This window comes from Lampetra fluviatilis, chromosome 45 (genome assembly GCF_964198595.1).
Source record: "Lampetra fluviatilis chromosome 45, kcLamFluv1.1, whole genome shotgun sequence".
In the NCBI taxonomy this organism is placed as follows: domain Eukaryota; kingdom Metazoa; phylum Chordata; class Hyperoartia; order Petromyzontiformes; family Petromyzontidae; genus Lampetra; species Lampetra fluviatilis.
In genome coordinates, this window is record NC_136319.1 from 3,403,217 (window position 1) to 3,533,817 (window position 130,601).

At 50.4% G+C, this 130,601-nt stretch overlaps 1 protein-coding gene across 2 annotated transcripts; it reads left to right on the forward strand.

The window, feature by feature from the left end:
* Window positions 1-65,207: 65,207 nt before the first annotated feature.
* LOC144947528 (uncharacterized) lies at window positions 65,208-121,672 on the forward strand. 2 transcript variants are annotated; one of them, XM_078876747.1, is made up of 8 exons: window positions 65,208-67,541; window positions 77,661-77,881; window positions 78,854-78,942; window positions 80,053-80,168; window positions 117,499-117,607; window positions 119,084-119,154; window positions 120,663-120,783; window positions 121,208-121,672. In XM_078876747.1, the coding sequence occupies exons 1-8, from the start codon at window positions 65,744-65,746 to the stop codon at window positions 121,416-121,418; spliced, it is 2,736 nt and encodes a 911-aa protein (XP_078732873.1). In that variant the 5' UTR covers window positions 65,208-65,743; the 3' UTR covers window positions 121,419-121,672. The 2 variants fall into 2 exon arrangements, with proteins under 2 accessions (XP_078732873.1, XP_078732874.1); XM_078876748.1 differs by lacking the exons at window positions 65,208-67,541; window positions 77,661-77,881; window positions 78,854-78,942; window positions 80,053-80,168 and adding an exon at window positions 93,563-106,165.
* Window positions 121,673-130,601: the final 8,929 nt, after the last annotated feature.

A 130,601-nucleotide genomic window follows, 5' to 3' on the forward strand; every position in this document is an offset into this window, starting at 1 on the left:
AGTGGTGATTGGTGAGTGGTGAGGGTGAGTGGTGAGGGTGAGTGGGGAGGGTGAGTGGTGAGGGAGATTGGTGAGGGAGGTTGGTGAGTGGTGAGTTGTGAGGGTGAATGGTGAATAGTGAGTGGGAGTGGTGAGTGGTGAGGATGAGTGGTAAGGGTGAGTTGTGAGTGGTGAATGGTGAGGGTGAATGATGAGTACAGTCAATATGCACTGCTGTTATCATACCAGGTACCACCACCACAATATGTACTCCTCTCATCATAGCAGATACCACCACAGCAGTATGCACTGCTGTAATCATAGCAGGTACCAACACAGCAGTATGCACTGCTGTAGTGATAGCAGGTACGACCTCAGTCGGTATACACTGCTGTAGTGATAGTAGATACTGCTTTCGAGTTGGTAAATACCGCTATAGTAAATACTAAAACAGTCAGTATATACCACTACCGTCAGTCAATACTGCTACACTCAGGATATACTACTATACAGTCAGTACATACTGCTACGGTGAGTAGCTACTAGAGTCAGTAGATACTATTATAGAGTGAGTAGATACTGCTATAGATTTTGTAGTTACTACTATAGTCAGTGGATACAACTATAGAGTCAGCAGATACTATACAGTTAGTCGTTACGAGTATATAGTCGGTAGATACTACTGTAGGCCCAGTAAATACTACTATGGTCAGTAGTTATTACAGTCACTAAATACTACTACACAGTCAGTAGCTACTACTGGCTCAGTAGATACTACGGTACAGTCAGTAGCGACTACTACAGAGTCAATAGATACCACTTCCTCTGTTGTATGTAAGGTGTTGTTAGTATATATACCTACGAGGGGTAAAGATATTTTTTGAGGGGGGGGGGGAGACCACAATTTTCGGAAACATTTTGACATCAACTATTTACCCCACACTTTCTACAACTTTTTGGACTTGTGAAAGCCTCTTATATATTTGTTGGTGGAGACATGTACAAACAGCCCACCGGGCTTTGACAATACCTTAGTATCTGTGTATATATATGTAAGGTTTTTAAGAAAGATATTTTTCACCCGGGCAAAGCCGGGTACTTCCTCTAGTGCACTATACAATACACTACTTACTATACACTACCTACTAAACTACCCACTACTATGCACTACAATAGACTACACACACTACGCTAGTATACACTACACTATACACTACATTAAATTAGCACGGTTGGCTATGGACGGTGCCAAAGAAGTTCAACACACATACACACTACAAGACATTACACTATACAAACTACTATACACTGCACTATACACAACCTACGATTAGCACGGTTGGCTACGTACGGTGCAAACGAAGTTGACATACATACATGACTCACCCACCCACTAACTCGCTCATCCACACACTCACCAAACGCATTGACCCAATAACTTAGGGGCCGTTTATGACTGACTTCACGCACCTAGGGGGGGGGGGGGGGTCAGACATTTGTGACGATGTGTGACGAGGGGGGGGGTTGAGAAATGTGACGTCACATCAAAATGCGCAATTTTAAATGAATACAGAAGACACGTTCTACTTAATTAAATAGACGTTTTAAAAAATGTTTCCCTACAACATCAGAGTGCAGCGGCACATTAAATACGCACTACAATGACAATAGTTTAAAGCGATTTGAAGCATATTTTTTGGGGGGTGGGGGGCAGAGCTTTGTGACGTCATATTTGAGGGGGGGTCTGACTTTTTGTGACGCCGTGTGACGATTGGGGGGGGGGGGGTCAAAAATCGTCCAAAATCGCGTGATGTAATTTATGGACGGCCCCTTACTCGTGCGCACACTCACCTACTTTTCACACACATACCGACTCGCCCACCCACTCGCCCGCCCACTTAATGGCCCACGCACTCACCAACTCTGCTGTCTGTGTGTTGAGTTTGTCCTTCCCCCCGGCACCTCCAAATAGCACGGTTAGCTACGTACGGCGCCAAAGAAGTTCAATACACACGCACATACATAACTCACTCATCCACACACTCAGCTACTCACTCACACACTCGCGCACCATAGCACTTGCCTACTCACCCACCCACCTACTTACTCACCCACCTACTCACTCACCCACCCACTCAGCCAACTCACCCACCACCTACGACCTCACTCACCCACACATTCACCAACTCCTCACCCACCTGCTCACTCACTCACCACTCACTCACTCACTCACCTACTCATTGACCCGAGTACTCACCGAAACTGCTGTTATTGTGTTAGTTTGTTGTCCTCGGTATTAGCACAGTTGGCTACGTACGGTGCGAAAGAAGTTCAAAAAACATACTGCCCCCTCCTCTTCCCCCACTCTCTCCCCCTCTCTATCCTACGCTCCCCTCCCCCAACTCTCTCTAAGAGACGACGAGTCTCGTCTGGCCGCGTTGCTCTGCGTCAGCGATTTTTGCGTTTACATCGGCCGCAACGACCCTGTCACTCTTCCCCTTAACTCTCCCCTAAAGATCCGAAAACTCGTCTTCACACTCCCCGGAATATCCTGAACGCTCCCATAACTCGACCATCATCTCCGTTCAGGCTCCTAGAACTTTCCTGAACTCTCCCCAAACTCTCCGTAACTTTTTTCGAACTCACATTAACTCTCCCCAACTCCCCAATGCTCCCCCTAACTCCCCAGTAATCTCCAGAACTCTCCTTAACGCTCCCTCAAATCTCCTTAACTCTCACGACATTTTGACATAACTCTCCTCCAACTCCCCTTAACTCTCTCCTAACTCTACACAAAGACTCAACACTGCACCATAGACTAACACTCCCCATAGACTGAACACTGCACTAGCGACTAACACTGTCTATAGACTAAATACTGCACTAACGACTAACACTGCCTACAGACTAAATATTGCACTATAGACTAACACTGCCCATAGACCAAACACTGCTCTAGAGAATAACACTGCCTATAGACTGAACAGTGCACTAGAGACTAATACTGCCCATAGACCAAAGACTGCACTATAGACTAACACTGCCCATACTGAACACTGCACTAGAGACGATCACTCCCCATAGACTGAACACTGCACTATAGACTAACACTGCTCATAGACTGAAACACTGCACTATAGACTAACACTGCCCATAGACTCAACACTGCACTATAGACTAACACTGCCCATAGACTAAATACTGCACAATAGGCTAATACTGCCCATAGACCAAATACTGCACTATAGACGAACACTGCCCATACTGAACACTGCACTATAGACTAACACTGCTCATAGACTGAAACACTGCACTATAGACTAACACTGCCCATAGACTCAACACTGCACTATAGACTAACACTGCCCATAGACTAAATACTGCACAATAGGCTAATACTGCCCATAGACTCAACACTGCCCAGAGGGCTTTAGCAGAAAGAGGGAGTCCGTGTCGTTGTTGTTCCTATTCCTCCTTTGATTGAGCACAGAACGCAGTGGGTTTTCTGTACAGCTTCTGTGAGTCTCTATCGATCTCTATGGGTACATGTGTATCGCTATGAGTCTCTGTGCATCTCCATGGGTCACTGTGTGTCGCAAAATATCGAAATGTAATGTAATGCAACACAGAGAGTCGGTCAACACACAATTAACGCATAGCCTGGTCGATTACGTATTTCAAAGATTGCTAAGTTAGAATTTTCAAGCTTGCGTACTTTACCACCCGTCGTCCTACTCATTGACATGCTAATTGTTTCTCTAACCCCTCCCTCTCTCCACCCCCGCCCCCTCTCTCTATTTAAGGCCTCGTCACAGAGACGTTCTCTCTCTGTGTGCCTATGTGTTGCTCTCTCTCTATGTATCTTGGTGATATCTGTCTGCTTATATGTCTGTCTATAGTTTTCTGGTTAGATTTTTGTTGCTATTTCATTTATACCTGATGATGATTGCTTGTGTTGCAATTGTAGTAATGCTTATGACTCGTTGACACCGGAGTTGGAGGCACACTTGTTTATTTGAATACCAACTTTGTGACATACACAATTGAGGGGGTATCGGCCCCCTCACCCGTCTATCTGAGGACACACCTCTCTAGCTAACCCTAGCCTGCCTCTGAGTCCTCCACTAATGGGCTAGGGGAGGCTATCTTGGCCCGACACTGGTCAGTCGGGCCCGGTACCCAGAGTCCAGACCAGCACTGGCTCTGGCTCTGGTACCACGCCACTGGCTCGAGCCTGCGCGGTCCTGATAAGGACGGCGTACCAGGGGGAGTCCAGGGCTCTATCTCAGACGTCTTCCGCCTCCTCTTCTTTAGCTAAACATCACTCCCGAGCTCTTCGATACATTCCCCTTTTATACCCAACCCCTCCCTGAGGGGTGGGGCCCCGGGGGATCGTAACGTCCGAAGCGCGGACGTCGTAGAGGGCACCTGCCCGTGCACTGACGTAGCCCCGCCCACTGTGCTTGTTTACCATAGGCTGCCATGCATAACGGGCTCTCTGTAACAGCCCTACATCACTCCCCCCCACATAGCATGCAGCCGTCCCGGCTGCCAACATACAAAATTTGACAATAAAGGTGCCTTCACCCCCTGACGTGTGCCTCACTATTTTTGAACCATAACAGGAACCAGAACAAGACACAACAACAAGATGAGAAACAACCCGTCGCACCCCCCCGAATAAATACGAATTCCGTAAAAAAACAGCTTATATACAACCAGCAGGGAACCCCCCCCGCACACACAACAAACGGTGAACCCAACATATGTACATCCGAGGAGCGGGAAACACACCATCCACACAACAGCCAATAAACACAACAGCTATGTACACATTTTCCGGCCTCACAACAGTTTGCGCATTTTAGCGCGCGTCCTTGCAGCGGGCCCCTCACACGGGGTAACCCCGCGTGGCGGACCATCAGGTGGCGACTGTCCGTCTTGAGGTGAGCATTCCTCTGACTCCGCGTGACCCTCGGTATCCGCAGGAGGGGTGATCGGGCGTGAGCCCGTCACTCCTGATGCTCCTGAAGGTGGCACAGCCGGCAAGGCATTTGGTGAGAGCGACAGAGACGGACCCAGCAAGTCGGCCGACCCCCCACATGTTTGGCCACGCGCGTGTGAAGTGGGGTTGTGTACCGCAGCGAAGGGTTTTAATCTGGAGGGGTGCACGAACCATCGCCGCTTCCCCCACTTGATGCGCACGCACTGCGGACGTAACACCTCCACCACTTCCACAGGGCCCCGCCACGGCCGCACAAGTTTAGAGGAGGTTGCCAGTGGCACCTGGGGGCAGTGCAACCATGCCTTGTCCCCCGGCTTCCACTGCAGCATGTGCGCTCGACTCAATCTGAGGCGCTCATTTGCCTTCTGACGGAGGTCAGAGTTTTGCATTGCAGCATCCCGTGCCTCGGTCAATTTGTCCAGATTAAATTTAACGTGGTCAGCCAGATTAGTTTTTCCCTGCGGCACGGGGATCCGCAACTGGGCACGAACAGGCGGGTCTGGTTCTCGGCCGTACATGAGGTAAAAGGGAGAAAACCCCGTAGCCGCATGGGGTGCCATCCGGTACGCCGCCAAGACCCCCTGAATTTGTAGGTCCCAATCCGTTTGCGAGTCCGAAACTTGTTGTGATAACATGGACGAGATGGTGCGATGCAAACGTTCGACCATCCCGTCAGTTTGTGGGTGATATGGGGAGGTCCGAATTTTCTTTGTGCCCAGGAGATCGCAGACTTGTCTGAGTAGTTTACCGGAAAAATTTCTGCCCTGGTCGGTCAGCAGCCTCTCCGGAGCACCTTTGTCCAGGACATAACCCTGAACAAAGGCCTCCACGATGGCTGCTGCCGACTGGTTGGCCAAAGGCCAGGCCATAGGCCAGCGTGTAAAATACTCGACACCCGTCAACAAATATCTATTCCCTCTGGGGGTGGCGGGGAATGGTCCCAAAATGTCCAGAGCGACCAGCTCGTTTATCCTGGACACTTTGATCGATTGCAAGGGCGGGTTAGACTCCCGTGCCGGCGGTTTGCGTTGTGCACATTGAGGGCACGATCCCAACAAATCCCCCACATCCCTCGTCATGCCAGGCCAGTAAAAATCAAGTTGCAGCAAGGCGAGAGTCTTTTGGGTCCCCAGGTGTAGGAGGCGCTCATGAGCGGCCCATACCACCCTACCCCGCAACCCAGTAGGGACAACCAGCCGATGTCGACGTAACTTCCCGTCCCAATGCATTAGCAGACCTTGGCACATTTCCCATGCGTCGGAACCACCTCTTTTTCCCCCCGCCGCACCGCCAACGCGACGTCGCCACCCGAGGAGGGAGACATCCTCCATCTGGAGGCGCCCCCATTCAATGACGGGCAACCCCAACAGGGAATCTTTGCCCTGTTGTTCGATCGAATTAGGAACCATTGCATCGTCGTCGTTGGCGGCCGCCAAGACAGGTACCGATGTGTCCCCTGGAGGCCTGCAACGTCCAGACCCCAGGAGGCATGCACACTCGGAGGTGGTTGGCAAGCGTGACAGAGCGTCCGCGTTGGTGTGGCGAACGCCCTTACGGTATGTGGTTTGGAAATCGTAATCCTGGAGGACCTCCAACCATCGGGACAATTGTCCCGATGGCTGTTGAACCCTCAGGGCGTACTGCAGTGCCGCATGATCTGTGCGGACGGTGAAATGCCGACCGTACAGATATGGGCGATACTGTTGGACGAAATGGACAATTGCCAACAGTTCCCTACGGGTGACACAATACCGTTGCTCCGCTGGAGACAACACCCGACTGCCGTACGCAACCACATGTTCCACGCCGTCAACCACCTGGGAGAGCACGCCCCCAATACCCGTGTTGCTCGCATCGGTGTCGAGCAAGAACGGTTTTGAAAAATCAGGGTAAATCAGGGGAGGAGCGTTTACCAAAGCATCCCGAAGGGAGCAAAAAGCAGCCTCCTCCTCCTGACCCCAGCAAAACCGAACCCCTTTAGATGTTAAAGCATGTAGGGGTTTGGCGATAGTCGCAAAATTAGCGACGAAGCGTCTATAATACGACGCAAACCCAATAAAACTCCTAACCTCTCCCACTGAGGTGGGAGTCGGCCAGGAGCTTACACACTGCGTTTTGGCGGGATCGGTAGAAATACCTGAGCGCCCCACGATGTGCCCCAAATAACGCACCGACTCGCGTAACAAATGGCATTTTTGGGGCTTAAATTTCAAATTAGCAGCCCGCATCTTTAGGAAAACCGCCCGCAACCTCTGGAGATGTTCCTCAAAAGTTTTGCCAAAGACAATGACGTCATCCAAATAAATCAGGCACGACTCCCATTGCAATCCAGCCAAAACCAATTCCATCAACCGCTGGAAAGTTGCCGGCGCTGAGTGTAAGCCCATCGGCAACCGGTTGAATTGAAACAGGCCGTGCGGAGTACGGAAAGCAGTTTTAGGCTTTGAATCATCGTCCAGAGGAAGCTGCCAGAATCCCGAAAGTAAGTCCAATGTGGAGAAGAATCGCGCTCCCGCCAAGGCGTCAAGCGATTCGTCCATCCGTGGGAGCGGGTATGCGTCGGCAACCGTAATTTTATTAAGGCGCCGAAAGTCAACGCAAAACCGCAACGAACCGTCCTGCTTCTTAACCAGGACGATCGGCGCTCCCCAAGGGCTGTTGGAGGGAGAAATTATGTCGGCGGCTAGCATGTCATCAACAGCCGATTTGACATGGTCCTTTTCGGCGGGACTCAACCGAAAAGGATTTTGGCGTATTGGCGCGCTGTCACCCGTATCAATATGGTGACGCAGCAGATGAGTGCAGCCCAAATCGTATTTATCCCGACTGAAAACGTCGGAAAATTCCCTCAGTAGTGTCTTAAGACGTTGGCGCTCTAAATTTGACAGGTCCGTCGATCCCGCGCAAAGCGCCTCGAGCCACCCTTCATCGCTGTCTGAATGTGGTCGCGGTGCAGGGGCAGCGCCGACATGACTCGCGACGGGTTCCTCACAGGGCACCGGCGTTGCGTGAGCAAGCACGGTCCCCTGTGGGACCACCACCGTCTGCGAGCCCACATTGAGGACCGCGATGAAGGGTTCTCCATCCCCTCTCACTATGGTCTGGGCCGGGAGTAAATTAGGTCCACTAACCCCGGCCCTAGACGGTCCCAGCAAAACCCCTTGAGCCCCAATGCCCTTAGCGAAGGGCCGCCGAAGTCTCAAAGGAATTAACATTTGCGCCCCCGGAGGAACGCGCACCGTTCTATCTACGAACGCCGGCACCGTCGCGAACGCCGTCCGGCTCGTAGCGGGGGATGGCAAAAACGCCATGCGTCGGCCCGATGGGAGCTCAATGCATCCCTGGTCGATTAATATCCTAATCGGCATTTTGGCCAGGAAATCCGTCCCCAGCAGGCACGGAACCGCCAGCGAGGAGGAAACAAAAATCGGCCCAGATAATTTAATATCCCCGACACAAATTTGGGCTCGAATTTGTCCGATGATGCCAAGTGAACCCCCGTTAGCAGCAAAGAATGGCACATTAACAGGCATCAAAGGACGGCTCTGGGCAGGGAGAATGTTATAAATCAACTCCGAAATAATGGTCGCCGATGCTCCTGTATCGACCAAGATGCGAACCTCCACCCCATCGATGTGACCCACAACGGCCGACGACCCCGACGACGCGGCTACAACCCGATGGGCCAACACGGACCACTGGCTGGGTTCAATGTGAGTACCCAGAGCGGTGCGTGTTGGTGCCATGGTACGCGATATTGGCCCCCCCTTCGCTGCGGTGTTTAAGTGTGCGACGGGCGTGTGCGTGGGCCAAACGTGAGGGGTGCCGCGACTCGCCGGATTATGATGGTGGAGCTTGTGACGAGGGCCGGCGTCCCGTTGAGGTGTCGTCCCGCGCTGCCGAGGAGAGCGGCACCCCGAGGCGACGTGGCCCCGGATGCCGCAGTTGTAGCAGCGTGGAAGCGCTGGTTGCGACGATGGACGTTGTAGATGGCTTGAACCGGCCCGGTCCCCCCGCGCTCCCGCTCCGTGCTGCCGTCGATGGTTGATGGCGCAAACCTCTTCCGCCGGGAGGGTGGCCGCAGCGACGGCGCGCCCGCTCGCCGCCTTGCTGGCCTTCCGTCGTTGAGAGGACAGGTTTGCGTGGAGGAGACGGGCCGCTTGGAGGGAGCACATTTCTGCATCGTCCTGTGCGACAATGACGATGTCTAAGTCGTCCGCCAGCAAAAGTATCTTTTCTGTCACCATGGCGTCGATCCCCTCGTCGTCCATTCGTGGAAAGGCTTCCTTTGCCAGCGCCAGGAGGCTTGTACGGTACGCCAGGGGCGACTCCTTCGTCCCCCGCTGGCGATCGTAAAAGAGTTGACGACAGTCCGATGGTGGCCCATACACAGCGGACAGCACTTGCATCGCCTTCCGCAGCGTGGAACGCCTCTCCTTCGTTGCCGATGTTAGTGTGGCGAGGGCGTCGCTGTCGAGGAGTGCTGGCAGTGCTCGGAGAGCCTCGGCGTCTGTCCACTGTGCCATCTCCTGGTGAGTGAGGAAGCGCCGCTGGAAGCCGCCCCAGTCGCCCTCCTCGCCCACAAATTCTTTGAGCGGCGGCAGTCGCTGATGTAAGGCAGCGGCTGCAGAGGACGATCGCGCTCCCTCGTCTCCCTCACTCGACTCAGCGTCGGCCCGAAGCAGCGATGGCATCGCCGGTCGCACCCGTGGTGACGCGGCAGGTACTGTACTCCCGCCGTTGGACGCGATGCTTAGAGCGGCCACGCCCTCAACAGCAGCTGCGGCGATGGCGGGAGTTTCAAAATGTTGCTTCGTTGAAATGGCGGGAAGGCGCTGTGGTCGTTGGCTGCTGTCGCCTCGTGGCGGTCCCGCAGCCCCCAGCCGTGTGATGGTGTCGAGCATGGCGGCTGCGGCGTACAGCAGCTCGGTCAGCTTCGCGTGCGCCTGCCTCAGCCCCTCCGTCGACGGCTCCCCTTCCTCCAGCTGCTGTGGCGTGGATGCACCCAGCCCCGGCTGCTCGATGGCATCTTCAGCCGTCTCGGGCTCTCCAACTGCAGCGGTGTCCTCTGCTCCTGGTACTCCGACTCGAGTCGTCCGGCGTGTATCCATGTTCGTACTTTGTTTCACTTCTGACGCCAGATGTAGTAATGCTTATGACTCGTTGACACCGGAGTTGGAGGCACACTTGTTTATTTGAATACCAACTTTGTGACATACACAATTGAGGGGGTATCGGCCCCCTCACCCGTCTATCTGAGGACACACCTCTCTAGCTAACCCTAGCCTGCCTCTGAGTCCTCCACTAATGGGCTAGGGGAGGCTATCTTGGCCCGACACTGGTCAGTCGGGCCCGGTACCCAGAGTCCAGACCAGCACTGGCTCTGGCTCTGGTACCACGCCACTGGCTCGAGCCTGCGCGGTCCTGATAAGGACGGCGTACCAGGGGGAGTCCAGGGCTCTATCTCAGACGTCTTCCGCCTCCTCTTCTTTAGCTAAACATCACTCCCGAGCCCTTCGATACATTCCCCTTTTATACCCAACCCCTCCCTGAGGGGTGGGGCCCCGGGGGATCGTAACGTCCGAAGCGCGGACGTCGTAGAGGGCACCTGCCCGTGCACTGACGTAGCCCCGCCCACTGTGCTTGTTTACCATAGGCTGCCATGCATAACGGGCTCTCTGTAACAGCCCTACACAATCGAAACGTCGTATGCTATTATTTAATTTATTATTTTATCTTTATACGTGACTTTACCGAAAGAACCAAAGAGTAATTCCTGCAGTCACGAAAGCTCCAAATTAAGTGTTGATATTCTTTCGCACCGCACCGTACGTAGCCGTCCGTGCTAATTATCGTTTGCGGGGGAAGGACAGCAAACTAAACACAACAGCAACAACAGCAAGACGCAGTTATAAAGAAACGTGTTTTTCCATCTAGATTGTTAGTTGTTCAACGCCGTGCACAGTTCTGTAACACTGCTTGAAGAAAATTCGCGGGTAGAGCAACTGAACGGCTTCATCTGGATTAATCGCCTTGACGAAGCTGCTTGCCTGTGGTCCATGTTGTTGTTGTAATCACAACTCAGCGAAACATCACAGCAGTTACTCGAAAGTGTAAAACGTCGTCGTCGGTTTAACTCCCCAACACACATCAACCGATCTAGATTTGAAGTTTTCGTGACTGCAGGGATCCATACTCTTTGGTTCTTTCTGTAAAGTCGAGTCGGTATAAAATAAATTAAATCACGACGTTTCAGGCGCAACACAAGCGTCCGTCATCAGGTGGGACAACCTTTTTGCCCACTTCAGCAATTGTTCCTTGCTGTGGTTGTCCCACCTGATGACGGACGCTTGTGTTGCGCCCAAACGTCGTGATTTAATTCATTTAATTTTATACCGACGTGACTTTACCGAAAGAACCACAGAGTACACATCAACCGGTTCAGTGCTCAAGTCGGAAAATAATTGACAAACCCCCTTGCCGACTGGCCGTGTCGGGTGGTGGTGGTGGATTTAACGGCGACACAACATTCATAATTAGGCGATCTAACCCCACGAAAAAAAACGTTATCACGGATAATATTGGTGACGAAAGGCCTACTACTACTAATACGTGTTAAACTCATGGAATAGAGGTCGAGAATAGAGTTAGGATTAGCGAACAATGTTCGAGAACAGAGTTGGGATTTGGGAATAGAGTTGGAGAATAGATTCGGGATTCTGGAATAGTGGAAGGATTAGTTTCACACTCTGCCCTCTCAAATCGCTCTCTTCCCCCCCTCTTCTTCCATAACTCTCATTCCCTTCCCTCTCTTCTCTATATCCCACCACTCCCTCCCTCTCCTCTCCCTCTCTTTTTTCTCTCTTTTTTTTTTACGATCAGAGGAAACAAGAAGATGATCGGTGTAGTCGGCACTTTGCTTCGTTCATCATTTCGTTTTTTTTTAATGCTTTGCTTTATGTAACTCCTCCCCCCGTTTTAAATGAAAGATTTCACGAAAGATTTCACGCTCTGCTCTCCTTACCCCTTCCCTCTCCCTCTACCCCCTCTCCCTACCCCCCCCCTCTCTCTCTATCCCTCCTCTCTCCCTACTCCATGTCTATTTTCCCCCTATGCTCCCCTCCCCATGCCTCCCCCCCTCCTCTCCTCCTCGTCCCTCTCCCTCGTTCGATCTCCGTACAAATCTCTGTGTCACTTTGCTGTCTCCGTGTGCTTAGATGTCTCTCCCCGAACTCTCCCGAACTCTCCCGAGCTCTCCCCTCTGCGCAGTGTCTCCGTCTGAGACCTTTCAAACAAATCTCCACCCTGCCCCGTGGCTGCGCATGGTGCGGCGTGTAAACATCGCCACTGGGGGAGATAAAGGCGGACGGGCGTGGTGCTGGTCACCCCGACCCCCCCCCCTTGCGTGCCGTGCCGGCCTTCATCATAGGTGCTGCCACTCGATGACAGAACTTTCCCCAGCAGTCTGTGTAAGCTACACGGGGGATCTTTGTGAGTGTATGTGGCGAGCGGTGGCACAGTGGTTAGCGCACTGCACGACGGCCAGAATTTGATTTGCACTCACGGCCAACATCAGCGGTAATTTCTGAACGGACCTCCCATGTGCTTGCCTGCACTCTCCCCTCTCATATCACTCTACACCCCTCCACGCACTCTCCTACCTCTCCCCTCTCATCTCACTCTACTCCCTTCCACACTCTCCTACCTCTCCCCTCTCATCTCACTCTACTCCCCTCCACGCACCCTCCTACCTCTCCCCTCTCATCTCACTCTACTCCCCTCCACGAACTCTCCTACCTCTCCCCTCTCATCTCACTCTACTCCCCTCCACACACTCATACCTCTCCCCTCTCATCTCACTTTTATCCCCTCCACACTCTCCTACCTCTCCCCTCTCATCTCACTATACTCCCCTCCAAACACTCCTATATCTCCCCTCTCATCTCACTCTACTCCCCTCCACACACTCATACCTCTCCCCTCTCATCTCACTTTTCTCCCCTCCACACTCTCCTACCTCTCCCCTCTCATCTCACTATACTCCCCTCCACACACTCCTACCTCTCCCCTCTCATTTCACTCTACTCCCCTCCACACACTCCTACCTCTCCCCTCTCATTTCACTTTTCTCCCCTCCACACTCTCCTACCTCTCCACTCTCATCTCACTATACTCCCCTCCACACACTCCTACCTCTCCCCTCTCATCTCACTCTACTCCCCTCCACGCACTCTTCTTCCTCTCCCCTCTCATCTCACTCTACTCCCCTCCACGCTCTCCTCCCTCTCATCTCACTCTACTCCCCTCCACACTCTCCTGCCTCTCCCCTCTCATCTCACTCTACTCCCCTCCACACTCTCTGACCTCTCCCCTCTCATCTCACTCTACTCCCCTCCACGCACTCTCCTACCTCTTCCCTCTCATCTCACTCTACTCCCCTCCACACTGTCCTACCTCTCCCCCCTCATCTCACTCTACTCCCTTCAATCGCACTCTCCTACCACTCCACTTTCATGTCACTCTACTCCCCTCCACACACTCCTACCTCTCATCTCACTCTTTTCCCCTCCACACACTCCTACCTCTCCCCTCTCATCTCATTCTACTCCCCTCCACACTCTCCTACCTCTCCCCTCTCATCTCACTCTACTCCCCTCCACGCACTCTCCTACCTCTTCCCTCTCATCTCACTCTACTCTCCTCCACACTCTCCTACCTCTCCCCTCTCATCTCACTCTACTCCCCTCCACACACTATCCTACCTCTCCCCTCTCATATCACTCTACTCCCCTCCATGCACTCCTACCTCTCCCCACTCATCTCACTCTACTCCCCTCCACACTCTCCTACTTCTCCCCTCTCATCTCACTCTACTCCCCTCCACACACTCTCCTACCTCTCCCCTCTCATCTCACTCTACTCCCTTCCACACTCTCCTACCTCTCCCCTCTCATCTCACTCTACTCCCCTCCACGCACTCTCCTACCTCTCCCCTCTCATCTCACTCTACTCCCATCCACGCACTCTCCTTCGTCTCCCCTCTCACCTCACTTTACTTCCGTCCACACTCTCCTACCTCTCCCCTCTCATCTCACTCTACTCTCCTCCACGCACTCTCCTACCTCTCCCCTCTCATCTCACTCTACTCCCCTCCACACACTTTCCTACCTCTCCCCTGTCATCTCACTCTACTCTCCTCCACGCACTCTCCTACGTCTTCCCTCTCATCTCACTTTCTCCCCTCCACGCACTCCTACCTCTCCCCTCTCATCTCACTCTACTCCCATCCACACTCTCCTACCTCTCCCCTCTCATCTCACTCTACTCCCTTCCACACACTCCTACCTCTCCCCTCTGATCTCACTTTTCTCCCCTCCACACTCTCCTACCTCTCCCCTCTCATCTCACTTTTCTCCCCTCCACACTCTCCTACCTCTCCCCTCTCATCTCACTCTACTCCCCTCCACACACTCCTACCTCACCCCTTTCATCTCACTTTTCTCCCCTCCACACTCTCCTACCTCTCCCCTCTCATCTCACTCCACTCCCCTCCATGCACTATCCTGCCTCTCATCTTACACTACTCCCCTCCACGCACTCTCATTCCTCTCCCCTCTCATCTCACTCTACTCCCCTCCACACTCTCCTTCCTCTCCCCTCTCATCTCACTGTACTCCCCTCCATGCACTGTCCTGCCTCTCATCTTACTCTACTCCCCTCCACGCACTCTCCTTCCACTCCCCTCTTATCTCACTCTACTCCCCTCCACACTCTCCTACCTCTCCCCTCTCATATCACTCTACCCCACGCACTCTCCTACCTCTCCCCTCTAATCTCACTCTACTCCCCTCCACACACTCTCCTACCTCTCCCCTCTCATCTCACTCTACTCCCCTCCACGTACTCTCCTACCTTTCCCCTCTCATCTCACTCTACTCCCCTCCACGCACTCTCCTACCTCTCCCCTCTCATCTCACTCTACTCCACTCCACACACTCCTACCTCTCATCTCACTCTTCTCCCCTCCACACTCTCCTACCTCTCCCCTCTCATCTCACTCTACTCCCCTCCACGCACTCTCCTACCTCTCCCCTCTCATCTCACTCCACTCCCCTCCACGCACTCTCCTGCCTCTCCCCTCTCATCTCACTCTACTCCCCTCCACGCACTCTCCTACCTCTCCCCTCTCATCTCACCCTTCTCCCCTCCACACTCTCCTACCTCTCCCCTCTCAACTCACTCTACTCCTCTCCACGCACTCTCCTACCTCTCCCCTCTCATCTAACTCTACACCACGCACTCTCCTACCTCTTCCCTCTCATCTCACTGTACTCCCCTCCACACACTCTCCTACCTCTCATCTTACTCTACTCCCCTCCATGCACTCTCCTGCCTCTCATCTTACTCTACTCCCCTCCACGCACTCTCCTTCCTCTCCCCTCTCATCTCACTCTACTCCCCTCCACCCTTTCCTACCTCTCCCCTCTCATCTCACTGTACTCCCCTCCACACACTCTCCTACCTATCCCCTCCCATCTCACTCTACTCCCCTCCATTCACTCTCCTGCCTCTCATCTCACTCTACACCCCTCCACACTCTCCTACCTTTCCCCTCTCATCTCACTCTACTCCCCTCCACGTACTCTCCTGCCTCTCATCTCACTCTACTCCCCTCCACGCACTCTCCTTCCTCTCCCCTCTCATCTCACTGTACTCCCCTCCACACTCTCCTACCTCTCCCCTCTTATCTCACTCTACACCCCTCCACACTCTCCTCCCTCTCCCCTCTCAACTCACTCTACTCCTCTCCACGCACTCTCCTACTTCTCCCCTCTCATCTCACTGTACTCCCCCCCACACACTCTCCTACCTCTCTCCTCTCATCTCACTCTACTCCCCTCCACACTCTCCTCCCTCTCCCCTCTCAACTCACTCTACTCCCCTCCACACTCTCCTACCTCTCCCCTCTCATCTCACTCTACCCCACGCACTCTCCTACCTCTCCCCTCTCATTTCAGTCTACTCCCCTCCACGCACTCCCCTCTCATCTCTGGAACGAATCTCGCCCAAGTCGTCTGTCTCTATCCACACCCTGCGCCAGCCCCCTTGTGCACTCAAACCCAGGTCCCATATCTTCCCCTCGCACCCTCTCCTGAGCCTGTAGCTCTAACGAGGGCTAAATTTACACGCTGTTTACATCTCCCCGTTCCCTCTGTTTTGCTGAGCAAATTGAGCTCAGGCCGCATTTAGAAGCCGTAATTACCCCCAAATTGGATGGCATCACTGCGACCGGGGAGGGAAGGGGCCTGGCGATGATTAATCAACATTGCCTCTCGGAAGGCAGCCAGTGGCTGAGGTGCCATCGGTTGAGAGGAGCGACAGGCCCCCTCTCAACGTCTACAATTATCCGACTTCAGAGAATCAGGAGGCTTACCGCAGCCTTCGCTCGGAGGGTTGGAGAACCGTGCGGCACTGCGGGAATGAGTGATGATCGGGGGTTACTGAGGAGATGGAAAATCACTCGTGAATTCCTCCAACAAGGGGTGGCAGGGCGTGGACAACACGGAAGACTGGGGGAAATTAGTTCCAGAGATGAGAGGGGAAAGGGGGGAGAGTGCGTGGAGGGCAGTAGAGTGATATGAGTGGAGAGAGGTAGGAGAGAGCGTGGAGGGGAGTGTAGTGAGCTGAGAGGGGAGAGATAGGAGAGTGTGTGGAGTGGAGTAGAGTGATATAAGAGGGAAGAGGTATGAGAGTACGTGGAGGGGAGTAGAGCGATATGAGAGGGGAGAGATAAGAGAGTGTGTGGAGGAGAGTAGAGTGATATGAGAGGGGAGAGGTATGAGAGTGCGTGGAGGGGAGTAGAGTGATATGAGAGGGGAGAGGTATGAGAGTGCGTGGAGGGGAGTAGAGCGATATGAGAGGGGAGAGGTAGGAGAGTGCGTGGAAGGGAGTAGAGTGAGCTGAGAGGTGACAGGGGAGAGGTAGGAGAGTGCGTGGAGGAGAGTAGAGCGATATGAAAGGGGAGAGGTAGGAGAGTGCGTGGAATGGAGTAGAGTGAGCTGAGAGGCGACAGGGGAGAGGTAGGAGAGTGCATGGAGGGGAGTAGAGCGATATGAGAGGGGAGAGGTAGGAGAGTGCGTGGAGGAGAGTAGAGTGAGCTGAGAGGCGACAGGGCAGAGGCAGGAGAGTGCGTGGAGGGGAGTAGAGTGAGATGAGAAGTGAGAGGTAGAAAAGTGCAATGCGGTGAGCATTTGGGGGAAGGACAACAAACTAAACATATGAAGCAGTTCTAAAGAAATTAGTTTTCTGCATAGATGATTTAAAAGTGCGTAGCTCCAGTGGCTTCCTCTTAATTATCGGACGGAAGAGCGTTCCAGACGGCTGCAGAAACGCATCTGAAAGCGCACGATGTGGTGATCGTCTTTGTTTGATCGCCAACCAATTGATGCTGCGATTTTGCCCGATGGTTTACGCTCCTTGGTGAGATATCAGCAAGGTATTGTGGTTCATTTGTGGCAATCACTTTGTGTGTAATGAGTGCGACCTCATAATGTATTCGTTCTGCAAATACTGGACGGACATGGCAATGTATTGACCTCGTCACGGCCTATAATACCATCGGTAGGCCGGGGTTCTGGGTATATTTTTGTGCTTTCCGGTTCCTTGACTCTCTGCTCACAATTATAATGGTGGGCAGGCCCGGGTAAAGCCACCTAGCTGGGATTCAGAGCTATTCCCTGTTCACCTCGGGTTGTAACATGGATGTCCTATGGCTCCTTCACTATTTTTACACGCTTTTATTTAACTCACTCTGTTGTTGTCGTTGTTGTCGTTGTTGTATCCTCAAATCTTGTAACTCAATTTTAACCCACTTCCCAATGTGGTATCGACTGCAAACTTCGTATACTCATGTCTTACTGATGACAATACTATATTCTAGCATAAAAAATAAAAACATATATTTTTAAACTATCTTTTTTATATGTTATGTTTCGCCTTGGGTCTAATTGTCCACGCTCAACTCACGTTGGCTGTAAATCACCATGGTCCCTTACGTTATGGCAAGCTTCGGGGCCCCTTCCTGGAGTCGTGGAGTTCTGCCATTACTCGTACGGTACATTTCATTAAAGCGTGTTTTCAAAAAAAGTATTTTTAAATATTACTTTTATATCTTCTTTGGCTACGTGGTTCGAGGAGCTATCTATGGCAAAACGAGAGATATTTCTAACTGTTGTAGATACAATGTGAGGCTAATCGATGCCCAAGTTCAGCCGAGGGACGGATCCCTCTTGGTCAACCATGTGATGTATGCTGACGGTCTGGTGATTTCCACTCACTTTGAGGAGTTGTGGTATGTGCTGCTGAACCTAGGGTGTGCTACTAAGAAATGCGGCGTCAGCATCAGTCCCACAAAAACCAAGCACCTGACTCGGTATTTTCTGTCATCAAAAAACTCCACCGGCTAAAGGGGGATACACAGGCGTGGCATGGGCTAGATAGGAGATGGAGCTAATGCTGTGCAAGAGGATGTGGAGCTGAGTGGACTTGCCGTTGACCGGTACCAGCGGGGTCAAGATGGGCCTCTGTGGAGGAGGCACGTGAAGGACCCTACTGGGCAGTGCCAGGCTAGGTGCACTTTGACTCTACTGGGTAAGAAAGGCAGTCCCCCTCGAACAACAACGGAGGGGGGGGGGAGTGACGCTCACAACAACGAGCAGAGCACTGGGTGGATAAAACGCAGCGAGTTGGCACAGTGGGAAGCACAGCTGGTGCATCTGCCGATCATCTCATTCAGTCTATTCATGGCACCTGGGTCTGTCTTGTGACCTATTGCGCCTAGCCTGGCACAGCAGTCAACCCACGGCATCTGAGTCTGTCCCGTGACCTCTTCCTGCACCTATCCTGGCACAGCAGTCAACCCATGGCACCTGCAGGGTCTGTCCCGTGACCTCCTCTTGTCACAGCGGCAGCAGTAGCGAAGCGTTCTTCCGCGGTTCACTTGACAAGCCTCAACGTGGTACACCTAGCCTGTCACAAGCGCCGCGGTGACGTCACGGCTACTTAGCATGGAACGGCAGCTGTTGTTTGTTATGTGTGCAGCACAAACACACACACGCGCGCACGCGCGCACGCACGCGCCCACCCTCCCCTATTTACATAAACACGGCGCGCGCGCGCGCTCTCGCGTAAACACTGGGGACGCGAGCGTGCGCAAGCGTCCTCGCACACACGCACGCACACTTACGCTTGTATATATAACAACACACAGACACACACGCAAACACACACACACTCGCTCCTCCTCGTCGCGTATGGCGACCATGTGGTTCAGGAGCTCGAATGCGCAGTCTTGAAGGTCCGCCTGCTGCTGATGCCGCCGTAGCTGCTGCTGCGGTACCAGGGACTGTGTCGTTGTTCTTGCCCAGCTGAGTCTGTACGTGCGTTGAACTTCGTTCGCGCCACACGTAGGCAACCGCGCTAATCCGAGGTGCGGGGGGAAGGACGAAAAACTAAACGCAACAACAAGCGGCAGTTCTAAAGAAATGAGAGTGCGTCAATGTCGATGATTTAAAAATGCAGCATTGCTCCGGTGGTTTCCAAGTGTCGGAAGGAAGAGCGTTCCAGACGGCCGCAAAAGCACAAGCTCGCGATGCTGTGACAGTCTTTGTTCGATGGCCAGCCGGTCACCCACTCAGCTATCCACTAACCCAGACATTCACTCATCCACTCACCCACCCGCTCGCTCAATCACTCACCCGCCCATGTATGTGATTATGTTTAACTTATTTCGCATGGTACGTTTCAAGTTTAATGTATTAGGTATAGCCCTGTGAGCCACGTGGCTCTTAAGTCGGGTGCAACCGCAACAAACAAAATATGAACAGAGAAAATCTTAAAGTGACGACGCGCAACAGAAACGTCCTGGATAAACCAGCAACTCTTCCAATTGCGCGGATCGGAGGTGCGGGGGAAGGACAACAAACTAAACAACACACGAAAAGCAGTTCTAAAGAAATGAGTTTGTCAATCTAGATGTTGATTTAAAAGTGCGTAGCTTCGGTGGCTTCCTCTTTCGGAAGGAAGAACGTTCCAGACGGCCGTAAAAGCACATCTTAAAGATCCTGCGGGATGCGGTGACCGCCGTCTTTGTTTGAAATCACTAGGTAACTAAATTTTAGTTCCTGGGTACTACGTGTTATTTTTTAATTGTTTATGCCTAAAAAGTATAGAAAATGACTATTATTTCCCACAAACTTTGCTTTTGTAACCAGGACTTCATGTGAACGAAAGACACACATGCACACGTTTTCTCTTTGAAAATAGATACATTTCAAAATATCACTGTCCTGGTCACAAAAGCAAGGTTTGTAGAGAATAATAGCCATCTTCTGTACTCTTGAGGCATAATCAAATGGAAATAACACTTACTACCCAGGAAAATTATTTTTGTGACACAGTGTAGTATAATTAGCCAAAAGCCGCTGCTGCTGCGTGGATGACCGGAGTTCACGTGATGGTGGTTAAAAGCTCGTTGACGACATCACCGAAGTGCCGTGGCAATGGCTTCCGTCACCACAAGAGGTGGACAGTCCTCCACTTGGCGAAGGAAACTGCCAAACAACAGCGATCGGTTCTGCTTCTTAAAAAAAACACGAATTGGGTACATGGTCCAGACCTCACCAGGAGAGACTCTGGCTGACATAGGAGGTGTTCCCGCTGGACGAGAGAAAGCGACAGGCCCACCACTCCCACCGTCCACGATTATCGCACGGAGGTTCAGAGAGCCGTGCGGTGTGACAAGGATGAGTGGTGGTCGCGGGTTTACTGAGGAGATGGAGAATCACTCACTAATTCCTTCAAAAAGTAACTTGCACCGCCACACCCATTGAACAGCCCTTAAAGGAATACGAATGGTGATCCAATCAACAACTTTTAGGAACAGGCCTGCAGGTTTGATGAGCATTATATGAGGTTTTGGGGGGAGGCGGAAATCCCTCAACCGCGGAAACATCATGGGGCAAGGTGGGGATGACCCTGCTGAGGCTGCAGTGCCTCAAATATTGGTGGAAATTTCCACCCCCTGTGAGTGGCTGACTGAGGTGCCATCTGTTGAGGATTTACTGAAGACGATCCAGAGTCTGAGACCAGGAAAGGCACCGGGCAGAGATGATCTCCCAGGCGAATTGCTCAGAGAGGGTGGCGTTTGTGTGCAGACTGCTCTAATTGACATGATTACAACGATCTGGACAGGTTTCACAGGATTGGAAGGATGCCCTGGTGGTCCCCCTCTTTAAGAAGGGAGACCGCACAGACTGTAACAACTACAGGGGCACCTCTCTCCTCAGTGTGCCGGGAAAGATCCTGCCAAGGATTATTAAACATCGCCTTGCCAGGCACACTGAGGAGAGGCTTGCGGAGCCCCAATGTGGTTTCAAGCCAGGGTGGTCCTGCATAGAGACAATATTCTTTGTCCGTCTGCTACCGCAGAGGTGTAGGGAATTCCAACAGGACCTACATCTCTGATTAAGTATGGAGAGCTGAGTGGACTTGCCGAAGGCTGCATTACTAAACTTTAAAACTAAACTTTTTATTTTACCAGGTAAGGCCCACAGAACTTTTCAGCTCTTTTTGAGACGCGATATGGCCACAAATGATAGCTCAACGAATTGGCTTTTTCGTGGAAATTTATAGCAGCAGCAAAAAGCTCTAAACGCACGTTTGGAAATGAGGAAGAGGAGGGGAAGACCGGAACACCCCAAGAAAAATCCAGCCGATCTCCGGAGAGAACATGCAAACTCCAAATATACAGCAGGCATGGTCGGGATCGAACCCAGGACCTTTTGCATACCAGGCGAGAGAGTTAACATCTCTGTTGTATATTTTGTCGTCATCAACACAGTAACGTTGCTTCTACTGGAAAGAAGGGGTCCGATTTACGACTACGGGGTTCCCAGGAACGCGTTGTAACGTAGTAAAAACGGGGACCGCCTGCCTGCTACGACAGTCTATATCAGTGGCTATTGTCAACATTGTGTTTGGCTACTGCGTGACCCACCCCTTGTTGAATTAAGTTTCAACCAAGTGTCTACCCCACCCCTTGTCTGACACCCAACACGGTCCTGAATAAATAAATGGTATGAAAAGTGAACATTGTCAATATTTTACTCAGATTATCCATTTTGGTTGTGAGGTTATATCCTAACTAGCAAAGTTAGTTTCAGTTTCATTTATTTGGTACAACCCTGTGAGCCATTCGGCTCTTGAATCGCGTGCAACCGCAACAAACAAAAACATGAACAAGAAACATCTTAAAGTGACTACGCGCAAACAGAAAAATCCAGGAAAAAACAGCAAAGTCTTCCAGAAAAAGCACCATATTTCAATGCTAACTAACTGCAAGCGAATAAAAAAAAACAATCTACGAACGCTCTGTACGTGCTCCCTCGTCATGCGCCTAGAGGCCGACCGAAACCAGACCGAAAGTTAAAAATTTACTTTCGGCCGAAACCGAAGCCAAAATCGAAAGTTTAACTTCACTATCGACCGAAACCGAAGCCGAAAGTTTAACTACACTTTCGACCAAGACCGAAACAGAAAGGTATGTAACCGAAGTTACTGAACACAAGATTTATGAAATACGAGCTTTACTACCCGGCTTCGCCCGGGATTTGGATTCACCACGGCCGGCCGCCTTTGTCTCCCCAGTGGCGATGTTGACATACCACACCACTTACTCGTTTGAGGCTGAGTCGACCTAGGGGAGGCCCAGGACCGGTTCAAATAATCGTCACCGGCCGTGAGCGGGAATCGAATTTGGGCCGCCGGGTTCATAGCGCAACGCGCGAATCGCTATGCAGTTGCTGCACCCCCCCCCCCCCCTAGGTGCGTGACGTCATTTATTGACGGCCCCAGACCATGGTTGCGGCTGTAACCTCGCTCACAAGCTGCTGCTGCTGACGTGTGTGTTTGCAGCCTATCGCATAGGATTGCCTAGCACCGACTGACCGGCTGATAGACTTAGCACTAGCGTTATATTCTAAAGATAGATCTTCGGTTGACGACCGAAAGTCAATATCAGTTTCAGCCGAAACCGAAACCAGACCGAAAGTAAAAAATTTACTTTTGGCCGAAACCAAAAGTAAACCGAAAGTGACCATTTTCCAACTTTCGGCGCCAAAACCGAAACCGAATTTCGGTCAGCCTCTACATGCGTCCATACTCTTGGAGATCCGCCTTGTTTATGATCAATGAGTTTAGAAACGTCTCTGATATCCTTCTAGCTCAACCATGTGGATTTAAATGTTACCCTAGTTATTTTACATTGGCACAATCACACGTACAACCATACGTACAACGTAATTATTCACTCACATGCGATATAATTTGAACACACGTTTATGAATAACCTCCTGAAATTACCATATCCCCCTGGGACATTGACATGTCCCAGGGGTCCGCGTGCTCCATGTGTAATAAAAGACTCCGTCAGGCACTGCTGGTCTCCGCTTGTCTTTTATTCAGGATCTTCTCCGCACCCCGCTGGTCTCCTCCACGGACCAGCGTCGTCTCGCGCGCGCCCCGCACACGCTCCCTCTCGCGTGCCACGCACGCTCCTCCGTTAGCTCCTCTATTCCCGCACTCCGCACACCGCTGGCCGACGGCGTGCTGAGGTCCTTCGGCCACGTGGCCGATGGCGCGGATCTTTTCCTCACCACCCAACGTGGCTCAGCCTCTTAACTTCCCCGACTGCCCCGATCTCTTCCGGGCTCCCACTTATATCCATTCCCCCCACGTGACCCTGACTCCTCCCCTTCCGGATCATCAGATCCGGCCTTCCCATACTACCCCGCTGGCTCCGCCCCCATTCACCTCGCCTCCCATTGGAGCCGAGGTGAACGGTGGCCCCTCCCACACGCCCCGCAGACCAGGTACCGCCCCCCAATACCCCGGGCCGTGTGATTGGACAAGAGCTCAGCAAAAACCCGATTTACACTCGCATTACACATGTACGACGGTGTCACCGTCCAATTAGTGCTCGACCATAGAGCAGTCACATTCGCAAACGTGATTTGTAACTGTGATCATTACACTCCCTGTGTATAGAGTATTGATAATACAATGTTTAATTTCCCGTTTTACTGAGGGACTACAAATATTACCGCTGCTGCTGCTGTGTGATGATATCTTGGTGTGGTCTGGGAATGTAGTTTGTTAATGTTACTGTGTATCCTGCCTTATGCAATCTTTCTAAATCCGAATTCTATAATTTATTTAGTTGGTGTGTATTCATATTTCGTGACTTGCTTACCAGGCTCTTTATTGTGTCACTCCTATTGTGTGTGTTGGCTATGTGTTGGCTATGTATTGTGTGTGTGTTGTATGTGTATTGTGTGTGTTGTCTGTGTATTGTGTGTGTGTTGTATGTGTATTGTGTGTGTATTGTGTGTGTTGTGTGTGTATTGTGTGCATTTGTCTGTGTATTGTGTGTGTATTGTGTGTATGTGTGTTGTCTGTGTGTTGTGTGTGTATTGTGTGTGTTTTCTATGTTTGTGTGTTGTGTGTGTGTTGTCTCTGTGTGTGTTGTGTTTGTGTGTTGTGTGTGTGTTGTCTGTGTGTTGTGTGTGTATTGTCTGTGTGTGTCTGTGTGTATTGTGTGTGTATTGTGTGTGTGCATGTGTGTGTTGTGTGTTTCTGTGTGTGTGTTGTGTTTGTGTGTGTCTATGTATTGTGTGTGTCTATGTATTGTGTGTGTTGTGTGTGTCTGTGTGTGTTGTCTGTGTTGTCTGTGTGTATGTTGTGTGTGTGTTGTGTGTGTGTGTTGTGTGTGTTGTGTTGCTGTTGTAGCTCGCTCTGACCCTGTGTGCCCCATCCTGGATATCTGTGAAAAAAAGCTTAATAGCTCACCGGATTCCTCCTCCCCCTGCAGTCTAAAGATATACGCTGACTTCTGAATAAATGACGACGGCATTGCGTTGTTTGTTGTTCACGTGGAGGAGGAAACCGGAGGCACCCGGGAAAATCCTGAGCCTTGCGCGAGGGGGCAACGCTCTATCCCCGCTGTGCAGCTGGCAGAGCCACGTGGTAGAAGGGAGTGAGATGGAACAAATGGAGATGAGTCCACACACCCACGTGGTAGAAGGGAGTGAGATGGAACAGATGGACATGAGTCCACACACCCACGGGGTAGAAGGGAGTGAGATGGAACAGATGGAGATTAGTCCACACACCCACGGCTAGAAGATTCACACCCATCTGTGTGTGATCCACTAACACCCTGGGCCACAAATGTGCGTGGCGCGAAGCCTCGAGCAGACTGTTGGGGCAAGCGGTGTTTGTCGCGAGTAGTAACAGCACCTACGAAGGCCGGCACCGTGGCACACGAGGGGGTGGTGTGGCCTGAAGAACCACGACGCTTTCCCGGGAGCCTTTGTCTCTCCCGAGTGCTGATGTTTAATACGCACTTATTTGAGGCTGAGTCGACCTAGGGGGTGCCCAAAGACCGCGTTTCGATTGTCGCTTCTGCCCACTGGCCTTGAGCGCGAATCGAACTCTCTAACCACTGCGCCACCGCTCCCCCACAAACACACACACAGCCTCACACAGCCTCACACACAGCCACACACTCCCTCACACACAGCCACACACACAGCCACACACACAGCCACACACACAGCCACACACACAGCCACACACACAGCCACACACACAGCCACACACACAGCCACACACACAGCCACACACACAGCCACACACACAGCCACACACACAGCCACACACACAGCCACACACACAGCCACACACACAGCCACACACACAGCCACACACACAGCCACACACACAGCCACACACACAGCCACACACACAGCCACACACACAGCCACACACACAGCCACACACACAGCCACACACACAGCCACACACACAGCCACACACACAGCCACACACACAGCCACACACACAGCCACACACACAGCCACACACACAGCCACACACACAGCCACACACACAGCCACACACACAGCCACACACACAGCCACACACACAGCCACACACACAGCCACACACACAGCCACACACACAGCCACACACACAGCCACACACACAGCCTCACACACAGCCTCACACACAGCCTCACACAGCCTCACACACAGCCTCACACACAGCCTCACACACAGCCTCACACAGCCTCACACACAGCCTCACACACAGCCTCACACACAGCCTCACACAGCCACACACAGCCACACACAGGCACACACGCAGCCTCACACAGCCACACACACAGCCAAACACACAGCCACACACAGCCACACACACAACCACACACACAACCACACACACAGCCTCACACACAGCCTCACACACAGACACACACACAGCCACACATACAGCCTCACACTCCCTCACACTCATCTACACAAACTTACACACACACACTTACACACAGAGCCACACACATTCACATAGCCTAAAACACACAGTCACTCTCATTCACACACATCGACACAAACTTACACACACACTCATTCACCTACACACACACTCACACTGCCACACACACACTCATTCACCTACACACACACTCACACTGCCACACACACACTCATTCACCGACACACACACACAGAGCCACACACACACACACCCACAGACTGTAGGGGCAAGTGCTGTTAGCGAGCACCTATGAAGGCCGGCACGGCACACGAGGGGGTGGGTGGCCAACACCACGCCCGGTCGCATTTGTCTCCCTAGTGTTTACACACCGCACCAGGTACTCATTTGAGGCTGAGTCGACCTAGGGGAGGCCCGAGACCGGTTCAGATAATCGTCACTGGTGTTGGCCGTGAGCGGGAATCGAACCCGGGTCGCCAGGTTTATAGCGCAGCGCGCTAACCGCTGCACCACCGCTCCCCTCGTACACACACACACCCACGCACACTTGTGAGTGTGTATACAAAGACAAGGACACACACTTACACGAGTATATAAACACGCGCACTTACACACACACACTCACACCCACTCTCTCTCTCTCACCCCCCACACTCACACCCCCCACACTCACCCCCCCACACGCACACAGCCGCACGCACGCGAGGGGCTATGTTTAGAATCGAGCGAATGACCCTCCCGGCTTCTCTGTGTCTGCCCTCCCCATCTCCCTCACCCTCTCCCTCCCCTCTGTCTCTCCGATGGAACCGTCTGCATGCACTCTCCCTCCCTCTCCCTCATCCTCTCTCTCTCTCACATCCACACACACCCTCTCTCTCTCTCTCCCCATCTCCTTTTTCTCCCCCCATCTCATCTCTCCCTCCCCTCTGCCCCCCCCACTCTCTCCCTCTCCCTTCCTCTATCTCTCTCTCCCATCTCAACCTCTATCTCCCCCCTCCCATCTCTTTCTATTTTTTTTACGATCAGTGGAAACAAGAAGATGCTCGGTGTAGTCGGCACTTTGCTTCGTTCATCATTTCGTAAAAATTAACCCGTAAAAACAAAGTTTTTCACTATAAATCCTTTATATGCGTGGCATCGGTTTTATTTCATTATTCATTTCTGTTTTTCTTGAGTAAGAGTTACATTTTTATCACATTGGTATTTTAAATTAAATATGAAAAAAAAATCCTAAAAAGTGGAAAATTTTGGAAAAAACATTTTCACGAAAATAAATTGTCACGCACAACGAGTCTGTGTGCAAAATGTCAGCTCGATTGGATCACGGGAAGTGGGTTTAAAAACGACCGAAAGATTTGCACGGTCGTAAGCGCGCAAGCAAGCAAGCAAGTGAACTTAATATAAAGGATAAAAAAAATTAACTTTGCTTTATGTAAACCACCACCTCTCGCTCACTCTCTCACTCACTCTCTCGGTCACTCTCTCGGTCACTCTCTCTCTCTCCCATCTCAACCTCTCTCCCTCTATCACTCTCCAATCTCAACCTATATCTCCCCCCTCCCATCTCTCTCTCTCCCTCTCTCTCAATATCTCTGTCTCCCCCCCCATCTCCCTCCCCCATCTCACCCTCTACCTACCCTCTCTTTCCCATCTCACCCTCTTCACCCATCTCTCCCTTCCTCTTACTCTCCGATTTCTCCCTCTCTCTTTCTCCCCACGTGACTTTTCTTTCGTGTTGTGCGCGGTGCTTTCAGCGCCACAGCGCGTGGATTTGTTTGTTTGCTGGTGACTTTGTATTTCATATCGAAATCGCATCCAGTGCTGTTGCTGATGGCGGCAATAAAAGTTGTTTAAAAGTCAAGTCCCTACCTCTCTCTCTCAATCTTTCTCTCCCATCTCCCACCTCACCCTCTCCCTCCCCATCTCTGTCCCCATCTCCACCCACCCTCTCTCCCTCCCCCCGTCTCTCCGCTAAGTTTAAACAATGCTGAGGGATGAGGGGAGTCACCTGTACCCTCTACCCGCCTCACTGTCCTGCATTTAACCCCACCACGAGCCGCCCGTTTGGCGAATTCGCTGCCTCGCGGCAGAAATGTTTTCTTCCCGTCCCAAGCCACGATAAAGGAGGAGGTTTGGCGTCTGGTGGCAACCGGCCATAAAACCCTAAAGCCAATATACATGGAAAGTCCTTGCCAACAAAGAGCCCTCAGTCCCCCACAGCCCCTGAGGTGGGCAGAGGGTGCGAATAATCTCTAGCCCTTCACGTTGTCTGCACATTATCAAGACGGAGAAACAAAACGGAAAGAGCAGGAGGTTGTTGGGGAGGAAGGCAAGGTTGGCCACGTGGAACATTAGAACAATGAGAGGAAGACGTCAGGAATTAGCGGACTGCTTTAGGAGGAGGAGGAAAGTGGACATTCTATTCTATTTTGTATTTATAGATAAGGGTTGGGGATCGGGCAGTGACTAAGGTGGAGGGAGCGAGGTGGAGGCTGCGGCAGTGGAGACATAAAGGGCATTAGGTGGTGCCGGTAGGGCTGGCGGAAGAGGAAGGGAAAAGGCGAGCAGAGAGAAAAGACAGGACCTGGGGGGCAGTGCGAAAAGAGGAAAGCGAGCGACAGAGTCGGATGTCGAGAGGGAGTTTGTTTCAGTGTAAGGGGGGGAAGCAGAGAGAAGGAGCGAAAGCGAGACTGGGTGCAGGGCGGAGGAGTGACAGCGATAAGATGGCCAGCTTCTGACCGGAGTGGGCGTGATAGGACATATAACGATTTAAGACAGGTAAGGGGAAGGGGGGGTAGTCCATGCAAAGCTTTGGAAACTAAGGTGAGTCATTTAAAGAGGCTGCGGTGATAGATAGGAAGCCGGTGAAGTTGTTGAAGGAGAGGGGAGCAATGAGCGGTGAGGGAAACGTTAAAAACGGCGGTGGTGCGCGCAGCCGAGTTTTGAATTTGTTGCAGAGGGGCGAGGGCAAAGGCAGGGAGACCGAACAGCAGCGAGTTGCACTAAACCAGACGAGGGAAGACTCAGGGAGGTGCACAAGAAGTTTGGCAACAGCGATGGTGATGAAGGGGCGGATTTTCTTGACATTAAAAAGATGGAAGCGGCATGTGGGTTAGTGGTGTTGGCGATGTGGGAAGTGGAAGAAAATGAGGAATCAAACATGACGCCAAGAATTTGGAAGGGTTGGAAGGAGGAGGAGAGCGGGAGGCACGAAAGTAGACACGGTGGTATTATAAGGGTTAAGATCAAAGGAAATGTTGCCTGTCGTCCATGCTTGGATGGCCATTGGGCAGGGAGAGATGAGGTGGGAAAGGTCGGGGGGTAAAAGCCTTAAAGCAAAAGAAGATTTAAGCGTCATCAGCGAATAGGGGCCGTCCATAAATGACGTCACGTACCTGGGGGGGGGGGGTCAGACATTTGTGACGATGTGTGACGAGGGGGGTGTTTGAGAAATGTGATGTCACATCAAAATGTGCAACTTTTAAATAAATATAGACAACACGTTCCTACTTAATTAAATAGACTTTTTAATAAATGTTTTCTCCTACAACATCAGAGTGCAGCGGCACATTAAAATCGCACTACAATTACTGTTCTGCCTCACGGCAGGGGTTTTGCCTCACGGCAGAAGGGGGGGGGGCGTATGTACACAGGAATTTCCTGTTTTTGATGCTAATTTTGGTCACGTGACCAGGAAGTTGCGATTTAAGATTTCCGCTCAACAACGCGGGCGTCGGCCATTACACACGTAATTCAAAATGGCGGAACACATCGCGTCCCAGTGAAGCCAGCCGCAATTGTCCATTGCGGGACTTTAAGAAGCATTGTCTGTAAGTTCGTTTATGTTCTTATAATATTGGCAATGCTGTTATAATGTTAGAATGACCGTTATAATGATGTAAATGCCTTCATAATGCTGTTAAATTGTTATGATAAATAAGAGGCCTACTTAACAACGAAGCCTGCAACTTTCCTTATTGTGAATGTTACTTGTAATTTAATAAGTCGAGTCAAACTTGTACCCAAGTAACTATATTGCGATCCTGAGAGCAATGATGACGAAATATCTCATCCACAATTTAGTGTTATGTGTAATACTGTACATTTGGGGTGCAGTGTGATGAATACACGATGTGCCTTTATGTAACAGCAACTTATGCTCTTGTATAGTTATTCAGTGGTAATGTAGGGGCCTGGTCCATCCAGAGTGTATTGTTGAGAAACATGTTATCTAAGACAATGTTCTGATGCTGTGGTGTTCATTCATTGTGTTGGTGTTTCCGGGTTATAACAGATGCTGTATCTGTGCTGTTTTCTCACCAATTTTACCTCGTTAAAATCAATAAATGGCGTTTGGAGTCGGATGTTCACCCTGGCTCTGAGGGTTTATTGGACGCGAGGTTATCTACTCAGCTAGCGGTGTAACGCAGCGCACAGCGAGGCCGAGACAATTACAATAGTTTAAAGCGATTTGAAGCATGTTTTATTTTTTTTTGGGGGGGGCGGGGGGCAGAGCTTTGTGATATCATATTTGAGGGGGTTCTGACGTTTTGTGACGATAGGGGGTGTCAAAAATGGTCCAAAATCGCGTGACGTTATTTATGGACGGCCCCATAGGCAATACGAGAGATTGAAAGAAGAGAGGATGGGCTCGAGGGGGGATGTGTAGTGGGAGTATAGGAGAGGACCAAGTACAGAATCGAGGGGGGATGCCAACCGTGACGGGGGAGGGAGAAGAAGATCCGTGGTTAAAAGAGACCGTGGTTGAACGAGAAGTGAGGTTAAGAGCGGGGTGTCAAAAGCCGCAGACAGGTCGGGCGAAATTAGGCCCGAGCGGCCAAGTGGTCGTGCGCATGGTGGACAGCGGTTTCGGTGGAATGGAGCAGACAGAAACCCGACTGGTAGAGGGGGAAAGAGAGAGTGACAATGGATGTAGGAAGTGAGACAGGGGTGTGAACTAGGCGTACAAGGAGTTTAGGGAAGCAGGAAAGCAAGGATATAGGGCGATCGTGTGCAGGTATGGAAGGTGGGGCGATGTGGTGCCATCATACACAGTGGCACGAGTAGTGGAATAAGAAATGTTTAAAAATACTTTTTTGTTAAACACGCTTTAATGAAATGTACCGTACGAGTAATGGCAAAACTCCACGACTCCAGGAAGTGGCCCAGAAGCTTGCCATAACGTAAGGGACCGTGGTGATGTACAGCCAACGTCAGTTCAGCGTGGACAATTAGACCCAAGCCGAAACATAACATATACAAAAATAATTTATTATTTTTATAATAGAATATAGTATTGTCATCAGTCCGACATAAGTATACCAAGTTTTCAGTCGATACCACATTGGGAAGTGGGTTAAAATTGAGTTACAACATTTGAGGATACGACAACAGACAGAGTGAGTTAAATAAAAGCGTGTAATAAAAAGAGAGATGGCGCAGGGCAGGGCAGCGTGGAGGAGGTTGGCAAGGACAGCGGACCCCGCATGAGCGGGACAAACGCGGGGGAAGAGGAAAACTGCATCTCCGTGTCCACATCGTCGTGTGTGACCGTGACCCATTGTCGAAATCAGTCCCCGAACGACTCACGTCTTCGCTAGCAGCAGCGGCGGCTTGTGGCGAGCCATGGCCGGGGTGCTTTCAGATGCGCTTCTGCGGCCGTCTGGTGGCTAGAAGCTGTTAACTATATCGCTTGCTATATAGCAGGTCGTGGGTTCGATCCTCACTCTGACGATGCCTGCTGTTGTATATTTGGAGTTTGCATCTCTCTTCGTGGTCCCGTGGATTTTTTTTTTGGGGTCATTCGGTTTTTCTCTCCATATTTAGGAATTTAGGATCAAGATCACGCGTTTGGAGTCTTTAGCCGCTGTCTCAAATGTCCACGTGATGACGATGAGCCGCGTCGTTGGGCTATAATTTGTGGTCAGGTCGAATCTGAAAAAGAACTAGACAGCTCAGTGGGCCTTAGCTGGTAAAATAAAAAATAGTTGAGTTTTAGTGTTGGTCTGTATGTATCTTTTTGGGGTTGCTTATGTATCTTTACGGGTCTCTATGTATCTCTATCCGTCCAGAGTATTTGACAGCTACTATAAATTTCCATGTGATGATGACGACGATAAGCCACTTCGTTGACCAACTATTATTTGCGATGGCCAGGTCAGGGCTTCTCAAAAAGAGCTACACAGCTCAGTTGGGCCTTACCTGGCAAATTAAACATAGTTAAGTTTAATTCCCTCACCTATTTTGTTTACGTCAGAATGTGTGACAGTCGTGTTGCCGCGTATATCTGCCGCTGTGTCTGTGCAACAAAGTAGCTGTCTCCTCGCGGTGCCGGACGGGCAACACTGTCGTGGGCAGTGCTGTGGGGGGAGGGCCAATGCCAATTGGCCTCTCCCCTCATGGCGTCTGTGACCACCACAGTGGCTAAACGGGGGCTCTGGACGGGTGCGAGGGGCTGGTAACCCCTCCACCTTCAATTAACCACCACTAAACTACGAATTAAACATAAACCTGTAACTAATAAGCTTGTGCCGGAGGCCCCGGGGGGTCAGGCTTTTATGACGTCTCCTGGCCAAACCCCATTTGGCGGAGCCAGGAGATTGAATTTTCACCCTCGGGGCTCCTCCAGAAACAACAAAAAAACATTGGGGATGGCCACGTGGAATGTTCGAACGCTCACTGCGGAGGAGAGGCTGCCACTCCTCTGGCGGGAGCTGGACCGGTACTGCCTAGATCTCTGTGGCATTCAGGAGGTCCGGTGGACCGGTTCTGGCTCCTGCCACCATGAGGGGTGGACAGTCCTCTTCTCGGGGCAGGAGACTGCCAAACAACAGGGTGTGGCTCTTCTTCTGAACAAAAGAATGAAGGGGGCATGGGAGCGTGGCGGTGAGGTGTGGGAAGCTGTAAGCCCCAGGATACTTTGGGCTCGCCTTCCCATCAACCAGAGGCAAGTAGTGGTGGTCGTGGTTACTTATGTAGGGGTGTTAGAGAGAGAGCCTGTTATGCATGGCAGCTTAGGGCAAACAAACACAGTGGGCGGGGCTACGTGAGTGCACGGAGAGGTGCTCTCTACGACGTCCGCGCCAGGCACCCCGGGGGGGCCCCACCCCTCAGCGGGGGGTTGGGTATAAAAGGGGATGTATCGGAGGGCTCGGGGTTCTTGTTAAGCTAACCAGTGAAGACTGAAGACGTCTTAGCTAGAGCCCTGGACTCCCCTGGTTCGCCGTCCTTATCAGGGCCGAACAGGACCGAGCCAGCGGCGTGGTCCCGAGATCCAGAGCCGGTGCTCCTGTCAGCACTGGTCTGGGACTCAGGGTACTGGGCCCGACTTACCAGTGTCGGGCCAGATAGCCTCCCCTAGCCCGTTAGAGGAGGACTAGGAGGCAGGCTAGAAAGTAGCTAGCGCGTGTATCCCCAGCTAGCCGGGTGAGGGGGCCGACACCCCCTCTAGAGTTGTATGCCACAACCGTGCTGTGTGTAATAAACCCGTGTGCCTCCAACTCCGGCGTCCAAGAGTCGTGAACTCTACTACACTTATGCCCCCACCGAAGACGAACATCCGTGGAGGGATGCAGGCAAAGCCGATGAGTCAGACGCTTTCTATGACCTCCTGTCACAGGTGCTGGCTAAAGTGGCCACTCGGGACAGAGTCATCTTGTTGGGTGACTTCAATGCCCGAGTTGGTCATGATGCTGGCACCTGGTCTGGAGTGATTGGAAGGCATGGGCCAGATCAGCTCAATAATAACGGTAGGAGGCTGATAGATTTTTGTGCAGCCCATGGGCTTGTAATTACCAACACGCTCTTCCGGCATCGGCGCATCCACACAACATTATGGATGCATGCCGGGTCCAAGCAAGAACATCTGCTGGACTACATAGTGACGGACCAGCGGATGCGAGCCCATGTCCTTGACACCAGGACCTACCGTGGAGCTGATCTGCCCTCTGACCATTGACTAGTCATCTGTAAGATGCGCCTGCCTTTCTTCCACTCCGGTGGTGGGTGTACACCCAGGATCCCATTCCAACCAAAAGTGGCCTGGTCTCAGTTAGCTGATGAAAGTTGCAAGCGAGAATTTCATCATCGCTTGCAGCTGGGGTTGGCATCGTCCCCCACTCCACCTGATGTCGAGGGTAAATGGGCGAGGTTTAAGACTGTGACTCATGCAGCTGCAATGGCTGCTTTGGGTACGCGGTCCAGACCTCCCCAGAAACCCTGGCTGACAGAGGAGGTGTTCAGGTTAATTGAGAAAAAGCGACAGGCCCACTCTCATCGCCTACAGCATCCCACGTCAGAGAATGAGGAGGTTTACCGCAGCCTTCGCTCGGAAGTTCGGAGAGCCGTAAGGCGCTGTAAGGATGGGTGGTGGTCGCGGGTTGCTGAGGAGATGGAGTCTGCCTCAGTGGCCCGTGATCACAAATCACTATTTAACTCCATCAAAAAAGTAACCTGCAGCGCCACACCTATTACCATCATTAGAGGAAAAAACGGTGATCCAATCTCCGACCCCCAGGAACAGGTTTGCAGATTTGCTGAGCATTTCTGTGAGGTCCTGGGGGAGGGGAAATCCCTCAGCCAGGAAAAAACATCGTGGCACAAAGTGGGATGACCCTGCTGAGGCTGCGGTGCCTCAAATATTGGAAGAAGAAGTCACCCCCTGTGAGTGGCTGGCTGAGGTGCCATCTGTTGAGGAAGTACTGAGGGCGATCCGGAGTCTGAGACCAGGGAAGGCACCGGGCAGAGATGATCTCCCAAGCGAAATGCTGAGGGAGGGTGGCGTTTGTGCACAGACTGCCCTATATGACATCATAACAAAAGTCTGGACCACTGGACGGGTTCCGCAGGACTGGAAGGATGCCCTGGTGGTCCCCCTCTTTAAGAAGGGGGACCGTACCGACTGTAACAACTACAGGGGCATCTCACTCCTCAGTGTGCCGGGTAAGGTCCTGGCAAAGATTATTCAACATCGCCTTGCTAGGCACGCTGAGGAGAGGCTTGCGGAGCCCCAATGCGGTTTCAGGAAAGGGCGGTCCTGCACAGATGCCATATTTTCTGTCCGTCTGCTACAGCAGAGGTGTAGGGAATTCCAAAAAGACCTACATCTCTGCTTTATTGACCTGGTCAAGGCCTATGATACCATCAGTAGGACTGGGCTCTGGGTTGTTCTTCGTGCTTTCGGAGTCCCTGACCCTCTGCTCACGATCATTAAGGACCTTCATGATGGTGAGCAGGCCCGGGTAAAACTACGTGGCCGGGAGTCGGAGCCTTTCCCTGTACACCTTGGGGTGCGACAGGGATGTCCTCTGGCTCCCACATTATTTAACATCTATTTTGACCGCGTAGTTCGTGAAGCCTTCAATAGCTGTACCGGGGGAATTTCCATTTGGTACAGATATAATGGGAGGCTGATCGATGCCCGGGTGCGATCAAGGGATGGCTCCCTATTGGTCAACCACGTTATGTATGCCGATGATTTGGTAATAGCTGCTCATTCAGAAGAGGAGTTGGAGACGCTGCTGCTGTGACTGGAGCGTGCCACTAAGAGGTGGGGCCTTACCATCAGCCCCACCAAAACTAAGCACCTGCCTGGGTATTTTGTACCATCGGACACTCCGCCCCCACAACTCCCAATTGGTGATGGGGCAGTTGTGGAGAGAGTGGAGAGTTTCCCATACCTGGGCAGTGTGCTTATGACCGGCTCCAGTTTATCAGCAGAGGTCTCACTCCGAATCAGTCGAGCGGCAATATCTTTTCATCGGTTGCGTAACGCTGTGTGGAAGCTACCTGGTCTGTCGCTCTGCACGAAGCTTCAGGTCTTCTCGGCCACGGTCATTCCCTCCCTTCTCTACGCTTGCGAAACGTGGACCCCCCTAGTGGAGCATCTTCGCTGGTTGGAAACATTTAGGCTGGCCTGCCTACGATCCATCCTGGGTTTAACCAGGCTGGATTGTGTGAGGAGTTCACAAGTCCTTGAAAGATTTGGGCAAAGTCCCATCGGTGAGCTCCTCCGGCAGGCAAGGCTGCGTTGGCTGGGTCATGTAGCCCGTATGCCCAGCCACCGCATGCCTAAACAGCTTTTGTTTGGCCGGATCGAGGGGGCTAAACGGGCGCGGCATGGGCTAGAGAAGAGATGGAGTGATGTGGTACAGGAGGACGTGGAGCTGAGTGGACTTGCCGATGACTGGTACCAGCGGTGTCAAGATCGGCCTCAGTGGTGGAGGCTCGTGAAGGACGCTACTGGGCAGTTGGAGGCAGTCGCCCTCCAACAACAACGGAGGGCGGAGGAGCGACGCTCACAACAACGAGCGGAGCGCCGGGTGGCTAAAGCACAGCAAGTTGGTACAGTAGGGGGCACAGGTGGTGCATCAGCCAGTCATCTCGGTCATCTCGGTCAGTCGACCCGTGGCACCTGCTGGGTCTGCCCCGTGACCTCCTGCCGGCGGGCGTTCGACACTTCACGTGGCCTCAAGGTGCACTTGGCCTGGCACAAGCGTCGTGGTGACGTCACCGCCACTTAGTGGCGAATGGCGGTTGTTGTTGTTGTGTATAGTTTAAAAGAGGAACGCTCTTTCTTTCCGATATTAGGAAGCCATTGGAGTTGTGCATTTGTAAATCATCTCGATTGATAACTCATTTCTTTACAACTGCTTTTTATGTTGATGTCGTCCTTCCCGCCGAACATCCAATTAGCACTGTTGGTTGTGGACGATGCAACAGATGCTCAAAATGGCACATACATATGTAGTGGTGGTATTGACGTGCGCCGACTGTGACAGTGATGGATCACGGGGCGGCGCGGGGTGCGGGGTTGGGCACGCGTTGTGGGCGTGGTGTGGACGCGCGCGCCGGGAGTGACAGATGACGGGGCGGCACGGCGTGAGTGGTGAGGCACAATGAGATGTGGGAAAAGAGGATCGTAGCCAGCGCCCGGCGATTGGTCGAATAAGTGGGTGCTCGCAGCGACGTCCGCAGGTGGGGTATAAAGGGGGACGCGCGAGAGCACTCGAGGAGAGTTACCCAGTTGAAGACCCGAAGACGGAGCTGAAGACTTAGTCAGTGGCGTTAGTCGCCGAGTAGCTAAGTGGATGTTAGTCATCCGAGTAGCTCAGTGGCGTTAGTCGCCGAGTAGCTAAGTGGATGTTGGTCATCCGAGTAGCTCAGTGGCGTTAGTCGCCGAGTAGCTAAGTGGATGTTGGTCATCCGAGTAGCTCAGTGGCGTTAGTCGCCAAGTAGCTAAGTGGGTGTTTGTCACCCGAGTACTAAGTGGATGTTGGTCATCCGAGTAGCCCAGTGGCGTTAGTCGCCGAGTAGCTAAGTGGATGTTGGTCATCCGAGTAGCTCAGTGGGCGTTAGTCGCCAAGTAGCTAAGTGGGTGTTTGTCACCCGGGTACTAAGTGGATGTGGGTCATCCGAGTAGCTCAGTGGGCGTTAGTCGCCAAGTAGCTAAGTGGGTGTTTGTCACCCGAGATACAAAGTAGGTGTTAGTCACCTGTAACCAAGTTTGATAAAATAAAGAGTGTGTTACCCGTGAAGTCGTCTCCCGCCGAGTTACTACATTACAACTGGCGTCAGAAGTAAACCTGTCTTCAAGAAGTATGGACACAAGGAAGACTACCCGTACCCACGAGCGAGGTCGGGATGACGACGGCGTACCGGGGACACCGACCTCGGGAGTAGAGGACGAGGAGTTGCCGCCGATGCAGCACTTCGCGGTGATGGCCGGCGCTCCGCTTGCCTCCGACACCGGCCTCCAGGACGCGCACGCCCGGTTGGCGGAGTTGCTACTCGCCGCCGCCGCTGTCTTGGCCGACATCTCCGTTCCGGCGAGCGGAAAAACGGCTGCGGGGGTCGTGGAGGAAGCGACGGTGGAGGATTCCCGCCAAAGGGCGCTTCGCGCCAAAAGTCTGGAAGTTGCCGCCGTTTTTGGGGGGCCGCCACCGATTGGCGGGAAAGACGGACGCCACGTGGCCGGACACCTCCGCGCAGCACAGCCCACGTCATCGGCGCGCGCCGGAGCCCTCCATTTTGCGCCTGACAACCGAGCCGACATTTTACACAACTCCAGCGGAGCGCGGGAAAATCTCTCCGACGTCGACGACGATCGGGTCCTCCAGCAAAGATTGCCCGCGCTGTCGGCGTTCAAGGCGGATGGGGGCGACTGGGGAGCCTTCCAACGAAGGTTCCTCGCTCATCAGGAGATGTCGGGGTGGTCCGACACCACTGCCCTGCGTGCGTTGCCAGCGATGCTTGACGACGACGCGCTTGCAGCCTTCACATCTGCTGCAAGGTCGTCCCGCTCTACGCTCCAGGCCGCACTACACCTGATGGCGAAGGTGTTCGGGCCGCCCTCCACGTGCCGCCACCAGTTCTACGATCGGCGGAAGGTGGCTGGGGAAACGACGCTAGCCTACCGCACGGCACTGCTCGCCTTGGCGGACGCGGCTTTTCCCCGCATGGATAAGGAGGGGAAGGACGCCATGGTGACGGAGCAGCTGCTGGTGTTGGCCCACGAGTTGGGGGTCCCCATCAACGTGGCAGACGAGATGCAGATCTGCTCCCTGGCGATCGCCACGAGCATTCACGCGTACGAGGTCCTCAAACGCAAGCCGGGGGTCGTCTGCAAATGGCCGGGGAATGCGGCACTGGCCGCCACGATCGCCGAACCTCAGCCAGCTGCGGTGCAGGAGCGGGGCTTCGCTGCATCGTGTCCGGGGGAGTGGAGAACGGGAGGTCGTTCGCCCACACGTTCGCCCCGCAAGCTGGAGCAACCGAAACCTACGACGTCCGTCGTCTGCTACAACTGCGGCCTTCGGGGTCACGTCGCAGCCGGGTGCCGGGCCCCGCGTCCGCGCGCCGCAGGACCACGTCGGGACGACGACCAGGGCCACAAGTCATCCCAACAAAACCCGGCAAGTCGCGGCACCTCACACGTTCGGTCCACAAACACGGCACATTCGGGTCGCCGCTTCGCGGTGGGGGGTTCGCGGCTGGGTGCCGGGGGTTCAATTCGGCGAGGGGGGTCCGTACGCGGCCCGCAAGCAGTCGAGTGGTCCGAATTGGCCCACAGGATCGTGGCTGCGTCAGCCGGGTCGTCCGTGGTAACGGGGTTCATTGACGGGGTTGAGGTCCGGGTGCTTGTTGACACGGGTGCGTCGGCCACCATCATCTCGGACCTTATTTATAACATTCTTCCCGTCCAAAGTAGACCCCTTCTGCCAGTAGACGTGCCATTTTATGCGGCGAATGGGGGATCCCTGGGGATCATCGGCCAGATTCGGGCGACTATTTGCATTGGGGACATTAAATTAGCGGGCCCTATTTTTGTATCATCATCGCTGGCCGTTCCCTGTTTGCTAGGTACGGACTTTTTGTCAAAAATGCCCATCAAAATTCTTATTGATCAGGCCTGCATAGAGCTTCCGTCAGGTCGGCGGGTTGCCTTCTTGTCGAGCCCTATCAAAGTGCGCACGGTTTGTGCGACGGTGCAGGCGCTGGCGACTCACACTGTACGGGTACCCCCGGGATCGCAAATGTTAGTACCCCTTCGGTTCAGGAAGCCACTCGAGGTGGGTGCGGAGGCACAGGGGGTGCTGTTGGGGCCGTCAAACAGAGCCAGTAAGGGCCTCGACTTAGCGGTTGCTCAAACCGTGGTGAGAGGGGACAGTGAGCCGTTCGTAATGGTCCTGAATACGGGGTCGCGGCCGGCCGTAATTGCGCAGGGAACGGTGCTGGCTCACGCCGCGCCGCTGCCCGTTGAGGAACGGCTCGTGGCTCAAGCAGATTTTACTGTCGAGTCGCATCCTCAAAGTGATGAGGGGACTGAGTGGTTGGACTCGCTGTGTGCGGGTTCTGCTAACTTGTCCGGGGTGCAATTGGGAGCATTGAGGGGTTTGCTCATCGAGTTTGCTGACGTGTTCAGCAAACATAAGTACGATATCGGCTGCACTGACCTGTTGCGCCACCACATAGCTACAGGGGACGCGGCCCCTATTCGTCAGAATCCCTTCCGGCTCAGCCCGGCCGAGAAGGAACATGTGCAATCGGCGGTTAATGATATGTTGGCGGCCGATATCATTTCGCCCTCTTCTAGTCCGTGGGGTGCTCCTATTGTCCTAGTAAAGAAACAGGACGGGTCCTTGCGGTTTTGTGTCGATTTCCGCCGCTTAAACAAAATCTCGATGGCGGATGCGTATCCGCTCCCCAGGATGGATGAGTCGCTGGATGCCTTGGCGGGAGCGCAGTTTTTTTCCACACTCGATCTGCTTTCTGGATTTTGGCAATTGCCACTCGATAACGAGTCTAAACCTAAAACTGCTTTCCGGACACCTGGGGGCCTTTTTGAATTCAACCGTTTGCCCATGGGCTTACATTCCGCTCCCGCCACGTTCCAGAGACTCATGGAATTGGTTTTGTCGGGCCTCCAATGGGATACCTGTTTGATTTATCTTGACGATATTATCGTCTTTAGTCGGACTTTCGAGGAGCACCTCCAGCGACTGAGAGCGGTGTTCCTCAGGATGCGTTCCGCTAAGCTTAAATTTAAACCGGCTAAATGTTTTCTGCTTCGGGAATCGGTCAGGTATTTGGGCCATATCGTGAGTCGTTCAGGGATCTCGACGGACCCTGCTAAGACGCATTGCGTCAGCTCATGGCCAACGCCAACCTCGGTCACGGAGGTTCGTAGTTTCATTGGTTTTGCCTCCTATTACCGTCGTTTTGTCAAGCAATTTGCCACCATAGCCAAGCCCCTGCACGCTTTGACGGCTAAGGGTGTGAGGTTTCACTGGGGGGCAGAGGAGGAGGATGCGTTCTGCTCCCTCCGTGACGCTTTGGTGCAGGCTCCCCCCTTGTGTTACCCCGATTTCACACAACCGTTTTTGCTTGACACGGACGCCAGCAATACGGGTATCGGGGGGGTGCTCTCACAGTTGGTCGGGGGGGTTGAACGGGTGGTCGCCTACGGTAGTAGGGTTCTTTCCCCCGCAGAACAACGCTATTGCGTAACTCGTCGTGAATTGTTAGCCATTGTGTTTTTTACACAGCAATTCAGGCCGTATCTTTACGGCCGTCATTTTACGGTCCGGACGGACCATGCGGCTCTACAATACGCTATGCGCGTGGCGCAGCCATCGGGCCAATTGTCCCGATGGTTGGAGGTCCTTCAAGACTACCAATTCACGACGATTTACCGCAAGGGGTTGCGGCACTCAAACGCGGACGCCTTGTCGCGGTTGCCGCCGTGCACGGACTGCACATGTTTGTTGGGATCAGCGCGGTGCAAACCCCCGGTCGCCGGCACCCCGGGAGTTGCGCTCGCCGCCACTGACACCCCGGGAGAGGACGCCCCCACGGGGAGGGATTCGCTGTTGTCGTTGCCCCTCATTGAGTGGGGCCGCCTCCAGATGTCCGACAGCTCCCTACTTACGCTGCGTCGGAAAGTTGGCGCTCCCGAACAAGGGGAGGCGCGGGTCGGTTCCTGGGTGTGCAGACAGGGCCTGTTGATGAGGTGGGACAACATGTCCCGGCGTCACGTGCTCGTTGTGCCTGTTGCTATGCGGGGTAGGGTTGTTCTGGCAGCTCATGAACGGCTCATGCATCTGGGTTTTCACAAAACGCTCGCCCTAATCCAGCGAGACTATTATTGGCCGGGGATGGGTAACGACGTGGCGAATATTCTTAAGGGATGCGTAGGGTGCGCCAAAAGGAAACCGCCACCATTGGCAGCTAATCCACCGCTGCAATCCATTCAGGTTTCGCGTATAAACGAATTGGTAGCGTTGGACATCTTGGGGCCCTTTCCGGTTACACCAAGGGGAAATAGGTTCCTGCTGGTTGGCGTGGAATACTTCACCCGATGGCCTATGGCATGGCCGCTCGCCAACCAGTCGGCTGCGGCGGTGGCGGACGCCTTTGTCCAGGGTTATGTGTTGGACAAGGGCGCCCCCGAACGCTTGCTGACGGATCAAGGGAAGAATTTTTCGAGCGTTTTGTTGCGCGAGGTGTGCGACCTGTTGGGTACAAAGAAAGTGCGTACTTCCCCCTACCACCCGCAGACTGACGGGATGGTTGAGCGTCTGAACAGAACGATTACGTCTATGTTGTGCCAACAGGTCTGCGACGATCAGGTTGATTGGGACTTACAGGTGCCGGGGGTACTCGCGGCCTATCGAATGGCCCCTCATGCGGCGACAGGGTTTTCCCCATTTTTTCTTATGTATGGGCGGGAGGCCGATCCGGCCATGGACGTCCAACTGGGGATTTCCCAGCCACGTGCAAAATCTAAATTGGCAGACCACATCAAATTTAATATCGCCAAATTGACTGAAGCGCGGGAGGGGGCAAGGTTGAATTCGCGGTCGCGGCAAATTGCAAACGAGAAATTGCATGAGCGGAGGGTGCATACGCATGATTGGAAACCAGGCGATAAGGCCTGGCTTTATTGTCCACATGCACCGTTGGCTACGTCCCCCAAGTTGTTGAGACCTTGGAGGGGACCGGTGGAAATTGTGCGGGTTGCACGGCCCCAGAGTATACAGATTAAATGGGGGAAACGCCGTTGGTATGTGCACCCCTCCCGACTGAAGCCCTATGCGGCACCGTGTGACCCCGTTCTGTGCCGTGACGACCGGGCGTGTGATGTGACCGTCGACTCGGGGAGGGAGGTGTCGCAGGCTGATCCTCACGTGTCTCCACCTGACCCACCCCCAGGTGCCTCGGGCTTGACGGCTGCTGACCGTCGAGAGCCTGAACCCCGGGGCACGCACGAGTCCTCGATGCCTGGCCGATGTCTTCCTGAACCGCCGGCACCACCGGACGTTCAACCGCGTCTGGTGCCGTACGACAGACCGGCAAGGCGGACTCGGGCTAGGTCTCAACAATTTTCATGAGGACGGTTTTTTTTTTGTGCTCTACACCGAGCTCGCCCGGTGTTCCCCTCTGCCGGGGTAATGTCCCGTTGTAGGGACGCTCGGAAGAAAAGGGGACACTGCACGAGTCGAAAGAAAAAAAAAAAAAAAATTTCCATTTATTTTTTTTGTATACACATTGCTATTGTCACTCGCCGGTTTGTATATATTGTTCTATTGTCGCGGTGGCATTGGTTGAGGGTTGCGGATGGTGGTGTTCGCGTCGTGTTGTGTTGTTAGCTTAGTTGTTGTTCTTGTTGTTGTGTTGTGTTACGGGGCACACAGGGAGGGTTTGTATATTTTTGTAGCAGCCGGGGCGGCTGCGAGCTATGTGGTAGGGGGTGATGTAGTGGTGGTATTGACGTGCGCCGACTGTGACAGTGATGGATCACGGGGCGGCGCGGGGTGCGGGGTTGGGCACGCGTTGTGGGCGTGGTGTGGACGCGCGCGCCGGGAGTGACAGATGACGGGGCGGCGCGGCGTGAGTGGTGAGGCACAATGAGATGTGGGAAAAGAGGATCGTAGCCAGCGCCCGGCGATTGGTCGAATAAGTGGGTGCTCGCAGCGACGTCCGCAGGTGGGGTATAAAGGGGGACGCGCGAGAGCACTCGAGGAGAGTTACCCAGTTGAAGACCCGAAGACGGAGCTGAAGACTTAGTCAGTGGCGTTAGTCGCCGAGTAGCTAAGTGGATGTTAGTCATCCGAGTAGCTCAGTGGCGTTAGTCGCCGAGTAGCTAAGTGGATGTTGGTCATCCGAGTAGCTCAGTGGCGTTAGTCGCCGAGTAGCTAAGTGGATGTTGGTCATCCGAGTAGCTCAGTGGCGTTAGTCGCCAAGTAGCTAAGTGGGTGTTTGTCACCCGAGTACTAAGTGGATGTTGGTCATCCGAGTAGCCCAGTGGCGTTAGTCGCCGAGTAGCTAAGTGGATGTTGGTCATCCGAGTAGCTCAGTGGGCGTTAGTCGCCAAGTAGCTAAGTGGGTGTTTGTCACCCGGGTACTAAGTGGATGTGGGTCATCCGAGTAGCTCAGTGGGCGTTAGTCGCCAAGTAGCTAAGTGGGTGTTTGTCACCCGAGATACAAAGTAGGTGTTAGTCACCTGTAACCAAGTTTGATAAAATAAAGAGTGTGTTACCCGTGAAGTCGTCTCCCGCCGAGTTACTACATTACACATACATGGGTGGGTGAGTGATTGAGTGAAGTAAGGGAGTGATGAGTGAGTGGGTGGGTGCAAAGTTTGGTAGTACATGTTATGTATATCGTTTATTGTAAAATTTCAATCACAGTTCCTATGATCACTGTTACATTGCTTTTATAGCTTTATTTTGGTGAATTAGAAACGTTTTGGTTTAGCCATATTTGTTAGTTGTAGTACACAGCTAGAATGATGATTTTTATCTTAATTGTCTTATGGTTGTTATTGTTTGACTTGCATCCCAATGGGATTTTTGCACACAGCGTTGATATACGGTGCTTTTTCTGTAAGACTTTGCTGTTTTTACTAGATTTTTTTACTGGATTATGTTCTTGTTCATGTTTTTGTTTGTTGCGGTTGCACCCGATTCAAGAACCGAATGGCTAAAGACAGTCAACGCATCGTGCAACGCTTTCAGATGCGCTTGTGCAGCCATCTCGAACGCTTTTTCTTCTGATATTAAGAAGCCACTGAGGCTATGCACTTTGAACCGTCAAGTAGATCAGTGGTTCTTAATGTCGGGTGCACGCACCCCCTGGGAGTGCGAGATGCCCTTTCTGGGGGTGCGAGTCATGGCCAGATTTTTTTCATCGGTAAATCATCGAAAACACAAATTAAGCACAGGCACGTAAGTACAACTTTGTACTTTGTTTTTATAGCTTCATTTTGGTGATTTCGAAAACATATGGTTAAGCCATGTTTCTTGCGGAAGTGCGGAGTTAGCCTGATAACCTTAATCTAAATTGTCTTATGGTTGTTATTGTTTGACTTGCATCACACTGGGATTTTTGCACACAGTGTTGTAATACGGTGGGGGGTTTTTTCTGGAAGATATGCTGGTTTATCCAGGATGTTTCTGTTGCGCGTCGTCGCTTTAAGATGTTCTCTGTTCATATTTTGTTTGTTGCGGTTGCACCCGACTTAAGAGCCGCGTGACTCACAGGGCTATACCTAATACATTAAACTTGAAACTTGAAATAACTATGGTTGGATGGATGGACAAAAAAACTAGACAACAGTTTATTCCATCGCTTCTCTTGTTTATTTAGGTTTAGAATGTTTGTGTTTACGTGACACAAACCCTGACTAATTGGCCTATATCATGGGACCTTTTTTTGCCTGCATCAATGTATGAAAAATAAGAAGACGGTTTACCCTTTCTGGCAATAAAACAGAAGTTGCGTTAAGATGTTCAAACACCACAATAGATTATGCCTTTTGCAAGGCATCAAGTACTCCATTAACTACACACAGTACATGCAACCAAACTCTAATAATATATGCCTTGCCTTTGAAACTGATTGGCCTACATCAGACACAGCCATCTCTACAGCCTTCTTTCTTCAAATAAGGCTGTCTCTGGTGTAGGCCAATCGGTTTAAAAGACAATGTATACATTATTATTATAATTAATCAGAGAATGTGTATTTGCATGTTCACCGCAAGTCCTGTGTGTGGTTGATGAAGTGCTTGATTCCTTGCAAAAGGTTTATATTTGGTGTGTGAACATCTTAACACAACTCCTGCTTTATTGCCAGAAAGGGTAAAACCTATTCTTAGTTTTCATGGTTTATTCGTCGCCTCTTTTGTTTATGTTCAGAATGTTTGCGTGTTTACGTAACGCAAACCCCTTGTCAAATTGGGGTGTGACGGGTGCTGATGGTGGTGGAGATTTAATGACAAAACATTTATATATTTTACGCGATCTAAACCAAAATAAACCTTTATCGTGGATAATGTTAGTGGCGAAAGCCTCCTACCAAGATATTCATCAAAATGTGATTCTCGTCGGTTTGATCCCGACCCTGACGATGCCTGCTGCCGTTGCAGATTTGGAGTCTGCGTCTATCTCTCATCATCACCACGGTCGCTAGGAGATGTTAACTGATGTTAACTACATCGCTTGGTATGCAGGAGGTCGTGGGTTCGATCCCGACCCTGAAGATGCCTGCTGCTGTTGTATATTTGGAGTCAGCGTCTCTCTCTCTCTCTCATCACCACGATGGCTAGGAGATGTTAACTACCTCGCCTGGTATGTAGGAAGTCGTGGGTTCGATCCCGACCCTGAAGATGCCTGCTGCTGTTAAAGATTTGGAGTCTGCGTCTATCTTTCATCATCATCATCACGGTGACTAGGAGATGTTAACTACCTCGCCTGGTATACAGGAGGTTGCCGGTTCGATCCCAACCCTGACGACGCCTGCTGCTGCTGTATATTTGGAGTCAGCGTCTCTCTCTCTCATCACCACGGTGGCTAGGAGATGTTAACTACCTCGCCTGGTATGCAGGAGGTCGTGGGTTCGATCCCGACTCTGAAGATGCCTGCTGCTGTTGTAGATTTTGAGTCTGCATCTCTCTCTCTCTCATCATCATGGTGGCTATGAGATGTTAACTACCTCGCCTGGTATGCAGGAGGTTATTGGTGTTTGCTGCGTGGGTTTTTCTCCGGGTCCTCCGGTTTTTATTACACGCTTTTATTTAACTCTGTTGTTGTATCCTCAAATATTGTAACTCAATTTTAACCCACTCCCCAATGTGGTATCGACTGAAAACTTGGTATACTTATGTCATACTGATGACAATTCTATATTCTATTATAAAAATATAAAAAATATTTTAAAACATTTTTTACACGCTTTTTATTAACTCACTCTGTTGTTGTCGTATCCTCAAATATTGTAACTCAATTTTAACCCACTTCCCAATGTGGAATCGACTGCAAACTTCGTATACTTATGTCTTACTGATGACAAGACTATATTCTATCCCAAGAAATGTAAAAGTATTTTTAAATATTCATTTTTATATGTTATGTTTCGGCTTGGGTCTAATTGTCCACGCTCAACTCACGTTGGCTGTAAATCACCACGGTCCCTTACGCTGTGGCAAGCTTTGGGGCCACTTCCTGGAGTCGTGGAGTTCTGCCATTACTTGTACGGTACATTTCATTAAAGTGTGTTTTTAAAAAAGTATTTTAAAATATGACTTATGTTTAATCAAGTCAGAATGTGTGGCTGTCGTGTTGCCGTGTATATCTGTCGCTGTGTCTGCAACAAATTCGTCCTCTCGCCGTCTCTCTTGCGCGTGTGTGATGCAGGCTCTCCAAAACGATCTATGGTTGGTAAAATAAATAAAAACAACACAAAAAATTAATGGATTTTCTTCTCCTTCATTAAACGGCTTTCCGAGCCCCCCTGGTTTAGAACAACAGCAGCGGGGAGAGACAAAAGCGACCACCGGGGAACAAAAGCGGCCACCAGGGAAGCTTCGTCTTTGTGTCTGTCTGTGTGTGTCTGTCTGTGTGTGTCTGTGTCTCTGTGTGTCTGTCTGTGACTCTGTGTGTGTTTGTGTGTGTCTGTCTGTGTCTCTGTGTGTGTCTGTCTGTATGTGTCTGTCTGTGTCCCTGTGTGTCTCTTTGTGTGTCTGCGTTTGTCTGTGTGTGTGCATGTGCAGTGTTGGATGAAGCTAGTGCGGGGCCTGTAGCATATGTTATTAAGGGGCCCTAAAATAAAATAAAAAACATACATACATATTCAAACGCAAATGTTTTACTTGCACCATAAAGTAATTGTATTTTTTTCATTTGCTATACAGCCAGATAATACGACAAATTGCTCACCTTAAACACCCAGTCGTTCATAAAACGTGAAGGCGGTATAGTACTATAGTAATAGAGCAAGTGCAGAATCACTGAACCGGAATTGATAGCTTGAAAGCATTTAACGCGGGGCCCTTGAAAGTGCCCCACCTGTAGCATTTGTATCTACTTTTGCTACTAGGATAAATCCGGCACTGTGTCTATGTCTCTGTGTCTGTGGAGGTTGGGCGAGTGTGTGGGTGAGTGAGTGCTGGTGGTGGTGGGGAGTACGTGTCAAAGTGAGCGTGTGTGTGAATGTAGGTGCTCGTCGTCTGTTGTGGGATTATACAGGGGGAATCTTTCCCCATGGGTGTGTGTATTTCAATGTTTATTAGTGTGGATTAATATAACGTTTATGAGGATTGTTTAACGTTTCTTTTTGTACATGGCGTGCAGTGCTTCGCGTGCGTGAGCCAACACGTGGGTCTGTGCAGTGTCTGTGTATCATTGTTGTTATGTGTCTGTGTATTAATTGTGTCCTTGTATTGTTTGCGTCCTCGTGTCTGTGTGTTTGCGTATCTATGTGCGTGTGTGCTCGCGTTTGTGCATGTGTGTGTTGCTTCATTTGAATGTGGTGCACTGAACACAGTAGTGTGCGATATGGCCTTGTGCGTATTACTCTATTAGTGTTCAATAGCGTGGTATACTGTAGTGTGTGTACTGCAGTCTGTGTTTACTGCAGAGTATGGTGTACTGTAGTGTGTGTGTGCGCGCCGTGGTGGTGTGAGTGGCTAGAGAAGAGATGGAGCGATGTGGTACAGGAGGATGTGGAGCTGAGTGGACTTGCCGATGACCGGTACCAGCACTGTCAAGATCGGCCTCTGGGGAGGAGAAGGCTCGTGAAGGACGCTGCTACTGGGCAGTTGGAGGCAGTCGCCCTCCAACAACAACGGAGGGCAGAGGAGCGATGCTCACAACAACGAGCGGAGCGCCGGGCAGCTAAAACACGACAAGTTGGCACAGCAGAGGGCACAGGTGGTACATCGGCCAGTCATCTCAGTCAGTCGACACATGCCACCTGGGTCTGCCCTGTGACCTCCTGCCAGCGGGCGTTTGACACTTCACCTGGCCTCAACATGCACATAGCCTGACACAAGCGCCGTCGTGACATCACCACCACGTCGTGGCGAATGACAGTTGTTGTTGTTGGTGTGAGTGGGGGAGTGTGTATGTAGCTAGATCAGTATGCGCGAGAGGCTGGTAACCCCTCCACCTGTCAATTATTTTACCAAGCACCACGTTGGAAACACCGAAATAAACTCGTGCTAGAGACCAGGGGTTCAGGCGCTTATGACGCCTTCTGGCCAAACTCCATTTGGTGGGGCCAGGAGACTGAACCCTGCTTCTCGGGGTTCCTCCAGGAGCAAGAGACCACTGCGATTGGCCACGTGGAATGTTCGGACTCTTCGTTGCGGAGAAGAGGCTGCCACTCCTCTGCCGGGAGATGGACCGGTACCGCCTGGACCTCTGTGGAATACAGGAGGTCCGATGGACTGGTTCTGGCTCCAGCTATCATGAGGGGTGGACAGTTCTCCATTCGGGACAGGAAACTACCAAACAACAGGGAGTGGCACTTTTGAGCAAAAGGCGGTGAGGTGTGGGAAGCTGTAAGTCCAAGGCTACTGTGGGCTCGCCTCCCAACAAGAGGAGAAGAATGGTGGCAGTCATTGTTTACTCCTACACTGAAGATGAACATCAGTGGAAGGATGCAGACAAGGCCGATGAGTCAGACGCTGTATATAACGTCCTGTCCCAGGTGCTAGAAAAAGTGGTCCCTCGGAATAGTCATCATTTTGGGTGGCTTCAATAGCCAAGTGGGTCATGATGCAGACACCTGGGTTGGAGTTATCAGAAGGAATGGGCCAGATCAGCTCAATAACAGTAGGGGGCTGCTATACTTATGTGCAGCCCATGGGCTTGTAATTACAAACATGCTGTTCTGGCAGCAGCACATCCACACAACATCATGGATGCATGCCAGGTTCAAGCAAGAACATCTGCTGGACCATATAATTACAGACCAGCGGATGCGGGCCCATGTCCTTGATACCAGGACCTACTGTGTGGCTAATCTGCCCACTGACCATCGACTTGTGATCTGTAAGATGTGCCTGTCATTTTTCCACGGCAGTGGTGGGTGTCCACCTAGAATCCCCATTCCAACCCGCAGTAGCCTGATTTCATCTAGCTGAGGACAGTTGCAAGCAGGAATTTAAACATCCCTTGCAGCTGGGGTTGGCACCGTCCGCCCCTACATCTGATGCTGATGGGAAATGGGAGAGGTTCAGGACTGTGGCTCATGCAGCTGCAATTGCTGCATTGGGCATGCGGTCCAGACCTCCCCAGAGACTATGGCTGAAGGAGGTGGTGTTCCAGCTGGTTGAGAGAAAACGACAGGCCCACTCTTGTTGTCTGCGACATCCAACATCAGAGAATGAGGAGACTTACCCCAACCTTCGCCTGGAGATTCTGAGAGCCGTGCTGTGCGACAAGGATGAGTGGTAGGTGCCGATTGCTGAGGAGATGGAATCTGCCTTAGTAGCTCGCAATCACAAATCACTTTTTAATACCATCAAAAAAGTAACTTGCAGCGCCTCACCTATCACCATCCTTAAGGGAAAGAATGGTGATCTGATGTCCGACCCCCAGGAATAGGTCTGCAGATTTTCAGAGCATATCTGTGAGTGCTTGGAGGAGGGGATTTCCCTCAGCCCAGACAACATCACGGGGCAAGGTGGGGATGACTCTGCTAGGGCTGTGGTGTCTCGAATATTGGCAGAAGTAGACAACCCTTCTGAGTGGTTGGCTGAGGTGTGATCTGAACAGGAAGTACGAGGGGCGATCTGGAGTCTGATACCAGGACAAGCGCCGGGCAGAGACAATCTCCCTAGCAAAATGCTGAAGGGTGGCATTTGTGTGCAGACTGCCCTATATGACATTATAATAACTGTCTAGACCACTGGATGGGTTCTGCAGGATTATAATGATGCCCTGGTGGTCCCCCTCTTTAAGAAGGGGGGGGGGGGGGTGCACAGACTGTAACAACTACATAGGCATCTCCCTTCTCAGTGTACCCAGAAAGGTCCTGGCAAGGATTATTCAACATCGCCTTGCCAGGCATGCTGAGAGGCTTGCGGAGCCCAATGTGGTTTTAGGCCAAGGCGGTCCTGCACAGATGCCATATTTTCTGTCCGTTTGCTACAGCAGAGTGTAGGAAATTCCAACAGGACCTAAATCTCTGCTTTATTGACCTGGTCTAGGCCTATGAAAGCTTCAACAGGCCAGGGCTCTAGGCTGACTCTCTGCTCACAATCATTAAAGGCCTTCATGATGGTGGGCAGGCCAGGAGTCAGAGCCATTCCCTGTTCACCTTGGGGTGCGATAGGGTTGTCCTCTGGCTCCCACATTATTTTACATCATTTTTGACCACGTAGTTCAATAAGCTGTCCATGGCTGTACCGGAGGAATTTCCATCTAGTACAGATACTATGGGAGGCTGATCGATGCCTGAGTACAGTCGAGGGATGGCTCCCTATTGGTAAAACCATGTTAAATATGCTGATGATCTGGTGAATGCTGCTCACTCAGAGGAGGAGTTGGGGGCACTGCTGCTGAACCTTGAGTGTGACACTAAGTGGTGGGGTCTTACCATCAGCCCCACCAAACTAAGCGCCTCCCTGGGTATTTTGTGCCATAAAACACTCCACCCCCTCAGCTCCCCATTGGTGATGGAGCAGTTGTGGAGGGAATGGAACGTTTCCCATATCTGGGAAGTGTGCTTATGACCAGCTCCGGTTTGACAGCAGAGGTTTCACTCCGAATCAGTCAGGAGGCATTCTCTTTTCATCAGCTGCATAATGATATGTGGAAGCTGCCTGGTCTGTCGCTCCACATAAAGCTTCGAGTGTTCTTGGCAACAGTCATGCCCTCCCTTCTCTATGCTTGTGAAACGTGGACCCCTCTAATGGAACATCTGTGAAGTTAGAAACATTCAGGTTGGCCTGCCAACCTGGGTTTAATCAGACTGGATTGTGTGAGGAGCTCACAAATCCTTGAAAGATCTGTATTCATTCCCATCAGTGAGCTACTCCGGCAGGCTAGCTTGCATTGGCTGGGTCATGTAGCCCGGCATGCCCAGCTACCGCATGCCCAAGCAGCTTCTGTTTGGCCACGTAGAGGGGGCTAAACGGGCACGGCATGGGCTGCAGAAGAGATGGACTGATGCGGTATGGGAGGATGTGGAGCTGAGTGAACTTAAAATCAGCCTCTGTGGAGGAGGCTCGTGAAGGAAGCTACTGGTCAGTTGGAGGCAGGTGCCCTCCAACAACAACAAGCGGAGCGCCGGATGGCTAAAATGCAGAAAGTTGGTCAAGTAGGGGGCACAGCTGGTGCATCTGTCAGTCATCTCAGTCAGCCAACCCATGACACCTGCTGAGTCTGTCTCGTAACCTGCCAGCGGGCGTTCAACACTTCATGCGGTCTCAAAGTGCACCTGGCCTGGCACAGGCGCCATGGTGACGTCACTGCCACTTAGTGGCGAATGGCGCTTGTTGTGTGTGTGTATGTCTGTGTGTGTGTCTGTGCGTGTCTGTGTGTGTGTCTGTGTGTGTGCGCGCTCTGCGTGCCATGTGGAGCCTGGAGCGAGAGGCCACGTGATGAATGACTGTGACGTCACAGAGATATTCCCCCCCCCCCAACAGGCCTGACTCCCCTCCCCCACACTCCCCACTACCCCTCCCCTCCCCACCGCTCCTCCCCCACTTGCCCCACACCCCTCCCCCACTCTCCCCACCGCCCCTTCCCTCCCCCACACTTTTCACAGCCCCGCCCCTCCCCCACTCTCCCCGCTAATCGCTCTCAGATTTGAAAGCGAAGCAAGCGTCGCGTGCCGAATGAGAGAGAAAGAGAGGGGGGAACACGGAGAGGGAGAGAGACACACACGGAGACAGAGATGGGCACGGGGAAAGATAGAGGGGGAGGTGGGGAGAGAGGGACATAGGCAGAGAGAGAGTGAGGTGAAGAGAGATAGGAATAGAGACTTGACTTTTTAAACAACTTTTATTGCCGCCAGCAGCAACAGCACTGGAGGCGATTCCGATATGAAACACACAAAGTCACCAGCAAACAAAATAATCGCTATAAATCCACGCGTTGTGACGCTAAATGCAGCGCACACAAGACAAAATAAAGGTCACGTGGTAGTGGTGGTGGTGGTCATCGCGCACGCTACGGTGACGACCGAGCGCTTCAGAAGGTGAACATGAGGGTGCCGTCCACGCTGGTACAGAGAGGGGCTTTTCCGGCTCCCCAGCGTTCGAAGAAGACGCGCACATCACCGACATGTGTGTGGTATGCGTGCTCCAGTCGGAGCCGCGCCTTAAGCAGGCCCCTGAACACTGGAAGCACAGAGGGATAGAGAGCGCGTTGTCTATTTGTAAGATTTTCCAAACACTGGGTAAATGTCACGCAAAACAGCGGAGTGAATCATCATGAGCGTCATCAGACTCACACTGCCCATAGAATAACACTGCCCATAGACACAACACTACCTATTGACTCAGCACTGCTCACAGACGCAACACTGCCCATAGAATAACACTGCCCATAGACGCAACACTGCCCATAGAATAACACTGCCCATAGACGCAACACTGCCCATTGACTCAGCAGTGCCCATAGACTATGACTGCCCATAGACGCAACACTGCACAGAGACTCACACTGCCCATAGACAAAAACTGTCCATAGACTCAACACTGCTCATTGACTCAGCAGTGCCCATGAACTCAACACTGTCCATAGACTAACACTGTCCATAGACTCAACACTGCCCATTAACTCAGCAGTGCCCATGAACACCATTGGAACCTCATTTGCCAGTAAAAATATGATAATTGTTTTTTTACCATTCTATCTGGCAACAAAACTGACACCTTTTTTACAAGGAGTCATGTTTACATAGACCACAATACCTGCAGTCATAATGCAAACAAAAAACATAACTCTGATAATGTGCACTGTCCTGGAAGTTGATTGGTCCACACCCGAGACAGCTTTCCTTAGAGCCTAGTCTCACATGGGTTGGACCAGATGACGCCAAAAGGCGCCTTTTGTCTCGGGTGTGGACCAATCAACTTCAAGGACAGTGCACATTATCAGAGTTATGTTTTTGTTTGCATTATGACTGCAGGTATTGTGGTCTATGTAAACATGACTCCTTGTAAAAAAGGTGTCAGTTTTGTTGCCAGATAGAAGGGTAAAATAACAATTATCAGTGCCCATTAACTCAACACTGTCCATAGACTAACACTGCCCATATACTCAATACTGCCCATTGACTCAGCAGTGCCCATGAACTCAACACTGTCCATAGACTCAACACTGCACATAGACGCAACACTGCTCATTGACTCAAGCTGCCCATTGACTCAACACTGTCCATAGACTAACACTGCCCATAGACTCAACACTGCCCATAGACTCAACGCTGCCCATAGACTCATCACTACCCATAGACTCAACACTGCCCATAGACTCAACACTGCCCATTGACTCAATACTGCACCATAGACTCAACGCTCCTCCATAGTACAACACCGGAGTCTTTATTCTCTCCCCCTGTTCTGAATATCGCGTTTTAACCCTGTGAGTCAGCATCTTTCTTTAGACTGCAGGGGGAGGAGGAATTCGATGAGCGATGAAGCTTTTTTTCACATGGTCAGAGCGAGCTACAACAGCAACACACACACACAACACACACACAGACAACACACACACAACACACACAGGCAACACACACACAGAATACACAGACACAACACACAGACAACACACACACACACAATACACACACCCACAATACACAGACACAACACACAGACAACACATAATACACAGACAACACACACAATACACACACACAATACACAGACAATACACAGACCACACACACACAATACACAGACAACGCACACAATAGCAACAGCGGTAATATTTGTAGTCCCTCAATAAGACGGGACATTAAACATTATTGAACTCTCGATACACAGGGGGTGTAAGTTACAAATCACACTCGCAAATCTGACTGCTCTCTATCGAGTGCTGCTGATCTGCTTCAAGAATCTTTTTAAAATGAAAAATGTTACGACGTTGAGGGGAGGCAAACGAAAAACCAAAAAATTATAACTAAATATTTTTATTCGTACCAGGTGTAGCTCCTTTGTCAGAAGCCCTGACCTGGCCTATCACAAATGACAGCATCTCAACGGAGTGGGCTGAAATCATCCTCATCATCGCGTGGACATTTAGAGCGGCAGTCACATTCTCTAAAGGCGTGGCGATGTCGATTCGAAATGTGGAGGGGAACACCGCAGGAACACAACGAAAAAACCCACGCGGCCACGTGAAGAGAGACAGAGACGCAGACTCCGACCATAGAGCAGACGTCAGGATCAGAATCGAACCCACGACCTCCTGTACACGAGGCGAGGTAGTTAATATCCACCTCGCCACCGTTCACGTTTCCTCCCCTCCCTGATCCATGCACCCACACGCACGGTGGAACTGCTGTTGGCTCTCACACGCACGCAACCCAAATGCTGAAGCAACAGGAGCAGCAGGAGCAGCAGCAGCAGGAGTAGCAACAACAGGAGTAGCAGCAGCAGTAGTAGCAGCAGCAGGAGTAGCAGCAACAGGAGTAGCAGCAGCAGTAGTAACAGCAGCAGGAGTAGCAGCAGCAGGAGTAGCAGCAACAGCAGCAGGAGTAGCAGCAGCAGCAGGAGTGGCAGCAGCAGGAGTGGCAGCAGCAGTAGCGGCAGCAGGAGTAGCGGCAACAGGAGTAGCGGCAGCAGGAGTAGCAGCAGCAGGAGTAGCAGCAGCAGGAGTAGCAGCAGCAGGAGTAGCAGCAGCAGGAGTAGCAGCAGCAGGAGTAGCAGCAGCAGGAGTAGCAGCAGCACCAGAAACGACAACGCATCCCATCCCTCTTCAAGGGTCGGTGAACCTGCGGCTCCAGAGTCGCATGCTGGCTCTTTTGGCTGCCAAAGTTTCACTTCGTTCGCTTATTTACGCTCTACAGCAGTGGTTCTCAAATCGGGGGTACACGCGGGGGTGGGGGGGGTACATGTAGAAACGACACGGTGCCTATGAGATGTTAACTACCTCGCCTGATATGCAGGAGGCCGTGGGTTCGATCCCGACCCTGACGCCTGCTGCTGCATATCTGGGGTTTGCGTGTCTCTCTCGTCGTCATTATCACGGTGCCGAGGAGATGTTAACGTACCACCCTATTTATATTTTTTTATACCAGGTAAGGCACCACTGAGCTGTGTAGCTCTGCTTGCAGTAGCGACGTGGTTATCACGAATGATATCTCAATGAAGTGGCTTGTATCATCATGTGGAAATGTATAGCAGCCAAATACTCTAAAAGCACGTTTCTATAGACGAACAGAGACCCACATAGACCGATAGAGACCCATACTCATGGAGTCTCACAGAAATCCACAAACTCATATAGAACCGTAAATACGCATAGATACTCATTCTCATCGAGACCCATACTAAAACTAAACTTTTTTATTTACCAGGTAAGTCCACGCGACCACGGGGAGAGAGTTTCAGTTTCATTTCAGTTTCGTTTATTTGGTATAGCCCTGTGAGCCATTCGGCTCTTGAATCGGGTGCAACCGCAACAAACAAAAAACAAAAACATGAACAAGAAAACATATTCAAGTGAATTTCGATTTAAAGCTTTCGTGACTGCAGGGATTCATCTTCTTGGTTCTTTCGGTAAAGTCACGTAGAAGGGAAGTAATAAAATAATAATGTTTTATTATGTTTTATTTTTATTATTTTATTACTTCCCTTCTACGTAACTTTACCGAAAGAACCAAGAAGATATTCAAGTGACTATGCGCAAACAGAAAAATCCAGGAAAAAACGGCATAGTCTTCCAGAAAAAAGCACCGTACACCAACGCTGTGCAAATATCCCAGTGGGATGCAAGTCAAACAACAACAACAACCACAAGACAACTTAGATTAAAGCCATCATTCTAACTCCGTACTACAACAAACAAACATGGCCAAACCAATAAACGTTTCGAAATCACCAAAATAAAGCCATAAGCAATGAAACAGTGATCATAGGAACTGTGACCGCAATTTCACAATAAACGACATTAACAACATGTACCACCAAACCCTGTAGCCATAGCTGCTGCATGAGTCACTCCACAACAGCAGGAGCATCACAGTGCTAGGAGAGAGACACACAGGCTCCCAATATACAGCACGCATCGTTAGGGTCCGGGATCGAACATTCGAACCCATGTCCTCTTGCATCCCAGGCGAGGTATTTAACATCTCCTAGGACCGTGATCATGATGAAAGAGAAAGAGATGCAAATTCCAAATACACAGCAGCAGGCATCGTCAGGGTCGGGGATCGAACACACGTCCTCCTGCATCCCAAGTGAGTTAGTTAACATCTCCTAGCCACTATGATGATGATGAGAGAGAAAGAGACGAAAACTCCCAATATACAGTAGGCATCGTCAGGGTTCGTGATCTAACCCACGGGCTCCTGCATCCCATGCGAGGTAGTTATCATCTCCTAGCCATGGTGGCGTTGTAATTCGACAAAATCGTACACGGAACGAAATCACTGATCGGAGATTTGCCATCCTCCCATATATGGAAGTAATTGGGCGTCGCATTATCCGAAGGAGCGTGTCTATGCACATATATGGTCGTTGCGGATCGTGAATCGAGACTAATTGTTATCGATTCCGCTCAGTCGATCGGACAGCCATCTTGAAAATTTACGATTTTATCTTAAAGTCCACTGTTCACAGATACAAAACAACGGTATTGATGTCCGATTTTTAAGTAACCTTTCATAGCAGTTAGTTCATATAGTTGAGCAGAGTGCTATGTTAAATCGCCGTTGAAAATTTTCCTTTTTACACGCTTTTTATTAACTCTGTCTGTTGTCGTATCCTCAAATCTTGTCACTCAATTTTAACCCACTTCCCAATGTGGTATCGACTGCAATCTTGGTATACTTATGTCATACTGATGACAATACTATATTCTATCATAAAAAAATATATTTTTAAACATTCTTTTTTTATGTTATGTTTCGGCTTGGGTCTAATTGTCCACGCTCAACTAACGTTGGCTGTAAATCACCACGGCCCCTTACGTTATGGCAAGCTTCGGGGCCACTTCCTGGAGTTGTGGAGTTTTGCCATTACTCGTACGGTACATTTCATTAAAGCGTGTTTTATAAAAAAGTATTTTTAAATACTACTTATTTGTACTTATAAATCAACGTGCCAATGTCGGATTTTATCATAGCCGCGATTCAGTGTATTCTAATGTCTTACTTCATCTTAAATTTAACAATTTATCAGATCATTTATTACATACTCTTAGGGTCTTTCGGTAAAGTCACGTAGATAGAAAAAAAATGATTAAATAAACAAATATTTATGAATTCCTGCACTCACGAAAGCTTTAAGTCAAGATCTTTTATTACATTTCATCAAGTGAGTGCATACAAGACCAGTATATTCCGATGTCCTACTTCATCTTTAACTTGATTCTGAGTGTCAGATTTTGCTGATGGTGAATTAGAGGGAGGAGGGGGGTGAAAGCTGGGGAGTGTAGCAGTGGAAAGACGCTGGCTGATGACACTGATGGTGAATTAGAGGGGGGGAGGCTAGAGGAGTGAGGCATTCAGCCAGCAGTGGAGAGATCATGGCTGATACTGATGGTGAATTCGAGGGAAGATGGTTAGTTGAGGCCTTTATCCAGCAGTAGATTGACAAACGACCTGTTTTTTATGCAAAGAACCATATCCATTTTGTACACTCACAATCAATATGAATATACAATCGGACATGAGAAAAGCAGCACTGTTTTAGCATGTACTCGTTGAATCAAGGTTGATATAAACACGGATATAATGCAATGGTCGCCGTTAATATAAAAAACGGACGTAAAGCTGGAATCACCATAAAAAATACCGGGTTCATTGTAATTCTATAGTTAATCGCTTTGTTGATTAATTTGCAATCGATCCATGGATCGAGTAATTGCCATATTTTCCCGCATATAACCCGTGGGGTATACCACTTTTTACAAACAAAACAAGACCCTGCGGGGTATATGGAGGTGCGGGCTATCCCAAAAATATTTTACACCTGTGACATGTCATAACTCGTTAAATTGTTTCATGGTAGGACTATACACTATGCAACACTTACCTTTGACTAAAGCACTGCTGAATTAGCCACTCACACTAAAATTGCACGTGTTATCACGTTTTAAATGAATTGTTTGTACAATTAAACGACAATGTTTGAAGTTCGCGCACTGTTTACTGGCGACGGTATAGCTGGGGGGAGAGAGGTGGGGGGTGGGGCAGCTGGGGGGAGAGAGAGGTGGGGGGCGAGGCAACGGCGTTACCGTAGTGCCACTATTGTCTGCGCAGTGAGCGATCTACCAGTGCTAAAACTGTACTTATCTACCAGTTATGTGTTAATCAGTGGCGGCTCCTGCAAAATCTCTCAGGGGGGGCAAATGTCTGGATGATTGATAAGGATAAGGACCACCCATGCAATGGATAAATTAACAGCTTAAGCATGTAAAGGCAACTTCACTTCTTTAATATTAATGAAAAATAAAGTGACTCTTACAATACATCTTGTTTGTTTCTATACTCACTATTAAAACAAACCACTCAAGTTTATTTTATTAAAGATTCCACTAGGTGGCGACAAATTATATTGTTGGATGAAACGTGCTTACGTATGATGACGTAAGCACGTATGATGACGTAAGCACGTTAGGGCGAGCCCTCCGGGAAGCCATAGAGAATGCATTGCAGCGCCCCCGTTCGAAAAAAAACATCTTTGAATGTAAGTCTATGGGACCACTCGGGGCGATTCTCAGCTGGAGGGAAATCGCCCAAAAAGAGGCGGTACTCCACAGAACGTAGCATGACGCTGATTGGACTATATCCAGAGGCACAGTGACGGCTAGCGTGACTCTGTGGTTGAATGACATTGGTGGTGCGTCGCCCAATGGCCCTAATAAAGAAACCGCCCCTGGTGTTAATTATGTATTGGAGATTTACTTTTGTTACTTATTTACTGTTTTAAGTTCACTCGTTTCCGGTTAGTTTGTTTTCTTTGTGCACGTTATGATTTGAATGTTAACAATTGATAGTGGAATGTTATACAAATGTAAACTTCGTAATAATATGATGGAATTAAGCTGTGGTAATGACATTAAATATATGAATGCATGCGGGGTATATGGAGGTGCGAGCTATCTGAAATTTGTTTAACACAAAACGCTATTTTTGCGGGCACATCTTTGCCCATATATGGGCATAAAAAAACGGCACCTTAGCCAATCAAAGACAGGGAAATAAAGAGGACGCCTGCCACTTGACCATGCTCTTAAACAGGGAAAGCAAGTGGACGTCTCGGCAAATCTGTCTGTCGCCTGATGAAGCTGGTTGCAATTACTGGCAAAACGTCACGGTACTCAGATTGCAAATTTTGTGGCTTGGCTCTCCAACACACTGGTGTGCTGTACTAGTATACTACACTATGCACTACACTACTATACACTACACACTACACTATACACTAGTGCTGTACTAGTAACGAATTGGCCACGTTCTGTTTACGTGACAAACCTTACTAGTTGGCTGTGTCGGGTGGTGGCGGGTTTAACGACACATTTATATATTTACGCGATCTAACCCAAAAAACCTGTATTATGGATGATATTTGTCGCCAAAGCCTGCTACGTGTTAATCAGAAAGGGCAAACCGTATTCTTAATTTTTCATACTTTGATCCTGGCAAAAAGGTCCCATATTGAAGCTGCTCAACCCGAGCTATAAATGATCTGATAGTGGCATTGTCCTTGTGCTGTTCGCCTTTTAGCGTTGTTCTTTTTTTTCTGGAAGATTTGCTGGTTTATCCAGGATGTTTCTGTTGTGCTTCGTCGCTTTAAGATGTTCTCTGTTCATGTTGTGTTTGTTGCGGTTGCACCCGACTCAAGAGCCGCATGGCTCACAGGGCTATACCTAATAAATGAAAACTTGAAAACTTGAAACTCTGGTCTGACACTGGTCGTGAGACTAGGCCCAAAAGAAGGCTGTTGTCGCTGGTGTGGGCAAATCAGTTTCAAAACACAATGCCATATATTATCAGAGCAATGTTTGTTTGCCTGTTCATCACAAAGTACTGTGTGTGGTTAATGCAGTTACTTGATTCCTTGCAAAAAGGTGTTTTATTTGGTGTTTGAACATCATAACACAACTCCTGTTTTATTGCCAGAAAGGGGTACAACCAATATTTATTTTTCAGAAAGAGGTAACTTTAAAGTTTAAAGACTTGCTTGCTCTTAAACTGGTACCAATTACAGCGATCCCAAACACCTAAAGGACGCTCCGTGACACCATAGATGTGGGCAAAGACACACCCGCCGCCAAGTGTCCGCTTTTATTGTATCCATACGTGTCAACCCACACGGTTTACCCCGCATTCCTGTAAAGGGAAATTGAGTATTCAGGTCAATACGGTGTACAGCCGTTTTAATAAAGGCAAAAGAAAATATCTATTTTGTGTTTCTCTCTTGTGATGGGACTTTGGAGGATCAACGTTGAGATCTATAAGGGCACGGGGTGACCAATAAGGTCTGAATCGGTCTGTAATAAGGTAGGCACAGATAAGGCGTTGACAGGTATTGTAAAGTGTAGTATATAGTAGTATATACTGTAGTGTATAGAATAGTGTATAGTAGTGTATAGTGTAGAGTAGTAAATTGTGCAGTGTATAGTGCAGTGTATAGTGTAGTGTATAGTGTAGTGTATAGTGCAGTGGATAGTATAGTGTAGTGTATAGTGTAGTGAATAGTGTAGTGAATAGTGCAGTGTAGTGTATAGTGTAGTGTGTACGGTACCACTGCCTCCCTGTCCACGTTCTGACCGGACGAAGTAAACAAGCATAATTAAATAAATAATCCGATTGGCCCCCGCAGTGGGGGAGGGAGGGGAGTTTCTCGGGGTGCATGCTCGCACTCGCGGGCCTTGCGCGTGCGGAACTTATTAATGCACGGTGCATGTCCACGCTCCCGCGCACCCCCCCTCCCTGCCTGACTGCGTGACGCAGCGAGTGAGGCTCTCCCTTTGAACTCTCCCTTTAACTCACCCCCCTTACTTTTTTTTAACTTCTCCCTCTCTCTCGCCCCCCACCCTGACTAACCTCTCTCACCTTTATCCTTAGCTCTCGCTTTAAGTCTCTCCTAACTCTCTACCCCCACCACCCCTATAATTCTAATTGTTTTTGTCTAACCTCTCTCTTTAACTCTCTCTCTCTTAACTCTCTCCCCTATGACTCTAATTGGTTTTTTTCTAACCCTTAACTCTCTTCTAACTCTCTCATCCCTCTCTCCTATAACGGTAATCTCCCGAATCTCTCTCCTAACTCTCCCCTAACGCTCCCCCCGCCTCTTAACTCGAGCAAAAAACTCTCCCTTCAGAGCTCTTTTCTATCCCTTCTAACTAAACTCATCCCTGAGCTCTCGTACTCTCCAAAACCCTCTCCACTGTCATCCCTCTCTTAGCTCTCCCCTAACTCTCTCCCTATATTCTCTCTCTCTCACTCTGCGAAGGGATGACACGCAAATTCTCTCACTCTCTATTTCTCCACACACTCCCCCCTCTCTGTCCTCCACACTCCCTCTCTCTTTCTCTCCCAGCCCCCTATATCTGTCTCTCTCCTTTCTTCCCCTCTCTACTCTCTCTCCGCTCTCCTTTCCTCTCTCTTTCTCTCCTCCCTCTCTCTCTCATATTCTCTCCCCCTGCCCTCTCTGTCTCTCTCCTGTCTTCCCCTATTTCTTTCCCACTCTCTGCCCCTCTCACTCTGTTTCTCTCCTTCCTTCCCCTTCTTTCTTCACGCATCTCTAGTCAGAAATTTTGTGACGCAGATAACGAAATGGATTCTCCTCTCTCCCTCTCTTAAACTCTCCTGAACTCTCTCCACCCTTTCTCCGTTAACCCCTCCCCCTCTTTCTCCGTCTCCACCTCGAACTCTCCACCCCTCCCTCCCCTCCCTCCCTCCCTCTCTCCCCGCCCGCCCCCCTCTCGCTCCACTCCGCACCGCACGTGTTTCATAAAACATTACGGGGAGAGGCGCGGAGACGCAGAGAGAAGAGAGAGAGACTCTGAGAGACACTGAGAGAGAGACTCTTGAGAGACGGGGAGAGACAGAGAGAGACACACAGAGCGACTCAGAGAGATACTCAGAGATCCAGAGATAGACTGCGAGAGAGAGGGACTCTGAGAGAGAGACAGCGAGAGGAGGGACAGATAGAGATAACGAAAGAAATAATCGGGGAGACAAGCTCAGAGACTCATGGAGAGACACAGAGACACGCACACAGAGATATAGAGCATCAGAGCTCGTACATAGACACAGAGAGATTAATTGAGAGACAGAGAGAAAGCTAGACACTGAGAGACACAGACCAACACAGAGAGACTCGGAGACACGGAGAGACACACGGAGACACACAGACACAGAGACACATATATACTTACACACAGAGAGACACGGATAGACACACACACAGATACTGAGAGACACAGAGAGACACACACGAACGCAGAGAGATACGGATAGACACACAGACACACACAGGGAGACTGAAAGACACACACAGACACACAACAGAGACACGGAGGCTTCTCTGAGTCCACTGATCATTAACGCAGCGGTGCGCAATTAGCGATGGAGTTGCACTGGAGGCGATCTAAGGGAGAGAGAGAGAGCTAAGGCAGAGTTAAGCGAGCGTTAAAAACCTTAAAATCGAGTTGGAAAGAGAGAGAGCGAGAGAAAGTTAATGGCGCCGAGGGAGAGTTTAGAGAGTGTGCTGATGGAGATAGTAAGTTTAGAGAGGGATAAAGAGATGTTAGGGAGAGTTTATAGATAGTGTAGGCAAAGGTGGGAGCGTTAAAGGAGAATTTGGATATAGTTAGGAGAGATTAGCGATATTTAATATAAAGATAATATCAAGACTAACATATTAACTAGCTAACATTAACTATACTTACTAATCGACAATAATATATTAACAAGTATTACCAATTAAGATTAACATATCGACTCGCGTTGAAAATCAATGGTAGCATAGTTACTAGGATTTATAATCATGGCAAATATTTTAACTAGCATTTCTAACCAAGGTTAGCAATAACTAGCAATTTTAATCAATTGTAATATATTATTTAACATTTAACAATTACGGGATGGGATAAGCTATACTCTGTTATGGTAACATCACTAACTATCATTAACTTCCACTATAACCAATGTTATCAATAACTACTACAAACTACCACTAACCAGTGTTAACTATCACTAACTACCAGTGTAACTGGTGTTAGCATCACTACCACTATAACCAGTGTAAACATCGCAAACTACCACGTAACTATCACTACCACTGTAACTACAACTTTAAATACCACTATTACTAAATACCACTATTAACCAGAACCATTTACCAGCATCTGCAAGCCTGACCCCTATTCCTATCAAATCTGGTATGTATTAACGAGCATAACTACCACTTAACTGGCACCCTAGCAACCCTAACTTGCATTACTTATTAACACTATACTTTTTTAAACTGGTAAACGTATCAATACTATTATTATCGAACTAGCATAACTACCATATGAACTACCATACTTACCATACTAACTAGCAATACTATTATATCTCGCCTTGCTAAGATAAACCTACCGTATTCACGATCATTACCTATCGAGACTACCGTGTAAACTACCATTGCCTTCACATCCAATTAATTCGCTGGCGCTGCTCATCAATGCTGCCGTTTCTATAACTGCTAACGCTCCTTATACTTGTCTATACTAGAGTTTCCGCACTCAAACTTTGGCCGGTTTTCATGCAGCCAATGGGCTGACCCGGGGTTCATTCATTCCGTCGATGTCTACTTAGCCGTGCATGAGCTTCAGCGGATTTCGAAAAGAGGGAGGTGGGAGGGGAGGGGGTTGAGATGGGGGCGACTGTGTTGAGTGGGGCGGAGTCAAGGGACAGGGTCCAGGTCACGTGTGCACTTACCTGTACACACCAGCATAGGGGTGCACTCGCACATGGGCATATTCGTTAACACTGCACACGTATAATCACCCACCCACTTCCCTCAGTTGCTCATCCACTCTCCTATTCATTCCTTCACTCACACAACCATACATTCATTCAACCACTCCTTCACCCAATCGCTCTCTCACATATTCAATTATTAATACGCTTGCCTACTAATTCACTCAAATACTCACCAGCTCGCTCATTCAGCCACTCACGCAATAACCCACTCATTCATCCAATCGCCCACTCACTCACCGACTTACACACTTACCCACTCACTCATTCACCCAATCGCGCACACGGTCGCTCACTTAATTACTCACTCGGCCACTCATTCACCCACCTACACAACCCACTCGCCCGCCCACACGTTCACCCAATCATCCACGCACCTACTTACCCACTCGCTCACCACCCATGAGCCCCTAACGAGTCATGGATGCTCCCCGGGTGATGATGATGTTTGTCACAATCGCCGTATTCCTCACCCACGTCTCCACAGCGGCTCAGGGGGAATGTCTGAGATTCAGGCTCAAATCTTCGTCCCCTCCTCCTCTCCCCGATGCTGGGCTGAGAGTAGCAGAGTCCCTGGGTGTAGAGAACTCTGAGGGACTGGGAGAGAAGTCCAAGAGACTGAAGATCGCTAGGGGATTAAGAGAGAGGGGGGAGTCGAAGAGTTTCAGAGAAAACCCTATTGGACCAGGAGAAGGGTCTGCTGAGGTCTCTAGGGAATTGAGAGCGAGTGGGGAGTCGAAGATGTTCATAGAAGATCCTATTGAACTGAGAGAGGAGTCTGTGGGGTTTGATATCTCTAGGGGATTGAGAGACAAGAGAAATATATTAGAAAGGAACTCTACACAATTAGAGAACCGTTCATCATCATTATCATCTCCTTATTCTACTACCGGACTAAGCGAGGACCCTGAGGGATTAACAGATAGAGACACTGCTAGAGGATGGCAGGAAGCTGCCTGGCAATTGAAGAAAGTGTCGGTGAGGCCAAGGACCTCCCCCCAGACGATTCCGCAAGAATTTCTGGGGTTGCGAGGGGTGCCCAGGCCATTAGAGGAAGAGTTCGGGGCGCGGCGGACCGAACGTCGGAAGGGCATCACAGAACTTCCCGATGGACCCGTGGGGGGGCCTGCGATGTTCCCGAAGAAACCAACAGTGGGGAGGAGGAGGACGAGGAGGAGGCCAGGCGGAAAACTGTGGAGGGGAACTTGGGGTAGTAGACATGAGAGATCAACCCAACGGAGGTCGCGCAAATCTCCTGATCCTCCTCCGATGGTGGCAGCCACTACCGGTTCCGCGGGGCCAATGCCCTCAGCGTCTGTTTCCGGAGAATCTGGAGACTTCATGGGCCGGGGGAATCCTTCCACCACCGGTTTGAGGAGCCCTCCCACCGGCATGCCACGTGGTGGAGGGTCGGGGCCGCCACCGGCGATGAGGCAAGCGACGACGCGAGTGGGGGGCGAAGGCTCCCCCGAGAGAATGGGGAGGAGGTTGACGGGAGAGCACCGGGGCGTAGATGGCCACTCTGCCGCAGGACTGACGGGAGGCGCGGTCGGACTGACGGACTCCCCGGCAGGATTGGCAGAGGGACCTGCGGTGTTAAAAACGTCCTGGCGGAACTTCTTTAAGGGGATTGCGCGATTGAGGGAGTGGAGGAGGAGGATGGGATTAACCGTAGAATGGAGGAGAGGTGCGGACAACTCTCCTTCGAAAGGATTAAAGGAAGACGCTTTGGGATCAACGAACTCCTCAGAGAGATTACCGCATGAGGCTGTGGAATTGAGAATACCTTCCCGGAACTTTTTCAAGGAAATTAAGAGTTCGAAAGAAAACTGGACGGAATTAATGGTAGAACGGAGGGGTGCGGATAACACTTCTTCAAAAGGATTAATGGAAGATGCTGCCGGATTAACGAACTCCTCAGAGAGATTGCCACAGGAGGCTGTGGGATTGGGAATACCTTTCCGGAACTTTTTCAAGGAAATTAAGAGGTCGAGAGAAAATAGGACAGGATTAACGGAAGACGCCATGAGAGCAACAAACTCCTCTGAGGGATTGACAGAGGAGCATAGGGGATTGGCCAAATCATCACGGAGCCTCTTGAAAGGACTCAGGCGGCCACGGTATCCTGCTGTGGGAGGGAAGACTTCCGCTGAGGGATTACTGCAGGAGCAAGAGGAATCGGGAGATGATCGGGTACGGAAACGGAGGAGTCCAAAAGGTGAGTTCGGTCTGAGTGGACCTAGAGCTGTAACAGAGCCACACACTCATACCAACTCTCCCTATACCCTTAACATTACCACAAACATTACTAATACCCTACCACTACCCCTACCTCGACGGCTATCACTACCCATGTAAATATGACTATCCATCAAACTACACTAACCTATATCCCTACCACTCTACCCCTACCACTCTACCCCTACCACTCTACCTCTACCAGTCTAACCCTACCACTCTACCCCTACCAGTTTACTCCTACTACTCTACCCCTACCACTCTACCCCTACCACTCTACCCCTAATACTCTACCCTGACCAGTCTACCCCTACCAGTCTACCCCTACCACTCTACCCCTACCACTCTACCTCTACCACTCTACCTCTACCACTCTACCCCTACCACTCCACCCCTACCACTCTACCCCTACCACTCTACCCCTACCACTCTACCCCTACCACTCTAACTCTACCACTCTATCCCTACTACCACTCTACCCGTACCACTCTATGCCTACCACTCTATGCCTACCACTCTACCCCTACCACTCTACCCGTAACACTCTACCCCTACCACTCTACCCCTACCACTCTACCCCTACCACTCTACCCTGACCAGTCTACCCCTATAACTCTACCCCTACCACTCTACCCCTACAACTCTACCTCTACTACTCTACCCCTACCACTCTACCCCTACCACTCTACCCCTACCACTCTACCCCTACCACTCTACCCTGACCAGTCTACTCCTATATCTCTACCCCTACCACTCTACCCCTACCACTCTACCCCTACCAATCTACCCCTACCACTCTACCCCTACCACTCTACACCTACCACTCTACCCCTACCACTCTACCCCTACCACTCAACCCCTACCACTCTACCCCTACCACTCTACCCCTACCCCTCTACCCCTACCACTCTACCCCTACCACTCTACCCCTACCACTCTACCCCTACCATTCTACCCCTACCACTCTACCCCTACCGCTCGACCCCTACCACTCTACCCCTACCACTCTACCCCTACCACTCTACCCCTACCACTCGACCCCTACCACTCTACCCCTACCACTCTACCCCTACCACTCTACCCCTACCCCTCTACCCCTACCACTCTACCCCTACCACTCAACCCCTACCACTCTATCTCTACCACTCTACCCCCACCACTCTACCCCCACCACTCTACCCCTAACACTACCAACTACCCCTACCACCACCGCAACGACTACTAACACTGCCCCCAGAACTACCCCTACAACTATCGATACCTCTATCACTACCACCAACCACCCTATCTCTGTGGAAGACTAAGAGGTGAATCTGTCTTTTGTGGGGAGACAAAGGCAGCCGAGAAGGGGTGGATCTAGTAAAACCACCATCCCCTCTCCTTTTGAACCACTCATAGGATTCAGTATTATTCACTGAGGCTCACATAGCCAGACCAAGCATCGCATAGGGTTCAGTGTTTATCACTGAGACTCACAGATCCATACTAAGGTATCAGCAGGGTCCAGTGTTAATGACTGAGGATCACTGAACCAGACTAAAGCTACCATAGGGTTCAGTGCTAATCACCGATACCCAAAGTGCCAGACCGAGGCTCCCATAGGCTTGTATTAATCACTTGGCTCGTAGAGCCTCAGTGATTAACACTCTCTCGCCACCTGGTGGATCATAATGGTGCGTTCACGGTATATTCACTCAGAAGGTGTCTACCCACCAAGTGATGTGAAATGTTCTGATATTCTCTCAGGGTTCGAGAGATGGTCAACACTAAGCCTGAGTGAGTGGGTGAATAGGTGAGTGGGTGTGTGAGTGGGTGTGTGTGTGAGTGGGTGATTGGGTTATTGCGTAGTTGAGTGAGTATGTGGATGAGTAGGTGGGTGGGTGAGTGGTTTTAAGTGGGTGAATGGGTGGATGGGTTGGTGAGTGAGTGGATGAGTGGGTGGGAGAGTGTGTGGGTGAGAGAGTGTGTGGGTGGGAGAGTGTGTGGGTGGGTGATTGTGTGACTTGGTACGTTAGTGAGTTCGTGAGTGGGTTGGTAAGTGGGTGGATAGGTAAATGATTGGGTGAGTGCGCCTATGAGTGAGTAATTGGGTCAGTGTGTGAGTGGTTGAGTGAGTGGGTGGGTGAGTGGGCGAGTGAGTGGGTGAGTGCGTGAATGTGTGTGTGAGTGGGTGAACGAGTGAGGGAGTGCGCGGGTGAGTGGGTTAGTGAGTGAGTGGTTGAGTGCGTGAATGAGTGGGTTGGTGAGTTGGTGAGTAGGTGAAATTAGATAATAGATGAGTGGGCAGGTGAGTGTGTGGTTGGGTAAGTGGATGAATGAGTGGGTGACTTGGTGGGTGGGTGAGTGAGTTGGTGAGTGAGTTAGTGTGTGAATGGGTGAAAGAGTGAACGGGTGAGTATGTGAGTGGGTGAATGAGTTGGGGATTTAGTGGGGAAGTTAAGGGGTGACTAGGTGAGTGAGTTGGTGAGTGAGCATGTGAGTGGGTAATTGAGTGCGTAAGTGGGAAGTTGAGTGGGTGAGTGGTTGGGTGAGCTGGTGAATAAGTGGGTGATCGAGTGGGTGTGTGAGTGGGTTGGTGAGTGAGTTAGTGGGTGAGTTATTGGGTGAGTAAGTGGGTGAGTTAGTAAGTGAGTGGATGTGTGTGTGAGTGTTTGAATGACTGGGGGAGTGGGTTGATGAGTGAGTTAGTGGGTGAGTGAGTGAGTGTGTCTATGAGTGGGTTAGTGAGTGAGTGGGCGAGTTATTGCTTTTACGTAGTTGCGCGTGTGGGAATATGAATGTATGAGAGTGTGTGTGTGTATGGGTCCACCCTAACCCGCGTCATCCTTCTGCACAAACCGTGGCAGCATCAGCAACAGAGAGCGGAAGATACCCTGATGATGCACACATGGAAACGTTAAAAAGAGCAGTGGTGGTGTGACTGTGGTTTGTCCAGAACATAGACCGTACAATGTATAACGACGCAATGCCTCGATCCACAAATACGAAGGAGGAGATTATGATGATTCACGACTCCGCTACTGCTCTGCCATCTACATCAGCAGCCGTACGAGAAGAAGAGACTTAGAGATACCCATAGAAATCCAGACTCGTAGAGACGCACAGGGACTCAGAGATCCATAGAGACTCACAGAGGTTCAGAGACCTACAGAGACTCACAGAGGTTCAGAGACCCATAGATACGCACAGAGACTCAGAGACCCATAGAGACTCAGAGACCCATAGAGACTCAGAGACCCATAGAGACTCACAGAGACTCAGAAACTCAGAGACTCAGAGACCCATAGATACCTCATAGAGATTCGTAGGCACCCACAGAGAGACTCACAGATATACATAGAGACTCAGACCGAGATACTCTTGTAGACCCAGGCTCAGAGACCCATAGAGATCAATGAACTCATAGAGACCCATAGACTAAAGGAGACATCACAGCGATGATGATACACTAGTCCGCGACTCCTCGTGCGATTATTTGGCCTGACCGGACCTGAATGTGACGTTGTTAGTTGTTGATCTGCATCTACATCAGCAGCCATACGACAAGCAGAAGATGAACAAATTAATATATTAAGCATTCGTTCCCACCCACCCCCTTGTGGGCCGTGCCGGCCTTCACAGGTGCTGCTACTCGCTAACAGCACTTGCCCCAACAGTCTGCATTCTACTCGGGGGATCTTTATCTTTGCACACGTGTGTGTCTCTGTGTGTGTGTCTGTGTGCGGTCGTGTAGCGGTTAGCGCTACGCTGCGCTACAAATCCGGTCACCCAAATTCGATTCCGCTCATGGCGAACACCAGTGACAATTATCTGAACCGGACCTGGGCCTCCCCTAGGTCGACTCAGCCTCAAATGACTACCTGGTGTGATGTACAGTAAACATCGTCACTGGGGAGACAAAGGCGGTCGGGCGTGGTGCTGGCCACCCACCCCCTCGTGTAGCGTTCCGGCCTTCATAGGTGCTCGCAAACAGCACTTGCCCCTACAGTCTGTTAAAGGCTGCACGGGGGATCTTTGTATTTGTCTTTTTGTGTGTTTGTAGGGTGGTGTGTGTGTGGTGGTTGTGAATGTGGGTGCATTTGGGCGCGACGGTGGCGAGATATAAACTACCTCGCTTGGTATGCAGGAGTTCGTGGGTTCGATCCCGACTCTGACGCCTGCTGCATATTTAGAATCAACGTCACGCGTTAAGAGCGTTCATCTGCTGCTATAAATGTCCACGTGATGATGCTGATATCAGCTACTTCGTTGAGATATCATTTGTGATAGCCAGATCAGGGCTTCTGTTAAAGAGCTACATAGCTCAGTGGGACCTTACACCTGGTAAAATAAAGTAAAAATCAGTTACGTTGAACGCCGTGTGATAAATTCTGGCTAATCGTCCTGATGAAGCTGGTTGCCTTTGTTGTAATCACCAGCGAAACGGTCACAGTTACTCGAATTGTAAATGTTGGGTTGTGGATTTAACTCTCCAACACACTCACACACAACCGGTTTAGTGCCGAAATAGTAACATGATCCATTGCAACGTATAGGACTGCATTAAGCCCTGTCTTTCCTCTCTCTCTCTGTGGTCTTCGAACCTTGCTTGATAGGCCCACTAGTGATGACAATCTCCTTAACCCTCCCCAACGTCTATTTAAGACCGAAACACAGGACGAAGGAATGATTGACAACTCTGGGCTCATCCATTGCAACGTATAGGACTGCATTAAGCCCTCTCTTCCCTCTCTCTATCTGTGGTCTTCGAACCTTGCTTGATAGGCCCACTAGTGATAACAATCACCTTTAACTCTCCTTAACCCTCCCCAACGTCTATTTAAGACCGAAACACAGGACGAAGGAATGATTGACAACCCTGGGCTCATCCCCAGAGGAGGCTGGTTGTTGTAATCACCAGCAGAACTGTCACAGTTACTCGAATTGTCCATTATACAGGGGGTTATTGGGGTTAGATCGCATACATATATAAATGTGTCGTTAAACTACCCGACACAGCCAATTAGTAAGGTTTGTCACGTAAACAGAACGTGGCCAATTCGTTACTAGTACAGCACAAACCACAACTTTCTCCAACACACAACATTCTCCAACACACCAGTGTGCTGGACTAGTAATGAATTGGCACGTTCTGTTTACGTGACAAACCTTACCAATTGGCTGTGTCGGGTGGTGGCGGGTTTAACGACACATTTATATATTTCCGCGATCTAACCCAAAAAACCTGTATTATGAATGATATTGGTCGCGAAAGCCCACGTGTTATACTCGAATTGTAAATGTTGTGATGTGGGTATAACTCTCCAACACACACACACACAACAACCAGTTTCGTGCTGAAGTAGCAACATTGTGACGTCTATGACTACATCAAGCCCTCTGTGTGCTCTTCGCACGTTGATTGGCCCACTCGTGATGACAATCACCTTTAACTCTCCCCACCGTCTATTTAAAATCGACACACAGGAGGAGGATTTCTCCACAGTTCTGGACTCATCGCCGGCAGTGCCGGATGATCCCAATAGCAAAAGTAGCTACATATGCTACGGGCCCCGCACTAAATGCTTTCAAGCTATCAATTCCGGTTCAGTGATTCTGCACTTGCTCTATTACTATAGTACTATACCGTCTTCAACTGTTATGAACGACTGAGTGTTTAAAGTTAGCGATTTGTCGTATTAACTGGCTGTATAGCAAATGAAAAAATGCAATTATTTTACTGTGCAAGTAAAAAATTTGTGTTTTAATATTTGTGTTTATTTATTTAGGGCCCCTTCATAACATTTTATACAGGCCCCGCACTAGCTTAATCCGTCACTGATCGCCGGATGAGGCTGGTTGTCGTAATCACTAGCGGAACGTCGTTCTCGAATTGTAAATATTGTGAGTTGAACTACCCAAACATACTTGATCTGATTTTTTACAAGTTTTATCGACGATCAGACACAAACAGTTACTCCAAACATTTGTATTTTTCTGAAAAAAAAACTAAAAATGTTGACAACTTGATTCTACTTCTTATATTTAAAGATGTACCCATCAGAAAAACCGCTCAATTTAAAGATTATGTTATTCTTGTTATTAGAAAGAACAATAATGAATGCACTTAATACTCTATGAGGGGAAGCTCTGCTATATTTTATCGTTTTTGAATTTCTCAGAGATGAACATCAGAAAATGCAGATTTTTTCATCCAAAAACCGCTTGAATCTGAAATAACTAAACAACAATAAAATATAGAACCCAACCAGTGGTTCTTGCTTTAATTTGATTTGCCGTCTAAAGCTCTATCAAAGAAAAAAACACAATCTTATATTTTGAACTGTTTCTGAATGACAAACATGTTTATGGGGCACTTAAAATCGAGATTTGGAGGACTTAAAATTAAAAAATATCGAATTTTCAGATGTTCCCTGTTGTCTATGTCCTCAAAGCTATCTGTGTCCCAACTATCAGCTTTCGGGAAGTACCCTAGAGATGTTTGAGACGTACAGATTAAGGTCCTTATTTATATAGAGGATAATTTTCATGCCAAGTGTCTGCTGCTGCTGCATTCTGTACTAGATCCTTAATGAAAAGCCGCGATATACCTGGAATAATTAACATGATTATTATTATGACTATTAAAATAATTGCCTACGCTTTGTTTTTACGTGACGCAAACCCCTTAACGAATTGAATGCGTGTCGGTTGGTGGCGGTGGTGGTGGGTTTAGCGACGACACATAATTTATATTTCGCGCGATCTAACCTAAACGTACAAAAAAAATGTACAAAACTCTTTTTTACGTTTAACTTGGTCTACAACAGCGAATTAAGACATCAAGCACCCGTCGTTATATGTCTAATAGATGAGGTTTTTTGGGTTTAGATCGCGTAAATATGAATGCGTCGTTAAACCCGCCAATGCCCGACACAGCCAATTAGTCAGCTGGTTTATCACGTAAACAAATCGTGCCAATTAGTTACTAGTTCAGCACTAAACCGGTTGTTATGTGTTGGAGAGTAAACCTGCTGCAACATTTATAATTGGAGTAGCCATGACGTTCACCAGTAATTACAACCAGCAGCATCATCAGGCAACAGCCACAAAGTTGTGGAGAAATCCTCCTCCTGTTTCGGTCTTAAATAGACACGGGCTGGAGTAATTGTGATGTCGTCACTCGTGAGACAATCAGGTGCGAAGGTCATATCATTTATCATGGGTTTCCATTACCGTTTGGGTTAATCATACCTGTAAAACCTTTATCAGTGCCTACAGACCAATTCAGACCGTATTGGTCAAGCCATGTCCTTATACATCTACAAAGTCCCATCACAAGGGAGGAACACAAACAAATATGCACATTTTTTCTTATATATGTTTTTGCCCATATTGAATCGGCTGTACGCCGTTTGGACCTAAAAGCTCAATTTCCATGTACGAGAATATGGGGTAAACCGTATGGGTTCACAGATTTTGGTTATTCAAAGGGTAATCAACAGATATTATGCATGTATAATATCTGTTGTTTGCTCGCAGCTTTTTTTTATGTCGCCGTTCTCACGGCGTGAACTCGAGGCCTAGGCCTCAGACGTCTGCCCCTCGCATAGGCCCTAGGCCTCAGGGTGCACGTAGACGTTAAACGTGAATTTATTGCAATCGTAAAATTACGAGTAAAATTATCTACATTTTTATTTCGTTAATTACTGAGCACGTTGTGAATAAAACGTCGTCCGATTGATTGACTCAGTACTTTAATAATGGGCGGCTTATTGTAGCTACGTTTTAAATTGATCAGGTTGTGGTGGCGTGTACGTTTTTAAGTTAAATGTTGAGTTTCATTAACTTACATTACATTTTGATTTAAAGCTTTCGTGACTGCAGAGATTCATATTCTTGGTTCTTTCGGTAAAGTCACGTAGAAGAGAAATACTATTTTATTGTTTAATATTTTTATTATTTTATTATTTCCCTTCTACGTGAAGAATATAACTTACATTAGTTACATTAACTTAACTAAAACGTAAACTATGATCAAGTTACGTTAACTTACATCAGTTACATTAACTTCACTAAAAACTTACATTTGGGGCGCCGCTAGTCGCGAGGGGATGTTATATTCCTCGCCTGATATGCACGAGGTCGTGGGTTCGGTCCCGATCCAGACATTGCCTGCTGCTTCTGTATATTTGGGGTTCTGATTGTTCACTCTCCCCGTGGTGCTTGCGTGGACTCCCCATGAGTGATGGCGCAGTTGTGGAGAGAGCAGAGAAGTTTCTGTACCTGGGCAGTGTGCTTATGACCAACTCCGTTTTGGCAGATGAGGTCTCACTCTGAATCAGTCGAGCGGCATTATATTCTCATCAGCAGCGTAGCGCTGTATAGAAGCTACCAGGTCTGTCGCTCCACATGAAGCGTCATGTCTTCTCAGCCAAAGTTATACCCACCCTTCTCGATGTTTGCGAAACGTGGACCCTTCTAATGGAACATCTGCGCCTACAATCCTGGTTGAAACCAGGCTAGATTTTTTGAGCCCTGGACACATTCCCATCAGTGAGCTCCTCCGGCAGGCAAGGCTGCGTTGGCTGGGTCATGTAGCCCGCATGCCCAGCCAACGCATTCCCAAGCAGCTTCGGTTTGGCCGGATAGAGGGTGCTAAACGGGCGCGGCAAAGGCTAGTGAAGAGATGGAGTGATGTGGTCTAAGAGGATGTGGAACTGAGCGGACTTGCCGATGACTGGTACCAGCGGTGTTAAAATCAACCTCTGTAGAGGAGGCTCGTGAAGGAAGCTACTGGGCAGTCGGAGGCAAGTGCCCCCCAGCAACAGTGGAGGGTAGAGGAGTGAGCGGAGTGCCGGGCAGATACAATTATGCAAGTTGTTATCGAGGCGCCATGGTGGCGAGATATTTATTATCTCGCAACCCTGACGCCTGCTATATATTTGGAGTTTGCGTCTCTCTTTCTATCCCTGTTGCCACGTGGCTTTTTCTCTGGGTCCTCCAGTTTGTCCCTCCACGTTTAGAATCAATGGCAAGCGTTTAGAGTATTTGGCTGATATACATTTCCACGTGATTATCCACTTTGTTGAGCTACACAGGTTAGTGGGTCTTGTACCTGGTAAAATAACAAAAACATTTTTTTTCGTTTATCTCATTTAGTCAACCCATAGCCCCTAGGACCACTTCACGTGGCCTCGGAGTGCACCTAGCTTGGCACAAGTGCCGTGGTGATGTCACCGATAGTGGTGAATGGCGGCTGTTGATGTTGAGTGGGTGATAGAGTGGGGAGCGGTCGTGGAGTGCTTTGCGTGTTGTACTACGAACTTGGATGAGTAGGTGGGTGGACAGGTGAGTGGAGGAATGAATAGGTGAGTGAGTGGTTAAATGATTGAGTGAGTGGGAGGGTGAATGAGTGGGCGAATGAGTGTGTGAATTAGTGGGTGAGTGAGTGGTTGAATGAATGATCGGTGAGTCGGTGAATGAGTGATTGGGTGAGTGAGTAAGCAAGTGGGTGGGTGAATGAGTGAGCAGGATGGATGAGTGGGTGGGTGGTTGAGTGAGTGAGGGAGCGGTTGAGTGAGTGGGTAAATAAGTGGGTGAAAACGTGAGTGCTTACATGAGTGAATGAGTGGATGGGTTGGTGAATGAGTGGGTGAGTGTGTGGGTGCTTGAATGAGTCAGTGGGTGAGTGAGTGGATGGGTTGGTGAATGAGTGAGTGGTTTAGTGAGTGGGTGAATTAATGAATGCGTAGGTGAGTGGGTGAGTGGTTTGCTTGAGTGAGCAGGTGAGTGAATGAATGGGTTCGTGAATGATTGGGTGGTTCAGGGACTGGGTGGGTAAGTAAGTGGATAGGTTGGTGAATGAGTGAGTGGGTAAATGAGTGAGTGGGTGAATGACTGAGTGGGTGCATGACTGAGTGGGTGCATGAGTGAGTGATTGGGTGAGTGAGTGGGTGAATGAGTGATTGAGTGGGTGATTGAGTGAGTAAGTGAGTGAATGAGTGAGTGGATGAATGAGTGAGTGAGTTGGTGAATGAGTGGGTGATCCCATCTCTCTCTCCTCTGACTCCTTCCTCCCTTCCTCCCCATCTCCCCCCCAACCCACCTCCCCCATCAGAAGAAGACAAAGGCGGTCGCAGGAAGCCGGGGGGGAAGGGGGGTCGAGGCAACAACAATAACAACAACGAGAACAACAAGAACAAGAAGAGGAAGAAGACGGGGGAGGTGGGGGTGGTCTCCGAGGTGTCCCCCACGGGACCGCCCACCTCGGCCCCGGCCATGCGAGCGAAGTGGCGGCCCGTGGTGGCCGTGCTGGAGGGCGAGAAGGTGGTGCTCAAGGTGGGCGGACGTTTCGGGCCCAGGGGCCTTTTTCAGGACCACGTGGTCCTGCTGCTGCTGCTGCTGCTGCTGTTATTACCCGAGTTCGATTCCCGCTCACGGCCACCAATACTGGTGACATCGATGATCTGACCGGACCTGAGCCTCCTCCCCCGAGGTCGACTCAGCCTCAAATGAGTTCCCTGGTGCTGTGGTTTGTCGTGAACATCGCCACTGGGGGAGACAAAGGTGGCCGGGGCGTGGCGTTGGCCACCCACCCCCACTGTTTGTGCCACAATGCCGGCCTTCAAAGGGTGCTGCTACTCGCTACTAACAGTACTTGACCCAACAGTCTGTTTACAGGCTACATGGGGATTTTTTTTGTTATCTTTATTTGGTGCTCAAGGTGAGCGGACGTTTCGGGCACACGCGCCTTCTTCAGGAACACGTGTTGTTGTTGTGACCACTAAAAGCTAAACCATAAATTGTTTTCATCTCACCAGGTGTAAGCCCCCCCCCCCACCACTGAGCTGTGTAGCTCTTCTTTCAGAAGCGACCACCTGGCCATCACAAATGATAGCAACTCAACCAAGTTGAGTTAATATCACATTTACACGTGATATTATCATCACATGGAAATGTATGGCAGCAAAATAATCTAAATAATCTCAATTTGTAGATCTGTTTGTTGTTGTTGTGTTCAGTTTGTTATCATGCCCCCGCAACTACGATTATCACGGTGGGCTACGTACGGTTTGAAGAAGTTCAACATAACACACTACTATACCCTACATTACACTACTATACACTACACTACTATACACTCCACTGCTATACACTGCCTCCGATTAGCACGAGTGGCTACATAAGGTGCGAAAAAGGTTCAACATGCATACATACGTACATACAATGCAGGTTTCTAAATGCACTTGTCCCTACAGCCTGCATGGGCTACATGGGGAAACTGTATCTGTGCCTGTGTCTCCGTGTCAGTGCCAGGCATCGGGAAGCCCCGAGTACACGTGGCTCCTGAACGGGGTGCGCCTGAAGAAGGGGAAGGGAGTGCGGATCAACACCAAGAAGTGAGTGGGTGGGCGAGTGGGTGGGTGGTGGGTGAGTGGGTGAGTGAGTGGGTGAGTGAGTGGGTGAGTGAGTGGGTGAGTGGTTGAGTGGTTGAGTGGTTGAGTGAGTGGGTGTTGGGTGAGTGGGTGGGTGGTTGAGTGAGTGGGTGAGTGAGTGAGTGGGTGGTGGGTGAGTGGGTGAGTGAGTGGGTGAGTGGTTGAGTGAGTGAGTGGGTGAGTGGGTGGTGGGTGAGTGGGTGGGTGGGTGTGTGGGTGAGTGAGTGAGTGGGTGAGTGAGTGGGTGAGTGGTTGAGTGAGTGAGTGGGTGAGTGGGTGGTGGGTGAGTGGGTGGGTGGGTGTGTGGGTGAGTGAGTGGGTGAGTGAGTGGGTGAGTGGTTGAGTGAGTGGATGAGTGAGTGGGTGAGTGAGTGGGTGAGTGAGTGAGTGCGTGGTGGGTGAGTGGGTAAGTGAGTGAGTGGTTGAGTGAGTGAGTGGATGAGTGAGTGGGTGAGTGAGTGCGTGGTGGGTGAGTGGGTAAGTGAGTGAGTGGGTGGTGGGTGAGTGGGTGAGTGAATGGGTGAGTGGTTGAGTGAGTGAGTAGATGAGTGAGTGGGTGAGTGAGTGGGTGAGTGGGTGGTGGGTGCGTGGGTGAGTGGGTGTGTGTGTGGGTGTGTGGGTGAGTGAGTGGGTGGTGGGTGAGTGGGTGAGTGAGTGGGTGAGTGGGTGGTGGGTGCGTGGGTGAGTGGGTGTGTGTGTGGGTGTGTGGGTGGGTGAGTGAGTGGGTGAGTGGGTGAGTGAGTGGTTGAGTGGTTGAGTGGTTGAGTGAGTGCGTGGTGGGTGAGTGGGTGAGTGTGTGGGTGTGTGGGTTGTTGAGTGAGTGAGTGGGTGAGTGAGTGGGTAAGTGAGTGAGTGGGTGAGTGAGTGGGTGGTGGGTGAGTGGATGAGTGGGTAAGTGATTGAGTGAGTGGGGGGGGGTGAGTAGCTGGGTGGGTGAGTAAGGAGTAAGTGGGTGGATGAGTGTATGAGTGGGTGGGTGGGTGATTGAGTGGCTGGTTGGGTGGGTGAGTGAGTGAACAAGCCAGCACTTGCCCCAGTAGCCTGCGTGGACTGAGCTGTGTCCTTACCCTGTAGAGGGATTTCCCGACTCACGATCTCCCGGGCCGGCAGCCTGCACTCGGGCTCGCTGTCCTGCCAAGCATCCAACAGCCTGGGAACCACCACCATCACCACCACCGTCAGCGTGACGAGTAAGCCATGATACACACTCTTTACCCCACCACCACGTGACTCATCTGCCAATCACAGGTCCAGCTGCCGCGATGGGAGATAGAAGACCGTGTGTGCATCTGCGTTTGTGTGGGGAGCGGTGGTGTCGCAGTTGGGCCCGCTGCGCTGCGAACCCGACTGTGACCCCAGTTCTATACCTGCTCACGCCCACCACCACCAGCGATAGCTATTATCTGAACTGGTCCTGGGCCTCCCCCGAGGTCGGCTCAGCCTCAAATGAGTACATGCTGCGGTGTGCAGTAAGCATCGCCACTGGGGAGACAAAGGCGGCCGGGCGTAGTGCTGGCCACCCACCCCCTCGTGTGCCTTCATAGGTGCTACTCGCTAACAGCACTTGCCCCGAATGTCTGTTAAGTCTATATGGGGGATCTGTGTCTTCGTGCGTGTGTGTGTGTATTTAGGTCGACTCAGACTAAAACGAGTTACCTGCTGCATATGTTTGTGCGTGCTAATATGATAACCAGATAACCTTTGTCCATACTGGAGGAATCCGATAAGCTGTAAAGCTCTTGTTCACACATCTCCAGAGAAACAAAGGCGGTCTGGCGAGGTGCTTCCTACCACTCCACTCCCCCCACTCAGCCAGCGGGGCGCTGGTGCTCGCTAACAGCACTTGCCCCAATGGTGCGTTTGGGCTACATGTGGGAGCTTTGTCTTTGTGTGTTTGGGTGGTAGGTAAATGGTTAGGTGAGTGGATGGGAGGGTGAGTGAGTGAGTGGGTGGGTGAGTGGGTCAATGAGTGGGTGGGTGACTGAGTTGTGGGTGAGTGGGTGAGTGGGTCATTGGGTGGGTGAGTGGGTGTGTGGGTGAGTTAGTGGGTCATTGGGTGGGTGAGTGAGTGTGTGAGTGAGTGTTTGAATGGGTGAGTGGGTGGGTGAGTGGGTGGGTGAGTGAGTTGTGGGTGAGTGAGTGGGTCAGTAAGTGGGTGGGTCAGTTATAGGGGCATTGAGTGGGTGAGTGAGTGAATGCGTGAGTGGATGGGTGAGTAGGAGAGAGACAGGAGGATAGAGGGAGAATATAGATTGAGGGAGAGAGAGTGTGTGTGTGGATGTGAGAGAGGGAGAGAGAGACAGGGGAGAGAAAGGGGGGGGAGGCTGAAGAGAGGGAGAGAAGGGGAGAGCTAGAATACAGATTGAGATAGAGATGAGGAGAGAGGGAGGAGAGATATTGAGAGAGGGCGTGGATGAGATAAAGAGGGGGCGGTGGCGGGATAGAGAGAAAAAATAAAAGAATACAAAAGAAAGAAAAGAAGTAAAAAATAAAAAATGAGAGAGATTGAGAGAGGGGATAAAGGAGAGGGAGAGAGGGGGTGGAAGGGAGAGGTTGGGAGAGAGGGAGAGAGAGAATATAGATTGAGATAGAGAGAGTAAGACTTTGACTTTTAAACAACGTTATTGCTTCTTTGGTTCTTTCGGTTAAGTCACGTCTAAAGATAAAATAATGAATTAAAATAATAGCGACGTTTCGATTGCAACACAAGCAATCATCATCAGGCATAAAAGAAATAGCAACAAAAATCTAACTAGAAAACTATAGACAGACATACAAGCAGACAGACATCACAAGGACACAGAGAGAGGACACATATCGGCACAGAGAGAGGGGTCGTTTCTGTGACGGTCCCTTAAATATAGAGAGGGGGGGCGGGGACGGAGAGAGGGAGGGGGCAGAAAAAATTAGCATATCAATGAGTGGACGGCAACGTGTTGCAGCTCAGCAAGTAAGATGACGACGTGGCACGGCACGCAAGCTTGAAAATTAGGAGAAAGGCACACTAAAATTAAATAACCTCGCAAAATATCGAAATGTGATGTAATGCAACACAGAGAGTCGGTCAACACACAATTAACGCATAGCCTGGTTGATTACGTATTTCAAAGATTGCTAAGTTAGAATTTAAGTGTGAAAATTCCAAAGAGAGGACACAGGCAGAGAGAACAAATAGCCAGAGAGAGAAAAAAGATAAGCTTAAAACTTCCCCGTAGAAGTGGTTCAATCAAAATTTTTTGAGCTTTCGTGACTGCAAGAATTATTCTTTGGTTCTTTCGGTTAAGTCACGTCTAAAGATAAAATAATGAATTAAAATAATAGCGACGTTTCGATTGCAACACAAGCAATCATCATCAGGCATAAAAGAAATAGCAACAAAAATCTAACTAGAAAACTATAGACAGACATACAAGCAGACAGACATCACAAGGACACAGAGAGAGGACACATATCGGCACAGAGAGAGGGGTCGTTTCTGTGACGGTCCCTTAAATATAGAGAGGGGGGGCGGGGACGGAGAGAGGGAGGGGGCAGAAAAAATTAGCATATCAATGAGTGGACGGCAACGTGTTGCAGCTCAGCAAGTAAGATGACGACGTGGCACGGCACGCAAGCTTGAAAATTAGGAGAAAGGCACACTAAAATTAAATAACCTCGCAAAATATCGAAATGTGATGTAATGCAACACAGAGAGTCGGTCAACACACAATTAACGCATAGCCTGGTTGATTACGTATTTCAAAGATTGCTAAGTTAGAATTTAAGTGTGAAAATTCCAAAGAGAGGACACAGGCAGAGAGAACAAATAGCCAGAGAGAGAAAAAAGATAAGCTTAAAACTTCCCCGTAGAAGTGGTTCAATCAAAATTTTTTGAGCTTTCGTGACTGCAAGAATTATTCTTTGGTTCTTTCGGTTAAGTCACGTCTAAAGATAAAATAATGTCTATAGTTTTCTAGTTAGATTTTTGTTGCTATTTCTTTTATGCCTGATGATGATTGCTTGTGTTGCAATCGAAACGTCGCTATTATTTTAATTCATTATTTTATCTTTAGACGTGACTTAACCGAAAGAACCAAAGAATAATTCTTGCAGTCACGAAAGCTCAAAAAATTTTGATTGAACCACTTCTACGGGGAAGTTTTAAGCTTATCTTTTTTCTCTCTCTGGCTATTTGTTCTCTCTGCCTGTGTCCTCTCTTTGGAATTTTCACACTTAAATTCTAACTTAGCAATCTTTGAAATACGTAATCAACCAGGCTATGCGTTAATTGTGTGTTGACCGACTCTCTGTGTTGCATTACATCACATTTCGATATTTTGCGAGGTTATTTAATTTTAGTGTGCCTTTCTCCTAATTTTCAAGCTTGCGTGCCGTGCCACGTCGTCATCTTACTTGCTGAGCTGCAACACGTTGCCGTCCACTCATTGATATGCTAATTTTTTCTGCCCCCTCCCTCTCTCCGTCCCCGCCCCCCCTCTCTATATTTAAGGGACCGTCACAGAAACGACCCCTCTCTCTGTGCCGATATGTGTCCTCTCTCTGTGTCCTTGTGATGTCTGTCTGCTTGTATGTCTGTCTATAGTTTTCTAGTTAGATTTTTGTTGCTATTTCTTTTATGCCTGATGATGATTGCTTGTGTTGCAATCGAAACGTCGCTATTATTTTAATTCATTATTTTATCTTTAGACGTGACTTAACCGAAAGAACCAAAGAATAATTCTTGCAGTCACGAAAGCTCAAAAAATTTTGATTGAACCACTTCTACGGGGAAGTTTTAAGCTTATCTTTTTTCTCTCTCTGGCTATTTGTTCTCTCTGCCTGTGTCCTCTCTTTGGAATTTTCACACTTAAATTCTAACTTAGCAATCTTTGAAATACGTAATCAACCAGGCTATGCGTTAATTGTGTGTTGACCGACTCTCTGTGTTGCATTACATCACATTTCGATATTTTGCGAGGTTATTTAATTTTAGTGTGCCTTTCTCCTAATTTTCAAGCTTGCGTGCCGTGCCACGTCGTCATCTTACTTGCTGAGCTGCAACACGTTGCCGTCCACTCATTGATATGCTAATTTTTTCTGCCCCCTCCCTCTCTCCGTCCCCGCCCCCCCTCTCTATATTTAAGGGACCGTCACAGAAACGACCCCTCTCTCTGTGCCGATATGTGTCCTCTCTCTGTGTCCTTGTGATGTCTGTCTGCTTGTATGTCTGTCTATAGTTTTCTAGTTAGATTTTTGTTGCTATTTCTTTTATGCCTGATGATGATTGCTTGTGTTGCAATCGAAACGTCGCTATTATTTTAATTCATTATTTTATCTTTAGACGTGACTTAACCGAAAGAACCAAAGAATAATTCTTGCAGTCACGAAAGCTCAAAAAATTTTGATTGAACCACTTCTACGGGGAAGTTTTAAGCTTATCTTTTTTCTCTCTCTGGCTATTTGTTCTCTCTGCCTGTGTCCTCTCTTTGGAATTTTCACACTTAAATTCTAACTTAGCAATCTTTGAAATACGTAATCAACCAGGCTATGCGTTAATTGTGTGTTGACCGACTCTCTGTGTTGCATTACATCACATTTCGATATTTTGCGAGGTTATTTAATTTTAGTGTGCCTTTCTCCTAATTTTCAAGCTTGCGTGCCGTGCCACGTCGTCATCTTACTTGCTGAGCTGCAACACGTTGCCGTCCACTCATTGATATGCTAATTTTTTCTGCCCCCTCCCTCTCTCCGTCCCCGCCCCCCCTCTCTATATTTAAGGGACCGTCACAGAAACGACCCCTCTCTCTGTGCCGATATGTGTCCTCTCTCTGTGTCCTTGTGATGTCTGTCTGCTTGTATGTCTGTCTATAGTTTTCTAGTTAGATTTTTGTTGCTATTTCTTTTATGCCTGATGATGATTGCTTGTGTTGCAATCGAAACGTCGCTATTATTTTAATTCATTATTTTATCTTTAGACGTGACTTAACCGAAAGAACCAAAGAATAATTCTTGCAGTCACGAAAGCTCAAAAAATTTTGATTGAACCACTTCTACGGGGAAGTTTTAAGCTTATCTTTTTTCTCTCTCTGGCTATTTGTTCTCTCTGCCTGTGTCCTCTCTTTGGAATTTTCACACTTAAATTCTAACTTAGCAATCTTTGAAATACGTAATCAACCAGGCTATGCGTTAATTGTGTGTTGACCGACTCTCTGTGTTGCATTACATCACATTTCGATATTTTGCGAGGTTATTTAATTTTAGTGTGCCTTTCTCCTAATTTTCAAGCTTGCGTGCCGTGCCACGTCGTCATCTTACTTGCTGAGCTGCAACACGTTGCCGTCCACTCATTGATATGCTAATTTTTTCTGCCCCCTCCCTCTCTCCGTCCCCGCCCCCCCTCTCTATATTTAAGGGACCGTCACAGAAACGACCCCTCTCTCTGTGCCGATATGTGTCCTCTCTCTGTGTCCTTGTGATGTCTGTCTGCTTGTATGTCTGTCTATAGTTTTCTAGTTAGATTTTTGTTGCTATTTCTTTTATGCCTGATGATGATTGCTTGTGTTGCAATCGAAACGTCGCTATTATTTTAATTCATTATTTTATCTTTAGACGTGACTTAACCGAAAGAACCAAAGAATAATTCTTGCAGTCACGAAAGCTCAAAAAATTTTGATTGAACCACTTCTACGGGGAAGTTTTAAGCTTATCTTTTTTCTCTCTCTGGCTATTTGTTCTCTCTGCCTGTGTCCTCTCTTTGGAATTTTCACACTTAAATTCTAACTTAGCAATCTTTGAAATACGTAATCAACCAGGCTATGCGTTAATTGTGTGTTGACCGACTCTCTGTGTTGCATTACATCACATTTCGATATTTTGCGAGGTTATTTAATTTTAGTGTGCCTTTCTCCTAATTTTCAAGCTTGCGTGCCGTGCCACGTCGTCATCTTACTTGCTGAGCTGCAACACGTTGCCGTCCTCTCATTGATATGCTAATTTTTTCTGCCCCCTCCCTCTCTCCGTCCCCGCCCCCCCTCTCTATATTTAAGGGACCGTCACAGAAACGACCCCTCTCTCTGTGCCGATATGTGTCCTCTCTCTGTGTCCTTGTGATGTCTGTCTGCTTGTATGTCTGTCTATAGTTTTCTAGTTAGATTTTTGTTGCTATTTCTTTTATGCCTGATGATGATTGCTTGTGTTGCAATCGAAACGTCGCTATTATTTTAATTCATTATTTTATCTTTAGACGTGACTTAACCGAAAGAACCAAAGAATAATTCTTGCAGTCACGAAAGCTCAAAAAATTTTGATTGAACCACTTCTACGGGGAAGTTTTAAGCTTATCTTTTTTCTCTCTCTGGCTATTTGTTCTCTCTGCCTGTGTCCTCTCTTTGGAATTTTCACACTTAAATTCTAACTTAGCAATCTTTGAAATACGTAATCAACCAGGCTATGCGTTAATTGTGTGTTGACCGACTCTCTGTGTTGCATTACATCACATTTCGATATTTTGCGAGGTTATTTAATTTTAGTGTGCCTTTCTCCTAATTTTCAAGCTTGCGTGCCGTGCCACGTCGTCATCTTACTTGCTGAGCTGCAACACGTTGCCGTCCACTCATTGATATGCTAATTTTTTCTGCCCCCTCCCTCTCTCCGTCCCCGCCCCCCCTCTCTATATTTAAGGGACCGTCACAGAAACGACCCCTCTCTCTGTGCCGATATGTGTCCTCTCTCTGTGTCCTTGTGATGTCTGTCTGCTTGTATGTCTGTCTATAGTTTTCTAGTTAGATTTTTGTTGCTATTTCTTTTATGCCTGATGATGATTGCTTGTGTTGCAATCGAAACGTCGCTATTATTTTAATTCATTATTTTATCTTTAGACGTGACTTAACCGAAAGAACCAAAGAATAATTCTTGCAGTCACGAAAGCTCAAAAAAAAAAATTTTGAACGTTATTGCTGCCAGCAGCAACAGCACTGGAGGCGATTCCGATATGAAATACACAGTCACCAGCAAACAAATAAACGCTATAAATCCACGCGCTGTGGCGCTAAATGCACTGCGCACAACATGACATGAAAGTCATGTGGTGGTGGTGGTCATCGTGCACACCACGGTGACGAGCGAGCGCTTCAGAAGGTGAACACGAGGGTGCCATCCACGCTGGTACAGATGGCTTTTCTGGCTCCCCAGCGTTCGAAGAAGACGTGCACATCACCGACATGTGTGTGGTATGCGTGCTCCAGCCTGAGCTGCGCCTTAAGCAGGCTCCTGAACACTGGAAGCACAGAGCAGCCGTCAGTGTCACCTTTCAGCATCTTTTTCCTCGTTCTGTACACCGCCATCTTCGCCTAAGCACAGGCGAAGTTGGCGAGGTCATGGCGCTTGTTAGCCAGGTAAGGCACCCCATATATGAAGCTGCTGTTGTTTCCTGAAGATGTTCCCCAAAAGGCGAACATTGGTTTGAGCCGCTGGCAGCGGAAATACTGGTGGGACACATCCTCCCTGGCACCACCATCCCCCGGCGCCGCCAGCTTCAGGTGCAGCTCCTTCATGGCGCAGAGCACGTCCCGCAGCAGCTTCTCCCCAGCGAGCATGGAGCGGAGTCCCGCGGTGCTGCTGATCTCAGCTGCGGTCTTCCACTTGGGCTGGTCGGCCTGCACGAGGTGGAAGACTGTCCGCTGCCCTGCTGATGTGAGGCGTAGAGCCAGGGTCCTCTCTCCTCTGATCCCCTGGAAGAGGCTGTTGCAGAACAAGGGCTCGTTTAGGAACTGTACGAGGTCGTAGGGCGCGCGCGTTCTGCTCCACTCGAAGTTCCGCCACGCGTCCAAGAGGCTCTGGTGATAACCTGGCAGCCTCGTGTAGTCGACCAGGCTCAGGTCCATCAGGAAGAGCTCCTTTCCGTACCCCAGGCACCCCCTGCATTCCTCAGCAGAGCGAGGGCCAGCGACTTCCAGGGTAGCTCCTCCCGGTCGTACTGCAGCCACCTGACTGCCATGAGCCTGAAACTCATGACCCTGGCGGCGACGTCCACCAGACCCTGGCCACCCTCGCCCACTGGCAGGCAGAGAACGCCCGGCCTGAGCCAGTGTTTCCCATGCCAGACGAAGTGTGCGAGTGAGCGGTTGACTTTGGTGAGTAGCCAAGCAGGAGCCTGGAGGGGCTTGGTCTTGTGCCACAGCACGGATGCTGCCAGGGTGTTAGCAACGAGCACTCGGCCCCTGAATGTCATCTGCGGAGCGAGGCGTGCCCATGAAGGTAATTTAGCCTCGATTGTATCGGCCAGCTTGGTCCAGTTGTTCAGAGCGACGTGTGGTTTCCCCAGGTAAACCCCCAGGTACTTGACTCTGTCGTCCCGCCAACTGACTCCTCCTGGGAGGAGCACAGAGCGACCGCCGCCGCGCAACCCCAAACACAGGGCCTCGCACTTGGCCCAGTTGACCCTGGCAGAGGAGGCTTTCTCGTACACTGCAACTGCCTGACAGAGCACGGAGACGTCATGCACGTCATTGAGCAAGACGCATATGTCGTCTGCGTAAGCCAAGAGTTTGACGACCGCGTTTTCAGGTCCCCGGACTTTAAGGCCAGACAGATTTGTCTCAGGTAGCATAGCAGTGGCTCAATGGACAGGATGTACAGCAGCCCCGAGAGGGTGCAACCCTGTCTGACCCCCCCCACCCCCCGTCACAGGAAAAGGGGCGCCGAGCCGCTGGTTTATCTTCAAGAGGCTGGATGTGCACATGTAGAGGAGCCTAACGTGCGAGATGAAGGCCTGGCCGAAGCCGAGCGACGTTGGGAGTTTGTCTAAGTACTCGTGGCGCAACCTGTCAAATGGCCTTCTCCTCATCAAAGAAGAGGAGGCCTAAGTCCATGTTGTATCCTTCTGCAAGGGAGATGATGTCTCTGACCATACCGATGTTGTCGTATATGCACCATCCAGGGATGCAATATGACTGTTCCGGCAGGATCAGCTGACCCAGCACTGTCTTGAGACGGTTTGCCAGCGCAGGTCCCCCGGGTAGCAGGGAGACCACCACTCTCCTGCAGCTCTGTTGGAGGTCACCCTTCTGCAGGCTCTCCGTCAACAATTGTAGTAGTGGAGGGCCAAGCTCATCCCAGAAGGCCGCGTAAACTCAACCGCCAGGCCGTCAATTCCTGGGGCTTTACCAGCTGCGAGCCCTTTCACAGCGATGTGGAGCTCCTGCAGGGTGACGGGGCTGTCCAGACGATCCCGCTCGGGAACTCCTAAGGTAGGGCCCCCGTCCAGTAGCTCTTGGACAACCTCGTCGTGTATAGTTTCGGCAGCGAAAAGTTGTGAGTAGAAATCCGTAGCGGTCATGGCGATCTCGCTCTTAGATGTTGCTGTTTGTCCATCTGGGGTTCGCAAACTGGAAATTTTTGTGGTGTTGGCCGGTGCTTTGTTTAAGTGGAAGACAAACTTAGAGGGAGAGTCCATCTGCGACAGGTGCTGCATCTTTTTGCACACAAAAGCACGATGTGCCTGCTCGTCCATGATGGACCTGAAACGCCACTGCTTCTCTAGTAGCGTCTCACCCTGCTGTGTGCCGTGGGATGAGCTCAGCTCTGCCTCTAGTGCTAGCAGCTCGTTTTGCAGTTGGCGTGCCACCTCGTTCTTGGCGGCGGCGTGCTGGCTCATGAACTGCTGACAGAGAGCCCTGACCTGCGCCTTTGTGTTGTCACACCATAGCTGGTGGGAGCTGAAGCTTCCTTTGGCAGGCAGCCACTGAGCCCAAAAGGCTTTGAAGGTTTCTCTGAAGTCGGTGTCATCAAGCAGCTGTACGTTTAGTCTCCAGTAGGCGCTGTGCTGCTCCGCTCTGGGAATTCGCAGCAGCACAGAGACCAGGTGGTGATCGGAAAAACCGGAGGGTACGATTTTACTGTCCCCGAGCAGGTTAACGCTGCTGGTGTTGACGTACAATTGGTCGAGCCTGGCAAGGCTCATCCTGCCTTGAGAGCCGCAGCGGCACCAAGAGTACTGCCGCTGGGCTGGATGCTGTAGTCACCACACGTCATGCAGATCTAGTCTCCGCACGAGGTCGGCTAGCGGCGGTGTTGCGGTCGAGAGCTGGGTCGAGGGTGTAGTTGAAGTCTCCCCCCACGACAGTGAGCACGTCGTCCACGTCATCTGTCGCGAGTGCGTCCCGCAGTGCGCCAAAGAACAACTTCCTCTCGGGGGCCTTGCTCAGCGCGTACACGTTAAAGCACCTGAGGTAGGATTTATTCAGGATGAATTCCACAGAAATCAAGTGACCTTTGACGATTTATTTGAAAAAGACATTCTCTGGTGCAAACCGCTAACTGAGCACAATCGCCACGTTGGTGAAGTTGTCCTCGGCATGGCTGAAGAAGGTGCGGCCACCTAGGAAAGGCTGGCATTGGGCCTCCAGAGTGGTGTCGAGGTGAGTTTCCTGGAGGAGAGTCACATCTGCTTTGTGTTCCCTGACAAAGCGGCAGATCTGGTCCCACCTCTTGTCACTGCGAGCGCTATTACAGTTCAGACTAGCAACCTTAATAGATGAAGCCATCATGTATTTGTGTGGTGGTAGTGTTAACGGTAGTTGCCGGTGGCTGGGTTTCTTCTGGGCAGAAGTAAGCTCCTTCTACACCTTGCGCATGAACGCTTTTAGGTGGTAGTATTCCTGAGTCGAGAAGCCAAACCTGTCGCTGTTGCGGCAGATTTGTTGGGACGCTTTGAGGAAAGCCGTGAGGTCAGGGAAAACGGCCCGACCCTAACTTGATGCAGCCTGAACGTTTTCCCGAAGAAGTTGTGGAGGTCCCCAGGTGTGTAATCGCACTCGCTGTTGACTTGTGAGTAGCTGAGTTCACTCACGTTGTCCTCTCCTTCAGTCTCCGACACCTCGTCATCCAAGTCCTCGAGCTCGTCAAACTGTGACTCGGCAGAAACCTCGTTTGACGTTGGTGATGGAAGGGCCCCATCGGGAAGAGGGTGGCTGCCCTCTGGTAGTGGAGGTTCTTTTGCTCTCCCTTCGGGTGAGGGGAGCTGGCCTTCGTTGCCTCTCTGCAGCAAGGCGCCGTCAGGCGCCGCACCGGCTGGTGGTTCCTCTTGCCCTGAGGATGCTGAGGCGGCGTGCGGCGGTAGCTGCGGGGGTGTTGGCGGCACTTGGTCACCGTGCTGTCCTCATGCGGGTCGCCATCGAGCATGTCTTCATATTCATCCCCCACAACGCCGTCTGGAATGGCGCTCGCGGGGGGGCATTGCTCGTCCTGCTCTGCGACTTTTGGGTCGGGTTCGTGATCGACGGTGGCCGAGCGCTTAAGGTTAGGGGCCGCTTGGCCCTCCTCCACCGTGGCCGGGCTTTACCCTGCGCTTGTGCGAGGTGACGAGGGTGAAGCCCTCGCCATCCTCGTCGTTAGTGGGCGGCTCAGCGTCCTGCTGCTGCAACAGCTGGCACTCGTGCAGTGGTGGCTGCTGCTGCTGGCGCTGTTGCTGCTGCTGTTGCTGCTGCTGCATGACGTTTGTTGCAGGCTGTGCGTTTTTTCCTTTTGGTTTGCCCGTGCAGACTGCACGGGCATGGCCGAAGCCACCGCACACGTAGCAGCGTGGCAACGCGGTGGATACGTACACGGTGTAGGCGTAGCCTTCCGAAGTGTACTTAAAGTTCACGTTGAGTTCCGTGTTGTTGCCGTTTAAAATCATGAAAGTTTGTCGCTTAAACGACAAGACGTGTGCCATTTCTGGATCCCGTGAGCGAAAGGGCAGCATAATGATGCGCGACACAACTTTTACGAACCGCTCAAGGTCTCGTTGTAGGTCGGCAATTTTGAGGAAAGGTGGTGGGGCGTTGGAGATGAGCACTTTTCACGCGGGGGAGGAGAGAAGTGTGCGTCGCACAAATATCTCCCCCTTGAAGGTGAGCCCCGTGGCGATGACACGCACCACCATCTCCACGTTGGTGAAGAGGACCACGTAGCCGCGGTTCATGGGAGTTGCGGTGATGACGTTCCGCTTCCCCACGCACTATCCAGCGGCGTCTATGGAGGGGGAGAGATTGAGCGAGAGGGGATAGAGGATAGGGAGAGGTAGGGAGAGAGATAATATAGATTTAGATAAAGAGAGGGAGAGAGAGGGGATAGAGGCAGGGAGAGGTAGGGAGAGAGATAATATATATTTAAATTTCGATTTAAAGCTTTCGTGACTGCAATGATTCATCTTCTTGGTTCTTTCGGTAAAGTCACGTATAGAAGGGAAATAATAAAATAATAAAAATAAAACATAATAAAATAATTCTCACGACGTTTCGGCCACAACGCAAGCAGCCGTCCTCAGGTGACAGACCTGTTCTTCACCTGAGGACGGTTGCTTGCGTTGTGGCCGAAACGTCGTGAGAATTATTTTATTATGTTTTATTTTTATTCTTTTATTATTTCCCTGCTACGTGACTTTATCGAAAGAACCAAGAAGATGAATATAGATTTAGATAGAGAGAGGGTATAGAGGGAGGGAGAGAGGGATGGAGGAGAGGGGGGGGAAGAGGGAGGTAAAGGTTGGGAGAGAGAGAATATAGATTTAGATAGAGGGGGGGGAGAGAGGGAAGAGACAGAGGGAGAGAGAGGGGGGGCACGCTTCACGGGGAGGGAGAGAGATTGGGAGAAAGGGAGAGAGAGAGCGAGAATATAAATTGAGATAGAGGAGAGGGAGGGAGAGAGGGAAGAGGGGGAGTAATGAGGGGGGGGTCTCCACGCGGAGTAACGTCAACCGCTCATGATTATTAATGAGGGGTGGGTGGTGGTCCATGTGGAGGATGTAACCTGTTCATGATTATTAATGAAGGGGGCTGGTCGACATGGAGTGACGTCACACACAGGACACACAGACATTATCGGCTCATTATCGTAGTAAATAGATTATGATTATGATACCTGATGCACAAATGGAAACGTTATAAAAATAAAATAAAACTCTCCGGTAGAAAAAAAAGAGAGGGAAAGAGAGAGACAGTGGATGTGAGAGGGAGAGGAAGAGAGTGGCGGGGGGGGTTACATAAAGCAGAGCATAGAAAACCGAAATTATGAACAGAGCAAAGTGCCGACTACACCGAGCATCTTCATGTTTCCACTGATCGTAAAAAAAAGAAAAAACGAGAGAGGGGGAGAGGTTGGGAGAGAGAATATAGATTGAGATGTACTCTTAGGTTTTTTCGGTAAAGTCACGTAGGTAAAAATATTAATAATAAAAAAATACTATTATTTTTAAATTTATATTATTATTTAAAATAATAAAACATAATACAAATACTAATATTTTTTTATTAATATTATTATTTTAAATAATACAAATAATAATATTTTATTTCTATTATTATTTTAAATAATAATATAATTGTATTTCTATTATAATTTTTATAATTTTTATTACTTAATTTTTACCTACTTGACTTTACCGAAAAAACCGAAGAGTATGATTCCTTGCAGTCACGAAAGCTTCAAATCTAGAATAGATTAAGATAGGGGAGTGGGAGGGAGGGGGAGATAGAGGGATTGAGGGAGGGGGGGAATTGAGAGAGAGGGGAGATTGTGAGTGAGAGTGAGGAGGGGGGTGGATGTGGATGTGAGGGAGGGAGAGGGAGGGAGAGAGACGCATTCATTGCGAAAATCAGCGCCAGGCAGTGGAGTAAGAGGAGAGGGAAGAGAAGAGAGATGAGAGAGGAGAGATGAGAGGAGAGAGATTTTAATGCAGAATCGTTGAGACAGAAAATTATTATACAGTGACGAGAGATAGAGAGACGGGGACAGATCGAGTGAGAGACAGTGAGAGAGACAGGGACAGAGAGACACAGAGACACGGACAGAGAGACAGAGAGACACGGACAGAGAGACACGGACAGAGAGACAGACAGTGAGACAGAGAGACATTGAGACACGAGGAGGAGAAGAAGACCTCGGAGTGGAGAGGCTACCGTGAATTTGGGCCTACACCTCCGTCAGACCGCGCGGCTCTTTCCTGAACTTCCTGCCCGTGAAGAGGCGCCTCCCCCGGCGGAGCGAGGAGCGTGGAGGGGGGTGGTGGCCCTGGGACTCTCACCACCACCACCACGATCGCGTTCAACGACAGCGACTTTATAATCTTTATTTTATATTTTTGTTATAATTTGTTGTTACAATTCTCGTTTTTGGATGTGATTTGTGTTTGGTGAGAGAGGAGAGAGAGAGGGGGGAGATAATTTATTAAAAGTGAGGTTTAAATATAATAATCTGTCATTCGTGTTATCAGCAGCAATTGTATCAGAATCATCATCAGTATCGGTCTCAGTATCATCAGCATCAGCGGTATCATCAGCAATAACAGAATCATCAGTATCAGCAATAGCATCAGAATCATCAGTTTCAATTTAGCATCAGTAACATAGTCATCAGAATCAGCGATAGTCTCATCAGTATCAGCGATAGCATCAACAGCAGTATCGTCAGTATCTAAATACCATCATCAGCATCATCATAATCATCAGTATCAGCGATAGTCTCATCAGATCATCATCAGTATCAGCGATAGCATCAGAATCATCAGCGGTATCATCGACAGCAGTATCATCAGTATCAGCAATACCATCAGCAGAATCACCAGTTTCAGTTGAGCATCAGTATCAACGACAGTATCGTCAGTGTCAGTCTCATTAGCATCATCGGTATCAGCAGGATTAGCAATAGCATCATCATCTGTATCATCAGTATCAATAAATCATCAGTATCACCAGCAACACTTGCATCATAATCATTAGCAATATCAGCATTATCAGCAGCATAACGCAAAAGCAGCAGCATCATCAGCAAGCAACAACATCAGGAACAGTCTCATTAGCATCAGCAGTATCATCAGCAACATCAGCAGCGGTATCATCATTTAGCAACAGTATCATCAGCAGTATCAGTATCATCAGCACCATCAGTATCAGCAGCAACACCATCAGCAGCCATGGTCTCTCCACTACTGGTTTAAACACCACGCATAACCTCGTTAATGTTGTGGAGTATCCGTGTGTATATCTATAAACGTGTAATTATCGTTAATTATTATAATTATATTCCAATTACATGGTGTGCTCGGCGTTAATAAGTATTTATAATCATAACGCGTTTAACTGGTATATGTAAAGTCTGGCTTTATAGCACGTGGCTGTGTGTTAAGTAGCCTCTGTGAATATACATTAGGCTCATGAATATTCATTAGCTCATGCATATTCATGACATCGGTATTATTCATAGCAATCGATATATTCATAGCATTAACGTGTTGCGTATCGATTGCGTTGATGTAACTTCGATATGAATATTAATATCGTCTAGGGTTGCACGCGCGTGCTTGCGATCCGATCCCACGCTCATTTGGGCTCGAGTTGGACTGAGGCACCGATGATCCTGTGAGTCTAGAGGTGTTAGTCCGAGTCTGTGTGTGAGTCCGTCTATAGGTGTATTAAGAAGGTCTATAGGTGTGTGTGAGTTGGTCTATACGTGTGTGAGTAGACCTGTGTCGGTCTATAGGTGAGCCTGTGTGAGGAGGTGTTTAGGTTGAGTGAGTGGGAGTCTGTGTGTGAGGAAGTGTGAGTGTAAGTATGTCTATAGGTGTATGAGTAAGTCTATAGGTGAGTGCGAGGCTGTGTGTGTGGAGGTGTATAGGTGAGTTAGTAGGTCTGTGTGAGTAGGTGTGAGTGTGAGTCTATAGGTCAGTGCGAGTCTGTGTGTGAGTGTGAGTCTATAGGTGAGTGCGTGACGGTAAGTCGGTCTATAGGCGTGTAAGTCAGTCTGTGTATGAGTAGGTGTGAGTGTGTCTATAGGTGTGTGAGCAGGTGTATCAGTGTGTGAGTACGGTCGATAGGTGAGTGTGAGTAGGTGTATAGGTGTGTGCGTAGGCCTGTGTGAGTAGGTGTATAGGTGTGTGAGGTGAGTGAGAGTAGGTCTGTACGAGTGTGACGAGGTCGATAGGTGAGTGAGTAGGTCTATGTGTGAGTGGGTCTATATTTGAGTGTGAGTCTGTGTGAGTAGGTCTGTAGGTGTGTGAGGGAGTGTCAGTAGCTATATAGATGTGTGAGTAGGTCTGTGTGTATGTCTATAGGTGTGTAAGTAGGTCTGGAGGTGAGTGAGTGTGAGTAGGTAAATAGGCCTCATAGCTGCTCGCTAACAGCACTTGCCCCCAACAGCCTGTTTAGGCTATATGGGAGATCTTTGTGTCGGCCTGTAGGTGATCGTGAGACAGTGTGTGAGTCTTGAGTGTGTGAGTAGGTATATATATGTCAGTGTAAGTAAGTCTGTGACTGTGAATAGGTGTATAGGTGAGTGTGAGTCTTGAGTCTGTAAGCGAGTGTAAGTAGGTCTGTAGGTGAATTGTGAGTCTCTGATTAGGTCTGTAGGTGAGTGTGGGTTGATGTGTAGGTGAGTGAGTCTGTGAGTCTTTGAGGAGATCTGTGGTATCAGTCTTAGGTGAGTGAGTCTGAGTGCTAGTCTGTGAGTAGGTGTGTAGGTTAGTCTGTGAGTGTGTGTAAGTTTAAGTCTGTGTGAGTCTATGGGATAATCACTGACCAATTAGTTATTCGCTAGTAGCCCATGGAATCCCATACAACGTAAACCTATCTCGTTTTTGTAATGTAACCATGCCGCGTTTATCAGTACCGGCTAATGTATGAAAATACAATCGTCTTATTTAATCTGTGCTTGTTAATTTAGTGTGAAAGGTCGCCAGTTTCTACCCTTCCGACACGGCCTATGAAATCGAATAGCGTTAATGCCCGCGTTTTTATCTACTCTGTGGAATGTAATACGCGTCTTGGGTTGTGCACGTGATGGTCCCGGGCATTTAAATCCCTGCCGAGAAATCTGCGTTTGAAGTCACTGCATTGCCCGTCCAAAGTCATTCTAAACCCCACGTGTGGCTAGTTGGATTGTACCTGGTCCACTAGAAAGTCTCGGTATTCATACATTCTTAATTATATCCATCCATAACATAATTCCGATTTGTGTACTGACACGAGCTACTGAATGACCCCCCGTGCAGCGGATCCGAAACTGGTCAATTTAAGTGAGCGCCTACCCGGTCTGGAAAATGCAACCCGGCTTCCCGTGGCTTTCGCTGGTGTGAATTTGTGATCGCGCCCTTCGACGTATCCGTAGTGCGAGATTCAGTCGCGTGCATTCCTATGGGAGCGCCTCCTCGCGAAGCACGCGTGTGGATGCACATAGCTTGGCACGGCCGCCGCCTGTGTGTGAGTGGTGTGTAGTAGTAAACATCGGCCACTAGGAGAGAGACAAAGGCGGCGTGCTTGGTTACTGGCCACCCACCCTCTCATCTGTGTGGTGCCACAGTGCCGGTAGCCTTCATAGGTGCTGCTGTTGTTCGCTAGCTACTAAGGGCCACTTTCCTCTGACGGTTCTGTTACAGGCTACAACAGGGGGTTCTTTTTTGTCTGTGTACCTAGCCTGGCACCAGATACCATCACGACGTCGCTGCTCCTGCAGCGTAGCGAAGTGCGCGTGTGTGCGTAAGCGGCCTTCATAGGTGTTCCATGATACAGGTTGTATTTGGGTTAGAGCGCGTAAATATATCAATGTGTCGTTTAACCCGCCAACACACGACACAGCCAACTAGTAAGGTTTGTCACGTAAACACAACGTGGCCAATTCGTCACTAGTACAGCACACCGGTGTGTTGGAGAGCCAAGCCACAACATTTACAATCTGAGTACCGTGACGTTTCGCCAATATTTACAACCAGCATCATCAGGCGGACAGCCAGATTTGTGAATAAATCCTCCTGTTTCGTTCCTTAAATAGAGGGGAACCGACAACTCTGTACTGGTGGTGATGGTGGACCTTTTGCCTGCATCTTTGGTGTATTTATAATCGATGTGTACGTACAGACTATCCGTTGTAGCAATTGTTTAATCCCTACCCCCCCCCGGAACTCCGCGGATTATTATAGTGAATTAACGAACGCGCATGACGGTTGCGTTGTAATTATTTGTTACAAGCACTGTGGCGGTGATGTCGTGTGGGGGTCGTGGTTGTACGGGGAGAGACCCGTAGACTCGTGTAGCGACCCGTAGATTCGTGTAGGGACCCTGTAGCCTCGCACAGAGACCCATAGACTCGCACAAAGACCCATAGACTCGCACAGAGACCCATAGACTCGCATAGAGACAGACCCATTGACGTGCCAGATACCCATAGACTCACATATATCCATAGATTTACCACACAGAGACCCATAGAGTCACCACACAAAGACCCATAGACTCACATAGAAACCCATAGATTTACCAAACAGACTCATAGATTCACCAAACGGAGACTCATAGACTCGCATAGAGACCCATAGACTCACCACACAGAGCCCCATATAATGTAACAGGGACCTGGACATGAGTCTTGACTAATTGTGATTCTGTCTGCCTCGGTAATAACCACTCACCCATAGCACCTGGCTTTGTCCCGTGACCTCCTGAACCTTACTTGGCACACCAGTAAACCCATGGTTCCTGGGTCTGGGCCCGTGACCTCCTCCTGCACCTAGCCTGGCACAGCAGTCAACATATGGTACCTCGGTCTGTCCTGTGACCTCCTGTACCTAGCCTGGCATAAGTGCCGTGGTGGCATCACTGCCATTTAGAGGTGAACGGTTGCGTGATAATTATCCTTCAAGCCAAACCACGTGTTCCCCAAGATCGTGCTGATACTGTGTGCGTGTGTGAGGAGCGGTGGTGCAGCGGTTAGCATCGCGCTGCGCTACGAACCCGGCAGAGGCCCGAGTTCGATTCCTGCTCATGGCCACCAACATCAGTGACGATTATCTGAACTGGTTCTGGGCCTCACTTAGGTCGACTCGGCCTCAAATGAGTACCTAGTGCGGTGCGTAGTAAACATCGCCACGAGGGAGACTAAGGCGGCCAGGTGTGGTGCTCTCCACCCACCCCCTCGTGTGCCACAGTGCCTTCATAGGCGCTGCTGCTACTTGCTAACATCACTTGCCCCAATTGCTGTTAAGGCTACGTGAGGGATCTTTATCTTTGCGTGTGTACGTGTCTGGGCGTAGGTGTGTATCGAGGTGTCTGGGTATAGGTGTGTGTGCCCTTGTGTATTGGTTTGTGTATAGTTGTGCATATAATTGCGCGTCTACTTGTATATTTAGTGTGCACTTGTCCCAGCGGGCTATGTAGGCTACACTGAAGACCTTTGCCTGTATACGTGTGTGTGTGTGCTGTTATATGTGTGAGTGTGAGTGTGCGAGTTAAACCAGTAACCAGTTTAATTATTGGTTACTGGTTTTTGTGAAGTCAGGAACCGGTCACCGTTTAGGTGAGTGTGTGTGCGCACGCGCGTCTGTGTGTTTACGCTGTGAGGAGCTACGGCAGACCAAAGTTCGATTCCCGCTCATGGACAAAAGAATAATAGTGGTGGCAAAAATTGGGACCGATCCCGAGCCTCCCCTAGGTCGACTCGGCCTCAAATGAGCACCTGCTGCGATGTGTAAACATTGCCACTAGGGGAGACAAAGGCGGGTGTGGTGCTGGCCCACTCACCCCCTCGTGTGTCACAGTGCTGGCCTTCATAGGTACTGCTGCTACTCGCTCCTCACAGCGCTCTTCCCCAACAGTCTGTTCAAGGCTATAGGGGGGTCTTTGTAAGGGAGGTGTGTAACTGTGTGTATGTAGACTCCATAACGCGTCACTATACCCATCATTGTGTTAACGCAATTAGGGTAGAAGCAACTAGGATCACCTTTTCTGTCTTCGTTTTTTCGGAATGTACGGAAAATCTAATGAGCACTGGATAACAGGCGCTTGGTAAGAGGCACTGGTTTATAACGTCGAGACATCAGTCACTCGCACGGTGAAAGCTGCTCATGGTTCCCTCGCGTCGACTCAAGGTGCTGCGAGGAGACCCATAGACTCACACAGACACCCACGGACTCACGCAGAGACCCATAGACTTGCACACAGACCCATATACTCACACAGAGACCCACAGACACACAGAGACCCATGGACTTGGGCAGAGACCCACAGACTCCCACGTAGAACCACAGACTTACACACAGACCCATAGACTCATATAGACACACAGACTCAGACAGAGCCCATAGACTCAAAGATACTAAGACGAACAATTAGACCCATTATTATGGATAGACCCATAGCATCACACACAAATCCATAGACTCACACAGAGACCCATTGACTCACAACTAATCATGTGTATTGAATGTAAGCACTGGGGAGACACGTAAACTATCGGAGAGATTTATTACAATTGCGTTGTAAGCCATCTACCTCATTAGGGTCTTCAGACGCTCATGAATATTCATAGAGGAGCTGGCAATGTGAAAAAAATCCGCTTTGTTAGACATCGATAAACAAACTGGAGGTCCGTCGGATGCCGAGAGATTCGATAAAAATTTTGGCTATAAAATTCCTCAAAGCATCGGTCGGAATCGAAGCATTCTTGTGTCAATCTTCAGATGCTGATAGTTTATTTTGGGTCTAGGTCATCAATTAGACACCGATGAGACTCTGTCGGTCTGGCTCAGACACTGATGAGATAGTGGTCGGGATCTGCGTTGATCACATTGCCGAAGATTGAGTGAGAAGTGGGGCAGCTTCTTCAGAAGCTAAAGCGTCGCTGAGTTCCAGTTCCGAATCCCTTAGGATCCAGATAGATGTTTGGTGAGTCGGTGTGAGTGTTAAGAGAGAGATTGGCGAGTGTTCGTGCGTGTGTGTGTGTTTGCGTATGCATTTGTTTAAAACTATTTGTTATTTATTTTCTCGTGCAATAGAGACCAAATCCATTACTTTCATATTTATTTATTTATTACTTTGCTTTTCGGGGTGGGACCAAAGTGATACATATCATCGATCCATTGTCTCACGTGATTGGTCATTCGCCAACCCTGCTGAAACACCTTGGAGCCTACTCAACCCTGATTGGTTGATTTTGAAACCAACTTGGAGCTGATTGGACAACCTTGGACCCTACTGAAACCTGATTGGTTGATATTTAAACCAACTTGGAGCTGATTGGACAACCTTGGACCCTACTGAAACCTGATTGGTTGATATTTAAACCAACTTGAAGCTGATTGGACAACTTTTAACTCTTTCTGAAAGCTGTGTTGTAAGGACGTCATCAGATTCAACAGCCAAGGGTTCTTTCCTGAAAGCTGATTGGATCATTTTTTAAACAAGCTTGAAGCTGATTGGACAACTTTGGGACCTACTGCAACCCGGAATGGACAGCTAAAGGACTCTTCTGAAGGCTGATTGAAGGATTTAAAAACGTGCTTGAACCTGATTGGATGGTACAGGACAGTGTTGTGATTGGACGGCTAAATATTGTTCTGGAAGCCGATTGGATGATTTTGAGACCAGCTTGATTCTGATCAGGCAACTAACTGCCCCTGATGAAAGCTGATTGGATGATCATCAAACACCGCTGTGATCTGATGGAACAAGACAAGATTGTGATGCATCGTGATTGGCTGTCCTGAAGAAGCCGCTCTAACCTAATTGGACGATTGTAGATGTTGCTGAATTCTGATTGGTCGACGAAACAAAGCTACTCAGCCTTGGTTGGATTGTACATCACCCTGCTGTGATCTCGTTAGTTCTTACCAGATTGTGGTGGAAGCTGTTTGGAATGTTGTAAAATAGCAAATACCCGATTTGCCAACTAAACAAGCTCACTGATTCAGGAGCCAACTTAAATGCTGATTGGTCAAACGAAAGACACTTGTCAGAAGCTGATTGGTTGGATAATTGCAGACAGTGCTGTGATTTGATTGCTCGATGATAGGAAAATACTGTGATCTGATTGGCTAGGAGTAGAAGCCAGTGAGGGAACTTAAAGCTCACATTCAGGGCAAAAGCACTTTACACAGATTAACGGGAAAATAGCAAATTAATGTAACGTGTAATTATAGCCACTTGCTTATTTAATTTGTGCAATAAGTTTACTTAAAGTTTATCCAGTAACAATTTATTTTGTTAAAGAGTATTAAAGTATCGACGCTGTGCTTGGAGTGCGGTGGTGCAGCAGTTGACGTGCCACTGCACAACCGCTACGGCTGCTATTAGGAAACCGGCGGAGACCCGAGTTCGATTCGCAGTCACCAGTGGCTGTGCTGGGCCTTTCCCCTAGATCATTATATACACAGACACACAAACACACCAAATAACAAAGACACACCAACACACACACATAAAGACACAGACACACAGACATACAGTCAGACAAACACTCAGACACATACAGATAGAGACATAAACACACAAAACACGGACACAAATATAGACAAACACGCCACATATGAGATGCCCCTTTTTTCGTCTCATTAAGTTATCCCTCTACCTTAGTAACGTAAAGTACTTGAAAAGTATAACCTCTACCACGGTGTGTGTGTATATATCGATATATGTGTCACGTTAGGGGCATTATTGTCAGAGTTGAGAAGGACCAACACCGATCGCTGCGTTCATGCCCGTCAGGCCGATCCCTCTGCCCTTTACGATCAGAGTGAGGGATTTGTTTGTTTGGGATTAAGAGGAGCACAACGTTTTGGCTTTTAGCAGTGGGTGTTTGGGAGGCATCGAATGAGAGGTTTAGAAGTTTAAGGAAAGATTCAGGACACTGGGATATAAAAGGTTAAATTGTTGATTTTTTGTTGGTTAAGGCGAAACTCGTTGGGCTGAAGGTTTTAGATGTTTCGGGTTGTTTACATTTGAGTGGCATATGGGGTTATAGTTTCAGGTTTTGAACCGGCTATAAGAGTTACGGTTTCAGGATTTAGGGTTCGTGATAGGATCAAGGTTACAGTCAATGTTTTAGGGGTTACAGTTTAGTGTTAGGATTGAGGTTTAATGTTGGAGGTTAGGATAAGCTTCAGAGTCAAGGTTTAGGGGTTAGAAGTTAGGATCAGTATTAGGATCGAGGTTTTCGTATCAGCAGTTAGGATTCAGTGCAAGGCATTGGTCTAATATTTAAGTGTTAGTTTCGGCGTTAACTTCAAAGTTAGGGAACAATCCACCTCTGCCACCAACAGCAGTGTCGACCTGCCCTCCGCAAAACTGCACAAACCCCTGAGAGGGCTGGGTTGCAAACGGCGACGCCGCACTGCACACGGCACGGGAGTCGAACCGCTGCTGTTCACCGACTCCAAAAAGGAGGGGCAACAGACTCTTTTCTTCGCTGTGTAAACTCTGGGGGGGGGGGGTTCTCCCGTTTCTGTGGCAGCAGTTGAGAGTTCCTCCTCAGCCGAGAGAGCTTTTTTTCTTCCTTTCCCCGTGGGCCTCGAGGTGGGCGGGGGGGGAAACATCTCCCTCCGTGTCCGTGGACTGCGTTGGAGGCACGAGGGGATTTTTTTGCAAACGCTGTGGGCGGCGCTTGTTCATTTCTCCGTTCGGATCTACGACGACGGTGGACGAATGTGAAAACTCGTGAGGCATCGATCCGACGTCGGTCTATGCCGGTTGACTGAAAACTAGCCGGGGCAGGCGAATTCAGAGGCCAGAATGGGATGTGTCGATTCGGGGAATTTAATTTGGTTGTCATAGGCAACAGAACTTTGTTATCAGAATTTTCCACGGAAAGTGAGGTCATGGGGAAATAAGCCCTGGAAACCGGGAACCTCGCGGATTCAAAAACTGGATCAGAATGTGAATCGGGATCGACGGGACGAGATCAATCGGAACCTGAAGCCAGAGAAAAGCAAAGAACTGAACTTTTGATCGGCAAATCCCCTAGAAATTGAATCGTGATTGGTGACGATTGTTTGAGCGGGGGGGGGGTGGGGAAGGGGGGGGTGAAAGGTTGGGTGGTAAGAAGAACCAAGATCAGAAAATCCGGAACAAGCCGAATCTAAAACGCAGAGAAAAGTTGAGGGAAACCGGTAACATTAGAACGGCAAACTCCGGACACCAAAGAAAGGCGTTCAAGTTGGACCGCCGAGCCGGGGAGCGAGACGTGAGCCCTCGGGCCATGGGCGTGAGTTTCTCACCGGGGCAGCGTCGTTGAGGCCCAGGCTGCTCCTGCACGTGTGTGATGTCATCGCTGGAAGATGGAGGCTGCCGCTGCTGTCGCCGCCGCCCTTGCCGCCGCCCTTGCCGCCGCTGCCGTGATTTCACCCGCAGCCAGACGGCGGAGGCCTAGTGTCTCCCACAGAGCCTGCCCAGCGGCGAGACGTGCCCACCGCCACCGGCGGTTGCGAGCGTCCTCGTGCAGAGGGGGACGGAGTTGCCCGGTTTCTCTGGGTTGGTGGCTACCTCCTCCTCCTGTCTCTCCCTCGCTCTTCTACTCCTCTCCTCCTTCGTCTGCTCGGGACTTCCTCGACTCCGAGGCCTCCGGCCCTCCCTCGCAGCCGCCTCGGCTGTGGACTGACTCCCGGTGCCCGCGACGCCCGCGAGTGTCGTGTGTCCGCGAGCGTCGCGCCCGGTCGTCCCTCTGCCCCCCCATTCCACCGTTCCCTCCGACGTCGCCGTCATCCCCACAGCCGCGGCGGCAGCAGCAGCGGCCTCCCGTGGCTACGCCTGCTCTGGCCCCGCGTCCACTCTTCGGTCCCCCGACGGAACGTCCGGCAAAGCGTCATTGCCTGTGGACCGCGTGCAGCCACCGCCTCCATCGTCATTATTGTCATCGTCCCCCCCTTCTTCCTTTACCTCCTTTGCTGCTCCTTTTTCGGACGCCCGCGTACCAGAGGAGGCCCTTTCCTCCCCGCTCCACCAGGGCGACCGGTGTCGATAAGTCTGTTGGCGAGCTCCCTCGCCAGTTTCCAAGGAGGCCGCCGACAGGGCCGGCCTACGGGACCCCGAGCGCACCCTCGCCACCGCATTTTCCAGGACCCCTACTGGCCATCACGGCCACGTGATGGCGACGCTGCCGCGAAGAGGGAAGAGTGGCGGAGGCACCGGCAAGGACCCCGTGTCGCTCTCGCCGGGCTCCCCGCGGGGTCCCGGCGAGAGCGCTACCGTCACGCTCTTGCTGCTTGATGGCAGCAGCCGCGCCGTCGGGAGCCGCCTGAGCCGCGTGACGGGCAGCGAGAGCACCTCCAGCCTGCGGGGCCTCCACGTCGCTCCGCCGTCGCCATCGCCGCAGCAGCAGCAAAAGCAGCAGCAGCAGCACTCCACCTCCCACGGTGTGGACAAAGCACCGGGCAAGGTCCAGGTAGGAGGCGGGGCGGCACTGGCGGCGTCGGTGGAAGCTGCCGTGGCTGCGTCGGCAGTGGCTGCAGCAGCGTCGTCATCCGAATGTGGACACGGAGAAGAGACGGCGGTTGACGATTTGGATGAAGACGGCGGTGGTGTTGGCGGCGGCGGCAACGGTGCCAGTAGCGGCGGCTGCATGCGCAGCTGGAGCCGGTTGGCCTCTGCCATCCTCGCCCGGGCCCGGCGGTCACCACCACCGGGCCTCGGCGAAGAAGCCATTCCGGGCGAGGCATCAGGCCCTGCCCGGCGGCCCCGCAGAGAGCGCCTCGCCGTGTTGGCGCTGCTCACCGCGCTGCTCGTCACAGGGCTGGCGGCGGCGGCGTTGCGCTGGACGATGCTGGGGTCGGGAAGCTCCGGGGCCTTCCACCCACCGCCGCCACCGCCGCCGCCCCCGGGCCTGGCCAAGGCCGGCAGCGGGGCGTCGTCTTCGCAGGGCGAGGGCCCAGCCTCGGTCTACCCTGCCCCGGTCTCTGCATCGCCACCAACCCTGCCCCCCCTACCCACCAACAGCGATGTGACGACATCGCCACCGCCGTTGTTGTTGCCGACGTCTCCGTCACGAAGGCCTCATTCTCCTCACGCTCCTCCGCACCATGTTCCCCCCCGCCCTCCGAACCTGCCGCCCGCGGGGCCAGGGCCTCCCGCCAAGGCTTCAGAGCGGGCGCAGCCAGGCGGCGCAGACGGCGTGGGGCCTCCGTGGCCGCCGTGGGGCCCCAGGGGCAGGGAGGGCAGCGGAGATTGGTCCGAAGAGGATCGGTTAGCGGGAGGTATGGGGGTGGGAGGAGCAGGGCGAGGAGGCGCGGGACCGGGGACTGGGGTAACTACCGTGATTGACGACGAGGACGACGGAGACGACGGGAGCGACGTGAACGCCGATGGGGGGGACGATGCCGGGGAGGTGAGGGTGGGTGAGGGGAGGAGCAAGGAGAAGGAGGATCAGGAGAGGGGGCCGATTCTCACCGCCGCCCCCCGGGCGGAGAGAACGGGATTCCGTAAGTGACGGGATGAGGGCGCGAGTGGAGTGTCCCCTGTGTGTACGTGTCCGTTTGAGTCTGTATGGGTCTGTGTTATGTGATGGTGTGTCTCTGTGCGTGTCTGTCTGTGTGCGAGGAGCTGAATTGTGTGAGGTGAGAAGCTCACAAATCCTTGAAAGATCCGGACAAAGTCCCATCGGTGAACTCCTGCAGGCAAGGCTTCGTTGGCTGGGTCATGTAGCCAGCATGCCCAGACGCCATGTGCCTAAACAGCTTTTGTTCGGCTGGATAGTGAAGGCTGATTGATATGGTACAAGAGGATATGGAGCTGAGTAGACTTGCTGATGACTGGTACCAGCGGTGTCAAGATAGGCCTCTATGGAGGAGGCTCGTGACGGACGCTACTGGGCAGTTGGAGGCAGTTTCCCTCAAGCAACAACGGTGGGCAGAGGAGCGACGCTCACAACAACGAGCGGAGCGCCGAGCGGCTCAAACACAGCAAGTTGGCAAAGTCGAGAGCATAGCCAGCAGGCGTTCAAGACTTCACATGGCCTTAAAGTGCACTTGGCCTGGCACAAGCACCATGGTGATATCACCGCCACTTAGTGGCAAAGGGCGGTTGTGTGTTCGTGCGCTGCGCTACGAACCCGGGACCTGAGTTTGATTCCTGCTCACAGCCAACACCAGTGGTGATTATCTGAACTGGTCCTCAAATGAATACCTGCTTCAAATGAATACCTGCTTGCAATGTGTAAACATCATCTCTCGGGAGAGAAAGGTGGCCAGGTATGGTACTGGCCACCCACCCCCTCATGTGCCATGCCGGCCTTCATCACAGCTACTCGTTAATGGCACTTACCCCAATGGTCTGTCAAGGTTATATGGGTTGTAGGGAGTGACAGTGCAGCAATTTGCGCACTGTGCTGCACTAAGAACCCGGCAAAGACCCGAGTTTGTTTCCCGCTCATGGCCACCACCAGTAAACCTTAATCTGAACTGGTCCTGGGCCTCCCCTAGATCAACTCAACCTGATTCGATGTGGAAACATCGACATTTTGGAGACAAAGGCGGCTGGGCATGGTACTGGCCACCCACTCTCCTCATGTGCTGTACCGGCCTTCATTGCTGCTACTCACTAACGTTTGCCCCCAACAGCCTCTTAAGGTGATAACTCTTCTATTTGATTCGGTACGGCCCACTAAGCTATGTAACTCTTTTTCAGAAGCAACCTGCCCACGAGCATCATGTGGAAATTTGTTTGCAGTCAAATATTCTGAAACACATGTTGATTCTAAATGTGAGGGGAAAACCGGAGGACCCAGAGAAATTGGGATTCTTTGTGTTGTATGTGTATATGCATGTATCTGTCTTTGTCTCAAGCGTGCGTCTGTGTGGTCGCGTTTGTGTGTGTGCGCTCGCTATTGGCACTTTCTCCTAGAGTTTGCCCCGTGTATCATCATTGCCGCAGCCCGCTCCTGGTGGAACCTATCAAATGAGCTTAGAGAGTCTTGCGGAGTCTGCAGTGTGAGTCTCACCGTGTGAGTCTTATGCTACTGACAGGATCAACCAGGTATCTCGGTTTCAGCGCTATTCCGGCCTGCGTAAGTGCTGCTGCTCAGAAACTGCACCGACAGCCTATGGGAAGGCTACACATGGGACCTATGTTTGTGTACACCGTGTGTGGGAGGGGGAGCAGGAGTGCAAAGAGATAAGCGTGCTGCACTACGAACCCGGACGACCCGAGTTCGATTCCTTCATAGGCACTGATACTCACTCCTAACAGCACTCACCCCCAACAGTCTGTTAAGGCTCTACGGGGGGATCTTTGTTTTTTGTGTGCATGACATAGGATGTTTTTTATAGATGTGCGCATGTCTAGATGAATGTGTGTTTGCGTGGAGATGAGTCCTAGTGGGGAGTGGTAGCAAAATGGCTAGCACTGCACTACGAACCCGGCGACCCAAGTTTCATTCCCGCTCATGGTCACAAACACCGGTGACGATTATCTGAACCGGTCCCTGGGCCTCTCCAAGGTCAACTCGGCCTCAAATGAGTACCCAGTGCGATGTGTAAACATTGCCGCTGGGGAGGCATACGCGGTCAGGCGTGGTGCTGGCCACCGACCCCCTCGTGTGCCGTGCAAGCCTTCATTGATGCTGCTACTTGCCCCCTGATGGTCTATATGGGTTGATATTTCGCTTTTGTGTGCGTCACATTTGGGATGTTTATACGGATGTGTGCATGCCTCGATACATGTGTGCATTTAAGTTTGTACTTCGATGATTTTAATTCCCACCCATGGCAACCAATGCCAGTGATAGCGATTCTCTGAACTGGTCCGGTACCTCCCCGAGGTCGACTCAGCATCAAATTATTAACCGTGGTGCAGTGAGTATTAAACGTAACCTCTAGGTAGACAAAGGTGGCCGGGCATGGTGCAGGCCGCCCACCTCCAAGTTTGCCGTGCCTTCACAGGTGCTGTAGAAAGGAGAGAGCGTGGAGAGGAAATGGAGAGACGAGGATGTTGTGGAAAAGAGGGATTCAAGAGAGGGAGAGAACCGAGAGCCGTAGAGAGCACAGTTAGATTTAAGAGAGAGCATCGGACAGGAGCGAGAGGCACAGAATACTACAAGGAGATTAAAGAGAGAGAAGCATATGCGCTGCTGCTACTTTCTACATGATATACCCCTAAAACCTATGTTATGGATACTATTTGTCGCGAAAGCCTACGTGTTGAACTTGCAAACATGTAGCCTAAATGTCAACACTACATGGGGGATCTTTATCTTTGCGTGTGTACGTGTAGGTGTGTACAGAGGTGTGTGTATAGAGGTAACTGTGTGTAAGCATGTATAGGCATGTCTGGGTGTAGGTGTGTGGATAGAGGTGTCTGGGTGTAGGTGTGTATAAGCGTGTCTGGGTGTAGGTGTCTGGGTGTAGGTGTGTATAGGCGTGTCTGGGTGTAGATATGTTTAGAGGTGTCTGGGTGTAGGTGTGTATAGGCGTGTCTGGGTGTAGGTGTGTATAGGGGTGTCTGGAGTGATTGGCGGGCATGGGCCAGATCAGCTCAATAACAACGGTAGGAGGCTGCTCGATTTTTGTGCAGCCCATGGGCTTGTAATTACCAACACGTTCTTCCGGCATCGGCGCATCCACACAACATCATGGATGCATGCCGGGTCCAAGCAAGAACATCTGCTGGACTACATAGTGACGGACCAGCGGATGCGAGCCCATGTCCTTCACACCAGGACCTACCGTGGAGCTGATCTGCCCTCTGACCATCGACTAGTCATCTGTAAGATACGCCTGCCATTCTTCCACTCCGGTGGTGGGTGTACACCCAGGACCCCATTCCAACCTAAAGTGGCCTGGTCTCAGCTGATGAAAGTTGCAAGCGAGAATTTCATCATCGCTTGCGGCTGGGGTTGGCATCGTCCCCCACTTCTCCTGATGTCGAGGGTAAATGGGCAAGGTTTAGGACTGTGACTCATGCAGCTGCAATGGCTGCTTTGGGTACGTGGTCCAGACCTCCCCAGAGACCCTGGCTGACAGAGGAGGTGTTCAGGATAGTTGAGAAAAAGCGACAGACACACTCTCATTGGATACAGCATCCCACGTCCGAGAATGAGGAAGCTTACCGCAGCCTTCGCTCGGAGGTTCGGAGAGCCGTAAGGCACTGCAAGGATGGGTGCTGGTCGCGGGTTGCTGAGGAGATGGAGTCCTCCTCAGTGGCCCGCGATCACAAATCTCTATTTAACTCCATAAAAAAGTAAGCTGCAGCGCCATACATATTACCATAATTAGGGGAAAAACGGTGATCCAATCCGACCCCCAGGAACAGGTTTGCAGATTTGCTGAGCATTTTTGTGAGGTCTTGGGAGAGGGGAAATCCCTCAGCCAGGAAAACATCATTGCACAAAGTGGGGATAACCCTGCTGAGGCTGCGGTGCTTCAAATATTGGAAGAAGTCACCCCCTGTGAGTGGCTGGCTGAGGTGCCATCTGTTGAGGATGTACTGAAGGCGATCCGGAGTCTGAGACAAGGAAAGGCACCGGGCAGAGATGATCTCCCGAGCGAAATGCTGAGGCAGGGTGGCGTTTGTGCACAGACTGCCCTATATGACATTATAACAACAGTCTGGACCACTGGACGGGTTCCGCAGGATTGGAAGGATGCCCTGATGGTCCTCTTTAAGAAAGGGGACCGCACAGACTAACAACTACAGGGGCATCTCATTCCTCGGTGTGCCGAGAAAGGTCATGGCAAGGATTATTCAACATCGCCTTGCTAGGCACGCTGAGGAGAAGCTTGCGGAGCCCCAATGCAGTTTCAGGAAAGGGCGGTCCTGCACAGATGCCATATTTTCTGTCCGTCTGCTACAGCAGAGGTGTTGGGAATTCCAACAAGACCTACATCTCTGCTTTATTGACCTGGTCAAGGCCTATGATACCATCAGTAGGCCTGGGCTCTGGGTTGTTCTTTGTGCTTTCAGAGTCCCTGACCCTCTGCTCACGATCATTAAGGACCTTCATGATGGTGAGCGGGCCCGGGTAAAACTATGTGGCCGGGAGTCAGAGCCATTCCCTGTACACCTTGGGGTGCGAAAGGGATGTCCTCTGGCTCCCACATTATTTAACATCTATTTTGACCACGTAGTTCGTGAATCCTTCAATAGCTGTTCCGGGGGAATTTCCATTTGGTACAGATATAATGGGAGGCTGATCGATGCCCGGGTGCGATCAAGGGATGGCTACCTATTGGCCAACCACGTTATGTATGCCGATGATTTGGTAATAGCTGCTCATTCAGAGGAGGAGTTGGAGATACTGCTGCTGAGACTGGAGCGTGGTACTAAGAGGTGGGGCCTTACCATCAGCTCCACCAAAACTAAGCACCTGCCTGGGTATTTTATACCATAGGACACTCCACCCACACAACTCCCAATCAGTGATGGGGCAGTTGTGGAGAGAGTGGGAGAGTTTCCCATACCTGGACAGTGTGGTTATGACCGGTTCCAGTTTAACAGCAGAGGTCTCACTCCGAATCAGTCGAGCGGCAATAACTTTTCATCGGTTGCGTAACGCTGTGTGGAAGCTACCTGGTCTGTTGCTCCGCACGAAGCTTCAGGTCTTCTCGGCCACAGTCATTCCCTCCCTTCTCTACGCTTGCGAAACGTGGACCCCCCTAATGGAGCATCTTTGCCAGTTAGAAACATTTAGGCTGGCCGGCCTACGATCCATCCTGGGTTTAACCAGGCTGGATTGTGTGAGGAGCTCACAAATCATTGAAAGATCTGGGCAAAGTCGCATCGGTGAGCTCCTCCGGCAGGCAAGGCTGCGTTGGCTGGGTCATGTTGCCCGCATGCCCAGCCACCGCACGCCTAAACAGCTTTTGTTCGGCTGGATCGAGGGGACTAAACGGGCGTGGCACGGGCTGGAGAAGAGATGGAGTGATGTGGTACAGGAGGACGTGGAGCTGAGTGGACTTGCCAATGACTGGTACCAACGGTGTCAAGATCGGCCTCTGTGGAGGAGGCTCGTGAAGGACGCTACTTTGCAGTTGGAGGCAGTCGCCCTCCAACAACAACGGAGGGCGGAGGAGCGACGCTCACAACAAAGAGCGGAGCGCCGGGTGGCTAAAGCACAGCAAGTTGGCACAGTAGGGGGCACAGGTGGTGCATCAGCCAGTCATCTCGGTCATCTAAGTCAGTCAACCCGTGGCACCTGGGTCTGCTCCGTGACCTCCTGCCAGCGGGCGTACGACACTTCACGTGGCCTCAAGGTGCACATGGCCTGGCACAAGCATCGTGGTGACGTCACTGCCACTTAGTGGCGAATGGCAGTTGTTATTGTTGTCTGGGTATAGGTGTTTGAATAGAGGTGTCTGGGTGTAGCTGTGTGTATAGAGGTGTCTGGATGTAGGTGTGGGTCTCCTTGTGGATTGGTTTGTGTAGCGTTGTGCGTGTGCATATAATTGCGTGTCTACTTGTGTATTTAGTGCACACTTGTCCAATTGGGCTGTGGAGGCTACATGGAGGACCTTTGCCTGTGGTGCTGACCACCCCCCACAACCCTTCTCCCACCCCTCGTGTGCCGTGTCAGCTTGCATTGGTACCATTCACGAATGGCGCAGCTTGGGGTGGGTTACATAGGGCATCTTTGTATCGAGGTGTATAGATGATTTTACACATGTATGTTTGCAGAGGTCTATATGTGTGTGTATAGGTGTGTGTTTGAGTATAGATTACTGTACATGTGTATATTGAGTTGTACACGTGTGTTGTGTGTGTGTATATATAAACATTTGTATAGATTTGCATGCATGAGAGATGTCGATGCATATAGAGGTTATATAGATTTGTGTCTAAATGTCTATGCAGAGGTGTATAGATATGTGTGGATAGTAAAATGTATATATAGAGGTGTATATATGAGTGGGGAGTGGTAGTGTAGCGGTCAGCATGCTGCGCTACGAACCCGGTGACCCGAGTTCGATTCACGCTCATGGCCAACACCAGTGATAGTGATTATTTGAACCGGTCCTGGGCTTTCCCGAGCTCGACTCAGCCTCAAATGAGTACCTGATGCGGTGTGTCAACATCGCCCACTGGGGAGATAAAGGCCACCCACACCCAATATGGACCATGCTGGCCTTCATAGGTGCGACTCGCTGACAGCACTTTCCCCAACAGACTGTTGAGGATCTTTGTTCTTATAGAGGTGTGTGCATATACGAGTGTGTGCATAGATGCAATGAGTCAGTCTGTGTACGTGTGGGGGGAGAGAGAGGGAGAGAGAGGCCCCGGTCTCTATTGAACGGCAATGCTAATGGTGAATGCACATGGACCTCCCAGGAGACCCGCACAGAGCCCACATTTATAAGGGAGGGAGGGAGGGGGAGAGCGAGGGAGAAGATGGAGAAAGGGAGGAGATGGGGGAGAGAGAGTGGGAGGAGAGAGAGAAGGGAGAGAAGGGGGAGATGGAGGAGAGGGGGGAGACGGAGGAGGGAGAGTGGGAGGAGAGGGGTGAGAGCGAAGGGAGAGTGGAAGGAGAGAGAAGGAAGATTGGGAGGGAGGAGATGGAGAAAGGGAGGAAAGGAGAGAGAGGAGGGACAGAGAAGGGAGAGCAAGAAGAGAGGGAGAGTGGGAGAGAGAGAAGGGGGAGTGGAAGGAGATGGAGAAGGGAGAAAAGGAGAGAGAAGGGAGAGTGGGGGGAGCTGTAGGAACGGAGGCATTTGTCATTCTGGGGTCTTCGGCTGCGCAGATCCCTTGGGAGTGGGGAGAGAGAGCAGGGAGAGAGGAGAGAGAGGGGAGAGAGAAGACAGCAGGGAGAGATGAGAGAGCTGGGGTAGGAGAGAGCAGTGTGAGAGGATAGATGGGGAGAGGAAAGAGCGGGGAGAGAAAAGGGAGAGCAGGGGATGTGGAAGGGAGAGCTTCAAGGGAGGGAGTGGACTGAGAGCCATGGAGAGTACAGTGAGATTTAAGAGAGAGACCAGCGGACAGGAGGAAGAGGCACAGAAAGCTAGAGGGAGATTTAAGAGAGAGCAGCAGGGCTTTGAAGGGGAGAGTGGAGGGAGGGAGAGAGATGCCGGAGAGGGATTCAAGAGAGAGCGAGGGATGAAAACAGGAGAATTACGAGAGAGGGGATGGAGAGTGGGATGAGAGAGAGGAGGGAGAGGCAGGGAGATTTAAGAGAGGGATGAGCGGGGATTATATAGAAAGCCATGGAGATTCAGGGAGATTTAATAGAGAGGGATGGAGAGGGAAAGGGGAAAGTGCCGGGGGAGCTGTAAAGATTAGAGAGAGCACAGAGAGAGATTTCTCTCCTGAGTTACACCGCGATGTGTTTCGTGTCGGTGCTGCTGTGAGTATGAGGTGTGACATTTCTCGGCGTCACTCTGGATTCCACTTTCTCCTTCGACACCCACGTCAACCTCGTTCTCAAGTCCCGCAACTTTCATCTCAGTGCCCTCTGCCATCTATGTCCGCCCATCATCTCCGACATCGCAAATGCTCTTGCCTGCAGCATCGTTGGGCCGCGGCTCGACTATTGCAACTCGGTCCTCGTCTAAGCAACCAAAACAATCTGCAAACGCTTCAAAAATCACATTTACTGAGTTGTCTACGCCCTGAATCCCTGTCCATCCTTCGTGCCCTTCGTTGGCTGCCCATTCCGACCAGAATTTCCTTCAAGATCGCTTGCCTCTGCTACCGCGCCCTAAAACCCACCGTACCCAAGTTCTCTGCTGACGCCTCACACACTTCAATGCATCGTAGAAACCTTCGCAGTGCGTCGCAGAACCTCCATGAAACTCCCTGGACAAGGACTGTAATTGCTTCTCGTCGTTTCTCCGTTGCAGCCCCACTGTCATTTGCAACGACATCCCCCTATTCACATCCGTAACGATCAGTCGTTTTCTTCGTTCAAAGACCATCTAAAGGCTCAGCATCTCTTCAGCTCGACATATAACCATCGAGTCTCCCTGTGACCGTGCGACGCAATCTGACACTGAGCTCGGCTCCGCGCCACAGAATTGTCTTCGGTCCGCAACATTACTATTATTTGTGAGGTGTGTGAGAAGTGTGTGTGCGAGTGCCAGGTGTGTGAATGTGAGGTGTGTGTGAGTATGTGTGGTACAGATACAATGGGAGGCTAGTCGATGCCCGGGTGCGGTCAAGGGATGGCTCCCTATTGGTCAACTATGTTACGTATGCCAATGATCTGGTAATTGCTTCTCACTCAGAGGAGGAGTTTGAGGCGCTGCTGCTGAACCTGGAGCTTGCCACTAGGAGGTGGGGCCTTACCATCAGCCCCACCAAAACTAAGCACCTGCCTGGGTATTTTGTACCACGGGGCACTCCACCCCCACAACTCCCAATTGGTGATGGGGCAGTTGTGGAGAGAGTGGAGAGTTCCCCATACCTGGGTAATGTGCTCCTGACCAGCTCCGGTTTGACAGCAGAGGTCTCACTCTGAATCAGTCGACCAGCATTATATTTCATCGGTTGCGTCACGCTGTTTGGAAGCGACATGGTCTGTCGTTCCGCACAAAGCTTCAGGTTTTCTCGGCCACAGTCATTCCCTCCCTTCTCTACGCTTGCGAAACGTGGACCCCCCTAATGGAACATCTCCGCCGGTTGGAAACATTTAGGCTGGCGTGCCTAGGACACCAGGCTGGATTGTGTGAGGAGCTCACATATCCTTTAACGATCTGGACAAAGTTCTATCGGTGAGCTCCTCCGGCAGGCATGGCTGTGTTGGCTGGGTCATGTAGCCCGCATGCCCAACCACCGCATGCCTAAACAGCTTTTGTTCAGACGGATAGAGGGGGCTAAATGGGCGTGGCACGGGCTAGAGAAGAGATTAAGTGATGTATAAGAGGATGTGGAGCTGAGTGGACTTGCCGATGACTGGTGCCAGCGGTGTCAAATTCGGCCTCTGTGGAAGAGGCTCATGAAGGATGCTATTGGGCAGTTGGAGGCAGTCACCTTCCAACAAGAACGGAGGGCGGACGAGTGATGCTCACAACAATGAGCAGAGCGCCGGGTGGCTTAATGACAGCAAGTTGTCACAGTAGGGGGCACGGTTGGTACATCAGTCAGTCATCTCAGTGGACCCGTGGCACCTGGGTCTGCCCCGTGACCTCCTGCTAGCGGGCGTTTGACACTTCACGTGGCCTCAACGTGCACATAGCCCAGCACACGCCTCGTGGTGACGTCACCGCCACTTAGTGGCGAATGGCGGTTGTATATAAGTGTGATTATGTGTGCATTGGCACAGTAGGAGGCACAGGTGGTGCCCGTGGCACCTGGGTCTGCCCCGTGACCTTCCAGCGGGCGTTCGACATTTCACGTGGCTTCAGCGTGCACAAGGGCCATCATGATGTCACCGTCACTTATTGCCTAATGGCGGTTGTTATGTGTGCGTGAGTGTGTGTGTGAGTGTGGGACTTTAATGCCTGAGAGGGTCATGACATGGGCACCTGGACTGGAGTGATTGGAAGGCATGAGTCAGATCAGCTCAACAACAAATATAACGATAGGAGGCTGCTAGAATTATGTGCATCCTATGGGCTTTTAATCACCAACGCTGTTCTGACATTGGCACATCTACACAACATCATGGATGCATGCTGGGTCCAAGCAAGAACATCTACTAGACTATACAGTGATGGGCCAGTGGGCTTGGGCACATGTCCTTGACACCAGGAGCTACCCTGGAGCTCATCTGCCCATGGACCTTTGGCTTGTCATCTTTAAGATGTACCTGCCATTCTTTCACTGTGGTGATGGGTGCCCATCTATGATTTATAACCCACAGTGGCCTCGTCTCAGTTTCAGTTTCATTTATTTGGTATAGTCATGTGAGCCATTCGGCTCTTGAATCGGGTGCAACCGCAACAAACAAAAACATGAACAAGAAAACATCTTAAAGTGACTATGTGACTATGTGCAAACAGAAAATCCAAGAAAAGACATCAAAATATTGCAGAAAAAGCACCGTACACCAACGCTGTGTGCAAAATCCCAGTGGGATGCAAGTCAAACAACAACCACAAGACAACTTAGATTAAGGCCATCATTCTAACTCCGTATTACAACAAACAAACATGGCCAAACCAAAAAACGTTTCGAAATCACCAAAATAAAGCCGTAAAAGCAATGTAACAGTGATCATAAGAACTGTGACCGAATTTTCACAATAAACGACAAACAAATGTACCACCAAACCCTGCAGCCACAGCTGGTTGCATGAGTCACTCCACAACAGCAGGAGCATCAGCCGGAGTATCAACATTTTTCAATGCACCTTTCTCGGCTAGCTGATGAAAGTTGCAAGTGAGAATTTCGTCGCTACAGGGGAGACAAAGGCGATCGGGTGTGGTACTGGCCACCCCCCCCCCCCCCCCGTGTGCTGTGCCGGCCTACTCATTAACAGCCCTTGCCCCAACAGCTTTTATGAGACTATACGGGGGATTTTTGTTTGTGTGAATCTTAGAACATGAACTGGCAGATGAGTAGCTGCCAAACAATTATTGAGTCTCTCTGTTGCTCTCTCCCCATGTCTCCCCGTGTCTCTCTATCTCCCTCCACCCCACCCACCCATGTCTCTCTCCCCGTGTCTCTCTACCCCCGGGTCTTTCTCCCCCCCCCCCCCCCCCGTGTCTCTCTCCTTCCACCCCACCCACCTATGTCTATCTCTCCATGCCTATCTGTCCCTGTGTCTCCATCCACCCCTTGTCTCTCTCTATCCACCCCGTGTCTCTCCCCCATGTTGCTCTTTCCCCCCATCTCTCCCGATGTTTCACTCTGTCCCCCCCCTCCCCACCCCCCATGTCTCTATGTGCAGGCACGGGGCACCTCCATCCCTGCGAACCGAAACTCCAGCACGGGTTTTGCTTCAACGGAGGAACCTGCCAGAGGGTGCAAGGAGCTGAAGTCACGGGACTCTCGTGCATGTGAGAGAAACGCACAAAGAGAGAGAGACGCGGGCAGAGAGAGGGAGACACGGGGCGAGAGAGACACGGGGCGAGAGAGACACGGGGCGAGAGAGACACGGGGCGAGAGAGACACGGGGAGAGAGACGCGGGCAGAGAGAGATACACGGGGAGAGAGAGACACGGGGAGAGAGAGAGACACGGGGAGAGTGAGAGACACGGGGAGAGAGAGATACACGGGGAGAGTGAGAGACACTGGGAGAGAGAGAGACACGGGGAGAGAAAGACACGGGGAGAGAAAGACACGGGGAGAGAAAGACACGGGGAGAGAAAGACACGGGGAGAGAGAGACGCGGGCAGAGAGAGAGACACGGGGAGAGAGACACGGGGAGAGAGAGACGTGGGCAGAGAGAGAGACACGGGGAGAGAGACACGGGGAGAGAGAGACACGGAGAGATAGAGAGACACAGGGCGAGAGAGACATGGGGCGAGAGAGACACGGGGGGAGAGACACGGGGAGAAAGAGACGCGGGCAGAGAGAGAGACGTGGACAGAGAGAGGTAGACACGGGGCGAGAGAGACACGGGGAGAGATAGACACGGGGAGAGAGAGACAAGGGGAGAGAGAGACACGGGGAGAGAGAGACACGGGGCGAGAGAGACACGGGGAGACAGAGACACGGGGAGAGAGAGACACGGGGAGAGAGAGACACGGGGAGAGAGAGACACGGGGAGACAGAGACGCGGGGAGAGAGAGACGCGGGGAGAGAGAGACGCGGGCAGAGAGAGAGACGCGGGGCGAGAGAGACACGGAGAGATAGAGAGACACGGGGCGAGAGAGACACGGGGCGAGAGAGACACGGGGGGAGAGAGACGCAGGCAGAGAGAGAGACACGGGGAGAGAGAGACACGGGGAGAGAGAGACGCGGGCAGAGAGAGAGACACGGGGAAAGAGAGACACAGGGAGAGAGACACGGGGGGAGAGAGACGCGGGCAGAGAGAGAGACACGGGGTGGGAGAGAAACGGGGAGAGAGAGACACGGGGAGAGAGAGACACGGGGGGAGAGAGACACGGGGATAGAGAGACACAGGGCGAGAGAGAGAGACACAGGGGGAGAGAGAGACACGGGGAGAGAGAGACACGGGGAGAGAGAGACACGGAGAGATAGAGAGAGACAGGGCAAGAGAGACACGGGGCAGGAGAGACACGGGGAGAGAGAGACACGGGGAGAGAGAGACACGGGGGGAGAGACACGAGGAGAGACACGGGGTAGACAGACGCACAAAGGGGAGAGAGACATGGGCAGAGAAAGAGACACGGAGAGAGAGAGTGAAATGGGGGAGAGAGTGACACGGGGGAGAGAAAGGCACGGGAGAGAGACACGATAAGGGAGAGAGATTGTCCACATGCATCACTTCACTCTCTTTCTGACCCCTACGTCTTTTATGACCCCCGCGCTCTCTCTCATGACCCCTTGACCCGATGATGACCCTGCAGGTGCCGGGCTGGGTTTTCGGGTCAGCGCTGTGAGCAGCAGACGACCCCAACACGGCTCAAACGCAGCGCCGGTGAGCACCATCATCATCATCATCAGCACCATCAGCAGCTTCATCATCAGCAGCAGCATCATCAGCAGCATCATCAGCAGCATCACCAGCCTCATCATCAGCAGCATCTCCAGCAGCATCATCAGCAGCAGCAGCAGCATCATCATCAGCCTCATCATCATCATCAGCAGCAGCAGCATCATCACCAGCTTCATCATCACCATCAGCAGCATCATCATCATCAGCAGCATCACTAGCCTCATCGGCACCATCATCATCAGTAGCATCATCAGCACCATCAGCAGCTTCATCACCATCATCAGCAGCAGCATCAGCAGCATCATCAGCAACATCATCATCATCAGCACCATCATTAGCAGCATCATTAGCATCAGCATCATCATCAGCCTCATCATCATCATCATCAGCAGCAGCATCATCGGCAGCATCATCACCAGCATCATCATCAGCAGCATCATCAGCAGCATCATCAGCAGCAGCATCATCATCAGCCTCATCATCATCATCAGCAGCAGCATCAGCAGCAGCAGCATCATCACCAGCTTCATCATCACCATCAGCAGCATCATCATCATCAGCAGCATCACTAGCCTCATCGGCACCATCATCATCAGTAGCATCATCAGCACCATCAGCAGCTTCATCACCATCATCAGCAGCAGCAGCATCAGCAGCATCATCAGCAACATCATCAGCACCATCATCATTAGCAGCATCATTAGCATCAGCAGCAGCATCATCATCAGCCTCATCAGCAGCAGCATCATCACCAGCATCATCACCAGCAGCACCATCATCGGTAGCATCATCAGCAGCTTCATCAGCAGCATCATCATCAGCAGCATCACCAGCTCATCAGCACCATCATCATCAGCAGCATCATTAGCATCAGCAGCAGCATCATCATCAGCCTCATCATCACCAGCAGCATCAGCAGCATCATCATCGGCAGCATCTTTACCGGCAGTACCATCACCGGCAGCATCATCATCGGTAGCATCACCAGCAGCAGCAACATCAGCCTCATCATGATCAGCAGCATCAGCACCATAGCAGAATCATAACCAGCATCATCATCAGCAGCATTATTTGTTAGAGACTGGAGCTATGCACTTTTAAATCATCTCGATTGAAAACGAATTCCTTGATATTTAGTTTGTTGTCCTTCCCGAAATACTCTGATTAGCGTGGCTGGCTACATACGGTGCAAAAGAAGTTCAAAATACAGACATTGTCAGTGTCGGCATCGTCTTCATAATCATTAGCTTTAACAGCTTCGTCAGCATCATCAGCAGCATCAGCAGCATCACCATCATTATCAACGACATCATCTTCAACAGTATCAGCATCATCATCACCGGCATCATCATCAGTGGCATCATCAACATCATCAGCATTGTAGACACGCAGCGTTGAGTGAGGACATGCTGCTTCCCTTGCTGCTGATTTTGTTGATAATGATTTTGCTGATGATGATGTTAATTGACTGCTGAACCCTCCTGTATCAGGCCTAGACTCCAGGCGTCACCCTGAGGCTGTGTCGCCGGTGGTCATCTTGGTTTGGGGCCTGAGCCTCGGCCTCCTCCTCCTCATCCTGTCCCTCGCCTGGATCCCAGCCCTGAGACACAGGTGGTGACTCACTCACTACTGATCCACTCACCCACCCACTCTTCTACCCACACACTCATCCACCCACTCACCCAACCACTCATCCACTCAGCCAACCACTCACTCATCCACTTACTCACCCATCCATCTACTCAGCCACTTACTCAATCATCCACTCACCCATCCAACAACTTGCCCACTCATCCATTCACTCACCCACTCACCCATTCACTCACCCACTCATAAACTCACCTACCCACTCACTAACACCCACTCACCCATTCACTCACCCGCTCACTAATTCACCCACTCACCCATTCACTCACCCACTCACCCATTCACTCACCCACTCACTCACCCACTCACCCATTCACTCACCCACTCATCACCCATTCCTCTCCACTCCCCCTCTTTCCTACCTCTCATCTCTCTCTCTCTCCCCCAGGTCTCACCCTTCGCTCTATTCACATCCCACGCCTTCAAACCCCGGAGGAATCCCTCCTCGGCTTCCGTGGATTTCCACCTCATCGGAGCCTCCACGGATTTCTGTTCCATCAGGCCTTCCGCGGATTTCCGCCTCGTTGGAGCCTCTGCGGGGTTCTGCTTCGTCGGAACTTCCGCAGATTTCTACTGCGACCAGGAGCTATGCCTCTTGAACTCTCTTGAACTCTGCCCCGAAGAGAAACAGAGACCCAGAGGCCGGAGGTCACAGGTTGGAAAAGAGAGAGAGAGATGGAGAGAGAGAGAGAGACACAGAGAGAGAGAGACACAGAGAGAGAGAGAGATGGCTTCACTCAAATCTACAACTATTATAACATAAAGATATAGCCTAATATATAGGAGAGGAGGAGGAAGAGAGAGAGAGACGGAGAGAGAGAGCGAGACACACGGAGAAAGAGAGACACGGAGAGGGAGAGAGGCAAGGGAAGAGAGAGAGATGGGGAGAGAAACACAGTGAGAGATACATGGGGAGAGAGAGACAGACATGGAAAATGAGAGACAGACACGGAGAGAGAGAGACATGGGGGATAGAGACGAGGAGGAGAGGCATTGGAGTATACCGGACATCATGTGCCCGGAGGAGAATGGACCTGGTGTGCCATGCATGGCACACAGACCGGGAAATGGTTGAGGATCTATACTTGACGTGGTACGGCGGGAGAAGACATGGAAGGGGAGATGTGGATCAGTAGCCTGGACGTGCTGTACTGGGTACACACACACACTCACGAAGTGATGGGGATGAGTAGCCTGGAGGTTGTATGCCCCAGGAGGAGACTGAGCGTAATGTGCCGTGCGTACCCACAGAAGAAGAGTTGGGTTCGAGGGTACAGGACTTGGCGTGCCGTGAGGAGACACGGAAGGAGAGATGTGAATGAGTAGCTATGATGGACTTGGTGTGCCGGGAGGAGACTTATCTATTGGAACGGGATCTGCTATTTGCCTGCTTTGAACAAAATCAGTGTTGATGATGCTGCTGATGGTGGTGGTGATGTCGATGTTGTTGTTGTCGTCGTCGTCGTGAATTTGGGGTTTGTATGAACGTACAGACGCCGTGTGTACACACAAGACAAGGACACACGGCATGCACACAAATATACACACAGATACACATACAGATACACACACAGATTCACACAGATACACACACAGATACACACACAGATACACACACAGATATACATACAGATATACATACAGATACACATTCATGCACATATATACAGGATGCTTAAAATAAATGTTAACACTTATATAGGACTATCGTTTTTAAGGGGAAAATAACGGATCATACACTTTGCAACATGATAACAAATGTAATGTGAATAGCTTCATGAAGTCAGTCTCCACTTGTCTGCCATCATTGTCAACGCGTGCCTGGAATCTTGTTCCAGGTGGTCTCCAGAGCCCGGAGACGCCTTTCTTGTGGTGTTGTTGCAAATTCTCAGAAGAATGAAAAACATTTTAGAAGCACCCTGTACATACGCATACACAGATACACACATACCAATACCACACATACATACACTCCAATACCACACGTACATACACACACATGTATACATGCATATAAAATACAGACATATATACTCATATATACACACAGACATGTATGCACATATATACATGAACATATATACACATGTACACATATATGTACATACACCTATATATACATACATACACATGTCCATACATTTACTCGCGCGCGCTCTCACGTACACACACGTACACACACTCACACTCGTGTATATGGACGCCATTGGGTTCGTGTATTCTCTTGTCAGCTGTGCGCGCACGCGCGCATGTGTGTACACGTGTGCGCGTGCGAACACGTGTACACACACAGGCACGCGTGCGTTGTAAACAATATGGTATGTATTAAACACCATGATATGACTCGCAGCGGTGGTGGCGGTGGTCATGATCGTGCAATGATGCGAGCGAGGGGCTGGGTTAACCCCCCCTCCTCCTGGAAACTTAATTCATACCAAACCATCACGGTGGAAACAACCCAATCCAGGTCTTGACTCGAAGCTTTCGTGACTGCAGGAATTCATATTCTTTGGGTCTTTCTGTAAAGTCACGTAGAAGGGTTAAAAAACTTTTTAAAAACTACGACGTATCGATCGCAACACAAGCGACCTGTTTTTCCCCACCTCAAGTTTCATTTATTTATTTCAAGTTTAATTTATCAGGTATAGCCCTGTGAGCCATGCGGCTCTTGAGTCGGATGCAACCGCAACAAACAAAATATGAACACAGAACATCTCAAAGCGATGACGCGTAACAGAAACATCCTGGAATAAACCAGCAAATACTCCCCCCCCCAAAAAAAAGTATTAAAACGCTGTGTGAAAAAATCACAATGTGGTGCAAGCCAACAACAACAACCATAAGATAATTTAGATTAACCATATGTTTTAAAATCACTAAAATAAAGCTATAAAAACAATGTAACAACAGTAATCATAGGAACTGTGATTTAAATTGAACAATAAACTACATACATAACACGTATGAACAAACCTGACGACGGTCGCTTGTGTTGCGATCGATACGTTGTAGTTTTTTGTTCATTTTACTTTTTGAACCTATCTACGTGACTTTACAGAAAGACCCGAAGTAGATGAACCCAACCAAGCTTGTGCTGGACAAAGACAAAGATCCCCCCCCCCGGTCTAGCCTGTAACAGACTGTTGAGAGCAAGTGCTGTTGATGAGTAGCAGCGCCTATGAAGGCCGGCACTATCGACACGAGGGGGTTGTGTGGGCAGCACCACCCCTCCCCTCCCGCCTTTGCCTCCCCGGCGGCGACGTTTGCCAGCCACGCGCCACCGCACCAGATTACACATTTGAGCCCGAGTCAACCTCGGGGGAAGGCCACCGGTGGTGGCTTATGCACCCATAGAAGTTGGACATCAATGATACTGGACATCTGCGACAAAGAGCTTCATAGCCCATCCATTTCTTCCAGTCTCAATAAAGATTCTGAATCGAGGGATACAGATGCCCTCCGTGACCTCCTGTCCCATGTGCTGGCTAAAGTGGCCCCTCGGAAAACAGTTATCCTGTTGTGTGACTTTAATGTCCGAGGTGGGTCATGACGCAGGCACCTGGGCTGGAGTGATTGGAAGGCATCGGCCAGATCAGCTTAATAACAATGACAGGAGACTGCTACGTTTCTGTACAACCCATGGGCTTGTATCGGCGCATCCACACGACATCATGGATGCACGCAAGAACATCTGCTGGGCTATATAGTGACGGAACAGTGGATGCAGGTCCATCTCCTTGACACCAGAACCTACCGTGGAGCTGATCTGATCGCTGACCATCGGCTTGTCTTCTGTAAGATGTGCCTGCAATTCTTCCACTGGTGGTGGGTGTCCACCTATGACCCCATTCAAACCAACAGTGGTGGCCTGGTCTCAGCTAGCTAAGGAGACTTGCAAGCAGGAATTTAAACTTGTGGCTGAGGTTGGCATCGTCCCCCCCCCCCTACTCCTTTTGACGCTGAAGGGAAATGGGTGAGCTGCATTGGGCACGCGATCCTGACCCCGCCAGAGACCGTGGCTAAAACGGAGGTGTTCCGGCTCGTTCAGATAAAGTGACAGGCAAACTTCCATCGCCTACAGCAGTGTGAGCTCTTAACCTGGGGGTGGGAGATGCCCTTTCTGGGGGGTGCGAGACATGGCCAGATCTTTTTTTAGAAGGTAAATAATTGAAACAAATTAAGCACGGGCACGTAAGTCCAACGACTTTGTTTCATCAAGCAATGTGTATTTATTAACATTATACATTGGGTTTTTTACGATTGAGAACCAAAGGAGGGGTGGCAAAGGCTGCAGTAAAAGGTTGAGATCCGCTGGTCTAACAGCATCCCACGTTGGAGAATGAGGAGGCTTTCACTGAGCCTCAGTTCAGTTCATTTATTTCAGTTCATTTATTAGGTATAGCCATGTGAGCCATTCGGCTCTTGAATCGGGTGCAACCGCAACAAACAAAAAACATGAACAAGAAAACATCTTAAAGTGACTATGTGCAAACAGAAAATCCAAGAAAAGACAGCAAAATATTGCAGAAAAAGCACCGTACACCAACACTGTGTGCAAAAATCCCAGTGGGATGCAAGTCAAAATCTTTGGTGGTGTAGTAGTGGTTAGCGCGCTGTGTGCGAGTGGGGATCTTCGGTGATGTAGTAGCGGTTAGCGCGCTGTGTGTGTGTGGGGATCTTCGGTACCTGGTGTAGCGTTGTGTAGTAAACATCGCTAGCACTGGGGGAAACAAAGGCGGCCGGGAGTGGTGCTGGCCACCCACCCCCTCGTGTGCCTAACAGCACTCGCCCCAACAGACTGTTACAGGTGTAATGTTCTTGAAGGGAGAGGGAGTCTTCGTAGAGGCAACACGGTTTATTTTACCAACAGATTACACTAATCCCTAACACAAAGGGGTAATGGCCCCTTCCACCCACAACCTGAGGAGGTACAGCCTCCGGGCTATCGTGCCTACAACTCTCTCTACTCCATCCCTCCGGCTAGCTAGACCTAGGGGAGGCTGACCCACCGCTGGCCTGGTGGGTCCCTGACCACTGGCCCGTCCGGACCTGGCCCTTACAAGGGCATCAGGCCGAGGGATCCTCAGGGTCCTAACCCCACGACCACTGGCACCACACTGAGCCCTGGCCCTTAGAAGGACGTCGGCGGCTTGGGGTCCAGGGTCTTCTTCTTCCGGCGGCTTCTGGCTTGGCCTTGAGACGGACTGACTCGCGCTCTCAGGGACCCGCCTTATATACTCTCTCTCCCTCAGGGGCGGGGTTCTGGGGGATCGTAGCTCCTGCCAGCCCCCTCCCCTCAGAGGGGTTCCAACCGATTTATACCCCTCCCCCTGGTTGTGGCGCTTGTGTGTCAATCATGACCACCACACAGGCTACACAGATGGGTGTTGGGGTCTTTGTCTTTGGTGGTGTTGGCCGTGAGTGGGAATCGAACTGGGGTCACAGCAGTGCCGGATGAAGCTAAGTACGGAACCTGTTGCATTTGTTATGAAGGGGTCTCTAAATAAATAAATAAAACTCCTACATATTAAAGCACACAAATGTTTAGCTTGCATAGTAAAGTAATTGTAAATTTTAAAAGTTGCTACATAGCCGGATAATACTGTTGTGTGTCTAACTAACTACATGGAGACGGCTTCTGGAGGCAACGCGTTTATTTCAACAACTCTACGAACAGCGACTGTAACACGAAGGGGTACGGCCCCTTCAACCCGATAGCCTAAGGGAGGTACAGCCTCCCTCCTAGTGGGTCCTACACACCCCGGGCTACTCTACACCCAGGTCCCTTGCAACGGCCGCTAAGGGAGGCGAGACCGACCCGACCCTGCCAGGGTACGGGTCCCACCACTGGTCCGCTACAACCCGGCTCTGACCAGAGCCTCGGGTGAGGGTCCCCGGGTGCTGGTCCAGTCTTCAGGTCTTGGATGTATTCAGGCTTGAGTTGGCGAACACTGCCGGACCCGTTCAGAGGGCCGGCTTTTTATCCCCAGGTTGGGGCTTACCCCTCCCCTAATGACCCCCCCTCCAGAACCTTCTGGAATGTCTTGAAGGGTCTAAAATCTTAAAGGGTCTTAAAATTTGTTGGCGGTCTCTATCCCGCCCCGGCTCCCATCCAGTGAGGGTCTGGGGTGTCAACCTCCGGTCACGGGCCACCCGAGGGGGGTTTTACCTTCGGTCAACCCCTACACACCTCGTTCTCTCACTCGGCTGTTCCCTGTCGGCCCGTGAGCGTGGTGGCAGGTAAAGCGACCTACAGCGCCTTGTTATGGCGCAACATCACCCCCCCCACCCCCCTCCATAGCACTCAACCGTCCCTGCTGGCAACAATCCCAAAGGACAAGTTAATGAACAAGGTACGCAAGCCTCAACAGGAACAAATATACAGTAAAACCTTGGATTGCGAGCATAATTTGTTCCGAAAACGTGTTTGTAATCCAAAGCACTCGTATATCAAAGCAAATTTCCCCATAAGAAATCATGGAAACTCAGATGATTCGTTACACAACCCAAAAATATTCATGTAAAAATTATTAATACAAAATACCTTTTTATATTTTTATTATTTACATTTCATATAAAGTAATCAAATTTATTCATTAAATTGTATCCTGGCTGGTGTGAGGGAGACGAGAGAGATTAGAGGAGGAGGAGGGTTATTGTGTAGGACGACTTTCACTGTCACTAACGGAATCACTGCCATCTGTTGACTCACTTGAATATTTTTCTTTTTGTGCGACTTTAACAAAGAACCAATGCAATGACACTTGCTTATGCCTCCTTTTGAGGATTTCGCGGAAATGTGACATTGCATTGTCGTTAAACAGATTCATCGCTCGTATTATAGTAAACAGCATACGCTCACACGGATGTTGACTATACAATTGAGGCACGCCGACTGAAACCGAGCATGCGAGTCGATTACCCACAATCCCGCAGCGAGAGAGAGAGAAGAACCATTGGCTCAGTTGTGATCACGTGACGCTTGGCAGACAAAGCGTATAAGTAACTACTCGTATTGCAAGACCTCGCTCGTTTATCAAGTTAAAATTTATTTAAGATTTTTGCTTGTCTTGCAAAACACTCGCAGACCAAGTTACTCGCAATCCAAGGTTTTACTGTAACAGCAAAAGCAACAACAAGAAGGAAGGTAAGCGACCTGCCATAAATACCCTAACCCATCTGTACAAATTTACACTTTACAAAACCGCTAATCAAACGAAAAGGCGAGGCAATGACCCGTGAAACAAGCGACCCCCGGGCTCACTGAACAAATGTACCCCGAAAGAAAGCAATTAAGGTCAACAAGATAAAGAAAAGTGTGCTTGACTCAATGTGAAGTGTGTGTGGGGTGCGTAAGCGAGTCGGGGGTCAGGAAAATCTATGAGTCCTGGACCGGGTCCTCATGGCCGGGCCGCCAACGGGCGCGGCCTCCCCTAAGGCGGTGGGACTCGAGGGTGCCGGTGATGGCAACATGGCACGGGGTCGTTCGGATCGGGTGTCCTCCTGGCTTTGTGCGGTGGAGCCGACGTCAATGGCGCCGGCGCAGGCGTCAGTCGTGCGGCGCCTGGGGAAAGGGGCAAAGGCTTCCACTGTAGCTCCGCATCAGCAGGCATGCAACCCGGCTCGCCGGACACCTCACACAACCGGCCTGGACTAAGGGGGGATGAAACAAAAGCGCGTGACACAAAGAACGGCTTAAGATGCGATGGACACATGTACCACCTGTGGCGACCCCACCGAATCCGCACGCATTAGGGCCGGACTACACGCACCACGTCAATGGACCCCACTTCTGACACCAAATGTTGTGTGTCTAACTAACTACATCGAGACGGCTTCTGGAGGCAACACGTTAATTTCAACAACTCTACGAACAGCGACTGTAACACGAAAGGGTATGGCCCCTTCAACCCGATAGCCTAAGGGAGGTACAGCCTCCCTTCTAGTGTGTCCTACACACCCCGGGCTACTCTACACCCAGGTCACTTGCCACGGCCGCTAAGAGAGGCGAGACCGACCCGACCCTGCCAGGGTACGGGTCCCACCACCGGTCCGCTACAACCCGGCTCTGACAAGAGCCTCGGTTGAGGGTCACCGGGTGCTGGTCCAGTCTTCAGGTTCTTGGATGTCTTCAGGCTTGAGTTGGCGAACACAGAGGGCCGGCTTTTTATCTCCAGGTCGGGGCTTACCCCTCCCCTAATGACCCCCCCTCCAGAACCTTCTGGAAGGTCTTAAAGGGTCTAAAATCTTAAAAGGCCTTAAAATTGGTGGGCAGTCTCTACCCCCCCAGCTCCCAGCCCTTGGGGGTCTGGGGTGTCAACCTCCGGTCACAGGCCACCCGAGGGGGGTTTCACCTTCGGTCAACCCCTACACACCTCGTTCTCTCACTCGGCTGTCCCCTGTCGGCCCGTGAGCGTGGTGGCAGGTAAACCGACCTACAATGCCTTGTCATGGCGCAACATCACGACAAATCGCTAACATTAAACACCCGGTCATTCGTAAAAGTTGAAGGCAGTATAGTACTATAGTAGTAGAGCAAGTGCAGAATCACTGAACCGGAATTGATAGCTTGAAATCATTTAGCGCGGGGGCCCTTGCAAATGCGGGGCCCGTAGCTATTACATATGTATTTACTACATATGTATCTACTACATATGATGTAGCTACTACTACATTTGATGTATCTACTACACGTATATCTACTTGTGCTACTTTTGCTGCGAGGATCATCCGGAACTGAATCGCAGCCGGGTTCGTAGCGAGGCGCGCGCACAGAGAGAGACACTCACTCACTGACGACGACGCCGAACGACCAGCAACAGACAGCACTAAGTGGAGTGGTGGTGCGGATTTGACGCTTTTTTATTGGGGGGGGTTGACCGACGGTTCCACAGACAAACAATGGACCGAGCGGTGAAGCATGATGATGATGACGATGGTGACTTTGATGGTGCTGATGTTGATGATGCTGATGATAATGATGATGTAGATGTTGCTGATGATGATGGTGCTGATGATGATACTGACGATGTTGATGATGACGTAGATGTTGCTGATGATGATGCTGACGATGTTGATGATTATGGTGCTGATGATGGTGCTGATGATAATGATGCTGACGATGATGTTGCTGATGCTGTTGCTGATAATAATGATACTGACGATGATGTTGCTGATGATGACACAGCGAGGTATTATGGGTAACGGTTCAGGTGTAATTCTGCGCACCGCAGTGCAGCAAGTAGGGTGAATACATATACTGTATTTACTGTATATATATATACCGTCAGTAGTTTATACATTCTATACTGTCTATACTGAATACATAGCTTGTATACTGTGTATACTGTCAGTAGTCTTAGATAATGTATATATACTGTACGTATACTGTTAGTACTTCGTGTACTGTATACTGTATATACTGTGTACGTATAATGTCGGTACAATGTTGCTATACTGCGTGTGTACTGCCAGTACACACTGCGTCTGAAATGATTGGAGCTCGCCGGAGGCGGCGTGGTCTATGTTAATGAGATAGACGGGGCTAACGAAGTGGCCTGGTCTATGTTAATGACGGGGCGGGGCTAGCGGAGGGGGCGGTGTCTATGTTAATGAAAGAACGGTTTAACGGTGGGGGTCTATGTTAAGGAGAGGGCGGGGCTAGCCGAGGGGGCGGTGTCTATGTTAATGAGAGGACGGAGTTAACGGCATGGGCGAGCTCGATGTTAATGAGAGAATGGGGCTAATGGAGGGGGTCTGATTTATGTTAATGAGAGGGCGTG

Bases quoted from the DNA above. Each gene is read 5' to 3' on its own strand.
- LOC144947528 (XM_078876747.1), top strand. From the start codon at position 65,744: ATGGATGCTCCCCGGGTGATGATGATGTTTGTCACAATCGCCGTATTC. The intron at 80,169-117,498 runs GTAAGCCATGAT...CTCTATGTGCAG, and splicing joins CACCACCGTCAGCGTGACGA to GCACGGGGCACCTCCATCCC. The intron at 119,155-120,662 runs GTGAGCACCATC...CTCCTGTATCAG, and splicing joins ACGGCTCAAACGCAGCGCCG to GCCTAGACTCCAGGCGTCAC.